Genomic DNA, 121896 nt, shown 5'->3' on the forward strand with positions numbered 1-121896 from the left:
AATGTTTTTTTTTTACCTTATCCCTTTCTTTCTTTTTCACATAATAACCAAACAAATGTGAAATACCCATGTAATTAAAAATGTGAGAGAATGGAACAATTGCAAGAGTGTTTCTCTCAATGTCTGAGTACTCACCAGTGATAATCCCATCTGGGTTTGATATGTTTGACTCGGTTTTCGCCATAAGGGTATTCAGTTTCAGCTCGTTTTGTGTTTCGGAAAGCGCAGCAGCCGATTGAATAAATCCCAATAAGGAACACAAGCATGACAATGTTTAGAACAGAGAGCTTGTGCCAATCCCTTCTCACATTCTCAAGCACCCCGGCCTTGCAAGAATCACACTCGTAGCACAACAAGTCGGGCGCATTGTTCCAATGGTAGCAATCCGGGTCTTGGGCTACCGCTGTTGCCATGTTGTAATTGCATGAAGTTGGTGGCTTACAGCAACCAGACTGCATAGAAATTTATTATGATTAATTAGCATAAACTTATTAATTTTGGCCCCACCCTAAAATTGAAATAAACATAGAAGGTTTATACTTTATACATATTTCTTTATTACTTGTACTAAGAACTAAGAAGGTTTAAATCTCTCATCAAAAAAAAAAAAAAAAAAAGGTTTAAATCTTTTCTTTTGTTGTTCTTTTAAGGGGAGGAGGGATATTCCACTTAGTTTAACTTGTAAAGTTTTTTACTATCACACAAGGATCAAGATTCAAATTTCATTTACATGAAAAGAAAATCAATTAGTATCTTAGCTAGCTTGAAGGTGTTATAAATTTAAATCTTATCATATTTATTAATTAAAAAAAAAACTATATTATCGAAAAATAAAGGACTTTTTGATTGGCTTGTATTATTAAGAGCGGCTAGTAATGCTTTATCACTCCTTTTCATTATTCCGTTTGAAAATTGATGTAAAAGTAACTATAATTTTTCTTTTTATTAGCAACCGAGTAAAAGTAGGTTAGAAAGATATTTTTACAAATTTAAGAAGCAAAAGGGAAGAAATTCATAGGTTTTTTTTAGAATACTAAATATTTTTAACACACGGAGGAAAAATGGAGGAAAGAAATTCAAGGTTGATACCACAGACTCCAGGAGCTACAAATCTCTATATATGATCGGTAAAGAAAATATCTGAATAGAGCACTCACCCAAACAGAACAAAAACAAAAACAAAAAAAAAAAACAAAAGAGATGTGCAAAATTATTGTCTTAATAATAACGATTCTTGTCAACAAAGAATTGCAGAAAAATTTAATCAACCCCAGGAAAAAAGTTGATTCTTTTTGTAGGGGAAGAAAACGAAGCAAATAGATTTACAATTTCTGAGATTGAGATAATTTCTTAATAAAGAAAATTGTTTAATTTCCCATGCAGGAATTTATAGGACAAACAATTAGTACCCTTAAACCAGCTGAGAAAGTTTGAGACCTTACTGAAATATTTGCAACCAAAATAATGATTTCCCAAAAATGATAGAATAGAACTTCAAATTAAAGATACTACCATATGTGTAAGCCATAAAAGACAAAATCTTAATTGTAAAGCTCAACAAATTCAAGCCTTAAAAGAAAAGAAAAAAAAAAGAATAAATTCACCTGTATTGGAGACATGTCCTTCTCAAGATAATCAAGAGGTGTCCAAAGAGTAATCTTGGCACAAGTCTTAGAGCCCAATATACAACTCCTAATAGTCATCCAATAATTAGGATCCTTAATCCTATTCCTCAACCAAGGTGAGTAGTCCTGTAAACGATACTCCTTATAAACCCTACCAGGTACTTCAACACCACCACCTTGGCTTGTGACCACAAAACCAAACACAGTCAAAGCCATTAGAGTTCCAATAAGGAACAACATGACCACTAAGTAAACCCAAAGTGCCCATGCTACATGAAAGCATGCCCCAATGAAACCAGCTAGGGAAATAACAAGGACAACAAAACCCACAACTAGAAGTGGGGTTTGGAGGAAACTCTCACAGGATGTGCTATTCCTTGCCATCCATAAGCCTCCACCAATGATGGGTATTGAAGCTAAGAGTGTAAAAAGGTTCAGGAAGCCGATCACCGTGTTGCTTAACCGACGCATCTCTCTCTCTCTCTCTCTCTCTCTCTCTGTGTGTGGCTAATTTCTTTTTCTGATTCTTGTGATGTCTTCTTCAGCTTTCTCTCTCTTTTTAAATGGGTGGCATTGCTTTTCTTTGTTTCAGGTCCTGACACCTCGTGAATTCAAAATGTCTATCACCTTTGCTCTATTTGCTTTTCCTGTAATAGAGTATTGAGAAACTTTATTTGAGAAGAATGTGATGAAAATGACTATACTATACTTCTTATTCATGAAGGAAGTTTGTTTAAACTTACAGAATGACTGAAATGCCATTCCTAGCACACTGTTAGAGTTTTATATAGCCCATGGTTTAGGACAATAAGGAGAAATTAGTGTCTTTGATAATCCGGTACAACCAAACGTACTATACATTAATCTTATACCATACATTCATCTTTTATATACTTTTATATATATATATATATATATATCATACGTGGTATACACGTGTAGAATCCAATTTTATGCAAAGAAGAACGTATTGTACACATTAAAAGTTATGCTAGAAATATTACAATTTTTTTTTTTATATAGGAAGACTGAAATTTCATTAAATTACTGAAAAGAAGTTATATCGTAGATAAGAACTTGTTCTAGAAATATTACAAGTTTTGACATATAAAGTTTTTAAATTAATGTATCAGTTTTTAAATAAGAAATAAAAAAATAACAATTTTTTTTATAATGTTGTTAATATGATGCCAATCTTGCTATCACATCAATTCATAAATATTTTGATTTTGTAATAAATTGATAGTAATTTTGACATTTTCCTAATATTACGGGCCCGTTTAGTATACTATTTTAAACACCTGTTTTCAGTTTTTAAACAACATTACACGTATTTTCATACAATTTTTCACTCACATGTATTTTCAAAAAAACTAAAAACTGTTGTTTAAATACACGTCAACAAATCATTTACTCTGAGAGCAAGCAACGCATTGTAGAATAGTATTGATTCAGTGATAACCTTTCTACTGTCAACAAACAAGCAGTAAGAAATTAGCTTATAAAAGATGCATCGATTCATTGTGCATTGTCCAAGGCAAGCAACGAATAATAGATATTTTGGTAATTTTAAAATGGGGTTCAATGAGTTGCGTATGGATTATGGACCCCATTTTGGACTTCTTTTTGAAGCATGATCAGATGCAGAATTAGGCTATCTTTGGGTGGGAATGGAATATATAATCGATGCCTTTTTCTTATCCACTCAAATTCTTTTTTTAATTGCCTTTGATAATCTTTACGGCTCCACTATGCCCTTGTTTTTCAATTAATAAAAAAAAAGAAATATATTCCACAATATGCTTTCAACCATTTGATTTGTCACTGACAAAAAAATAATTATCAAGTGGTTTTGATCATGTTTGTTATTGTATACTAGAATAATAGAAGTGCAAACACCTATCTTTGATTTCTTTTCTTTTCTTTACTTTTCATTTTCTTGCTTAAGAAATACTACTCCTATTCTATATAGGTCCAAAAACGAAATAGTAAAGTGTACATAATAGAGTGGTAAAGAATGTATTCCTGAATTTTTCTTTTGCAAAATTTGTCATCATTCGTTAAAGAAGACGTTTGCACCTTATCAAAAGCTAATAAATATTATCTTCTTTTTATTTTCTTTTCTTGTGTGTGAGATATTTTTTGGTAGGCTTATTATCTAATAATTAAGATTTTTGGCCCCACAAGTAAAGTATGGAAACAAACTTTACCGGTATATACCTCTCTAATAGTAGATTATATTAGTATAATTGAGATTTTTTTTGATCCCACAAACAAATGTAATAATTACAAGCATATATATATATATATATATATATAACTAACTTCTAAAGGGGGTTTCAATTAGCACTAGGGTGTCGACGAATCAAGTTCGTGTGGATTTTTGTTCCAACCGCCACCCTACTCAAAGATTTTGGGTTCAAAAAGAGATCATCAATTGTCAACCATATATCAACACTTAGGTGTTCTATTCACTAATGTTCTTTGATGGGCAGCTGATTTGTAGGTGTGGTATAGCAACAACAAGGAGGCATACCAATTACCAAAGAGGCAATTGAGGGAGAACGAAGATCTCTAGATCTCCATTCCCCCTTTGAGTTCTCTGTCGAACGAGTTGGGATTGTCGGATTAATTCCATCTGGTAAACCCAACACTCAAATGGATGAGATCATATTTCTAAGGATTTAACCCATCACCAACCGCTTCTAGAATCAAAACCAATTGAAACTTGTCTAGTTGGCTTGAGTTGCACAGGCATATCGATGGTTGATGTTCAAACAATTCTAATTAGCTCAATTAATCAAGCATCTGAAATCTTATCATTTATATCTACTAAAAAATGTCATTTAGAGATATTATATATATTTGGACTAGTAAGGGAAGAGGTCTCACGAGACTACCCTCTCACTGCATGTGGAATCCATATATATGGGATCCATACATATTGTGAGAAAAAGGTTTTAAAACTACAAACATTCCTTCAAGTCCGAAATGTTAAAACATTTAGATAGTTGATTTCTGCGATCATCTTGAGTTTAATCAATTAGTGAAACTATAACAATATATAATACTGATAGGTGGCTCTGTTTTTCATTTTCTTCTTTTTTCTGGTATGAAAAGGACTAAACAGTACTAGAATGTTTGGTGCAAGACTCATAGTCTCATACAATGTTCCTTCATAATCACATAGGTCAAACCCTTGTATACTATGGCTCTACCTACGGCCTACCAAGTACCAACCAAAATCATCCGACAGCAAGAATCCAAAAAATTAACAACCACTAGCTATATATTTTTAAATGAATTTCAATGTAGTAATCGCATAAATTATCAAGAAAATACAAAAACAAACACAAAAAAGTGTAGTCCTAAAATTTTTCAATAGTGTAATTGCATATATAACCAAGCCCAAATTGGGTCCATTCTACTTTATATACTTGCTGAGTTGTTGTACTACTTAAGTAGTCTATAGGCTTCTTTTGTACATTTTTATTATAATTAAATAATTTTTAGAAAAATAAAAATATAATATAACTCAATAATATACCCTTAGTTTTTACTTTTTACAGTCAAATTTTGAATGAATGACACCAACTTGTATATGTTTTATCCATATTAGAAACAACTCTATAGCCGACTCAGGAGTTCAAATGAACCCTCTGACCTAGCCAAAAACCAAAAATTATATATAAAAAAAAAAATTTGACCCCTAAAATTAAATTTTGAACACTCTAACCCTACATTTTGTTTAATCTAAATTGAAATAAACTTGAATATAATCATTTTAGTGCTATTTTCACAATAATTTTACAATAAAAGTTAAGTGACAAAGTTTTAATTAGTTTTTATCTAAACCCACAAATGACATCACTTTTTTATAATATCTTTAACAACTTCCCACCTAAATTTTGTTGTGAAAGTGTTATGTCAGTAGCTAACTATACTCTTAAAACTGCTGCTTTATTTTTAAAATTAAATAAATAAATAAATCTTCTTTTCGGACTCTGGCTTACTTTGCCATTGACCGCAGAATAAAATTGTTTTTCCTACACTTTTCTTCTTCATTAGCAAAAAATTACATAACTTTTAGCACACAAAAATTACAACACTAATGACCCCCTAGAAAAAAATTCTGGAACCGCCACTAATCCATATTGATATTAAGAACGTATATCATCTAATTCTCAAACATAATCTAAACATTTATTTAGTCACTAGGGCCACTGAAGTGATTTATTATACAAAATGAATTCAGAATTTTATTAAGGTAAAATAAAATAATTCTACCTTCTTCTATGTATAAAAATGTCACACCTTGTGTACAAAACTCCTACTTTTGTTAAGTTTGAGAGAAGTCATTGTAGGCAACCTTACCACTAAATTATTTTTTTTCAGAGGCTAATTCCCGAACTTAAACCAAACCTACGAGTTACCCTAGGATGTGAAACACGAGGAATTTTCCAAAACTTGCAAATTATAAACTAAATTAAGAACTAAAGTGCTAGCATTTCTCATATATATCTATTTTTTATATAAATTTTTGCTGTTACTTTTTTTTTTTTTTTTTGGGTGCCGTGTGTAAGCTATAATAATGAATTAAACTCAGAGGGGGTTTAAATAGAATGAAGAATTTTTGAAACCAATGACCAGATTATTGATTCCCTTATTTTCCTGGACCATACATCGAAAAAGCTCGAGAATGTAAAGGCCAGAACTCAGAGGCATGGTTAAAGCCATAAAATAAATCCATGTACAAAAAGCCCTAGACAATGTGTCATGGAAATATGTTTGCTAAAGAATCCTGCATGGCTTTCTCCGGCAAGATAGAGTGGCCTATGCCTTGTATTTAGCGAAACTCTCTCAAACCATTCAACGAGAAATATATAGGCTTCTTTTGCCGCAGTTCCAAATGCATTGGAAAATTAGATAAGGTAGGTTTATAATTTATGTGAATTAGAACGAGATAGTGTATGCACATGTGTGAGACAGGTGAAGTGTTTGAATAAGGTAGGCTTATAATTTATGCTCTACGATTCCTATGCCAAACTTTGTATATGTCGGGTGAAATGTTTGAATAAGGAAAAGCAAATTTACCTCTACACCTTGTACCAAATAGTAGTGACCATAAGTTTGAACTTTGAAACTTTTTAGGGTAGAGTGTAACACTTGTTCTTTTTTCTTTTTCTTTTTTACTTTTTCTTTTTGTAATTTGTGTAAGGCATGTTCGTTACTTCAATATTTTAAGGACTATTTACTTTTTATCATTTAAATAAATAAAATCATTAGTGGTTTGGGTGAGACTAATGTTAGGATATGACTCAATTCACTTGAGAAAGCGTTTGTGATCTCATTAATATCTAGCCTTTCAAATATTGGTTTTTCAATTAATAAATGAGTTATTATGGTCACGCCTATATAGCATATAGGTGATAAAGCCAAATATCCCCACTCATATTCCAATTAGCAAAAATAAACTCACCTTATAAGTTATAAGTTATAACCAAAAAACATTTAAGTAACACTTTGTTGCACTGCTATTCTTTTTTTCTTTTCTTTTCTTTTGTAAATGTTGCATTGCTATTCTTTTTTTCTTTTCTCGACCACGGAAGGGCTCCACCTCCTTAGAGGCCTCTTAAGCTATAAAGGATCACCTTGGCCCACTCATGAGCCCAAAAACTGAGTGGCCTTGATGAGGGCCCTTTATTAACCTGGGCCTCAGTCAACCACAAAACTAGAGCCTGGCCTATTTGTGGGTCCACAAGTAGCATAGTAACTAAGACTTGGGCACTGGACCCACCTCTTACCCTAACAGCAAAACCCAAACAAAAAACATAGAGAAAGAACTGCATTTGCATTGGTCTCTCATATATGGCTATTCTTTTTTTTTTTCTTTTTCTTTTTTTTGTGGGCTATTCCTGGCCCTTACCACCTACACTTCACAAGTATTTATATTTGTGGAGTGACTACCGCACCAAAAGTGTGCAGTAGTGCTTCTCTTGAATATTTTTTTTTTATGAATAAAATTATATTTAAAAAAGAATAAGAGAGGACCACAACTCATCTCCATCTTCTGTAACAAGAATCCAAGAAGAAAGAAAGGAGATAAAGATGGGTCCATCCCAATTACAAGAAGCCACTCAATGGCCAAATTGTGAGCCAAAATCATGAATTCTGTAAACTGGTTTAGCAGCCGTATTTTGTGTGCCTGCCACATTCTTAAGATACTAATAAAATGAAACAAAAATTTGATGGTCAAACCCGCACACCAAACTTGTGTGATTATGAATGCTATCTAATAGTTTTGAGATTTTTTTTCCAAAATAATCAAATCCTTCAGACCATTTTATTAGTTAGCCAAGATTTTGAAACTATTTTAGTATCTAACAAATCAAGTGTAGAGAACTCGATTTTGATCGGTAAAATTGCACTTGAAAATCAAGTGTGAGACACTCGAGTTCCAAACTCAAGTTTCTCATACTCGATTTTCAAGTACAATTTTACCGACCAAAATCGAGTTCTCTACACTCAATTCGTTAGGTACTAAAATAGTTTCAAAATCTTGCCTAACTAATAAAATAATTTGACTTTTATAATTATTTGAAAAAAAAAAAAACCCAGTTTTGAACTTCGAATTGTGAAAAGACAATGTCTGATGTGATGGGTAATACAAGCATGGCATTTGAAGTTGGGTGCATCGATTTTTGAATGAAAGTCAAGAAAGCGAAACTGTTTGACCTGCATTGGATTTGTTTTTTCGTTATTGTAAGATTGCTGTCTGTGCCAGTGAAATCAAACTGAGCTGGATCAAGATCAGCCATACCTATTTGCTGGCTTGAACACATGCTGCACATGGCTTGACCGTACACATTTCAACTTTTTTTTTCAATTGAGTTAATGGCGCAGTGCGTTCTCCTGAATTAAGTTACCGACAGCCAAAGTGGGCCATGTTATCTTAATCTACAGAGTCCAAAAAACTAGTTTGTAACCCATAACATCAACAAATCAAAGCGTTAATATAATATATAGGAATGTCAACTTAATTTAGAAAATTTAAAGGATTGTTTGATAATGTTGTTTTAGTAACGTTATTTGTATTTTTTAGAAATACGTGTGGATAAAAAAGTATGTAAAAATACGTGTAATGTTATTTAAAAACTGAAAACATGTGTTTAAACTCCTATACCAAATAGCCCCTCAGTTTATGAGTCTCTAGATGCTCTACGCTCATTTATGAAAACTGGCACGTACATTCCTTTAAACTCTAATATCATTTGTTGGGGGATAACACATTAATATAGAAAATTTAGAAAATTGTTTAATAACGTTGTTTTAGTAACGTTGTTTGTATGTTTTAGAAATACGTGTGGATGAAAAAGTATGTGAAAATATGTGTAATGTTGTTTAAAAACTGAAAACATGTGTTTAAACTCCTATACCAAATAGCCCCTCAGTTTATGAGTCTCTAGATGCTCTACGCTCATTTATGAAAACTGGCACGTACATTCCTTTAAACTCTAATATCATTTGTTGGGGGATAACACATTAATATAGAAAATTTAGAAAATTGTTTGATAACATTATTTTAGTAACGTTATTTGTATTTTTTAGAAATACGTGTGGATGAAAAAATATGTGAAAATACGTGTAATGTTGTTTAAAAACTGAAAACATGTGTTTAAACTCCTATACCAAATAGCCCCTCAATTTATGAGTCTCTAGATGCTATACGCTCATTTATGAAAACTGGCACGTACATTCCTTTAAACTCTAATATCATTTGTTAGGGGATAACACATTAATATAACCCAAAAGACTTTTAAGCCTTATAAGTTTAGACCTAGCTATGTTATAGGAAACCACTCCCTCTTGATATTTTTTTTTCAATATGTAACTTCACTCACACGTATATTCCCAACAAAATCAAATGCCATAGCAAAAAAATTGAAGATCAAATTGAGCTATAGAGGATCAATGTTTTTTTGGCACCCTATGGGACATTTGTTCTTTCCTCTTTTCTCCCTTTGTTTCTTTTAATGAACTATAAAATTCCTCCTTGGATCATAAAGAACTATAAAATTCCTACTTCCTAGTGTGCTTTGTTACACATTGCTAAGAAAATAGTTGGATGATAGCTTTATAAGTGCTTGGGTTACCTAGGGAATTAGAGCACTTCTTTTGGACTATCCCTCTCCTTCTCCTAAATTACTTCATGAATAATTTCTAATCCTAAACTTATGAGCTTGATTTATCCCCCCGCTAATTATTTAGTAATTTAGAACCTCAAGCAGCTCCTACTGGAATTGTTATAGTCGGGTCAAAATTTGCCTTCTTCCCCTCTTTGTTTTATTCTCTTGGTTGCTGGTACTGTCTGATTGTTTTACTTAGTAATGCATGCACAAGTTTCCTCCATGTACTTCAGAAATAAAATTAAATAAAATAAAAAGAGGAAAATGTCCTAATAGGCAATGGAATGTTCAGTTGCGTACACAGTCCTATGGTTCATCTTATATATATATAGAGAGAGAGAGAGAGAGAAAGGGAGAGATTGCTGGATCCCACAATTTTACCCATAGAATTACTTATAATGTGAACATTTTCAATTCAAGATTTACAAAGAAAAAATAAATAGATCATACAAATACAACATTGTTGAACAGAACAAGATCAATGATTATTAAGTAGCAATGTACGGTTGTAATTATTGAAATCCTACAAAGAATACATTTCATGTATAAATTTTGAATACTAAATTTTTCCATTTTAGTATAACAGACCCTTCCGGCAATTTTCCCTTTTCATACACAACCTTGCAAACTGAAGTTATGGAATGGAGACAATTGGGGGGCAAGAATGGAGGGGCACTCGAGAGGAATGCTTCTCTTTATTGTCTTTACCTAGCCCCTGTATAAGAATCGTAATATATATTTTTGGTGCTTACTTGTTAAGACAGAGTGATTAGGATTAACTGGCTTTAGCTTGGCAATGGCTTGTTCTCCAAAAATGATTTGAAAAGAATGAAAGCCTGGCGAGGGCGATGAAGTGGAACCTCATGTCCTGCTCCAGTTACTGTGACAAATGTCAATCCTTTGTATACTTGGCTCCAGCCACCAACCTGTGTCACAAAAGAAGAGAGCTTGTGAGGAGATGATTAATCAAATTTAGAGCAATAAAAAGTTAATTTGCAATATTGGCCCAAAATCACAGATATAGAAATGTTCGTCATAACAAACTGTTGTAAAATTGTTGTATAATTATATTGAGAAACAAAAATATAGGCAAATTATTTATAAAAAACGTTTTTACTAAGAGCAATTACCAATTCTAGTACATTTTGATGCTAATACTAAAATCAAATGTCACATAATGATCTCTCTGTAGTGTATTCCACAAAAACTGACAGTAATATGTTTGTAAACATCTTTCTGAGCACTAACCTTTCCATTGTCATACCATGGGTACCAGTTGGTAATAGTTGGTAGCTTCAGGGCATCAATGGAGTAACGAGTTGCAGTCACAGGAACCACTGCATCAGTGTCTCCACTGACAAAAGAGTTCATAAAAATCCATGTTCAGATAGGGGATGCATATAAATCTAACAAAACTTATTGATAGAAATTCCAACTCCATTCCACACCAACAATATGACAGTGCTAAAAGAAAGCATTAATAAAACAAACTGCAAGCAGTAGGGAAGTGCTCAGGTAAAAATGAGATATCGTTTCCAGTACTACAACTATATCAACATCACTTTCCCATATATATAAATAAAATTACTGACTGCATAGTAAACTCCGCGAAGAAGGGAAGACACACATATACACGCACACAAACAGAGTGAGAGAAAAAGAGAGAGAGACCTGTATACCCATATCCTAAGACCAGCAGCAATGAGTTCTTGGTAAATAGGAAGCATAGAGAGTGGAGAATCCGCCCAGGAATTACCAACGATATCACTGTGAAGGAAAGATTTGAGGCAACAATGCTATTACAACATATGCAAGGAAATTATCTCAAATATCTAAAACAGAATTCTTTACCTGCATGTTTTCCATGGATAAGAAATCCGAGTTAAATTTGCATGGAGTGCCTTCTGAACTTCTGGGTGATTGAAGTACACTTCAGAGTACCTATCGGTGCAGGGATCATATGCTCGGGACATCCATGGCTTAGGTCAAAATTGAGAGAGTCAGATCAACTAAAACAAACCTCATGAGCAGTTTGTAATAGATTAAGCAATTTTTAGACCACTAAGATGAATATATTGATACTGAACAAGTAGCGCAGATTAAAATAGCAATTCTAACTGAAATATACCAGTAGTTAGGAAATTCAGAATCAGAATTATTTTATGCAGTATTGAATCTAGAGTTGATCCAAAGGTAACAGGAGAACATGGGTCGGGGAAAAAAGAAAAACATATTTAACAGTGGGAAAAGCCATTTTCAAAGCATGTGTTGCCCTTTAGGACACATTCAGAACAAATTTATATACTTTACATATATTTAAAACTTATTTACATATAAACAAGTATGTATTTGTGCATAATAAATTAGATACAGAAAATAAGAGTTTAAGATAGTTTAATTGTGGTTGAATGTTCCAAAAATCTATGGCACAATGCCTTCAACAAAATAAAACATAAAAACTGTGACAAATGCCTAACACATACAACGGTTCAATCAGCACAAAGTTAAACAGGAGAGTTAGTGTGCATCTGTGAGGCTTCTAATCAATCAAGTGATGTCGACTGAAACTCCTACACACTTTTAGAATGACTGGGAAGATCATAGGCATGCAGAGAAAAAGTATGATACGAGCATGTGCCAAGGGCCTGAGGCCAGGAGACCCAGGACCCACTTCTCGATGTGCAACATCATGAAGAACATAAGGGCACTTGGGCATCCTCAACAGCTCAAATTCAAGATCCAAAAGCTCTCTCAAGTACTCAAATTATCCAACAGATCTAAATCTAAGTTCCTTTCTAAGCCAGTCAATGTGAGAACAATAATTGGATTTTTGAGGGGAAAAAACCTGTATATTCTTTTTCTTTTCCCTTCCCCTGAAAATTCATTAATCACATCTGTATATCATATATAATACATATTAAATCTCTACAAAGACTATTCCAAAATTACCATTGTCCAGATAAGAAAATTAAATAAAAATTGATGAGAGCTTACATAATGACCCTTTAACTTGCGCTTCAATGATTGAGTGTTATTGCAAGGCCGAGTGTAAATGCTATATGGATCAATCTTTCCCTGCTCCAGCTCAGCAACACTGAGAGCCTTCATGCATTCCAATGAGGGATGCTGAGATGACCCAAAATCACAGGCAACTCTTAATATGCGATAGGTGGAATCCGAAATCAAACCATGGGTCCACCAATACTCAAAGGTGCCAACATAATCATGGTAATCATCAGTAACAGCGTTTCCCACCTATAGAAAGAAATCAAGCAAGAAAAGAAAATCACCTGACAATGGTTGATTGCCATGAACAACCAGATCAAATTGAAAGCATAATGAAATCTAACATTCTCACCAGAAATCCCTTGAAGTTAATAATTGGGTTCTGGACTCCCTTGTTTCTTTGGTAAACAATTTGAGATAACTGGGGAACATAGTGACCTGAAACAGATAGTGTCCACAAGTTAGCTTATCCATCCATTATCATATCAAGTTTCCAAGAAACTTTGTAACATAATTGAAAACAAAAATAAAAAAGAATGACGTAAGATAACTCACGACCTGCATAACTTTCTCCAGCAATGTAGAAATCCCTGTGCTTATACTGTGGAAACCTTTCGAACCAATTGACAAGAAATGTATATGCATCTTTGGCTACAAATGTACAACACCCAGATCCCAAAAACATCCAAAGATGTCATTTAACTAATGTTGAGCTAAAATACCATAATGTGCAATGCTTATCAATCATCCACACAAGTGAAATTTAAGTAAAATTCACTTGTATAGTGAAATTTAAGTAAAATTCACTTGTGTAGTGAATTTCACTTGTGTTTACTTAATTTCACTACACAAGTGAATTTATGTAAACTTGGGCGTCAATGACAATCTATTTGACAATTAAACAATTAAATTACCTGTCTTTTGATCACCCGCTGTGTACAAATCTGATGACGTATTCGAATACGAAAAACCAACACCAGCTGGAGATTCCAGGAACAGTAAATTTGCCACTGTATGAAAAGAGTTTGAAAATTGATCAAAATTAAGTTAAATCTCATCATAAACACAGTAAATGAACATTGGCTTGTCAAATTTAATACATACAATTGCTCCAAGAATAGGGATTTAAGTAAAGGGTCTTCCCGTCAGGCCTAATGTGAAAAGGTCCTATCTCTTCAGCTGCACCATAAGCAACAGAAGAGCAACCTGGACCACCATTGAGCCAAAGCACTAGTGGCCTTGACTCAGGTTTACGACTAGCTGGTGTCTCAACCAACCAGTAAAACAATGCTCTCCCAGCTTGCTCATTCACAGTCACGTAACCTGAATACTGAGCGAACCCCACATTCTTTGGCTGCCCTGGCAACTCAGTGATCCTATCACTCACTTGAGAAGAAGCAAAACAAGTTCCCACAAGAAGGGACAAAACGCAAACAACAGAGACTACAGATTGGCCCATGAACCAATCAGACAAGTAGTAACAAAGCTAAACAAAACCCAGAAACACAAATCTCAAACTTGTTCAGGCTTTTTAAGGAGTTTAGCTATAGAACATTGAGACAGAGAGAGTGAGACCAATAAAGACCTCAATTTTGAAGTACAAAACCAATGGTCACTAATCCCAAACTAGTCTTGGACTTCAAAGAATTCTCCTACAAGCATGGAACAGCTAAAACAAAGAAAACCCAGATCCCAAAAAACACCTCTGAGTTCCCAACTAATTTATCTAAAAAGCAAAGGGAGGTTCTTATAATCTTATTATATAGATTGGGAATTTTTTTCAAAACCCCAATGATTTTGATTAGCTGTGATGGCCGATTGGGTACGAATGATCAATTATAAAAACCATGCATTTATCCGTGTTCATTATTATAATCAAAGCTTTGAATTTTCTTCTCTCTTTCTTGGGTTTACTTCTATCAGGCAATTCACCAAACAGGTTATAGGCGCACATGGGGTAGGTTCTGAATATTCAAACTTTTTTGCTGAGTTTATTAACATTTTTAGAAATTCTAAAAACCCAATAAGGAAGAGAAGGCAGTGAAATAAGTATAAACCCTTTTTTTTTAATAAGAAGTATAAACACTGTTAATCATTGACTAATCTAATCAGTGAAACCAATGAATGATAACAAAAGCTCTAGTCTCAAAAAATAAAAATAAAAACAAAATAAACAAAACAAAAGCACTAAAATATGATTATCAAAAAAAAAGCTCTAAAATATATATATAGCTTAAAAAATTAAGTTTACCAAAAAAGCTTTAAAAAAAATTTTTTAAAAAAAAGTCACACTCAGTACCGGTCCAGTTGTTATTAACCACTCTGCCTTATGGCCCATCGAATTTTGCTCTCATAAATGGAGGGAACAAATAAATGTGTAGGGTCATTGCCGTGAGCCAGTGCTCAGTGCACTGTTGTTTCTTAAAAACTTTTTTTCTTTCGTTTCAAACTTTTATTTCTTTCGTTTCTTCCGGGCCCCCTCTTTATTTCTTCTATCTTCTTGAATCTTACCTTTCTTGTAATTAACTTTTTGGAATTAGAAAATTCTTTAAGTTTTTTTTCCTTTTTTGGATTAAGACTAATCATAGGGGTTTATGCATGGATCAGTACATCATGTACATGTACTACAAACAAAAGCAAAAGATAGAATTAGAGATGAGTGTTAAATGAGAAATGTCTATAACATTTTTACAATAATTTCACAATAAATTATAGGTGATAAGTTTTGATTAGCTATAATTTAAATCTACCATTAAAATTACTTTTTTATTCACTAATAACGACTTATAACAACCTGCTATATAGTATGATTTATTATGAAAATACTGTGGACATAGTATTTTTTTAGTTTAATTTCCAAAATAAATTGGTTGATAAATCAAATTTTCTACTAGTATTTTATATTAAATCCTAACAAATTTAATCATCTGAATATGATGTAACGCAATTTCTGACTCACATTGTCAATAAACAATATTTTTGAAATGATATGATTAAGTCCGGTAGGAATTAATATAAAATACTAGTAGAAAATTTGATATGAAATTTTCTACTAGTATTTTATATTAACTCCTAACGGATTTAATCACATGAATATGATGATTGATGAAACACAGTGATCTCAGTTGTGATGGCATTTAAAAAGGTGTGTGACAAATATTGTATTAATAATAATTTTCCATAATTGACAGATTAACAAATGCTGGATGCCCAGATGCTAGATCTTGTCTGATAGCCTCGATCAACGACTTGCGAGACAGCCGACTAAACTACCAAACTAGCTGGCATGTCTTCAATCCGCAAAGGATCTCCTGAGCTAAGAATATCAGACCAAGCAAATATAACAACTTTGTTTTTGTTTCTGTGTACTCTGCTTGCTGCTGATGCTACCAAATTTATTCAAACTACCCCATCAACACTTACATTTATGCAAGCCATGTTTAGGGGAATAATGTCACACTCACATAATGAAATCTTCACACCGAGGGGGGAAATAGACTGTCCGAGTAAGATGCTCGAAATGTGTCTTGTTTTATATCTACTTTTCACGTTCCAAATGTAAACATCACAGTTTCGTTTTTAAAAATGCATGTGTCAACGCATACAATTGTGGATATTGTGTGAAATAGTATATTTATAATGTGTGTGAGGGTCCTTTTTTGGACAGTGTCCAGGCCCAAGTTGAAGCAAGGACTCTAGGCCTTTGAGTTGTTGTATAAAAGGACTGGGCTTGGTTTATTGCAGCAAAATGAGCTGTTTACAAAACCAAGTGGTGCACAGAGCAAAAATTCTACAATACGTACATACTAGCAAGAATATATATGTATTGAACAACAAAAAACAATAAAGGAACAATGTAATAAAGAGAGAAACAAATATATTGTTAAGAATCCTTAAAACACTATGAAATATTTCATTACTTTCTTTAGTTGTAAATCACAATATGTTCACTAAGACGTGTTACAAGGTTCAAATAAGTTTAAAAATTATAGACTTAGATGGCTATCTAAGACTTGCAAAATTTGAATCCCTTTTTGAATCCAAGTATATTATATAGTGGCTGTTTTGAGATACCGGGCGATATTTCTCTTTCTTTTACTACTTTCTTTGAGTTTTTGACAGAGTTTTCTTAATGATTCTATTATGATTTACTATTGCTGAATGCCCCTTCAATGTTGGATGTTTCTCCCTTTTATAGTGTCATTCTAGAGTTTTGGGGTACCACTAATTCCCCTCCTCTGCTTCCCTGGGTACTAGAGCCTACGTTGTGCCAGCCACTCTAATGATTTGTCCTTTCCTTGTTTCTCATAGTTTTCTTCTTTTGGTGCTGTTTCCCTAAAAACTTCTTGCTGACTTTCCATTATTGGGTGTCCTTAGAAGGCTGATCTCCAATCTCTCTTCCTTCAAGGCTTCTAATCCTTACTTTTTTCAAATTCAGCTTTTGGCTGTCATTCTTTTTGTCATTTTTCCCAGGTGAACCGAATCCATTCCTGCCAAGTTGAAAGTTTACCCGGCTACTTCTCTTTATAGTTCTTCTTTCTGAGTTGTCCGAGGTATCAGTCCCTTGTTCATGAATTATTATTCCCCAAGCCTTCTGTTTCCTTTCTGCATCACTGGGTGATTGAGAAGGACATATTTGTCCTTCATTCTTTGTGTTTCTTGGTGCTTTTTTTTGAACTGTCTCAATCTCATCCTAACTGTGTTGCACGTCCCAAGGATCCCGAACCCTTGGTAGCCACTGAGTATCCCGACCCAGTTCTTTCCATTGGGCTTTCTTTGATTTTTTGATCTTGACAAGCTAGGCTTTTTTTCCTTTCTTCCCTCCGTTTCATGGGCCCTAAAGGCTTGTCCTTTCATGGGTTCTGGGCTTCAAATCTTTCTTTTGATGGACTTGGCCATCCTTTACTCTTATGGTGAGCTCAACCTTTTTATATGAGGTTCACCCACTGTGCCTTTTTTTTGGGCCTTGGTGTTATAATTTTTTAGACCTCAACAATGTGTGTAAGGAAATTCTTAGTCTGTTTACAATTGACATATTGTCTGTGGTCTAACTTAACTCTTTCATGAATCACAAAATTCCCAACGAACTTGATTATATCAAAGAACTAGGGGTGTCCATGGGTCGGTCTAGGTCGGGTTTGTGCCCAACCCGGAACCAACCCGCTCACATCGAGTGGGACGTTGAACGACCCGCCGCCGACCGCCGACAACCTCGGGTCGAGTCGGATCGGGCTTCGGTGGACAACGGTCGGGTCAGTCAAAGTCAGAGTGAGTTTTAACCTCTAGATCTTCGCCGGAAATCGCCAAATCTTCGTCGGATCTCGCCGAATCTTCTCTGGATCTTCGCCGAATCTGCTGATTTTTCTTCGAATGTGTGCAACAACCACGGGATCGAAGCAAGAAATACCACCTCAAGCCCAGATTTGAACGAGAACTTCCATCTCATCGCTGGATCTTCACCGTATCTTCACTGGATCTTCGTCGGATCTGTTGATTTTTCTTCGGATCTATGTGACAACCACAGGATCGAAGCAAAAAACACCACCTCAAGCCCAGATTTGAGCGAAAACTTCCATCTCATCGCCGGATCTAGCCAAAAACTACCAAATCTTCACCGAATCTAAGTGGATCTAGGTAGATCCGGTCTTCTTTCATGGGATTCGTTGGTCGGATCGGATTCGTCAGGTTTTGGAGAAGAACATATATGAAAGCGAAAAGAATAAATTTCAGCTCCTCTTCCATATCAATTGACATAAAATCTTTGATGGGAAAATGATCGTACTAACTTATTTGGTTGATAATTGAGAAATTAAATGGCTATGGTGAAAGCAACAATGAAGCTACAAGCCTACAACAAAAGGGCAATGGAAGAGAAGGTGGACGATAGATTATTGTTGCTTATTACAAAAAGCAAAAAGGAACACAAAGGACCAATATACTAAGCCCCCACCTAATCATGCTAGTAAATAAAACTTCTCCTTCTCGGGGATATCTTGAGGGGGTCCCAATTGTAATTAATTGTATAGTGCACATCAGTCATCACATGATGGAACTAAATTCACTTATATAGGGATTAGACAGGTGCTCTAGAATTTTTGTATACCTTAGAATGTTCCAAAGTACTTTTCACAACAAAAGTTTAAACATCTCATTAAAACTTTTTTTTGGAAGTTAAGCTCGCTTCAAAGTCCAAAGAGGGGGGAAAAAAAGACAGGTGGGTAGAACCGGAATTCACCTACTTGGGGAGCTAGGCCTAGATGTGGCACTATGCTAAGGCTGTGACACTTATATGTATAACAGAAAAATATGTCAAATTTGCATAATTTTATCCAAAAATTATCCATATTAGTTAAGTTAAAACTATGTAAATATACAATGTTTTTATAGTAACCGTGTAAATATATATTATTGCTATAATAACCTTGTAATTTTATACTTGAACCATTCATTTTACATTTAGTTTTTTATTATTTCTTAACTTATCCTAAGGATAAAATATAAAAGTAAATTGTTGTTGTTGTATGTCAAAAAACTAGAGAAACAATTTAAAAAAACTTTTAAAAAAAATTGATATTTTAATAAAATGTAATATAAAATAAATAATTCAATATATAGTATTTTAAAAAGTAGGTATATAAGATAAAAATATAAGTTTTTTATATTAGAATAGATAATAAAAAATAAAAATAAATAATAAATAAAAAATGGACAAACTTATGCTGCTTTTGATGTCCTATTGCATGAAATGAGATTCTATGAGTCTCATGGTATATTTTTTTGATAATCGAGTCTCGTGGTATATGTTAAGGCACAGCGAGGAGAGAGCCTATGGACTACGGAGTCCCAGAAACATATTTTTACAGTGTTGTCATTCCATTTGGTAACTTGAAAGGTAAACGATGTTTGTTTATTTTGACCAATTAGTTCCTAAACTTGATACTAATAATTTCCACATTTCGAAAAATAAAATAAAATAAAACAATGGATAGTAGTCGATGTGGGAATGGTTGGAGATAGATTCTCTATCAGATGGGTACAAAAGAAAAATGGATGGAGCACTTAATTTGGATAGATTTCAAGGAACTAGAGCCTATTGAAATTCAAACCAAAAACCCAGGAGGGGGGTACCACATATAGAACCAAAAATTGGGGATAAGAAAAGAAGAGATTTCCAGATTCCCAATATGCTTGACAGTGTGAGTAAAAAGAAGATGGACCCACCATGTTTGAGAAGAAAGAAAGAGTCAAAGAGCAAGACAAAACAATGAACGGCTTTAAAGCATGGGCCAAAAGTTTATTCGATGTTGAAGATTCAGCCTCCATATATCGTTTCAACACATGTTTGTTCTATACGGACCTTCTCTAGGTTGTGGTGCAAAAAACAAAACTTCAAATATTATTTACAATTTGTTGCCTTCAAGTTTTATTCTATATTTATCTCTGTCGGTGCCGACTAATTTAATTGATAAAATTTGAGTGTGTTCATTTTAATCTTCTTCTATTTTTTCTTTTTAATTGATAAAATTAGATGATTCCCTTTATTATATTTGTTTATGTAGTACTACGAGTAAAAGTTTTAAAAGTTTTTACTTTAGTTTGTTTTTAAGTTTTGACAAATCAACACATTATTGGTTTGATAATCGCTATATAAGCACAAATTTTTGTGGGAGAGCAAGAATTGAGGTTCAAGTATTCTAAAAAAATATTTCATGCATATATACACTTAAATTATGTTAAAATAGAATTTGTTTAGATTATTCCTTTTATTAAATTTGTTTATAGTACTAGGAGTAAAAGTTTTAAAAGTTTTTTCTTTTGTTTGTTTTTAAGTTTTGACAAATCAGCACACTATTAATTTGTTGATCACTTTACAAGCACATATTTTAGTGGAGGAGTAATAATCGGGGTTCAGCTATTCAAGTATTTAGAAAAAAAACTTTACACATATATTCACTTAGATTATGTTAAAGTAAGATTTGTTTAGATGATTCCCTCCTCCCTTTGTGTGTTTTAGGTAATTTTAGGTTTTTTTTTATTTTATATTTATTATTTTAGGTAGTTGAAATACTTTTTAGTAGAATTTGTGGTGTTTTTTTTTGGTTAAAACCACATTCCTCCTCCCTTTGTGTGTTTTTGTTTTTTTTATTATTTATTTAATAGTTACTTTAAAAAAACTTATATATAACTGATTGTATGGCAGATATGAAGCTTGATTTGTTAGCTGGGTGGGCTTTTCACCATAATGTAAAATTGTAAATGATTGTGTTTGGTCATCCTCATTCCCTAGTAGTAGGGTAGTGGAGGCCATCCTTGAAGATTTGTATTTAAGATTGTTTACCTAATAAGCAATAGGTTGTACATATTCATGATATTACACAATACATAGAAGTATAATAAATTTTAATTGTGTTTTTTTTATATACTTTTCAAACTTAGATACTTGAATACATGTAATGATGTAAAGATTCTTGACTCAAAATTAGAGTAAAACCAGAACGATACTCAACACAAAATCACAATATAATTAAAATCTAAAGACACACCTATAATCAAATTAGAGTATAATTTTCTATAATAAATTAGAGTGCATGCTTATACATAAAATTAGAGTGTAATGAATACCTAATTTGGATTATTGTACATTTGTACTTCTCCTAATAAGTTGTGCAGAATGTGCTGCACAAACCTGAATAGCTTCTCAATTTCTATTTAAAGCCGCTTCATATAATCAAAATCAGGCCCAAAAACAAAACAAATCCAGCTTATTGCTAAATATAGATGTCAAACATTGAAGGTGGCAATACCCACATTTAAGAACAATTTATATTGCCTAACATTGCACTTCTCACTTATAACTTATAACTTATAAGATCAATATATGGCGTTCGCTCCTGATAATAATTCTTTATCATCAGACCAAAACACCAATTGGTTTTTGGTGTAAGTAAAGATTGAACCCTAAATCTCTTTCATTAGAGACTTTACCAGTAGCAGCACATTTTTGTGTGTGTGTGCACATGCACGATTTTATTTTTTTTCTTTTTTTTTTCGGGGAAGAGTGAAAGAGAGAGTATGTGAAACCTTAGTACCTCTTTTTTTATTTGGGCCTTCATTGCAAAGGGATATCCGAGATAGAGCCTCGGGATATTCAAAGGAACTGGGCCAGCATAGCATTTGTTCAGGCCTTAATGAATGGCAGCAATAGCATCATGTCCATTTCCACATAAAAATAACATACAAAAGGAATAGAGAGCATCAATGCACTTCACCATGCAGGCTTTTAAAAAATAAAAAAGAAATTGAGCATCACGCACTTCACCGGGCAGGCTTTTGGGCCTCACCTCCCTGATGGCATGTGTGTACTCATGAAACTCCCTCTTCAAAATTGTAAGAGTAGAAAAACTTTTAAGTACTCTCTTATTTTTTTATGAATAATGGATTATACTATTTAGTGAAATCATCGGTCGCACTTCTCTTCTGAGTTATGAAATTTTGCTCTCTCTCTCTCTCTCAAGGAAAATCCAAGGCCTTGAATTTTAATCACTCTTCTTCTTTTTTCTGATAATAACTTTAAAATTTTGTTTCATTATCAAATTTTAAGTTTATTCTTTTCCTAAATTTTGATGGAGGGTGAAGGAGGTCAAAAGGGTCAAAGGCAACTGCGGACTTGGAGGAGGAGGAGATGCATTAAAGAGTCATAGTTAACATTGAAGAAAATGAAATAAAATAAATAAATAGGTACTATCTTGGAAATCACAACTTCAAGTCACGATTTCAGTTATTTTTTCAATTATGTGTAAACAATGTAAAATAGTTTGTATATACTAAACATAGCCAAAAATAATAATTGAATTCTATAGTTTTGTTGTTGAAGTGGAGTTGACATGGCTAATTGACATGGTTAGTTTTTATTGGACCAACTATAAAGTTAACTTGTAGGAGTTGCATAATACACAATTGCAGATGATATGCTCCCATAATTTTCTATTCATACTTTGACATTTGTGGCAATATGAAACATATATAATGGAAAAATAAATAAATTTATCTCTTATGATCTACAATTTCTTAATCATATTTTGACAAACAATATTTCCTCCATTGAATACTTCAGTTGGTAGGCGCAGTTCCAGTATCTACTGCTTTTTTCCACCTCCCCCATTAAACTAGTTCGCTCACTCTCTACTTTATAATCCTGATTAAAATATTTCATATTATTTTAAAAAGGAAAAAAAAAATTGTACAAATAGTCAATGGCAAGTGTGCTAAATCTTTGGAGGAAAATCTGTTGAGTGATTACTAAAACAAAAAGTCAGCTGATGCATAATGCATTTCACTTCACACTCCACTGTTTCGTTCTAACTTTTCCCCATGGTCTTCTTTAAAACAAAGTAAAAAACACACACACACAGGCCAACGTGACAACTGAACTCAAATAAGAAACACATGGCAAGTAAAAGAACAAATGATTAATCTGCCATTGTTTTGGGTTCAAGTCACATTCAGAGTAAAAAAAACAAACCTTTAATCATAATGTCCTCCTCCAATTTGACTAATGGCCTTTTTTTTTTCCCATGAAAAAAACAATTACGGTTGACCACACTATATGAGTTTTTTTTTTTTTTTTTTTCCTCTCAATACAAATTAGTGAATTACACTTTACAATTTTTTTTTCTTTAATTTTTATAGTAGTTCGATAGTTACTATAACGAGCGAGGGGGGATTTGAATTATGATTAACCTAATAAAAAAAAGAGGAAATACCATTAAATTATAAGGCTTTAGGCATTAACCACAAATTACACTCTTAAGTTTGACTTTTTCATTTTCTCTGAAAGTTTTTGTTTTTTTTTTTTTTTTTAATTGATGTGTCTCCTTCAACTCTCATTATGTTTTCAATGTACTCATTCCAATCCCATCAAAGGGTTGCTATTAAGGTCACCAAAATGATGTAGTTCTATGTTTCTCTTTTAGGTTCCACGTTTTAAAAATGTTTTTAAAAAATAATGGTTAATTATTTTGGTATGTTTCATCTGAACTTCCAAATTTATAAAAACGTTTCATTTAAACATTTTATCACAAATTTTTTTTAATCTGACTAATTGATTTAAATGAAAGGTATTTCAAACTTTAAAGTTTAAATGAGACTTACCAAAAACTCTAAGGTTTAAATAAAACTATCTAAAATTATATGGTTTCAATTAATAAAATTTAAACTTTGAGATTTAAATGAAATATTTTTTGAAAATTTAAGGTGTAAATGAAATATACTTAAAACTCTCTAGTTTAAAAAGTAATTTAATTAAAAATAATTTTAATCTATGTCTTACATACCGAAAATTCAATTTTCTCGGTCAAAAAGAAGGAGAAAAAACACTACGTCATTGTCTACCACCCCCCCCCCACCCCCACCCCCTCTCTTTCCTATTCACCTTCTCATTCTCTTTTTCTTCATGGGGCCCATTTTTCTCTATCATCTTCTCCCTCATCTTTTTTTTTTTTTTGGGTAAATAAGGGGGAATAGAACCCCCGAGCTATAGGTATACGATAACACCGGGTGCCATTAGGCTACAAGGCCCAGTAGCCTCCCCCATCCTCATTTTCATTGCCCTCTCTTGATGTAGTTCATCAATACTACTATGGGTGAGTGTAATTAATGTTTTTGAGGCCTTCATGGAACAACAATGTTTTCTCTCTGTTTTTTTTTTTTTTTAAATAATAAAGAATATATAATATTTTATAAATTACTTGAAAATTTGAAATCCTTATAAATAAATATAAAAGGGAAAAAATTATCAAGGTTATGTTTTGTTATTATTAAAAGTCATAAAATTACATTGTTTGGAGACCTTAATTGTAATCCACTTGGGAGACAAAATTGAAAACAATCAAAGTTAAAAAAAAAAAAATCAAAATCAGATAATGTAATTTGTGAATGAATTTTGTTTTCAAATCACGTTTAAATACCAAAATCATGATTTGTAATTTGTAGTATCCATAGGTTAAGACATTTAATATTTTTATTATTTCTTATTTAGAAGAAAGTAGTCCATTTAAAAATAAACTTGAGTTGTCTTTTTTTAGTTTAATTCTTTTTTTTTCTTGGTTGTCTTTTTTTTTAATAAAAAGAAATATAGTCTCTAATGTGTATTCATCAACCCTCATGTTACATAACAATAATAAATAATATCATATATATATCATCGAGTCTTTAATAAAATTGTTATTACGAATACAACATATTCGTTAAAATGCCACTTGAGTTGGCTTTTTTTTCATGATTGTCACCCCCTACTTTCTTACTTACACGACATTCATCAATAAAATTTTGACTTATATGACAACCAATCACCGGCTCAAGAGGTGAAACCTGGTACATTTTCATTGGAGCCTCCCCACTCCCCACCAAAGACCGCAGACAATGAAGCCGGTCTGGAATAATATTTATATATTTTTGCTACATGTAACATCAATTTCTAGGAGTTCAAATAATTGACTAGTTTGGCAGTGGAGAAGCCCACGTTATCTTTGATTCTTTGATGGCTACTGATTCGTGGTGAAACTTGATAAATTGATATAAGCAACTTGTTCAGCCTTCCAAAGCACCAAAGTATCCATACTTTCCACAGTACTCGAATTTTAGGGCATCAAAATATTTACACTTTACAAAAGCTCTCCAAGAAGACAATTCTTCCCTCTCTAGTGTAGGTTATATTGTAAAAAATGTTATGTCTATTTCGGTTAGTTTGAAACCCACACGTTTTCTTATGTTAGGAGGCAAGGTAATATTGTTGCTCATGCCTTAACACAGAGAGTCATGCTTTCATTTTTCTTACTTGTCTGGATGGAGGATGTTCTACCAAAAAATTTTCATTTTGTAGTTTCTAATTTTCCACCTTAATTTGAATAAAAGTCCCACCTAGTATGGATTTCTTTAAAAAAAAAAGTTCTCCAAATTTTATTTTAAAAGGCATTTTAATTACTTCACTTCTTCTTCTTTATTTATTTTTTCTTTGATAATCTCATAGTTGAAAGATGGGGATTTAGTATCAAACGATTTACAATGCTCTTTGCATTAGCCCACTTCTATGCGCATGCATACATCAAACTCTTTATTCATTCTCTATTTCCTTTTAAATATTTCTTATTCTTTTTTTTTTTTAATAACAAAAATACATCTTTGACCCTTAAATTTTAGTTTATAGGTGATTTTTAGTCCATGAGGTTTAAAGTGGTTGGTTTTAGCTACTAACAAATTTAATGTGATAGTTTTTAGTCATAATAACCTGTCTACTAGGGTGATATGTGTCCATTTTTAATTTGACTATGTCATCTAAGAAATTAGAAACAATTGCTTTAAACTCTTAAGTACTAAAATTGTTTATGAATTAAAGTTAAAGAAGATGAACAATATGTTTTACCCTTTTTGTTGGCTAAAATTATTTAAAAATATTCGAAAAATTTTCAATTGAATTGAATCATTGAAGTTGGCTTTGAATTGTGAGAATAAAGTAACAAAAAAAATTTAGTAAAATATGAAAAAAGTCAAAACTAAAGTCCCTTAAGTGAAAGAAAAAAATGATTATTTTATCTATAAGGGATCAATAATCGCTTAAACTAAAAACTTTGGTAAAGAGATTTTTTTTTTTTTTTTTTTTTTTTTAAAGCAAGATTTAACGAAAATGATTTGAGATAAAAACAAAAACGGTTACCTCTAAATAGAGATAGTAGGAGAAGTTGGTCACAAGACTCACAAATTGTATTTGGGCCCAAGGAAGGCCTGTTCTTCCTTAGGGAAATTTAGGAAATTGCATTAGGACCTACATGGAAGAAATTAAGCTCCATAATCTTAATTTTATCATATAATACAAAATTTTAAAATAAAATTTATCATGCTTGTTGACTCTCTATTTTTTCTTTTTCTTTTTTGTTCCCTCCCGTAATGTGGTATATGGTTTTTGTATTGTTACTTAACTCCTCCTCAATATTTACCTATCTATTTTTTTTTTCTTTAAACCTAATCAAGTAGTTTCATAAAATATTTCAATAACCAAGATTTCCACTAAATTTTCAAATTCTTCGAAATCAATCTTTGTCAGTAAGATCAAATATGCTTGTTGTGGGGGGTATAAAATTGGGAAGCCCATGTCAATGTCTGTGTTGGGCCCAAGGCCCGATCCAAGGAAGGCCCACCCCTTGGCCATGGGAAGGATCCTCCTCAGCCATGGGAAGGACCCTCCTCGGCCATAAATGTAGCCGAGGGCAAAGGGAGCAACTCGGTCCTGGTGATGACATTCCGGGTCATTTCACCGAACAGGAAAAGTACTAAAATGACAAAGAATAAGGGAAAGGTTGTCATTACTGCAATTAAGTACTCTGCACTTGACAGCTAGGTTGCACGGACACGCCATTTTTGGCGTCGTGTCCGTGTCCGACACGTGTCGGACACCGGAACGGGGACGACGCGCCAGTTTCTGGTGTCCGGCGGTGTCCCTTTTTTTTTTTTTTTTTTTTTTTTTTTTTTTTTTTTTTTTTTTTTTTTTTTTTCGCTTCTCCGACATGGCGCAAACGCGGTTCCAACGTGTCCGACACGCCAGCAATTAAAAAAAAAAAAAAAAAAAAAAAAAAAAAAAAAAAAAAAAGCACAGATTTTGACAGGTGGACTTACCATTACCGTTGATCTGTGACAACCCTAAAACCATAAAACATTTTTAGAGTCTAAAAATTGGAAGTTCAAACCACAAAACTCAAGTTCTTCTCTGTTGCTGAAACCCACTTCGCTGCCCCTGTTGTCTGTTCCTCGCCGGAGTTAGATCGGGCTGGTCGGCCTGAAAGTCGAAACTGAAACCCACCCTCAAAACTCAAGTTCTTCTTTGTCGTTGAAACCCACCCTCCCTCTGTTGCTGCTGCTGCCGTCTGTCCCTCACCGGAGTTAGCTCATGCCGATCGGCGAGCTCTGACGTTGACGGCGTTCCATCCATCCCTTCCGATCTCCATCTCTCTCGGCGCGGACAACAGGTCCGATTCTCTTCTCTGTTCTCTCTCTGTTTTTTTTTTTTTTTTTCTTTCTTTCTTTCAGATGTTAATTTTGGTGTGGGTGGGTGTAATGTTAACTGTTAAGCACTTATATATAACGCGTTTTGTTTGATTTTTTTTTTTTTTTTAACTGCTGCTGTGGTCTCACTGGCCTGTGGGTGCGCCGTGCCCTCTGTCTTATTTTTATTTTTATTTTTTTTATATTAGTTATAACTTATAATTTATAAAATTGTTTTTGTGTCCTGCTATAGTTTTATTTATTTATTGAAGTTAAATATTGTAGGTGATTTTATTAAAATGAATCCTGAAAATGAAAGTGAGAAATCATCTGCTGAGAATGCTGCTCCTCTATGGAAATATGTTACTAGGTTAGAAAAAGCAAGTGTTGGTGGTGGGAATGTTTCTTTTAAATGTAACTATTGTGAAAAAATTTTCAAGGGGTCTTATTCAAGGGTGAAGGCACACTTGTTAAAATTGCCTAAGTTTGGAATACAAGCATGTGCCAAGGTTGGAGATGAGTATCAGAATGAAATGCAGAAATTAGAAGATGCGTTTGAGGAATCTTAGCGTAGATTGAAGAAGCCTAAGTTAGTGTCTTTACCAACTGATTCTCCTACTAGTCCTAATTTGGATAGTAGGGAGAGTAGTACAGCTACAAGTCATCCATTTTTCCCAAAAAAAAAAGGGGTTAGGATTGGGAATTCTCCTTTGGAGAGGGCTTTTAACAATCAATGTCGAGAGCAATTAGATTCTCTTATTGCTAGGACATTTTATTCTGCTGGTTTACCCTTTCACTTTGCTAAGAACCCGTATTGGATTGAGATGATCAAGTTTGCAGCTAATAATAATTTAGCGGGCTATATTCCTCCGGGTTACAATAAATTAAGAACAACTTTGTTGCAAAAAGAGAAGGCACATATTGAGAAGTTGTTGAGGGCAATTAAAGACACTTGGAAATAAAAGGGTTTAAGCATTGTAAGTGATGGGTGGACAGATGTACAAAAAAGACCACTTATCAATTTTATGGCTACATCACAGAAAGGGCCAATTTTTATCAAATCCATTGATAGTACCAAAGAGTACAAAGACAAGCACTTCATTACTGACTTGTTTTTAAAGGTCGTTGGTGAGGTTGGGCCTCAACATGTAGTCCAAATTATTACTGATAATGCGTCTGTTATGAAGGCTGCAGGATCTATTGTTGAAGCTGAATATCTTCATATATTTTGGTCACCTTGTGTTGTGCATACTCTCAATTTGGCTTTGAAGAATATATGTGCACCTAAGTACTCTTTGCAGAATGAGGATGCATATAATGAATGTAACTGGATTGCACAAGTTTCAGATGAGGCAACTTTCATTCGTATTTTCATCACAAATCATTCTATGAGATTAGCAATTTTTAATTCATATTCCCCTTTGAAGTTACTTGTTGTTGCTGAAACACAATTTGCTTCAATAATTATCATGCTTAAAAGATTGTTTCAAGTAAAACAAAATCTTCGAAATATGGTCGTTAGTGAGGAATGGATGTCATATAGAGAATATGATGTAGGAAAAGCTCAAACTCTGAGGGATTATGTTTTGAATGATTTGTGGTGGGACAAGGTTGCATACATTCTGAGATTCACAGGACCTATTTATGAGATGCTTCGAGTGGTTGACACAAATGCACCTATTCGCCATAAGGTGTATGAAATGTGGGATTCCATGATAGAAAATGTGAAGAAAGAAATATACCAACATGAAGGCAAGGAAGACTATGAGGAGTCTCCATTCTATGATGTGGTACACAATATACTCATTGAACGGTGGACTAAAAATTGCACACCACTTCATTGCCTAGCCCACTCCTTGAATCCAAAGTAATTTTTCTATCTCTTTAATCTTTTCGTTTATATTCTTTAGGCATTTCCAAATAAATAAACTAAACTCATTAGTTGTACTTGTTTATTTGCTTTTAACTAGGTATTATACTATTAAATGGATTGAGGAAGTTAGAGGCCGTGTTGCGCCACATAAGGATACTGAAATTTCGGTGGAGAGAAACAAGTGCCTCAAAAGGATCTTTCCTGATCCTGATGATAGGAAAAAAGTTAATGTGGAGTTTGGTTTGTTTAACGCATTACAGGCTTATGATGAGGATAACATGGAGGATAGGTGGAGCTACAATCCAATGCTTTGGTGGTCAACTTATGGGTCTACTTTACCACTACTTCAAACTTTAGCTCGAAAACTTCTTGAACAGCCTTGCTCATCATCATGTGCTGAGAGGAATTCGAGTACATATGGCTTCATCCATTCTATGAGGAGGAATAGAATTACTCCTAAACGTGCTGAAGATTTAGTGTTTGTTCATTATAATCTTCGACTTCTTTCAAGGAGAAGGCCCGAGTACACTATTGGAGAATCTAAGAAGTGGGACATTGGTGGAGATAATTGGGATGAACCATTTGGAGGACCTGGGTTACTTGAGATTGCTTATCTCACACTAGATGAGCCAAAGATGGAGACAAGTATTATTGAGAATAATGATTATGTTGATGATGATGATGTTGTTGTTCTTTGATAATCTTGTAGTTTAAAACTTGTTATCCTTTTATGTTTTTAGTTTGATGTTGAACTTGTTATCCTTTTATGTTTGTAGTTTGATGTTGAACTTATTATCCTTTTATGTTTTTAGTTTGATGTTGAACTTGTTATCCTTTTATGGTTTTTACTCTAAACATTTTATGTGTATTATTGTACTACTTTGGATGTTAGTTTACTTATTTGTAGTTCTACATAATTTGAATTCTAGACATAAATGTATTTTATGTCTAAAAATATTAAAAAATGTGTCTAAATATAAAATTTAATTAATTATTTAACCTCCGTGTCATGTCCTTATTTTTCAAAAATTGCCGTATCTTCGTGTCTGTGTCCGTGTCGTGTCCGTGTCCATGTCCGTGTCCGTGTAACTTAACTTGACAAAGCCATATTTTTCAGCTTTTACAACCACCCCCAACCACTTTGGGTATGGGCTGATGGGACAAGTACCAGCCCTATAAAGCTGAACATACACGTGGACGTTGGAGGGAGGGAAAAAGCTAGTATAAAAGGAGGAAGAAGCAGTCCAGAAAGGGGAGATGGACTAGGTCCAACAACTGGAGCCACCCAGGCCGTGCCGAAGAGAAAGTCTTCTTGGATAAGCTCAGTTCTCCTCCGTGCGATCATCATGAACACCATGACTAACGACTGTCCGTTCACCAAAGCCCAACCTTTTAGCCCACTCTCTACAAATTCAGTGTATTGGGCCCGCTGGTCCAAGATCCCACCCACCGTGTGGTATTGGGCTGAAAAACGAGACCCTACACTTGTCCTTCCTAGATAATACAATTTAAGATAAAAGCATATTTTAATATTTCCAAATAACACCATAAACGCATGAAATACTTTGCCAAATTATGAAATCAAAGATGCTTGTCCTTCCATGCCAATAATTTATGCATTTTTCTATATGCAATATCAAATATGATGTGCTTTCAATGCTTCATACATTTTCCATAATCTATTAATAGAATAGTGCACAAAGTACGTTTTAGGAAAATCATAAACAACGCTCTAAAATGGGTTTAACCATCAATTATATAAGTGCAATAATGATTCTTTTTTAAAAAATCTCATTAATAAGCCACTTACCTTGAAAATTCAATTAATTTTTCCTCAGCCAACACCACATAATCAACAAATCCAGTCATTAGGTCTATCACCAAGGATCTCTGAACCTACTAAATACAAACCCTAACAATCTCATTAAACTAGCCAATTAGTATGGCTCAATTTGATTATTTAAACTATTGTACACTTGTATTTTATACCATTTGAATATAAATGTTAGATAGATGTGATACGTAAGGTATGCAATATGGTTGATTTATATATTTTTTTAATAAAAAAAATTGAAGTTTTTATTTTCAAAACTAAATAGTGTCCCCCTGTGCTTACATAAGATATATAAGCTATTTATGTAAAACAAAAAACGAACACAAGAGAGAGTGGGGGAGAGAAAGAGAGAAATTTATGATTTATGTTATATGCACCCATTTTTTATTTTTCATTCTTATGATCTAATATGCATAGCAAATGCTTTAAAAAAAATTAAGAAATTAAAAAAAAAAATGTCAGCAAAAATAAAGATGAATTTAGAAGAAACACAAGTAAATATGAGAGATAGGGTTTTTTTTTTTTTTTTTTTTTAAAAAAATTCTTATAGAATATTGAAACAACCTAAACAACGTAATCAAAATCTAATTAAAATCATGACTTTTGAGTGGAGATTGTAGTGTATCCTTACATTAGAACTTCATTCCCTATATCTTACGTGTGTATATATATATTTTTTAAAGTTTGGGAGTGTTTAGATTTTATACCCTGAAGTTTCAGAAATTGAAATTTATCCCCTGAAATTTAGGGGTGTTTGAATTTTACATCCTGACGTTTTAAAATTTAGATTTTACCCTCTAAATTTTGGAAGTATTTGGATTTTATATCCCAAATTCTGAAATTTTAGAGTGTAAAATTCAAATACCCTTAAACTTCAATAAGTAAAATCTAAACACCCCTAAAAAATTTATGGGGTAAAATCCAAATTCTGAAAAGTTAAGGCTTAAAATCCAAACACCCCAGTGGAGGCTCTAGGAATTTAGGATGGTCACTAAGAAACTTAAATTATACAAAATTTAATAAAGAGACAATTTGAATACATCAACATCACCAAAAAAAAAAAAAAAAACACGCACACACACACACACACAAATACATGAAATATTACAATTTTTTGTACTAACAAAGAGAATAAGAAAAAAAATAGACTAATAAAAGATAAAGTGCAAATTGAAAATACTGATATGAGAATAATAAAGTGACCATAATAATTTCATAACAAATCTTATGCAACAAGTTGTTAGCCTGTTATTGGTGGGTAAAACATGTCAATATTGAACTTGAATTAGAATTAGTAACATACTACATAAGATTTATCATGAAATTATTTTGAAAATGTTGTGGATGTAGCATTACTCTTATATTTATTTAACTCAAATTCTTATGATTCTCAAGTAAAGGTATTCAACATTTTTATTAGGGTGGTCAAAATAAGTTAATTTAGTATATAACATATTTTTTTAAAATATATATATACATTTTTTTTTCAAGTCAAGGTAGTCACAGAACATGTTAGTTTAAAATAATTATATATATATAAATTTTCTTTTTGGCATGTATATATTTTTTTTTTTTTTTTTTTTTTTTTACAAGTGAGAGTGGTCTTAGGACCACCTTCACATACAAGTAGAGCTACCAATGAAACACTCCAAAACTTTAAGAGGTAAAATCCAAATTTTGAAACTTTAGAGTATAAAATCCAAATACCCCAAGCTTTAAGGGTATAATTTGCAATTTACAAAAAAAAACTAGGACACATGAGATATTTAGTATCCGTTTGTGAACAACTTATTTAGCTGAAACTGAAAACTTTTTTCTAAAAGTACTGTAAATAATTATATATATAAATTTTCTTTTTGGCATGTATAGATTTTTTTTTTTTTTTTACAAGTGAGAGTGGTCTTAGGACCACCTTCACATACAAGTAGAGCTACCAATGAAACACTCCAAAACTTTAGGAGGTAAAATCCAAATTTTGAAACTTTAGGGTATAAAATCCAAATACCCCAAGCTTTAAGGGTATAATTTGCAATTTACAAAAAAAAAACTAGGACACATGAGATATTTAGTATCCGTTTGTGAACAACTTATTTAGCTGAAACTGAAAACTTTTTTCTGAAAGTACTATAAATAAAAATAAAAGTTAGCTAAAATAGTACAATATAACTTATGAATAGTACTAAAAAGTACAGTGAAACTTATAAATAGTAGTAAAAATAAACTAAATAATAAAATAAGATAACTTTTTAAGCTAATATCAAACGCAACCTCAGAATTGTACATCAAATTTTACTCCTATCAAGATAATTATACTTGTCCATATAAAAGTCACATTTTAAAGATAAAAGATTGGATACAAAAGGTTTAAAAAAATCTAAAAACTGAAAAGTAAAAGTACCAAAAAGTTAGGAAACGTGTCTAATATATATATATATAAATATATATATATATATATTTAAAGTAAATAGTATTACTAGTTAGAATACACACAAAAATAATAATACTAATATTTTAAACCGAGTTCATAATACATTAGTACAACTATAAAGATTAAGCATTTTTGTAATTGTAGACTAAAGTTATAAATAGGAACATTAAACACATATAACTCATGTGAAAGACTTGTTTAATACTTAAAACTGTAACAATAAAGGTTCGTTTTGATAGAATTTATTTTGTTGTAACTGAAAATACTGTAGTAAAATTATTTTTAAATATGCAAATAGTGTCGTGGGATCCAATTATAATAAAAAGGTTGTTAAAAAGTAAAGTTTGTGAGTCCATAAACAGTACACAAAAATACTATTCATAGAAGACTTTGGTCAACAAATATGGCTGAAAAAAAAAAAAAACGCGCTCGAAAAACGCAGACCCCAATTAAGTCGGATCCAAACTGCACCTAATTCTCTAGACATACAGAGGATAAAGAGGTTATAGTATAAATAATAATATTTTATTACAAATATAAATCTAAAATCTGGAGAAGAGTGTTGTAAGAAAAAACCTAAAAGAGTCATAAATAGTTACCTTTACATTGCAAAAAAAAAAAATAATACTAATAAAAAAATAAAATAATCATTGAGCGGTGAAGAGTGAAGAGCGAAGAAACTAGAAGAAAGAGATGATGTTAATAGAAAAAAAAATAATAAAAAATGGGTTCGGCATATTGCAGGCGGCAAGAGAAGATGCCGTGTAAGATTCGCCACGTCAGCGATCGACGTAGGTACACGCGCGCTTTCCGAGTGTGACGTGGGGAAGTGGCAGTTTTGATCAAGCTTGAAAGTGGGCGCTCAGGCACGTGTTAGGTTGCGTGCCAAGGACAACGCCAAGCGCGTCGTACTCGTGTGTCCGCACGTGTCGTGGCTGACGCAAGTGGAGAGAGGAGAAAAAAATTTTCGTTTTGTGGTTTGACTACGTCGTTCTGCGAGCTTGAAGTGAGAGAAAAAATAATAATAGTCATAAATAGGCGGGAGATTGCCTGTCCTCTATGCCCCCCAAAAAAATAGAAGGGCGGGAAAGTGTAATTCCGTAAATGTCATAGATAAAGGATCTTTATTACAGATATGTCTTTGAATTTATGAAGCTGATTGTCAAGCTAGATATGTCAGTTTTTTACCATGTTAGGTGATTGATGATACCACTGACAAAATCTTAACTTGTTAATAACTAAAGAGCCTAGCTTGTTGCTGTGTTAGATTTTTTTTTTTTTTTTTTTTTGAGAAGATTGTTACTGTGTTAGATGATTGATAATTCTATCCACAAAATCTTAACGTGTTCAACTGATCTTTCTTCTATGTTTTTATTGGAGATATTTGTAATTTATTTGAGAGAAGAGAAAGAAATATAATGAAAATTATAATTTTAGAATATTCATTTCTAGTGTAGAATTTTAAGGTTCAAATCCCCTTTTTATTGTTGTAACTATTGAATTATTAAAGAAAGAAGAAATTTAATGTGTTATTAAAAAGAGGGTTTTGCTATAATTGTGGAAAAGAATTAACCCAGTTATGTTCTCACCGTTCGGATATGTTTAATGACTATCATGCATCTTTAATGTGATAGTCAATTTACAAGTATAAAGTTATTGTAAAATGGGGAGAGTGAAGACCGAAATTCAAATTTTCAAGAAGGAGTTTCACACATATATACACTTAGATTAAATTAAAGTATAATTTTTATATTGTATAAAACTAAAAATAAAAAGTTATGCTTAATGGTTCCATTTGTATAAGGGGCTCTAGGTAACTGAATTTGACTTGCCTCTAGTGGCACGTATCAGATGGGATAAGTTTGTCGTGGCTCTGTGCTGTGTAAAGCTTTGCTTTGTTGTTGGCTTTGAAGTATTATGCTGCTGAGTTTCAAAGGCTTCTTTTATAGTATTTGTTGAGTTTGTTAAATAAAATTCCTACTGATTCATTATATATATATATAAACTCTATTGGTTAAATATAATTAGAAGAAAAATATTCTTGGTTGACCTTTATTTTTCAGTGGGATTTGAATCTCAAGTTCTAATACTGAATCACTAATGGTCTCTGATAAGGGTGTTCTTGCAAATGATTTAATGCGTGACACACAAGGAAGCCGACGATTCCTATAGGCTTGTCAGCTTTATGTGCATATACGGAAGGACAAAAGCAACGACACTCTAAGTTGACGACCCCACCACGATACTCGGCGGGCGCCTCCATAAGCCGACGGGGAATTTTCAGACGAGGCAAGTGGCTGACAAGGGAGAAGAGGCCGACAGGTGTGAAGAAGCCAACGGGCTCGGCATGGCTTAGCTTGACCTCCACGAATGTCTATACATGGAAATGTCTTGCACCCTAATCAAAGGAATCTCTACAAGGAAAGAATCCCGTAAAATACAAGCATTAATGAGAATCTTCTCTACAAGGAAATATATTTTCCGCTGAGAAACGAAAGTCAACTTTACACTACTATAAAAACTCCAAAACCCACACAAATCAAGGTATGCGTAATTTTCCCAACTCTGGCACTCTAGAGTTGTAGAAATTCTCTCTAACTTAACATTCAGAGAGTATTTGATCGGTACCACACTAGTACTCTCTATAAGGTCATTGTTTCTGTTTCACAGGTTCTATCTAGAGCACGTGAGGAACGTGCGACTCACTGATGATTTTTTGCATCATCAGTTGGCGCTATCTATGGGAAAGAACGATAGCGGCCATATTACCACTTCCCAAAAAAAGAGTTGTATGGTACTCACTCGTTGGCAACCAACCATAATAAAGGAGAGGAACCACGCACTACTGCCCTTGAAAGGTAGGTACAGATCCTAGTTGCAACTGTGGAACGTCTCACTAAGCAAAACCATGACCTAGAAAAACAGCTACGCCAAAGGAACACTGAGCACAATAATCAGGGAGAAAAGCAAGAGGTAACCAGCACTCAGCACACCGCCGAAAAAAGGGACCGAGAAGGACCAGAGGGCAACAACGTTCGAAGTAGACAAGAGCGATAAGACACCAACCGTCTGTCCGTCGCATATATGGCACCATCGCACATGATTGCAGAGATGCAGATGATGAAGGAGAGGATGACCTTCATGATAAACACCCTTAAAGGACAGGTGTCAAACAACCTCAACGAGTTAGTCCATTGGACGGATTCGCCCTTTACTGCACCTGTCACTTCATTCCTTCTTCCGTTAAAGTTTCGTATGCCATAGATAGAAGCCTATGACGGATCTAAGGATCCCTTGGATCACTTGGAGTCGTTCAAAACCCTCATGCACTTACAAGATGTTCCGAATGAGATCATATGTCGAGCTTTCCCAACTATGTTGAAAGGTCCTATAAGGTTATGGTTCAGCAAATTGACACCCAACTCCATCAGTACCTTCAAAGAGCTAAGTGCGCAGTTTGCATCTCACTTTATTAGGGGGCAAAGGTATAAGAAGTCCACTGTGTGCCTGATGAGCATTAAGTAACAGGAGGACGAGACATTGAGGTCCTACATAACGCGCTTCAACAAAGAAGCCCTTTCAATAGATGAAGATGATGACAAGATACTTGTCGCTGCTTTTACCAATGGCTTGCGAAAGGGGAATTTTTTGTTCTCTTTATACAAAAATAACCCAAAAACCATGTTAGAAGTACTTTATCAAGCCACTAAGTATATGAATGCAAAAGACGCACTATTAGCCCAAGAGGAAAAACCCAAGAAAAGAGATAGGTAGGAAGATGCTCGGCAAGATAGAGAACGGAAGACGGCTAGAACCAGAGACTGATGGGAGGATAGGCGCTCCAAACCGCCCACTGGAAGGTTTACGAATTTCACCCCGTTAACCGCCCCATTTAATCAGGTCCTAAAGCATAGCAAGGATGATACTACCTTGACGTGGCTTAGCAAGTTAAAGGGAGACCTTAGCAAGAGGTCTAGAGACAAGTATTGTTGTTTTCATCACAATCACGGTCACAACACATCTGAATGCTACAACTTAAAGTAACAGATCAAGGCGCTCATCAAGCAAGAGAAGCTACAACGGTTCATTAACAAATAGAGAACATATAACAACCCACCACAGGAGCAGACTGGTAGGAGAGATGGCGAGCGTCCCAAGCCACCCTTGGAGGGACATAAGGATGATAGTATGAGGCACCAAAGCATCTGGCTCATCCAGGTTGGCATGAAAAACCGACCTTAGGATGGTACAGAGCGTCTAGCTGACGGGGTTCTTCCTAAAGATGGCTCAGGTAGACAACCCCATAGTTGGGTTTTCGAAGGAAGATGCTCGATGTCTCCATCACCCCCCACGATGACACTCTTGTTGTTAGGATACAAGTGGGAGACTATAACACCCACCGGGTCTTAGTCGGTAATGGAAGCTCTGCTAATATCCTCTATTATCCGGCGTTCCAGCAGATGAGAATCGGGAAAGAATGGCTTGTATCGACCAATGCACCACTTGTCGGTTTCGGAGGCACGAGACTATACCCCATAGAGGCACACCACCTGTGACAGTCAGAGATTACCCTCAATAGATCACTAAAGATGTGACTTTCCTTGTTGTTGATTGCTCGTTCACTAACAACGTCATACTAGGCCGACCTACCCTCAACTCATGGAAAACCGTGATTTCAATCTACCACTTGATAATCAAGTTCCTCACCAAGTACAGTGTAGGAAAGGTACATGGAGACCAAGTGGTAGCATATAAGTGCTACATAGCGATGTTGGAGATGGACGACCACTTATAGACATTGAGCTTAGAGGAGCAGAGAACGGTTGCAATGCTCGTTGAGGGGTTGTAGGAAATAATTCTCCAAACCCAAGCAGACGACCAAGATTGGCACCCTCGTCAATCCACCCGTTCGCCAAGCGCTCACGACCTTCCTAAGAGAGAACCAGGATATTTTTGCCTTGAGCCACGAAGACATGGTTGGGATCGACCCTTCAGTTATGGTTCATAGGTTGAACATATCTCCCTCTTTTCCCCCTGTTCATTAGAAAAAGAGGGTGTTTGCCCAAGAACGAGAAAAAACTATAGCAAAAGAGGTTCGTAAGTTGCAAGATGCAGAGTTCATAAAGGAAGTATACTATCCCAATTGGCTAGCCAATGTGGTAATGGTCAAGAAGGCTAGCGGAAAGTGGAGGATGTGTGTAGACTTCACGGACCTAAACAAGTCCTGCCCCAAAGACATCTACCCACTCCCACGGATTGACATCCTTATGGATTCAATGGCAAGGCACCAGTCATTGAGCTTCATGGATGCATTCTCTGGTTACAACCAAAACAGGCTGGACAAGGCCGACCAGGAGAAAACTTCACTCGTCACCAGCCAAGGCTTATTCCGTTATAAAGTGATGTTGTTCGGTCTCAAGAATGCAGGAGCAATGTATCAAAGGCTTATGAATAAGATGTTTGTACATCAGATTGGGAGCAATGTCCAAGTCTACGTGGACGACATGCTAGTGAAAAGCCAATGGGAAGATCATCATTTGGAGGACCTTAAAAAGACCTTCGACACCCTCCGTTCCTATAACATGAAGCTCAATCGAAGCAAGTGCACATTTGGGGTAACAGCTAGAAAATTCCTAGGATTCATGGTGTCTCAGAAAGGCATTGAAGTCAACCTAGACAAGATTTAGGCCATAATGGAGATGGCACCACCTAGGAACGTAAAAGAAGTGCAAAGCCTCAACGGCAAGGTAGCGGCGCTAAACAGGTTCATGTCAAAGGCAACGGACAAATGCCTGCCTTTCTTCCACATATTGAATAAGTCCTTCGAGTGGACAGAAGAATTCCAACAAGCACTCAAGGACCTAAAAGCATACCTCTCTTCCCCGTCGTTGCTAAGTCTTTCCAAACATAGGAAGGAGCTGTTTCTCTTTTTGGCCGTCTCCCCAGCTGTGATCAATGCAGCCTTAATTAGAGAAGAAGAAAAGGTGAAGAAGCCTATGTACTACGCTAGCCAAGCACTCCGAGATGCAAAAGAAAGGTACCCCCTAATGGAGAAACTAGCCTTCCCCCTAATTACCACGGCTTGCAAACTCAAACCTTACTTGCAAGCCCATATAGTGGTTGTCCTAACAGACAAGCCCTTACAAAAAGTAATGAGTAATCCTGAAGTTGCTGGACGGATGGCGCTATGGGCAATCGAGTTGAGTGAATTCGACATACAATACTGCCCGTGCATTACTGTGAAGGGACAAATGGTTGTTGACTTCATCGCGGAATTCACCAACATGGAAGGCTAGGGGGCAGAAGAGCATCCTCAATGGAGTATCCACATGGATGCATCGTCCAACAGGCATGTTGGTAGAGCAGGTATAGTAATCCACTCTCCAAAAGAGGACAAGATCGAGTGCATAGTTCGTCTCAACTTCCCTACGACCAATAACGAGGTAGAATACAAAGCTTTATTGGCAGGACTAAATCTCGCCAAAGCAGTAAAGGCCACAAGTATGGTTGTTTACTGCGATTCTCAAGTGGTCACAAGTCAGGTTGACGGTGACTACAAATGCAAAGGTGAATGGATGAAGAAATACTTGGAGCAAGAATGGAAGCGGGTAGGTGACCTTCAGGACAAGTTTCTTCAAATCCCAAGGGAAGAAAACAAGCAAGCCAACGATCTTGCCAAGGCTGCATTAGCAAAACACATGCTCATCTCCAGTAAGGAACTTTCTTTTGTTCAGCTTTTGTCTTTGATAGGCGGCATAGATGTGGAGGAAATAGGCTTGGAAGACAACTGGACCACACCAATAGTTTAGTATTTAAGAGACGACACGCTACCTAACGGTAAAGAGGCCGCAAGGAAGTTAAAGGTCCAGGCGGCATGGTTCGTCCTAATAAAAGACATCCTGTATAAAAGGGGATTTTCCTGATCATACCTAAGATGCCTAACCCCCGAGGAAGTAGATTACGCCATGAAGGAAGTTCACGAAGGAATCTACGGGAAACATTCGGGATCACGATCGTTAGTGCACAAGCTGATTCGAGTAGGATATTATTGGCCTATCATGCAGAAAGATGCCTAAGCTCATGTCAAAACCTGCGACAAGTGTCAAGGGTTCAACGATGACATTAGGCAACTAATAAAAAAGCTCACTTTAATGACGATCCTGTGGCCTTTTGCTCAATGGGGGTTGGACATCATGGGCCGATTCCCAACAGTAGTAAGATAACTAAAGTTCCTAATGGTCAATATAGATTACTTTACCAAATGGGTGGAAGCTGAAGCCCTAGCGGCCATTATGGAGAAAAACGTACAAAGCTTTATCTGGAGAAACATCATCTGCAAGTACGGGATCCTTAGAGTCTTGGTCTCGAACAACGGAAAGCAATTCGACAACGAGTCATTTGGAGATTTTTGCTCACGATTGGAGATAAAAAATTACTACTCTTCATCCACCCACCCACAGGCCAACGGACAAGTTGAGGTCACGAACCGATCCTTACTAAAAATCATAAAGACTCAGTTCGAGGAGGCAAAGGGTATATGGCCAGACGAGCAGCCAAGTGTACTGTGGGCATACAGGTTGACGGCCAGAACACCTACAAGGGAAACACCCTTTCGACTAGCATACAGGAGCGAGGCCGTTATCCTTGCTGAGGTCGGACTCATAAGCTAAAAAGTCGAGAACAATGATGAAAGTAGGAGCGACAAAGCCATGCGCCTACAGCTAGACCTAGTGGATGAGGTCAGAGTAACAGTCGAACAAAAGTTAGCACGATATTAGAACCTCATGGCCAAGCACTACAATTTCAGAGTCAGATACATGGATTTTCAAGTTGGAGATATTGTCCTAAGGAAGGTGACAAGTGCCACAAGAGATCCTTCACAAGGGAAGCTAGGACCCAATTGGGAAGGACCCGACAAAATCATTTTGTGGCAAAGGAAACGCACCTATCACCTGGACACACTCGATGGACAAAAGTTGCATCATCCATGGAACACTGAGCACCTAAAGAAATACTATCAGTAGACGATGACATACAGATAACCACTCCTTACTTCCAGTTTATTTCTTTCTAGTTATTTTTTATTATCTACAATACTTTTTAGCCCAAATGGCAGCTTTTTATTTTTTCAGAACAATTTTTGGCTTATGCATGTGTTTATCATAATAAGAGGAGTTATTCAGATATATCATGTGCATATATACATCTCTACAAAACCGCATCTATGACTAAGTCCTTAAGTGGACGGATGCATCCCAAGGGATGCCTTGAAATATATACAAGTCCTTAAGTTGATGGATACAAGAAAATCCCAAGGGATACCTGGAAATATATGTAAGTCCTTAAGTGGACGGACACATCCCAAGGAATATCTTGAAATATGCATGTCCTTAGGTGGACGGATACAAGTCCTTAAGTGAATGGATGCATCTTAAGGGATACCTTGAAACGTATACGGGTCCTTGAATGGACGAATACAGGAAAATACCAAGAGATAACTTAAAATCCATATAAATGGATTATGTAATTCCTTAGGTGGTCAGCCCATACACCAAAATATTTGAAGTCCCACCTACGGGGTAGGTCGACTGCCAAGGATACCAACAAGTATCTAAATATCCTAAGTCCTACCCACACGGTAAACTGACAGATACCTGATTCTCAAAGTCCAAAGTCTTACCGACGGATACCTCTTTCTAAAAAATATCCTAAGTCTTACCCGCGTTATAGGCAAATGACTATTGACACTAACAGGTACTTGATCCTCATAAATTGACCTAAGTCCTATGAAATACACGGACAGGTTAAAAAGGTCACACACAGCAGAGGCATATTAAAACAAGAGGTGGAACCAAATATAAGCAACAGATGTAAAAGAAAGGCAATAAATAAAAATCCATAGGAAGTAAAGCGTTTTACAAAAGCCCAAAAAACAAAAGGGCACTCACTATTGTCTAAAAGTAGGATGGAATGCATAGGTACAAAATTGAAAATTAAGAAAGACTAAGACGGAGGAGCGTCCAAAGTAGTCGGGTCCACAACGTTTTAGGTAGACAAGTCTTCGGAAGACGAGACCAAAAGGGTGATGGGGCCTACAGGAATAGGTTGGGCGATGATCACGCCATCGTCCTTCGGGTCCTGCTCCTTCGTGTGGGCGGAATCATCAGACTCTTCATTGATGGTATCACCACCCTAGGAGTTGTTGGTATTGGGTCGTCAAGAGAGATCTTGGACAGGTCAAGGTCAGGGTTAGGGCTGTCCACGGGTTGAGTCAGCCCGGGTTTGGGCCCAACCCGCACTCGACTCGATTGGGTCGGGTCACTGAAAAACGGACCCGCAATCATTTGTAATATGGGTTAAACCCGCCGGGTCGGATCATCGGTTTGAACGGGTTGGACCTCTTATTGGGCATTTTCTGTAAATTTTATTGAATTTAATTTTTTTGGGCCTTTTGGCCGAAATTATTGGACTTTTCAACGAATTAATAGTTTTTGAATCTTAACATATCAGATTGGGCCTGTTTTTTACTAAATTTCTTTTAAAATGGGCCTTCAACTCTACTATAATTTGTCCAAAACTCCAAATTCATACTTCCTAGAATGTAAAATATCAATACATTATCAATTCAAAGTATGAATTCAAAGTATGTAAAATGGGCCTTCATTGAGTATGAATTCAAAGTAAAATCTGGATACCTGTTAAATATCAATAGAATGTAAAACGTAGGCATTAATCAAATAGATAAAAACACAAATACACAATTATCATTTTGTTACCACCTGTTCATCATCCACACATTATAACAAATATTTTCCAAATTGCCTAAGCCTTGAGGCCTGGGCAATACCATTTTGTTTCCACATTCATCAATAAAACACAATTACCATTTTTGTTACCACCTTTTCATCATCCACACATTATAAATTTATAACAAATATTTTCCAAATTGCCTAAGCCTTAAGGCCTAGGCAGTACCATTTTGTTTCCACATTCATCAATCTGTCAAGGTGAAAACATACCTAGTACCTACCAACCATTCCACACATCAAACAAATTTCCAGAACCACATAGGCTACAAGCACTACTAAAAATACATCATCTTCATAATTTGATATATAAAGCCATAGAGGCAGCAGAGAAGGCAGTTACTGCACAAGGCAATAAACTACCAAAGCAGTAGGCAGTTCCCAGCAGTATATATAATAAGTTACAACTATGAAATACTATTAAGTATTTCCAAAAAATAGCTTTCCTAAGGCAGTAAAGAACTACTCTATTTTCTATAGTTAACATGTCCATAACTTATAGAGAGGAAAGCCTACACAGATGCTAAGTTTTCCTTCCTCTAAGCAAGACAAGAGTTCATGTATAATTATAATTAGAAAAGCTACACATCTGTCCAAAAAAGCTTCAAAATATATCCAAAAAAACTACCTCCTATACAAAAGGCGATCTTCCATCCTCCTACAATACAAGGGGAAAAATATTTACCAATACTATATAAAGACAGAATAACAGCTACAGAATAACCAAAAGGGACACCAATATGAACAAAAATTATAAAGGCAGAAACATACCCAATCAGTGATCATTCATCAATATTGACTGTGGTACGAGTACCACCTTTGTTTGAACAGGAACTAGAACTTGCTGCTGTTGTTGTTTGATTAAAACTAGAAAAGAAAAAATTGAGACAATAGATTAAATTTTGCTCAAGTATATGACACATTTAATAACACTTAGTAAACAAGAAGATTGGAAGTTAAACATATTACCTAATTCATGAAATTCATCCTCCAAGGCCTCCATCTCGTCCTTTGACTTGCGAAAAGAAATTGGGACATGGGCTTGCAGCCAATTTTGAGCACAAATAAGATTTTGAACCATGAGAGGGGAGAGTGAACTTCGAAATGGATCAATTATGCGCCCTCCGGTACTAAAAGCCGATTCAGAAGCAACCGTAGAAACAGGTACAGCCAGCACATCCCTAGCCATTTTGGACAGCACTGGGTACCTATCTGAATTGGCTTTCCACCACCCCAAAATCTCAAATTTCACATCCCTTCTACTCTCACAATTTTTAGCCAAATATTTTTCCATCTCATTGCTACACCCTATAGACTTCTCAACCTCTAAAAACCGCTCATATCGTGAATTAACCATTGCATACGGATCGCTACAACCAACTGTATCACCTTCCATGTGTGTCCTCTCATTCTCACTTGGTAGCACCACATTTGGTGAATCAACCCTAGAGTAATCATCATACAACCTAGCCATAAAACTCCCCACCAAGTCAACCATCTCATTAGCCACTTCATCCCCATAAATTTCAAAAAAAGAAAACTTCAAAAACCTCATTTTCTTCCTTGGATCAAGCACCACAGCCACATACAAAAGCTTATTAATTTTATCCCCTTTCCCCCAGTACTTTTCAAACTTAGCTTCCATTTTAGTTGCCATGCTTTTCAAGAGATGATTTTGAGATTTAATTAAATGAGCAATATTTTCTTGAATCACAAACATCTCATCAATGAAAGTATTTGAAGTCACATACAAAGAACCGGAGAACTTTTTAGTTGCATTGTAAAAAAGTTTCAAGAAACCCACAAATGTCCTACAATTTTGAAAATCAACCCCATAAGGAGATCCCAAACCACCACTATTTTCCTTGTTCAAAAAGTATGAAGAATAGCTATCATCCTCAAAGTCCATTCTTAGGAACACTTTCTCAAATTTTTCAGCAGTATCTAACATGAGATAGGTAGAGTTCCACCTAGTTGGTACATCAAGACTTAGTAAACATTTGGATTCAATACCTAATCTCTCCATAATACTCCTAAAAGTTTGATTTCTATTTGGTGAGGACTTCACATACCTCACTGCTTCACGCACCCTAGCAATGGACGGATCAATTTCTTTCATACCATCTCCCACAATCAGATTTAAGATATGTGCACAACACCTCATGTGCAATAACTCATGTTCTAAAATAGTCCCCTTCCAATCTTTAGTTACTGTTTGTAAAAATTTAATGGTAGCACCATTAGAGGAAGCATTATCCACTGTCAAGGTGAATATGCCATCAACACCCCACTCACGGAGACACATCTCAATCTTTCTACCTATAGTCTCCCCCCTATGGTCTTCCACTTGACAAAAATTCAAAATTCTTTTATGCAAGTTCCAATCATCATCAATAAAATGACCTGTGAGGGACATATAATTCAGATTTTGAATACTAGTCCATGTGTCCGTAGTAAGGCACACCCTACGACCTTTCAAGGCTTCCCTTAGTTTCTCTCTCTCAACACCATAAATGCTAATCACATCTCTAGCCACAGTTTGACGAGATGGGATATCCCTAATTTGCAACTTAGGTTGTAAGGTTGTTGAATATTTTTTAAACCCATACCCTTCAACAAACCTAAAAGGCAACTCGTCTATTATAATCATTTTTGCGAGTGCCTTCCTAGAAGCCTCAACAGTAAAGGTTGTTGGTACAAGCTTAAACCCTTCCTCCCCATTCATTTTGGGTTCAAATGCTAAGGTTTGTTGCCCTTTAAGTGAAGCTCTATTAGGGTTCTTAACACAGTTTGGTGTATGATTCAATAAATTAGTAGTACCATGACCCTTACTATTAGCACGGTAAGTTTTTTGGCAATAATGGCAAACAGCCTTAAATTGACCCTCACTCATTTTTATTTTTTCAAAATGATCCCAGGCACTAGACTTTTTCCTATTATTACCACAATCAGCAGCTATCTCACTCACTTTGGTTTTATCACTAGGTCTAGGTGGAAGTGCCTCAGCATTTGTTGGAGTGGGAACAGGTTCAGCTTGGACAGCAGGTCCAGCTTGGGCAGCGGGTGTTGTTTGGGAAGGGGGGGCATCAGTAGAGGGTTCCATGACCTAAAGACATCAAATTTAAGCATAAACAAACAACCATAAAAAAACTAATATTAAGAAAGATCATTGTAGTTGACCTCTTAAAGGGCAAAATCACATACATTGGAGCTTTGTAAAATAAGAAATATCATTATGCATAAGAATTTACTTCACTAGTACTGATTTCATTTAACACTCAGTGTTCTGTATCAAGGTAAATTACATGGCACTTCATGATTTCATTTAAATTGCAAGTATGCATTGTTTAAGAGTCAAGACAAAACTAAGAACTGATATAACTATAAGCATGTGAAAAAAATTGTCCTTGTTCAAAACATAGAGGCCCAATACATTTTCCCAAATCTTTTTTTTTTTTATTTATAAAACCAGATCATAGACACAACTTCAGTTGAAGTGATCTGAGACTCTCATTGTCTTTAGTTCTCTCTTTTTTTTTTCTCTCTTTTTTTTTTTTTTTACTTTGCTTAGTTACACATAGCCAATGGTTTTTGAACAAACTTCCTCAACATCACAGTGTTCTTACATGGAAAGGAGGTGCTTGAGCACTAATCACAATCCGTCACCTCAAATATTTTTTTACTTCAAAAAGTTACAAACTTTGTTTGGTGTCTGTATTATTCGTTAAATCCTCACCATTCTTTATATAATAAGGCAATCAAATAATCTTAAAAGCTTTAAAAAACAATCAGAACTAAAGAATCTAAATAACTAATAAAAAAGAGAAAGAACAGATTTGTTTGAGCGACACGAACCTGTTGACGAGGAAAGCAAAACCGCGGTCGCCGTGCTTGAAGGCTGAGAGGCGGCGGACGGTGCCTTTGGTGCGACAGACCAGCGACAACATTCCGATCCTCTGCTCAGCGAGGATACGTGTGAAGATGAACCAGCAAGGTTTGGTGTTTGGTCCGTTGGAGACTTGGAGAGTTGGATTGAAGTCAAGTGTTCCAAAATAAAAGAGGGATTTTGAATCAGCCCTTGAGACTAGAGAGCAGAGAAAAGTGGAACAGAGAGAAAAATCAGATCTATTTAAAAGAGAAAGAGATGAGGGTTGAAGGTCTCTTGAGGCTGAGGGAGGGTAACCGGCCATGGCTTGGGGAAGTGGAAATTTTTGACTATGATTTGAGGTGAGGTGAGGGTTAGCCGTTCTGCACCTCTGAGAGTCTGAAGATGAAGAGAGATTTGTGGGATTTTCTTTTGTGCGTTGGGAACTTGGAATGATTTTGTTGATCTTCAGAAGGATCAAGACCGTTGATCACTCTCAAATCGGACGGCCATGATTGCTTTGTGTGTAAAAATATTAGGAGCAAGTAGGCTGATTTGAAGTTTGAACTTAGCGTGTAAAACAAAAAAAAAACTGAGTGCTTTAATCGTTGATCACGTTCAAATCGGACGGCCATGATTGCTTGGTGTGTAAAAATCTTAGGAGCAAGTAGGCTGATTTGAACTTAGCGTGTAAAACAAAAAAAAAAAACTGAGTGCTTTAAGTCCAATCAGTCTCCTCATTTCAGTCCTGGACAGCAACTCAATCTTCACGGGTAAACTGAACTGAGTGCTGAATTACCTTTTTTTTTTTTTTTTTTTTTTTTTTTTTTTTTTAATATCGGTCGGGTCGGGTAATGCGGGTTTTTTCTTCCTTAAACCGCTACCCGACCCGATTATTCGGGTTTTGAAAGAAATACACCTGAATCCGACTCACTACAGGTATCGGGTTCACCCGTTGGGATGCGGGTCGGTCGGACCCGGTCGGTTTGGGCGGGTCAAAGAACCGCTGGACAGCCCTAGTCGGGGTAGACAGGTCCAACTTGCTTTAAGCAGTCTTCGAATCCAACACCATTGTAGACACTGCAAGCATCGATAAAGGGTTGGGAAGTCCTGAACTCCGCCACAGCGTTGACCTTGGCCTTATCCATCTATTCACGGAGGGTTGACAATTCCGTCGCCAAACCTGCCTTCACCAGAAGCCGCAAGCAGTCTTCAGAGATGGGAATCATTCAGTTTAGCATTTACATCCATTAGCTCCCCATTTAGGGTACGAAAGGCCTCTTTATACTGATCCCGTTCCTTATTCTTAATCTTCTGACACTTTCGATACTGATGGATCACCCCCTTTTGGGCAACGCACCTATCTTGAAGCGCCCTTATATGCACTAATGCCTAAATCAAGACATCCGTCAGAAAAAGAACGAACAAATAACAAACAAAAAAAAAAAACAAAAACAGTTTGAAAGGAACATACCCTAGACAAGTCGAAAATGCCTGACGCCCCCAAATATTCAATGGTATGATCAGTGCAAGGATCCAAGTCCGTCTCCTTGATGATTGAATCAACTTTCTTGACGACGTGGTCCTTGTGCGTAAGCAGCGGCAGACGGTGCCTTGAGAGACAGGACCCTTTCCCACCATCAACCCTTTGCCAACCTCATGCCTAGGTTTGGGGGGCGACGGCTGTTTTGGTTGCTTGTCACCAACTGGGGTGCCCGTCCCTTTCTTTTGAGGATGGTCATCTTTGCCGTCGTTCTTTTGTTTCAACGTCCCTTGATCGACAACCTTGGAGGTTGACATCGAAGGCCCTTCTTTTTGCTACTGCTTGCATGCTGCAACGGATTGCCTCAATAGCGCCCTCTACCTACCCAACTCCCTCTCTGAAAAAGACGAGATGAATTAAAAACGGATGGGCAAGATGTAAAAAGAGATTTAATAAAGTGACGGATTAAGAAACTTACGATGACAGGAAGCAGCGTGTAGTTATCGAGCTATAGGCGTCGGCTCCAGACCACTATAGAAGGCGTGAAGGGTGTCAAGTGTCACCAAGTCCTTCCACTTCCTTTCTTCGAAGGGAATGGCCCAGACTCTCTTAAGAAAGTTCTCTTACTTGTCAGTTATATCGGGAAGGACAAAGGTTGGAAGACAAGAAAAACGTAGTGTTAGACACAAAGCCACAACTATTAAGGGTACAAAAGCTGAAGACTCACCAGACTCCTTGACGATCCCCCACATATTGTTAAATTTGTCAAGCATACTTGCCCATTCTTCAGGTCTACACACCCACTTCGTCCCTTGGATGAAAAAGTAACTATTTTTCCAGTTTCTATTAGAATCTGGCATGTCTGACACAAGCCAGAGCGACAGCTTTCTAGCTAGGAAGTGGTAGATACCCTTTGATGAGGATATTTGTTGGGCTTAAGGCAGTAAAAGAATTCATTAAGCATAAGCCAACGGTTCCCTCCACTTAACTGACCCTATATCACTTCAGCACCAATAAAAATCCTCCATGCATTTGGTGCAATTTGGATGATGAATAGGCCAAGGTAGTTGACAAGTTGATGGTGCAGTTCCATCAATGGTAACCTTAACCCCGCAGTAAACATAGCGTCATACATCCCCACATCCACTGTTTTACCCGAATAACATCTCTCAAATTTACTTGACAGACGGATGGGGATGTTGTCGGGAATTCGCTGACAGTCACAGAGAGTATTAAAAACCCTTTGGGACATGGTTGGATAAAAATCATTCATCATCGATATTTTTGGAAGAATGAAAGGCCTACTGCCTCTTCCGTCCATCTGGTAAATCAACTCATCACTTTCTTCGTGACTCCCTTCATCACTCTCTTCCCTCTCCCCTCCTCCCTCTCCTTCCTCTACTTTCTCTCCCTCCTCTCCCCCATTTGCTTCATAATCTTCCTCCTTTTTGTCACTAGGAGAATGAGCAGATGGTTCCCTTTCTGGGGACCAGATTAAGCCCTCTTCAGGCCCACGACCTGACAGGTAGATTTCGTCGTAGCCCGCACCCTCACAAACTGACAACGATTATTCACTTGTCGCTTCTCTATCACCTAACATCTATTCACCTACAAGCGATAGAGGTATTCTAAGAACCTATTTGATAGGTTTCTATAGAGGTGACGATTAGTTAGAAAATGGGATAGAAAGAAAAAGAAAAAAGAAAAAAAAAAGGAGGAAGAAGAGTTACAGGATAAGTAGACGGCTCTGTAAAAGTAACGGGATCCATAAAACTGATGGAGGCGCAGGCAACGGGTGCTTGTGAAATACGGGTCGGCTGTGAGAGACCGCGCCCCCGGCCCGTTTTTATGATGTGTTGGGCCAAACCCACGTGAATGGGTGGAGTCGTGTTATTGCCTCTCAAAATGGAAGTTCGACTAGTTATATTTTTCCCTTTAGATTAAGGGTTTTACAATGGAGTCGCCACTTATTCAATTATTGGAAAAATAAGAAAACCATAAATGAAAAATTCCTCATTTTATTAATTTGAAATTGAATTTACATTAATTATAAGAAAATTACATGGCTTTGGTCCTAGATATAATCTAAGATAAAGTACATGGCTTTATTTCCTAGTTACAATCTAAAAATCAAAAATTACATGGATAAGCATTTAATCTACTAACCCTTGATCTAAGCTCGGAGGTTATGTTACAAGGTGGGAAGGTGTTAGGCACCCACCTTACCCGGTGAAACCGGTCTTCTAGATTATGGTGGCCAACATTCATATCACATCATCTAATATGTCAATCAATTAGTATGTTGAATTTAATGTGTGTGCATGTGATAAACCCTAATTCAATTTATCAAGCATGACATTTGGATTGAAAAATAAACTCTATTGAATGTGTGTGGATAGTGATAACAAGGATTTGAAAGAATTACTAAACAAACATGTGTTTCATATTTTTGATGTGGATTTAAGATTACATCTAGTGATATGCATGAACATGTGATGAACAACTAAGAACATGTGAAGAACACATAAGAACATTCAAACATATTTAAGGAAATTATCATGCTCTAATCTTAAATTCTCATCATGGCAATATAAACAAATAGTTAAGGAAGGGGATTATACTTTCATGCAAGATCCATATAATGGAGGAGGGGATTCTTGATGGAGGTTCTAAGGGTGGAGGAAAAGAAGAGCTTGGAGAGGAAGAGTAAGTCTCACTCAATACCTTGAGTCTTAGGAAGACCAAGATATGACAAGACTACTCAACTTCACTAGAACTCAAGAAAAGAGAAGAGAAGAGAGGGAGATTTTTTGTGTCTTGGAATGAAAGAGATAGGGGGTTTATATAGTAGTGGTAGAGGAAATATGAATGGAAGGTCATTTAATGAGGGTTGACAAAGAATCATGAACCTAGATCTCATTTTAGCCTTGGGGGAAATCTGGTACATTAAATGGAAAGATTGATGGGACTGAGGAGCAAGCCAAAATCCGGTTTTCTCGTAACTGCTGTAACAGCCTATAGAGCCAACTTTGAAAAATCATATCTACCTTAATTCTGATCGGAATTGTCTCATTCTTGTGCTCAAATTGAAGCCCTGGATGTCTAGTTTCTGAGAAAATTAACCTCATTCATAGATTCAAAATATTCTGAGAGATATCGATGAAATGGTGAGCAGAGGTCATTTGTTAAAAAATGGTTTCAGCACAATTAACACCAATAGGTCCCAAATTAGCTCCCAATTAATATTAAATGACTCCAATCACTCCCATTTCAGACTTAATTGGCTCCAAATTTACTCTAATGAAAAGATAATTGTACAAATTACTCATTGAATAGTTAATGTTTAACTATCTAGTTAATTAGGTGTGTGCAACCCTACCATAAAATGTAGTCCTAACTAATCAAATTATAACACATCATCGATCTCAAATTGATTATACTTATAACCAATTGAAATCAATTGTTCATAATCACATATAGTTGGACTCACCAACGTAGATAGTGCATCTCAGCCATTAAAACTTGATTTGATGATAACTTTCAATCTAATAGTCCGATTAGGGCTCATGACCAGTTGATTTAATCGTTACAACATCAATATCATTTTGGTGAAATGAGATTAAGGATTTAATGACCAGAATCAAGATGCATATTTTCAATGTGAAATTACCCTTTTACCCTCCATGTGAGGTTAAATACAGATTGCAAAATAGGGTGTCAACATCGGCGTGTATATTATGGTCTCAATGGATGAAGAATAAAGTAACGCAAAAGAAATGATGAAAGGGGGAAGAAGTATTTATAGAGAGAGGAGGCACAGTATACGAAGCGACGCTCATGATTGGAAACGAGGCCAACTAGCAAGCACCACGTGTCACCTCGCATATTAACCAAGAGCTACCTATGCCATTTAATGACACGGGCTCCGATAAAACCTATTAATGGTTATAAATGCTCATATACTCCACGGCTTGTCAGCCAAAGTCGACGGGACCATGGAGTAGGGGGCAGCTGATAAGGGTGTTGTTGCAAATGATTTAATGCATGACACACAAGGAAGCCGACGGTTCCTATAGGCCTGTCAGCTTCATGTGCATATATGGAAGGACAAAAGCAACGACACCATAGGCTGATGACCCCATCATGATACTCGGCGGGCACCTTCATAAGCCGACGGGGAATTTTTGGATGAAGCAAGTGGCTGACGAGGGAGAAGAGGCTGATGGGTCCAACATGGCTTAGCTTGACCTCTACAAATGTCTATACATGGAAATGTCTTATACCCTAATCAAAGGAATTTCTACAAGGAAAGAATCCCATAAAATATGAGCATTAATGAGAATATTCTCTACAAGGAAATATCTTCTCCATCAAGAAACGAAGGTCAGCTCTATATTACTATAAAAACCCCCAAAACCTACACAAGTCAAGGTACGCGTAATTTTCCCAGTTCTGGCACTTTAGAGTTGTAGAAATTCTCTCTAACTTAACATTCAGAGGATATTTGGACAGTGCCACGCCAGTACTCTATGTAAAATCTTCTTTGTTTCTGTTTCGCAAGTTCTGTCTAGAGCACGTGAGGACCGTGCGACTCACTGACGATTTTTGGCATCATCAGTCTCTATGCATTAGTGCATTACAGTTCATAGGGGCACCCATTAATTGAATTGGTGTCCGTTTGGATATCTCTTAGATGTTGGTAGTTTATTTGCAAAATAAGATACAAAAGATATATTTTTTGCAATTTTTATGCTAAATGTGTCACAACAAGCTAAAAGCTAAAATATATTTTCCAAATTGTGGGTTCCAGTTAGGTTAATTGGTAAAGTCTCTAATAATTGTATAAGAGTTTTAGGGTTCAATCCCGCCTACACCAAAAAATTGATTGGTGTCGTGATTTGATGATAATAAAGAGTTATCATCAGGAGCGGATGTCATAGATTGAAACTCTTTAAAAAAAAAAAAAAATCCAAATTGATTCTCAGTATAAAATTTTATCTTTATGATTATTCTCTTTCTTGATTGCTTATGGGTTTGGTTAAGCATTGTTTTTATTAGCCTCTTTACATGCATTTTGTGTTTATTCATGGATTTTTTAAATTAAAAAAAAAAATAATGAAAATGTATTTAAAAAATTACGTTAAAGAGTATTGAGAGAAATTAAAAATAATTATAGTAAAAAAATGTGCTAAAAATTAAGAAAATTATATATATATATATATATATGGTTGTTGTAGGGACAAAGGCCCAAAATCACACAATAGGCCTTGGGCCCCCATATGGAGAGATTAACTATGTCCGAGGAGAGGACATAGGTGCCAAAAGGGCTCCCGGCCTAGTTCTCGTGGGCCAGAAGACGTCTAAAGGGCAGTCCGAGGAGAAATGTCTCCTCGAACGTGACAAGTATGGCTTAAACATGCACTTTGCTCACCAAAAGGACCCCCTCCCCCAACGAACATTAGTAACAAGTACGAGCTCCACAAACCCGTGGCAAAGAAGGAAACGTAAGATGTCCAAAGGGAGGCAGCAGCTGCCACATTAAGTGCATTACAGCTACTTTTCTGGCCGCATTCATGTGGAGAAGACCTGTGAACAGTGCCACCTTGGCTACCACAACTCACAGAAAGATGGAAGTGGTGTCCGATGGGACAAGCACTCAAGTAAGGGTCTAGATAATCGACAAGTGTAAGGCCAAGATGGCTTCCAGGAGACTATATAAGAAAAGGGAGCCCTCATAAGAAAGAAAAGGGGAGGAACAAAAGAAGAACTGGAAAACTGAAAGCAAGAACTAGCAAATATCTACCTCATCTCCTCGGACTGTGAATATACGGACATTAATAGAATCTTCTTGTATCCAAGTGCTGTGTAGTCCAACCTTAGCCACTATCTACTTCGTTAAGGCCCGGTTCTGTAGCACACTCTCTATAAATTCATTGTTTCTGGGCCCCTTGGACCAAGACCCCATACTTGTTGGGCTTGGGCCCCAAATTGAGACCCTACAGTTGTTATGGACAAAATTTAAATGCTTAATTTGCTTATATGCCATCTTTGTTATTTTTCCTAAAAGACTTTACAATTTATTTTAAGTGGTGAGAGACTTTTTAATTTATTTAGTGTGATTTTATTTTGTTGACAAAATAAAAAATTGATACCAAAGGCCTCTTTTCTAATTATATATACAGAATATAAGAAGGTGTTTGATGAGTATGAATAGTGCACTCATCTGAATAATTTAATCAAACAAGAGACAACCAAAAAATAAGAAAAAATATGGTAGATTTAATTTACACCTACAAATTAATGAGAACGCCATGTTTTAGTCTTAAAGCATCATTAATTTGTTGGTGCGTGTTCTTCAAACACTTTTTTTTTTTTTTTGAGTGTACTCTTAATTTTGAGTGTACATACACTGATACACGTACAGACATACCATTGTGGACTTTTTATAGTACATTTAGAAATAGGGCATAGTTTGTCCATGGGTCTAATCTATCTCACACGCACGTCTCACTTTGATTTGGTTTGACCAAATAAGAATAACTATTGGGCTAAGCTTGTGGGTTTTTGTAGTCATTTGGTATTGTTGGGTATTTTGACATGGTGGTTATCTTAATTAACTTGCTCAAAATACACTTTCAAAGTGTCATTAGATATTTTATTCTCATTCTCTCTCACATAAATTGATCTCCCACAAGCAAAAAACAAAATCATTTGGTTATCTTTCAATCGAAGGAAAGGTAAGATTGTGTGTGGAAGTGTCACCAACACAAATTAAATATGCTATGTAGTTTAATCTTTGTGATTTTCAGTGAAACGCTATATTCTAATCTTGGGGTTGCCAAGAAACAATTCTCATTGAGCTGTAGTGTTGCACTCCAACTAACATGAATCAAGTAACCGTTAAAGATAATATTTATGCTGTTATGCATGATTATGTATTTTTGTGAGAATATTCCCAAACTTGATTTTTTATCTATAATTTTTCGAATTTAACCTCGTTTGTTGGGTAAAATATTTTGTACATTCTTATTGAATATTTGTAACTAACACTATTTAGTTAAATAAAAACATTTGTCCATATTACGTCCAAATTAAGGTGGATTTCTTATAATATTTGAAAGAGAACGACAAATTAGAAAGTAATTCGTAAATCCTAGTGGACTAATGTGCTTTGAATTGATCATGTCCAATATTTGTCGGAAACAATAATTGCCCACCAACGCAGGTGTGGATGATGTTCTTCAATGTCATCTCAGTAAATAACAATAAGAGAGCAAAATGTAATTATCAAAAGCAAAATGTAACTCTGAGAAAGCAATATGTAATAATCAAAAGCAAAATGTATTTGTAGTACACTCTCTTTTGTCAGTTTTATGCTATATTATATATACATACATCGGCGACTCAGTAAATGAATATGAAATTCGCAATAGAAATATAGAATAGCATAAAAGAGAGTAATATATATTGATATACATTTTGTGGGGGGAGAGATGACTCAAAGTCTCAAATCTTAAACTTGCTTGTTGAAAATACCAATATATATTTAATATTTGACTTAAAATTAAAAAAATTACATATTTAGGCCAACAAAATATGTAATTTTTTAATTTTTATATTTGGTTAAATGTTAAAAATTAAGGGTATCGAATTCAATCCTTGAACTAAATCCCACGATAAAGGTAGATGCTATTAAAATTTTCTCATGAAATTTAGAGTTTCTTTCCACGACACACTCAAGCAAATAATTTTATCAGATAGAAATTTAAATTTTGTCAAATCTCTTAATTTCACCTATATTTTCACCCAAATGCACAATTAGAAATTTAAAAGCTTATTGACTTGGATTTCAGATGATAAGATGGAAGAAAGTGAACATTTGAACATGTTAACAATAAAGTGTCAATCAATACTCAAAATTCCCGCCAAATTGACATTTTGTGACTTGAATATAGTGTCGATCAAGTATTTTGATTAAAAAGTTCATTTCTTGTGTGTATTTTTCCCCAATTTTTAAAATTTTATCCTTTATTTTTGTATTTTTAAGAGATAAGCTCAATGTTTTTATTATAATGGATTCTTCTTATGATTAGGTTAACCCTAATCTTGTTTAGCTTCTCTAAATTATCAAAATAATTATTTATTCATGAAAAATAAATTATTAATATTTATAACTTAGAAATTCCCAAATATCTTCAAGAAAAATAAATTACTAATCTTAATAATTAACCAACACTAGTCCTATTCATGCATAGCTCAAATAAAACCATTTTTCAACCAATGAATTTTTTTTTTTGTTGGGTACAATTTAGTCATAATTCTCTCTCTCTCTCTATAGGATTGAATTTATCTCATTAAACGGACATTATGCCCTTGAATTCTATGATAACTTATTATGACATGTGGTAGATTTTAACCCTATAGGTCAACTGTGAAATTTTAAATTTTAAGTAACATGACAATTTTACCCTTGGACTTAATTTTGCTCACAAATGAAATTATAATTGTTACAAAATTGGGTGTCTAATTTAAGAATTATTTTATCGCCCATAATAATTTTTAGTTTTGATAAAACTTGATCACACAATGTGCTCACATTATATAAACTAGTATGTAGCCCCGTGCTACCGCACGAGAATGGATATATTATTAATCATGAGTTTATTCATGTTTAAAAGGTTCAGTTAAGTCAAATTCATATTATTAACCAGAAAATTTCATTAACAAAACTTAGCAGTATATATATTTTACACAGAAAGATGAACCTTGGTGACAATGTTTATCCAAAAGATCCATTCACGCTTTTGAATCTTCAATCTCTATTGGTGATTGAAATTTTCGCAGCTTAAAAAATTTAAAATTAAAAAAAAAAAAAAAACCCTCAGAGTTGTACTCATTTTGTAGTTTTACGATGAGTCATTTTGTAACATGATGGGCATTTGTGTGAAGAAAAAACCTCTGAAGTTCCATGGCTGATAAAAGAAATTCTCTCCAATCTCTTTTTATAGAGAGAGGGGTTTGTGCGTGTTTTTATACATCCTTCATAGTTGTATTATCACGAAGCAGGTCCAATGGATTTAGATTGAAACTACCGATTCCCAAAGCATGAGTGTTTAATGTGTTATTAATTTCATCTTATTGGCTTCTGCACATGACAGCAAAATTAAAAATAATTAGATTGTACACGTGTATAGTAAAATTGGACTCCAATTTCAGATTCTAATTGAACAATTGGAATGATAATATATAATAGTAACAACAATAGGAAAATTCAAATAAAATTTCGAATTAAATTGTAACAATCTGAATAAAAAATTCCAGTAGAAAGACAGGGTGAAGTGATCTACTCCAAGAAAGCGACCAAACTTGCGTAACTATAGAATAATAAATCTCTCTTCGAAAATTTACATTGTTCATAGCTTTTACCTTCACTGAACATTTTAAAAATATAGTGACTCACATCTGCCATCCAGACATCTACAGCCGGGTCCTCTCCAATTCGCGTGAGATTCCATTGATCACTAAGTTCCTTTGTAGCCTGCAAAAAGTATCATCTATCGGTCCACAGCAGTGCTTTCTTCATTGTTATAGGTGCCAAACCTGAACAAAAGCCAAATATAAGGATAGTGAATTTTAGGCATAATGTGCATCTAATCACATATTAGCAATTTATAACAAATGTAAAGATGCAAACTTTGTAAGTGAATAGTAAACAAAACTCATTGTCAGAACCAAGAAGAAAGCAGTTTAATCCAAAACTCAGTGCAAATGTAAGCAATTTATAACAAAAATGCAAACTTTGGTTTTGCTATCTTTTTGGAAATTATGCAATGTACCCAAACCAAGTTCTCATCACCTATATTAATCTCTTTGGTTTTCACGTTTGACTACAAAATCAAGAAAAAACTTAATTAGCACAGTAACTCACTTGACCTGATACATAGAAGTGGTTTTAATGAGAATGAGTCCACATACATTTAGCCACATGATGCAAAATTTAACTTCAATTTCAGATTCTAGACACATGGCACAAAATTAGAGTTCTAATTTGGAATTCAATTTCACACTCTCTCTGCTTCACCTATTATTTTATATATAGATTAATGTATTTTTTTTTTATATTATTGTTCTATAATGATGACATTAGTGGAATTATTTCTTTCATTTTTTTTATATGATTTATTATTATTATTATTATTATAACAGAAAACGGTAGAATAGCTTTATTTTAAGAAATGTTTCTTTGTACAATGGGAGTAGGGTAGGTGGACAATCGTCTGATCAAATAAACTAAGCTCCCTCTCCTTTGTGAGCCCATCTAAAGCATGGACTAGCTGCTCTATTGTAATCCTTACAAACACTTACAAAAGAAACATTTTTAAAAGCTGAAGAACATGCTTTAATTTCTGCAAAAGCATATGAACTCTATGACAGACATGCCATGGAGGAATTTAAAAAAGGACACCAGCTTATCAAGCACAAGAGCTTTCTACTTCCAGTTTATCACTCCCACAATCTCTGAATTCGCATGCATTTCGCAGCCACAGCAATTCCCACAAGCTTGCCTAGCTAGCCAAAAAAATGCATGTTGCCACATAAACCAAACACATACTTCCACAGGCTTTGTCCACTTCAACTTCAAAATTTTAACATGGTTTTGATTTTGCAAGAGAGAACATGTATCCATAAATTCAAGTGTAGCTATAGTTACATGTTAGGAAGCACGGATATTTTATTTTAATTTGCTAAAGTATTCTATTCTAATTGTTTTGTTTTTTTGTTTTTTTTTTTTATTATTATTTTTTTTTTTAAGTGCCAAAACGTTTGGGATATGTCTGGGAACCTTGATATGACTTGGAAACAATTGTAACTAAACCCCGTGAGAGATAGTCCAAACTTGTAAAGATTTTTATTTGTATTTTTTATATATTGGTTTCAATGTTGAATATTTTATTTAGTTATATTTTATTTATTTTTTTTTTTTATGAATCTTAATTTGTATTCTAATAAACATTATTAAATCCTAGTTAATTCATTTATTATCTGTGGGGCCAGGGAACTTATGATCCAACCCACGCTCTACTAAGGTCCAGGGCCCGTGCCAAGGAAGGTATTTGCCTAGGACGAATAGGGAAAGGCCGAAATGCCGGGGGCACAGCCGAGGATGACCCTGTCCTCGATATTCCAAGACTTCAAAGGGAAGAGTAACATCTCGTTGAAGGCTGCCCCCAAAAAGCCCCCTGAAGAAGAGACGAGTAGAATGGGACCCACGTGGGGGTACAGTGCGGAACTGATTCAAGGTAAATACATCCCCTCCGCATTAAATGCGCCCGCAAACATCCTAACTATATTAATGAGAAAAGACGCCTGAACAGGGTGACTTCGGTCATCGCAACTAACAAAAAGTAAGGGGAGGCGGCTGATGGGACGGGTACTTAAGTAGACACCTGCCTGATCAACAAGTGGAGGGCTAGGATCAACCAAAAAGGGCTATATAATGTGAAGGTTGATGCGCAAAAAGAGAAGAGACTGGGAAAAAAGGCCAAGAACCAGAGCCTCCCAGACTGCCTCAAGGAGAAAGACTCCTCGAGCGAACACGGTTTAATTCTGTATGAACACCACGACTAACCACCGTCCGGTGACCAAGGCCTAGCCTTTCAAATCCACGCTCTACAAATGATATTGTTTGGGCCTTTTTACGTGCGAGCCCAATATCATTTTGGGTCGTTACAAATTGAGTCCTTACATTATCCATTGTTGTTCTAAAATTAATATATATTTAACAATATATGAAAAATAAATGTTTAATAATATAAAAATATATTTAATAATTAATTAACACAAATATCCTTGTAATATCGATCGTATTTTAAATTTTAAAAGTTGTCTTATCGTTGTATTGTACCTGTAGGGTCACAATTTGGGGTCCAAGCCCAAAATGTATGGAGTCTTAGTCCAATGATCCCAATACAATGAATTTGTAGAATATGGGTCAAAGAACTAGGTCCTAGTGAATTGGACAACAGCTAATATTGGACTAAATGACAGTCAAGCACAAATAAGAGATGTTGATATCAATGGACTTTTAGTCCAAGGAGGCCACAATTATCGTATATTGATCACAGTTGGATACTAAGACAGTTTAAATTGTTATAGTGTTCTCTCTTTCTCTTTTTCCATCCTCTCTCCATGAAGAGTTTTCTACCTTATATATCTTCTTTGGTGTCATCTTTACCCTCCACTTGTTGATTATCTGAACCTCCACTTGAGTACTTGTCCCATCAGCCACCTTCCCTAGCGCTCTGTGAGTTGCAGTAGCCAATGTGGCACTGTTCAGAGGTCTTCTCCACATAAATGTGCATTTAATGCGGCCAGTAAAGTAGCTATTGTGCATTTAATGAGGTGGTGTCAGCCTTCTCTTAGATATTTTTAGGTTCTCTTCCTTCTCTCATGCCCATGAAACACGTCTCTATCATTGAACCTTCTCGGCAGGCCACTTTAATTGTTGGGTTATATACTTTGAATCATATTTACTAAGTTCGAGGAGTATGTACTCCTCGGATAGCCACTCATTTGCTCTCCACTTATAGGTCTTGGTCTAAGAATGTCTCTTCATTAATAGTTTCTCTTCGGACTTGTTTATCCCCTCGGATAAAGTCCAGGGCCCAATATGCGATCTTGGGCCCTTACCCCTACAGTACCCTACTCATACCTGTCTTCTTAAGTTACACGTACATACATAATTAATGGCAATCTAGATGCAAACTTTGTTGCATTTGTAGACTTCTTATACTTAATTACATGGAGCCGTGGAGGTCAATTTTTTTTAGCTCCCTTTTGTTTTTGCTGTTTTAGGAGTTTTCTCTGTATTGTTGCCAAATAATCATACCAAGCTCTTGGCTTTAGAATTTAATACCGATCGGTATTAGTGGGTTTTGCCCCTTTTATTTTTCAACAACCTTTTTTTTGCAATGACTTTTCAACAACCTTTAAAATTTGTTTTTATGATAACTTTTGACCGGGTGGTCCAGCTGATATCTTTAACATATCTTTGTGATAGTTTTTATTTTTATTTTTTTAAAATAGAGTTTTAATTTATAGCGTCTACTTCCGATATTTGTGTTATTTATCATTAAACTAAAATACCAATCAATTTTTAGTATAGCTTTTTAATTAAGAATTTAATACTGATCGGTATTAATGGGTTTTGCCCCTTTTATTTTTCAACAAACTTTAAAATTTGGTTTTATGATAACTTTTGACCGGGAGGTCCAATTGATGCCTTTAACATATCTTTGTGACAGTTTATTTTTTATTATTATAAATAGAGCTTTAATTTATGGTATCCACTTCCAATAATTGTGTTATTTATCATTAGACTAAAACACCAATCAATTTATGGTGTAGGCAAAAATTAAATCCTAAATCTCTTATTCAACCGTCAAAGACTTAATATATCTTTGTGAAAGTTAAAATGTCAAGATTTGTTTTGTATTACAAATTTGAAAATCTAATGGTCAACATTAAAATCATGTCATTAGGTGTAAAATTGCCATTTTGCCCTTAATGTTAGTTAAATGTAAGTTTTAAAATTGAGTGCTTACATTAATATTATAGATTCACACATTAATTAGACACGGTACAATATTACACATCATCATGAGATTAATGTGCTTTATTAAAAAAAAAATATATATATATATATATATATATGTAAAGACTCAATTTGTAACGACCCAAAATGATACTGGGTTCGTACGTAAAAAAGGCCTAAACAATATCATTTGTAGAGCGTGGGTTTGAAAGGCTAGGCCTTGGTCACCGGACGATGGTTAGTCGTGGTATTCATACAGTATTAAATCGTGTTCGCTCGAGGAGTCTTTCTCCTTGAGGCGGTCTGGGAGGCTCTGGTTCTTGGCCTTTCTTCCCAGCCCCCTCTCTGAATCGCCCACCTTTCCCTTTATATCAGCATATGTTCCTTATCCTTCGTCCACGTGTAGGATCGACTTTTTCATGACTGATACTTGTCCCATCAGCCTATATCCAGAGTGGTTGGGGGTGGTTGTAAAGGCTAGAGAGTATGGTTCTGTCAGGTGCAGAGTATTAAATGGCAGTAAGGGCAGCTGTCCCTGGTCGTTTACACTTTCCAGCGTATCCTTCTCTATTGAACGAGATATTTTTAGATTTTTTTTCAAGTTGCTCCTATACCGCTTTTGCCCTTCTTTTCAGTGAGACCTCGGACATGCCGAGGACTAAATCGTCATCGGCTGTGCCCCAAGACCATTTTGTACTCGTATTACCGAGCCTGGGCTATAACCTTCCTCGGCTCGGGCCTTGGGCCCCAATGAATAAACGGGCCAGGGCCTCAAATCATTGGGCCCCACAATAGCCCCTCAAAATCCTGCTGTCCGACTTCTTGGTTGGAGATGAGGGTTTTGATAATGCTAAGCCTTTATTACGACTCGTTTAACTCTGTCCTTCATTAATGTTGGTGTCTCTTCATCTACCCAGGAAACATTTCGGGCTACGAGACATTCCTCTGAATTCATTCATGACGCGTTCTTGCCGTTTGATTATCCAAAACGCGCCTTTAATGATTTCCCTTTACGAGACCACTCAAATTCGACGGTATTTGACGGTGTGGGGAAGTGGAACGGGTATATTCTGGTTTACAGGTTTTCTTGGAAATCTGGACAGATTAATTACCTCTCGTTTTGCCCTTCATATAATAAGAAAGGCCTGAGGTTATTTCTTTCATATAGAGACCCCTTTAATCCTTCTGAAACCAGAAACCCTTAGCCACCTCCAGAGTTTACTTCATATGCTAGTTACACCTTAAATTGTGATACGTTCAAGATAGGAGTGAGTAATGAAGGAACCATACCCTTCTCAAAAATACCATGTTCTTATGAAACTAAAAATGGCTCGGTCAGGGCAGGGATGGCATAAACTCAAGATACTTCTCACCCTCCTTTCAGTCAAAATCCGAAGCAGGGGCTCGTCGCGTCAAACTTTCGGCGCGACTGAGCTGGGGTCACCCATTATCAGTACCAGCCGCTCTCTAATGAGCATATCTAACATGGCGCCAACGTGTTAGGAGTCAGGACCAACGCAGGGACAAAGTATCCCCGCTTCTTCCTCTCTTCCTTCACTGGTGCCTCATTTTGCCTCTCTTTCTTCTTCTTTCCACCACCAGATCCATCCTGGTACTTTTTCCTTCTTCCTCTTCTTCTCCTCCTTCTTTCTCTTCTTCTCCTCCTTCTTTCTCTTCTTCTAAAGAAGGTCCTCCTCTCAATATGAGCGCTATTGGGGCAAAGTTTGGAAGGATTTCGGAGATGAGTTTAAAAAGACATCTGACTATTTATTTGTCTTATTGTTGTTGTTGTTGTTGTTTTTTTTTTTTTGTTTTTGTTTTTGTTTTTGTAATCCACCTTCTGTATAGGCTTGTTTAAGCCCTTATTTGTACGTTGTAATACCTCTTTATATTAATAAAAGTCGTTATTGCTTTATTTCACATGTTCTATCTCTTTATTTATGAAACGGTTACGCCGTGAATAGACATACTATTTTGTGAATTCTTTTTATTTTTACACTTTGACTGATGTCTAAGACCGAAATCCTAGTTAATAAAAAAAATCTTACCCTGCGTTTATTGAAACTATCCGACTTAATAATACTGAATAGAACAAATGATACTTAGGGGTGAAACCCATATTAAGTAGAAAAAGACAGGATATTATGATGAGCTTATTGGGGCGGTCTGGCACAATACCGCCGACCTGAGAGCACAATACTTAGGGCCGAAATCCCTTATCAAGGAAAAAGGCACTATTATGAACTTACGAGTGCTGTTCGGCACAATAATACCGATTTAAACAAATGACACTTAGGGTTAAAACTCTTACTAAGGAAAAGATATTATCATGAATTTAATAGAGTTGTTTGGCACAATAACGCCGACCTGAGAAGACAACACTTACCCCAAAATAGCCGAGATGACAACTGAATGCTCGGTACGGTGTAGGAGGTAATCATCCGAAGACATATAACCCAAAAATGAACAGCCCCTCCGGGTTGCTGAGTAATAGGGTGTTTCACCATCTTCCTAACAACTTTCATAGCTTTAACCTTTTTCTGGTATTTGAGCCAAGGATTGAGCAACTTAGAATTTTTATTAAGTAGCCGACCATAGGTTTGAGTCCGAGGACCATGCAATACCTTGGTTCTGTCAAAAACTCAGTTTTCTCATCTAAGTAGTTGGTTTCCCCATAGGTTTGAGTCCGAGGACCATGCAATACCTTGGTTCTGTCCAAAACTCAGTTTTTGGCATGGGGCCTTGGCTTTAGGGGGATGGGCTCCTCGGCCAAGCCCCTAGAACCATCCATGCGATTGATGCTACAAAGCGTAGCCCCTAGTCAAGAATCATAGCCCCTAGTGGAACTCTACGCTAGAACACTATAACCGGCTGTTAGAAATGACAAGAGAACTGTCTCGAACTACTGTCTATGCCAACACACAAGCCTTCCCCACAGACGGCGCCAATTGTAAGGACTAAATTTGTAACGACCCAAAATGATACTGGGTTCGCACGTAAAAAAGGTCCAAACAATATCATTTGTAGAGCGTGAGTTTGAAAGGCTAGACCTTGGTCACTGGACGATGGTTAGTCGTGGTATTCATACAGTATTAAACCGTGTTCGCTCGAGGAGTCTTTCTCCTTGAGGCGGTCTGGGAGGCTCTGGTTCTTGGCCTTTCTTCCCAGCCCCCTTTCTGGATTGCCCACCTTTCCCTTTATATCAGCATATGTTCCTTATCATTCGTCCACGTGTAGGATTGACTTTTTCAGGACTGATACTTGTCCCATCAGCCCATATCTAGAGTGGTTGAGGGTGGTTGTAAAGACTAGAGAGTATGGCTCTGTCAGGTGCAAAGTATTAAATGGCAGTAAGGGCAGCTGTCCCTGGTCGTTTACACTTTCTAGCGTATCCTTCTCTATTGACCAAAATATTTTTAGATTTTTTTTCAAGTTGCTCCTATACCGCTTTTGCCATTCTTTTCAGTGAGACCTCAGACATGCCGAGAACTAAATCGTCCTCGGCTGTGCCCCAAGACCATTTTGTACTCGTATTACCGAGCCTGGGCTATAACCTTCCTCGGCTCGGGCCTTGGGCCCCAATGAATAAACGGGCCAAGGCCTCAAATCATTGGGCCCCACAATATATATATATATATATATATAATGTTTATTTTTTTGGTCACGTGACTCGTTAGTTATTAAGATAGTTATATTATTTTAAGTAAAACTTTATTAAAGGTTCAAGTGGTTCATTAATTTTTTTTGACTTTCGCTTACTTCCAATACTTTTTAAAAATGAATCTCTTTTTGTTTTAATAGGAGACTGCCATATTACCTACTAACTAAACAAAATGTGGGGATTAAAACCCATTATCACTTACTATTGTATATTTAAAAAATATATATATATATATATAGTTAAAAATGTATTGAAGGTAAGCCAATCCCAATTTTTTTAAGCTATGCTTTGCACATGCATTATTAATGGTGCAGAGATGACGTTCATTAAGGCACCACCATATACAAGGTGACACCATGCCATGCCAAACAAACGGATGAGGAAGCACAATGGCATTATTGGTTCATTAAAACCTTTTTTTCCCCCTAGTATTAACTCAGGCAAGAAAGTTTTTCATATGAATGGTGAGTAATTTTAGGAGAAATTATAAGGTCTTCATGGTGGACAAGTGACGTGGTCCACTATTCCACTAATTACTGACTCAGCAATTTTAAACAAGTGAGAGTTTTTTAGTGAAATAGTGCACAAATGACATGGTCTACCAGAAGACGGTATAATTTCTCCAATTTTGAATCTGATGACAAGGGAATCTGAGTCATTGACCTTTTGTTCTCCTTTTCCAGAGTCAAGACTACAACATGAGGGGTTCTGTTGTCACTTGGCCCAAACCCTATTGGCTGTGGAACATCTTAATAGCAATATTGATGGTCATTTAATTTGGCCCCAAAATCATTGAATAATTGGAAAGATAATCTAGTATCACTCCAAACGAGAGGTCAGTTGCTTGATAATGACAAAAAAAAAAAAAAATCAATTTGATTAACAATTTTTTTAAATATATATTTTTGGATCATATAAACGGGTGACCTTAGGGTAATTATTAATAAATTACATTAAAAATGTTTTAACATCACTTTTACGAGAAATATAAAAAGTTGTTAAAAAAGTTAATTACTTTATCAATTTTTCATAAAATGTGTTTATAAATAATTCCTAAACCAATAACTTTAGGGCATTTATTAACATTTTTCTATATTTTTTTGAGGTCCTGTTAACTAGTGTTCTTAAGAAAATTGTTAATAAATTATATTACAAAAATTCAAACACCACTTTCATGAGAAATATAACAAGTTATTAAAAAAATTAATTGGACTATCATTTTCTTATATGATATTTCTAATAATAGTTCTTAAACCATCTTATGGCATCCGTTAACATATATATATATATACACATTTTTTTTATAACTAGAACAAGTTGACCTCAAAACTATTCAATTTTTTGTTTTCAAAATCGGAGATTATTCATCTCATAAATACTCTCGAGCCAGTTGGGATTCACAGAAGTTGGGGATATCTTATTGTGATTCTTATCACGTAATTTTCTCTAAATTAAAAAAAAAACTTATTTAATTTTTGTAAGTTTGAGGAAATAAAATCAATTAAATATTCGTTCGAATTCACAAAACCGTGGACACGAAGGTATTGTCATTTAAAAAAAAATCAAAGGCTAAAACCGTCATAAAAAAAGGTGTGCAGCGCGTGAATAAGACCAGTAGGTCCCGTAAATATTCCCCAAAACCAGGGGCTTTTTCCGGAGTCCAAATGGGAACACAGGGGGCCAAAGTAAAAAGGAAAAGTTGATTGAGATAACAATAGAAAAAAGTAAAAGAGAGGGACAGAGAAAATAATTAAACATAAGTGGAGAGAAAATTAAAAAAAAATTACAACCAAATATGAAAACAAAAAGGAGAAAATTATATTAATGGCCTAATTTTAAACCATATTTTAAATTAGATCCCAGATATTTTATTTATTAATTAAAATTACAAATTATGAAACCCTTCATTTTTATCAAATTAAAGTATCCCCCGAACCAATTTGGAGAGTTTCTCTATACTAATATGTGGCAACTTGAAAGTGGCAATTTATATGTAGTTTTTGTCATTTAACCTTAATATTCATATAACTTATTTAAATAATTTGAGGACAAATTTGGCTCTATACATCTTTGAAGTTTTGGGCTTCAATCACCAATAAGAATATGATATTTGTCATTGTTATGTGCATTGCATATGACTCACGTAACTCAATCAACCAAGTGAGTTACGTGCATTATACATGACGAGACACGTAGTCTTCCTATTAATGGTTAGAGCCAAACATTTTCCATATTTTTAATGATTCATGAGATTTTAATATATGTGGATGGTTTTTTAAATTGTCATAAAATTAGGTTAGAGAATATTCCTCTAACCCGGTTTGGAACAAAACTTTGTTATTCACTATTATGGGCAATAAAGAAACAGAGAAAAGTGAAAAACTATCAACTATACTTGACGTTTCTCTTAATGATTGTTCCAAAATTAATTTGGCGGCTATTAAACAAATATCATATAGAGAGAACTCTCTCTTTAAAGATATAAAATTCGTTGGTTACCCATATAAAACACAAAACTTTATCAATATAGGTTTCCTTATTACAATTCAGCAGTTCCCATCCGAATAACATGGACTGTAAATCTCATTCTTTCCTATACTACAAATAAGCCTACCCTTGGCCAAAACCTTTATGATGCCAATTTTTAGCACTCCTAATACACACTCTATAATGTCATCTCTTTGGACTCTTAGACAGGGTCGGCTCAAGGTATTGTGGGGCCTAAGACCACAACTTTAAGCGATGTCTATTCTTATACTTTGAATATCAATAGAATATTTATTTAACTTTTGGTTTTTCTATTCATTTAAAATCTATATTTTTAGAAAAAAATTACAAATTAAAACGAACTCATCGCATTATTCAATGACTATACAACTAAAATAAACACTATTTATTAAACGAAGTAACCAAATACTAACAAATTATGATCGAAATTTTTAATAAAGTTAAATATTTGATATTTCTAAATAGAACGTGAGTATAAATTTATTTACTAGTGTAAGATTAATGAGTTTTTTTAACATTTATGTATGAGAGATTAAATGATTGACCTATCCAATGAAAATATTTTTCTTTAACTGGTTTTTTTTGATAAAAAACAACAATTTTTTATTTATTGATGAATATTTATAGCTTAATTAATATTTCTATTGGTACAGGAATATCTCTATTAGTAAAAATTTAGGAGTCTTTTTTCATTGGGGGCCTTAGGCGATTGTCTATTTGGCTCATCCATTGAACCGTCATTGCTCTTAGAACAACCATTATTGTCTTATTTTCGTCCATGTATAGCTTTTCAATAAGGAATTTTACAAAAGAAAAGTGATTTAAAAATAAATTTTCCTGATTTTTTTTTTTTTTTTGAAATTCATGCTGAGGTTGTGTTGCCTAGACCCATTGGCCATTGGAGGTTTTAAAATAAAAGTTTTCAAAATTTGGGGATGTTAAATTGAAAAAGCAAACAATTTGGGACCAAATTAAAAAAAAAAAGAAAAAAAAGAAAATTGTAGTAATTTATTGATAGCGGACGCGAAATTAGGTTGAAATGGAATTCAAAAGGGGCGTTGAGATCCGGGCAGCAATTTTCTCTCTCCTTCTTTTTCCTTTCTCTCTCTATCCCTCTGGGCTCTCTTTGTCCCTTATCGGCTCACGTTCTAAAAAACTTTCTCGCTCTAGATGCAGATTTTCGTTTTCCACCAGCCAAGAAACAGAGAGAGAAACTTCTCAAGCACTGGGAGAAGAGAACCAGAATCAGTGGCTATCACTCTCCCACTAGGTACTTCCTTCGATCTTCTTCACAAGCCCTAGAATATATAGATTTCTCTCTCTCTCTCTCTCTCTCTCTCTCTCGCCGCTTTGCTTTTTTTGCTTTGCGGCTAGGTTTTTTTTTTCTTCCTATTTATCTCTTTTATCTATTTGCGGTGGTTCAAACTTCAAAGCGCTGTAGAGTTTGGGGTTCGATTTCTGTTGTTGTTGCGGAGGATAAAAAAGCCCTAGGAATTTGAAGGTGCTCTAGCTCTGGTTTTGGCGGTGTGTACGATCTGGTTCTGTGTGAGAAACCCTAGGGGGTTGGGTTGGTGTTTTGTGGCGTGTGAAATTATCGGTTTGGTTTGAGGGTTAGTTGTGGCTGCCCATGCGATTGGGTTGGTTTTCATGCCGCCGGAGCCATTGTCTAGTGATCGGAAGGAGAGGAAGCACGATAGGTCGTCGGAGTCGCTAGGGTCCGCCGCGAGATGGAGGGGGGACTCGTCCTATCACGGATCGCGTGAGTTCTATCGTGGAGGATCCGCCGAGTTTCGCAGACCAACAGGTCGGTTTTTCCCTCTTTTCTTCTTCTTAATTTTTGGCCCTTTTTTTGGTTCTCTCTTCAATTTCCCCCATTTAGAATACCTAAATTTAGGGTTTTCTTCATCTAGAATATGTATATTTTGTAACTTTTGGGGGGTTTTTTTGGGGTCATCTTCATCACATATCTGATTTGGGAGTCTGAAACTTTATTTTTGTTAGTTTTATATATATTTTTTGGGTTTGGGTAGATCTATGATTAGCTTTTGATTATTTGGTTTATTGAAGATCCGGGCGTTATGATTCTGAAGAATTAGGATTTTTGGGGAATTTTTTTTTTCTGGGATAATTATATATATATTTTTTTGGGCTAGAATATATATACGCTTCTTTTTGGTAAGAATATATACGTTGCTTGTGTTGATATATTTGGATTTTGTCTTTTTTTGTTAAATTACTTTATGAAGGTCATGGTAAGCAGGGTGGTTGGCACATGTATACCGAAGAATCTGGACATGGGTATGTGCCTTCTCGGTCGGGTGACAAGATGCTGGAAGATGAGGGTTGCAGGCTGTTGTTTTCGCGTGGAGATGGAAAATATGGCAGGAGCAGTAGGGAAAACAGATTTAATCAGAGAGATTGGAAAGGCCATACCTGGGAAAGTGGCATTGGGTCTCCAAATACGCCCGGGAGGCTGGTTGATGCGAGTAATAATGATCTGAGGTCAGTGGATGATATGATAACATGTTCGTCTCACCCTAACTCCGACTTTGTGAATACGTGGGATCGGCTTCACTTGAAAGACCAACCTGATAAGATGACTGGTGTCAATGGGTTGGGCACAGGACAGAGATATGATAGAGAGAACTCACTGGGCTCGGATTGGAAGACACTTAAGTGGAGCCGCTCTGGAAGCTTGTCTTCACGGGGTTCAGGTTTTAGCCATTCAAGTAGCTCGAAGAGCATGGGGGGTGTGGATTCCAATGAAACGAAGGCCGATGTACAGCATAAAAATGCGACTCCTATTCAGTCCCCTTCAGGGGACGCTGCGGCTTGTGTGACATCTGCTGCACCGTTTGAAGAGGCCACCTCTAAGAAGAAGCCGCGACTTGGATGGGGTGAGGGACTGGCAAAGTATGAGAAAAAGAAAGTTGAAGGCCCTGATGTTAGTGTGAACAAAGATGGGGCTCTCATTTCTACTAGTAATACGGAACCCATCCATTCTTTTGTTTCAAACATGGCTGAAAAAAGCCCCAGAGTGACAGGTTTTTCAGATTGTGCATCACCTGCAACTCCATCGTCTGTTGCGTGCAGCTCCTCACCAGGTAGGTTCATGTTTTTTTTTAATGGCTTTGTAAGTTATTTCCGAGTGGCAACTCTATTTTTTTTCGTCTATACTACATATAAGGAGAAATCTCCCATGGAAGCCTCTTTGAATCACTAATATCTCTGTTGTTTATAAGTTGTTAATGATAATACTTTGATTTGCTCTAGAGGAGCATAGGCATAGAAGTAACTGAAATAACATGGGGCAATTCTTTGTTGTAAGGAGCACATTGTGGCCTGCACAACATGGGGAATGAAATAATAATAAGATCTGTGAAGTTAAATTGAACTGTAATATTCTGTTGGTGTTATCTATTACAATAATCAGTTGAACCTAGGTATAATTTTGTTTGTTTATTTTATGGTTTTATTTTGAGATGGAAGTTCAATAGAGTTGGGTCACATCCCATTCTTTCTGAGGGGCACTTTTACCCATTTTTTGCCAATCCTAAAGATGCTAGCAATGGTTCATTGTATGTTACCAAGGTTTTTTTCTTTTGAAAGATCAATGGTACTTTATGCATATTTTGCTATTTATCTTTTGGTTGCTAAGGCAGGCAAATTTTAGTCCTTGCATTTGTGTCAGAAGTTTGGATGTTATTTATTTGGAGAAAGAGTAACCGAAGAAATTAAAAGTTGAGAGAGATTAAATTGGAAGTGACATTGGGTGCCATAACCACAACTAAACCAGCTGTCAAGATCCTTACTTCCTCATACCAGTTCTATAACTGTCCTGAGGCTGTTTTAATCCTCTATGAGCAATACATATTTTTATTGATATGAATTGAATTTTTAATTCACATGTAGGTTTCAGTTTTTTCAACGGGTAAAGTCTCTTATTGTCTAATAAGAGATTAGAGGTTCAATCTCTGCCTATACCAAAAACTAATTGGTGTCTAATGATAAAGAGCGATCATCATGGAGTAGACGCCATAGGATTGAATTACTATCATATTCATTAAATAAAAAATAAAGAATTTTTAATTCACACTCAAAAATTGTAAGAACATTTGGGGGTAGAGATTGAGATGGAGATGGGCTTGGTAGATGGACGTTAGGCCATGGAGGTGTTGTCACCATGGAGAATGGAAGTTTTGGTCATGCCTTCAATAGTGCCTCCTCTTTTGTGATCCTTAAGATGGATTTTATTTTTTTGGGTTAAAGTTAAGCTTATTTGGACTCCATAATCTTGATTATTGGGATTTAGATCCAAAATAAATAATCAGGACCAAAGATTAATGAGACATTGTGGGGAGTGGATGATGATTGGCAGCTGTTGGTGGTACAAAGTATTTTCATGCATTTTGACATTTTTTTTGTATTGATTGTGAAAAAGTTGTGGGGCATGTGACACAAGACAAGATTGGGCTTTCCTTGAGAATCTGAATTGCATGTAATACGCACACTGCTTACATACTATATATTATCTATGAATTAAATGCTGAAGTGGCCTATTATATACTCTGAGGGCCATTTGAAGAAATTTTATTTTTACAAAGCCTTTTCTTATTACATGACAGAAAAGGAATATCGGGTTGTCAAAAATACTTGCCTATTATTGCTATTTTCCCTTGTGAATAAGCATCTCATATGCCATTTTTCCACACCTCTTCTAATCTAAGTTTTGCCAATCAATGTAACAGGTGTGGAGGATAAATCTTTTGGCAAGGCAGCAAATATTGATAATGATATTAGTAACTTATGTGTTTCACCTAGTCCTGTTTCTCAAAATCATCTTGAAGGTTTTCCTTTTAATTTAGAGAAGTTAGATACAAACTCAATATCTAATTTGGGGTCTTCACTTGTTGAATTGTTGCAACCCGACGATCAAAGTTCAGTGGATTCAAGTTATGAGAGGGGCACTGCTATCAATAAGTTACTAATATATAAAGGTGAAATTTCAAAGGCGCTGGAGTTGACTGAGTCTGAAATTGATTTACTTGAAAATGAACTTAAGTCATTGAAGTCTGAATCTGAAAGTGTTGACCCTCGTCCAGCTGCATCCAGTTCTTTGCCAGTGGAGAACAATGCAAAACCCTGCAATGAGCAGGATGCTGTCTCCTGTTTGATTCCTAGACCTGCACAATTGCATGTTGTTTCTTTTGGGGATACAGTTGCGGAGAAGATGCCTCTTTGTAATGGTGCCTCGGAAGAAGTTCATGCAGCTCTTAAGGATGATGATATGGATAGTCCAGGAACTGCAACATCCAAGTTTGTGGAACCTCTTTCTTTGGTGAAAGTAGTCTCTTCACCTGATAAGGTGGAACATGGTGATTCTTCAGGTAATTTGGATGCAATTCAATTTCAGTCTGGAGATGTGGATGTGAAATGCTCTGTGGATGTGGATGTGAAATGCTCTGTGCCTAGTTCAGGTTGGGATAACACTGGTGCTCTTGTTTCCAATGAGGTGAGCCCACATACTGATGGAGAAGAGGCCTTATGTGATTTAATATTGGCTTCCAACAGAGAATGTGCAAGTAGAGCATCTGAAGTGTTCAAAAGGCTATTGCCCAATGATCAATGTATGACCGATATTTTTCAAGCTGCCAAATTCTCTTCCTGTCAGGATTCTTCTTTAATCAAAGAAAAATTTGCAAGGAGGAAGCAGTTTTTAAGATTTAAGGAGCGGGCTATTACCCTCAAGTTTAAAGCGTTTCAGCACCTTTGGAGGGAAGATATGCGATTACTTTCTGTAAGGAAACACCGTCCAAAATCTCAGAAGAAATCTGAGTTGAGCTTGCGGACAACACACAATGGGAATCAGAAGCATCGGTCTTCCATTCGCTCTCGTTTTTCTTCTCCTGGTAAGAAAATTTTAGCATCTAATTTTTGTTTTCTGAATTTGCTTTTCTGGTCATGAAATGAAGCACACAAAATTCACTTTAGTCTGTAATGTAGTATAGCTTTTAGAGCAATCAATTCTGTTCCATCCTGGTGGGATATTGGTGTTGATAGCATTTCCGTAGAATTGGCTTCAATTTCTCTTAAATTTAATTCGTTTTGCTACATATAAAATTTCAGTAGTTATATATATATATTTTGGAATTTGAATGCTGAACTTTGATACCAGGAAACGTGGAATATTGACCTGATCCATGAATTTTTAGTTTTATAAATTACATGTTGGTAGAATGCAAATTTTTAAATATATAATAGGAATATAATTGCATGATTTATTAATATTTCAATATATTTATTATTGATTGGTGTATTTGCTATGTCATATCCTCCTGTCACTAATTGTTGTGTTGACTGACTTATTATGTGTGGTATCTCTTGTTCATATTTATGTTTTCATGTTTTGTGGTAAATGATTGTTTTTACACCTGACAAGTGGTGGATTTATCTTGTGAAATTTTTTTACATTCGACAAATAATGGTGGATTATCTGGCACTCATAATTTTGCCCCCAAGGGAGAACCTATATCCACTGATTAATGTCATGACTCTCATCCTTCTTGAAATTTCTGTAGTTTTAATGTCCTGAACTACTTCAAGGATGCATTATATGTGAAGGCAAATTATTTTTTTGTAGTATTCTTAAATTTCTTTCTATAGGAGAGAGGCTTATTATTTCAAGCACATTGACTAGTTGTATAAGTGTTTACCTGCATTCATTTTTCATTTCTTATCTCATATTACTTGCCTTTATCTATATAAATAAAATAGATAAAGGCAAGTAATATAAAATTCATTAAAAAAGTCCAAAAACAACACTATCCTTGTATACAGGATGTATACAAAAGAATAGCAAAAAAAATGATATTGTTTACTTTTTCATACTTCCAGCTCTTTCAAATTAATATTCTAGACTTAATAGTGCAAAATATTACCAGTACTTCTAGGTTATTACCCCCCTCTTTTGTTTTTACCTTATATGTACTATATAAAATATAATTTTTCCTCTAATTTATGAAGTTTGCCCTGGGTTTAAGATTGCTCTGCTCGGCTTCCTTCCCTTACAGTACACATTTTTGTCTTGGCACTACCTCATTATATTGGACTAATGAAAGATAATTGATTCTATTTAATTGTGGCCAGTAAACCATAGGAAGAAGTTACTGGCTGATCAGAGTATTGTGGTACAACTTATAAATCCATAGTCAGGTACTGCAATAAAATTGACACAGAAGGCCAAATATTGACAGCTTTAAGAATCAATCTTTGATTTTTTTCCTAGTTGGCGACTTAAAGTGCCAAGATGCAGATCCTGACTTGGCTCATGTGGTGAAGGGTTGGGCTAGGTCATGACCTTTGACATCACTTTTAGAATGAAGAGTTTAAAGGAGTGCTGAGAGACCAAGAACATTGTTTATAGTGGTAGAGAGGACCTAATCTTAGCCAATTTCCTGCAAAGCATGAGTCTTGGATAGTGGGAAGAGTTGCGAGTACTCTAGGGTCTGTTTGGTTGGGTGGAAAAGAGGGGGGGATGGAAAAGAGAGGAGGGAAAAAAGGAGTTTTCCCTTTTTTTGGTGTGGTGGAAATAAGGGAGGTTGGAAAAAGGGGTGGGTGGAAATTTTCCACCTGGGCCCACCAAAGACCATTCTCCCAAATTGGGAGGAAAATTTGGAGAGAACGTTTGTTCTGTGGAAATTACTATTTTGCCTTTTATTTTATTTTCATGTTTCTTTGACACCTATTACAAGAATTTTTTTTTAAAAAAAATAGTCAACAAAGAGTATGATTGGGAGATTTTTTTTCAGTGAGTTGTTTATTTTTATAATAAGTCATGTATTTAAGTCAGCAATTACATTCTTTTTATATAAAATGAACAGGTAAAGAAGTAATATAATATAATAAATGCTGTGTTCATCTATTCAATTTGCGTGAAATTATTTTTTATCCTCCCATTTTTCTTTTCAACCAAAAAAAAAAAAAAACAATTTCTATCCTTTTACTTCTCCATCCTCGCAACCAAATGGACCCTAGATTCAATATGCCTAGAGCCCTAGAGTGAGACATAACGACTAACTGTACAAGGATATATATTGATAGGCAGACTGGATGAGGAAAAATATCATAAGAAATTTTGGTGCATCAAGTGACAGCCTATTTATTTATTTTTCAATTCAAGGAGTATGATGATTATTATATTATGGTGGCCTATGGTTCAAATCTTGTATCACGTTGAAACCGTTCTGCCTTTGCAGTGATATTTGTCAGAAATTGCATTTAGGGTCCGTTTGGATAGAGCTGAAAACTGAAAACTGAAAAACACTGTAGCAAAATAATTTTTAAATGTGTGAATAGTACCGTGGGACCCATTTTTAATGAAAAAGTTGCTGAAAAGTGAAATTTGTAGATCTGTGAACAGTACACGATGTGCACTAATGAGCTAAAAAAAGTCAAACTTTGCGGCTACTGTTCATTGAACAGTACATGAACAGTAGCCGTAAGTCTCACAAACGCGTGAAAAAAAAAAAAAAAAGAAGGAAAAACGCAGACGCAGACGTTCTGGGTTTCAGCCCAATCCAAACGTAGCCTTAAAAGAAGTATACCTGGCTTATTTTGAGTGTGTTGTTTATAATTTGACATCTTTTAATATGGAGATCCTAATTTATATATTTCCAATTTTGATGGATCTTAATGTTTTTGGAGAATGTCCTGACCATGAGCCTATTGTGAACCTGAAGTACTCTGTATTAGTTGAACTGGCTTTTTGATGACTTACCGTCAAGACATCCCTGCCAGCATGAGCAAGTGCAGAAAATAATGAATTGCTTTATTTTTCAATGCCATGAAAGTCTTCATCTGTCTTTATGGGACATGATAGGGGTATACTGTAGAACCCTTGAAAAAAATATTCAGATTGCAATTAGTGAGGTTCCTTGTTTGATATTGCATATGCATTTTGTAGTGCATGTTTGAAACTGCACCGACATAGGCAGGCTGTATAAAGCTGATTCAAACTCCACATGGGACTTTTTCTCTGAGTGAAGTGTTTTATGGTGCAAGAGGGCTTAGCTGTGATCTCTATGGATTTTAGCAAACTGGAATCTGATCAGGCAGGTGCAGTAGGATATTAAGTATGTTAGCGGTTGCAGCATCTGATGTCACTGAGGTTTGGGAGCAATCTCCTAATTTTGAATTTGTCAAAATGCATTGATGCTATCTGGTTTTGGTCAGTCATCTCTGAAGTTGGAATGGTCTTTCATTAAAGTTGATGCCATTTGATGTGGGGTGAAAAACACAATGCCTTGATCTTCTCGCAGTTTTTATTATACCTCCGTATTTTGGGGTCAATCTAAATCGCCTCCTTTTAGACACGAAGGATGTTTGTGCTAGCTGCAATCTTTCTTGTGTGGTCATGTTATTTATATTTACAATAATGAGTTTGAATGCTAGGCTGTTTTGATCAATCTTTGAAGTCAATAAGTCCTTTGTTGAATTTCATGTTATGTTGGCCTCCACAATTTACTCCCCCCATGCCTCCCAAAACAAAATGAAAAAAAAGAGAGAATGAAAATGGTTTGAGTTTCTGTTGCTGATTTTTTATTTATTTAAATGATAAGTTTCTGATCTTTTCTTTTTATTTCCTTGCAGCAGGAAATCTGAGCCTGGTCCCGACAACAGAGATAATCAATTTTACAAGCAAGCTACTTTCAGATTCCCAAGTCAAAATTTACAGGAGCGCTTTGAAAATGCCAGCCTTAATTTTAGACAAGAAGGAAAAGATAGTCTCAAGGTTTATCTCTAGTAATGGATTAGTTGAAGATCCTTGTGCTGTTGAGAAAGAACGGGCGATGATCAATCCATGGACATCTGAAGAGAAAGCGATTTTCATGGAAAAATTAACCATTTTTGGGAAAGATTTCAGGAAGATTGCTTCTTTTCTTGACCACAAGACAACCGCAGATTGTGTGGAGTTCTACTACAAAAATCACAAATCTGATTGTTTTGAGAAAACAAAGAAGCAGGATTGTAGTAAGCAAGCGAAGTCCTCTACCAATACCTATCTGCTGACAGGGAAAAAGTGGAATCGTGAGATGAATGCTGCTTCGCTTGATATGTTGGGTGCAGCTTCAATGATGGCAGCTTGTGCTGACGATCATACGAGGAATCGACAGTCAAATGCTGGAAGAGTGTTTTTGGGTGGCTACAGTGAGTCCAAAACATTATGGGGTGATGATGGCATTTTAGAAAGGTCTGGCAGTCTTGATATTCTTGCGAATGAGAGAGAAACAGTTGCTGCTGATGTTTTAGCTGGTATATGTGGGTCCCTGTCATCGGAGGCAATGAGTTCTTGCATCACAAGTTCTGTTGACCCTGGAGAAAGCTTTCGGGAATGGAAGTGTCAAAAAGTGGACTCTTTGATAAAGCGGCCTTTGACACCTGATGTTACACAGGATGTCGATGATGAGACTTGTTCCGATGAGAGCTGTGGGGAGATGGATCCTTCTGATTGGACAGATGAGGAGAAGTCTATCTTCATACAGGCGGTGTCATCTTATGGTAAGGATTTTGTGATGATTTCACGTTGTGTGAGAACAAGATCACGGGACCAATGCAAAGTTTTCTTTAGTAAGGCCCGAAAGTGCCTTGGACTAGATTTGATGCATCCTGGGCCTAGAAATGTAGCACCTGTAAGTGATGATGCTAATGGAGGTGGAAGTGACACTGAAGATGCTTGTGTTGTAGAGACTGGCGAGATTGGCTCAGCCATCTGTTGCAATAAGTCTGGCTGTAGACTTGAAGAGGACTTGCCCTTGTCCAATGTCAACATGAACCATGATTCTGATCCTGCTAAGATTGTGAACTTGCAATCTGACTTAAACAGGTTACAGGAAAACAATGGGATGGAATATATGGGACAAGAAGTTGTTGAGGCTGTAGACACTTTGGTTCCTGGTGCAGGTCAGACAGAGGATAGGCCTGAGCTAGTTGTTCATGCTGAAAATAATATTATGGATGGTGTTAAAAACCAGTCTGACTTGGTGCATTCTGAGAAGACTGCAGTTGTCTTGGCCCATAACGAGATTGGAGGAGATCAAGTGATTGAACAGGGTATTCCGATTGTGGAACCAGTTTCTGTTGAAGAAGCAGTCGACTCTGGTCCATTTTCAGATGCTTTGGTGGAGAATAGAGCTGTTGCTTCTGAGGGATTCGAAAATGAATTAGAGAGGCAAGAATTGCCAGAAAGTAGTTTGAATGGACAAGATGAGAAATGCAATGCAGATACAAGTGGCTTGCAATGCTCAATACAAGATTCAAATACAACAGGAAATGCTTCTCTCCAGGCTGCTGATGGTTCTTGTTCTGGTTTCACTCTCAAACCTGAATACCAGCAGCAGATTTCATTGGAGTCAGAATATATGGAAAAACCTCATGTCTCTTTGCCTCAACAGAATTCTCCTACTACTGCAACTTCTGTGTCCCAAGATTCTGCTGCCATCTCATGTGATACTAGGTTGTCATCAACACTTGATTTTCATGGGAACAGGGACAAGCATTCTCTGAAACCTGTTCACCAGCATCTGCCAGGTCATGCTATATTTGATCACGTTGAATCCTCCCAGATTTTAAGGGGCTATCCATTGCAGATTTCAAAGAAGAAAGAGATGAATGGTGATGTTAGTTGTAGAAACCTTTCTGAAATTCAAAACCTTTCACAGTCAGAGAGGAGTATCTCCACTCGATGCATGACACAGGATTGCTTTCTTCAGAAATGCAGCAGTTCAAAACCTCTCAGCTCAGTGGCTGAACTTCCACTTCTGTCCCAAAAGAGAGAGCAAACTAGTGACCATTCAAGAGCTCGTTCACGAAGTTTGTCAGATGCAGATAAACCATGCAGGAATGGTGACGTAAAACTTTTTGGCCAGATACTTAGTAAAACAGCTTCCACACAGAAGTCAAATTCTAGTACCCGTGAGAACGAGGAAAAGGGGGTGAATAATCCAAAGTCAAGCAGCAGCTTGTCTAATTTAAAAATTTCTGGCATCCCCAATGTTGATGGGAGTTCAGCTCTCCTGAAGATTGATGGTAATAATTATCTGGTTGAGCCGATGAGTCGCTTTTGGGATAGGAATAAAATACAAGCTGGATTCTCATCTTTTACTGATTCTGCGTTCTTGTTGGCCAAATATCCTACTGCTTTTGCCAGTTATCCTGCGCCATCTCCCAAGATAGAGCCGCTGCCACCTTCGCAGTCAGTTGTTAAGAGTAATGAACGAAATGTGAATGGTGTGTTGCCAGTTTTTCCATCGAGGGAAATAAGTAGCAGCAATGGAATGAGGGAAATAAGTAGCAGCAATGGAGTGGCTGATTATCAGGTGTATAGGAGTCGAGAGGGTGCGAAAGTGCAGCCATTCACAGTAGATATGAAACAGAGGCAAGATATATTCTCTGAGGTGCATAGACGAACTGGGTTTGAAGCAGTGTCGAGTTTACAGCCACAGGGAAGGGGGGTGGTTGGAATGAATGTAGTGGGAAGGGGAGTTCTTGTTGGGGGACCATGCACAAGTGTTTCCGATCCCGTGAAAGCCATTAAAATGCACTTTGCTAATTCTGACCAGTATGGTGGGGGGCAGAGTGGGAGCATAATTAGGGAGGAGGAATCCTGGAGAGGTAAGGGGGACATAGGCAGGTAGTAGATGCATTCCGAGGGCCTCTTCTTGCAGGAGAAGAGGAGAGGGAGGCTCTCACTGGCAAAAATATCTTTCTTTTGCCGCACCCTGTATAATAGTTTTTGTATTGTTCAATTAAAAAATGATAGGGGCAATGGACGGTTCTCAAAAAGTCCGTCTTTTTGGTAAAGTATTTTAGGTGGTTGTAATATTCCCAGTAGCTTTATATTTGTTGTATTTGATGATGGAAATACAGAAAAATAATCCGTGCAAGTTAGGAGGGGCAGTTTCAATTTCTGATCTGATGCAATCCTATCTCGTCCCGCCACCCCTTTATTTTTGCAATTGTTTTTTTATTTTTTTTTGGTTGTTGGTTGCTTTCACTGACTACTTGCTGCTATTTGTTTTCTAAGGTTTTTTTTTTTTCTTTAATCTTTTCAAGTTAACAGTTGCAGTGAAATTGCTGGTGTTTCAAATGCTGGAAATTGTCTCCAGTGCCTTTGAACCATCTGAACCATCCGTGCTTCGGAGGGCTCCATTTCTTATCCACACTACTTATTTCCCCTGCCTTTAGATCTTGCACTGCTTGGAATGCATCCACTAGCTCTTTTTGCCCCTTGGATAATGAGAGCTATCATAATGTTTGACCATTTTAATTGTCCATGATTTTTGTTTTGGTCAGATGATGAAATATTGAACTAAGCAACATTAGCGTTTTATACCTACATCACGTGGCCTTCAAAATTGCCACCATTCCTTAAATTTCTCCATTAAAATGTGTTATCTATTGGAATTATTTTACAAAACTATGCGCTCTCATGAAAATTAATGGCCTAGCATTAATAATGCATTATGATTACACTACTACCTGAATGGTGCTAGGTGTCTACCTCAGACACGACATGAAGCACTGCTGTAAGGCAAAGCCTAATTGCTCTCAAAATCTTCTGCAGCTTTGAAATGAAGCATGGCTGTAAAGCAAGCTTCATTGCTATCAAATTTTCTGCAGCTGACAGCAGCAAGATTAAATAGTGCTGCTGTTAATTAATTCTTATTTCCTTAGCCTCATCCTGTGTTTGGAGGATGGATGGAAGAGGTGCAGTAATTTTGATTACCTGTAATAGCAGAAGATATTACTAGGCTTAAGTAAATAAAAAATCGGGAGAGGAATTTGCACTCAAACATAACATAGCATTCTTGAAGCCCAGACCTAGTGTAAATGTAGCATTCAAGACCAGACCTCATGTGGTGGCCTAAGTAATGTACCTCAAGAGAGCAAGTAAAATACATATGCCTAGCTAAAATAACAAAGTAAAGTGCATCTTCTTTTAATACATGACTATTATCAACGTTTCACACTAGATTTCAGTAACACATAAAAGCGTACCAAATGGATTGTTCTTAACATTATGGTAGGAAGACATTTAATCTGTAAAGTTTCAATGTCTTTCCAGACAGTAACAGAACAATATGCAGAAGATCACCAGCATTTATAGATGGTGATATTTGATCTAGCTATTCAATCTTTTTTGGTAAGTAATAAATCATAGATCTAGCTTTTGTGATTATCAGGATCATATACATAAATATACCTCCACAATTCTGCATTATTTATCAACCAAAAAAAAAAAGGAGACCTCCATATGAACCAGTTGATTAAGCAAGTTGCAGGCCATGGAATGATTTTTAACATGAATACATCAAGTGATTTAATGAAATGAGGTTTTTTCTTGGGCATACATTTAGCTGTTTACAGGAGCAAGGAAAACCATTTTTTTGTGCTGACATGAAGAGTACTTTGATACTTAATACCATACCTGAATGACAATTATAAGTTGCATTCTGAATTCTTAAGCACTTACTGATTTTTTTTTTTTTTTTGATACTTATTCCTATACTCACCTCATTGGTAGTTGGGTGAGAGAGAATCAGTTGATGCGCATGCAAGAAGTAACCACAGTCTCCTGGAACAGGTTTTGTAGGCCTCTGGTACCCTCTACAAATTGCAAAACAAAGAGTGAAGCGCATTAGCTACTTGTTTCAAACTTACTGATAACATCAACCTTTTTCTTTTCTTCCTCGCTCAATTTCAATGGTAGCATTTGCATCTCAAACAAAGGAAATCAACTAAAGGCATTTTATGGTGTGAATTAACAATAGGTGAAGAGATTGCTACCGAGTGAATCAACAAGACTCAATTCAAAATTTTTTATTAAGTAGCAGGCATCATAAATATTCAAGTATAAAAAAGACCACTCAATTCCAAAATGTTTATGACATAACAGGCATCACAAGAAATTCATGGATCAAAAAGGCATTTTCTCTGATCTTCACGCTTAGACATTGATTGTCTTGTTATACTACTTCCATCACATCTAAAAAGAAAAAAAAGTCAAAACCTAGTGAGGAGCATTAATTGCCCTGATTATTCAAACTATTTAAAAAACAAAGTAGAAGTATGTCTTCTTCTGGAATAGATAGAATGCCCAAGTAAGACTAATTAGATTGGGCAACCATCTTAAAAGTGATCCAGAACCAGTAGTTGTGTCTGACTTGTGTAAGATGATCTAAGACTATAAGATGCAGTTATACTTATGAGTAGAAATACATCAGTAGTAAAACAGTCGAAGGATACTTTCAAAGATTTCCTTATGAAAGGGAATCTGCCTTTATTTTACTAATAATTAGAAGAAAAATTACTCCGAAAGGGTAGAAAGAAAATGATCTTGTAAATACAGCATTTTCGTACCCATCTTGTGCAAAGCTTCCATCAACAAATTCAGGATCGAAGCACATAGGTTGTCCACCACCAACATAAAGAGGATCACCTGATAAGCGACAAAAGATAACTCTAAACTGTCCACAAACATAACTAAGCCAAAATTTTCAGTCTACTCAGGTAAAGCACTTTATGATTATAGGATACCTATTAAATTAAAGAGAGTTATATAAGACTAACTATTGGGCTTGTAGAATCAACACATTCATACAATATGCAAAGGCAAAATGAAATGCTAGAAGCTTTGACAAGAAAGAACTATTCCAGAACTGAAGATGTTTTTTCTTCTCTATTTGCTTGGCTGCCTTCATTAGGTTTTTATTCTTTTTCTTCTCTTTTTAGATTTCATTGATCATTGTCCTCTACACCGTGATTAGGATGGTCTCTAGTATACGTCCTGTATACTTTTTTTTTTTTTTTTCCCAATAAATTACGTTATTTATCAAAAAAAGAAGAAGAAGATTATGCATAGCCAAAATGAGGATGTTAAAATGAATAAGTAGGAATATTAAAGATAAGAAGCAGAATGAGGTCATCTGTGGTGGCTCCTAGTGAGGAAAATATAGGGATTAGGGGGAGTGACTTAAAATGATTTGAAGGTGCAAAAAAAGGTAGAGAGATGTCTAAAATAGCAAGAAAAGTAAAAGTGACGAAGAAGAATATGTTAATTAGGGAGGCAGTAGAGTATGCTTTTAAATAGGATAAATAGCATAAAATAATACATATGACCAAACCAGATTAGTTAATGAGGATCAATAGCAGACCCAAATTTAATTAAGATTAAGGATTGGTTGAGTTGAGTTGAGAGTTAATCAGGTGAAGTGCTTTAGAAGCTAGACAACAAACAAATTACATTAAAATTTCTTGTTTGAAAAAGCTCTATGATCTAAGTGATTCACAGTACCTAAATAGGGTAGGGAGTTGGGATTAAAGAAAAGTGTATGAATGATATGTGTTAGGCTTCAAAGAAAGGGAGTTTTTTTTTTTGTTTTTTTGTCACCATTAAAACTAGGCATCTCATTGCCTCTTAGGCATGGTTGATTTGTTAGTTGATGTTCTTACTCATACAGTCACTTCCTTTAATTATTCACCTTTTCTCAAATATAATCTTAACAGTCTTTATAAACAAATAGGGAATTTCCTCATCACTATTAATATTTTCATCTCATTGCCTATTTCCAAGTGTTGGTCAATATATAAATATATATATATATATATATTCTGGCCTCTGCAGCGCATCATAAGGTAATGTGTTTACTTATTTCCTTCAAATATTCACATAAGTTGACAGATAAGTTACCCTTACTACCACTCTACAGAACCGTACATGAGATTTTCACCTCATATGGCTCCTCGTTCGTTTTTGTACTTGTATCTAGAATCCTCTTTTATTTAATAATCCCCTTTCCTAAAAAAATAAATCCTTACCTTTCTCTTTGGATTGGATATATATCTTCGATTGTTTGTAATCTTTATTTTTCTTTCTTTACACACACACACATACACACACAGATGCATCTTTTCTCCATGAATTTACATTATTTTCTGCAGCAGGCACTTGAATAAGTATCCAATATTCATTAAGATATCAAAGATTTTAACACATCAGACTTTACCCAACAGAGGATGCCCAATAAAAGCAAGATGAATACGAATTTGGTGCGGCCGTCCTGACTGAATTTCCACCTGTGAAATGTATCAACATATTATAGAAGTTTATAAATTTATGCTATAAAAAGAAGAAAATAAATAAAATAAAATTTTCCTCCAAAGACTCCCCATGTCTAGAGTCTCCCTATAGTGAATGTTCACCATCTAATCCCAAGATATGCGGGTCAAGTGCCTATCACTGCTTGTTAACATTCGAAAGTTAGCTTGAAATTTCCAGTATCTGGCCATTACTTACATATGTGATTAAGATTTCACATATTAATGGCATATCATTTAACTATGTCCCAGTGCTTGCTGACATTTGAAACTCAGGTCCATCAATTTTACTTGAAAATTTTTTCATACTCTCTCTCTCTCTCTCTCTCTCTCTCTCTCTCTCTCGTGCATGCACACAATAGAATTGGGAATCAAGATTCCTGTTGCAAATGAATCCTATTTCGTAGTTGTAGGAGTTCTTTGATCCCCGTTTTCCAGAAAATAAACAAAGTAGAGAGATGTAGGATATGCAAGTCTTACACCAAAATGTGTTATTGCTAACAGAAGGTTGGATAAATGAAGCTAAAAATAAAATGATCATTCAGGATATAAGAAAGATGGTGGATATATGAGGCCTTATTGGGGAAATAGCTTTGGAGGTATGTCACTAAAAGAGAGAGGCTTTATGGAGAATGATGGTGGACCATGAATATGGCAGTATTGATTCTCTAACAATGTTCAAGGGACATACGGGGTGAACCTATGGAAGAACATAGGATAGGTTGGGATAGATTTGCTCGGTCCACTAGTTTTAGAGTAGGTGATGGTCTTGCATAAAGTTCTGGCACAACTATTGGTGTGGCAGGAAATTGCAGAAGGAGAGGTTCCTAGCACTATTTTGTATTGCATGCTATAAGGAGGCTTTGGTGGCAGATCATTTGAATTTTTTCTGGGGGTACTTATCACTGGGATGGTAATTTTGTTAGACCAGTCCCTGATTGGTAGCTTGAATCCATTGTATCATTTATGGACATTATATACTCCAGTCATGTAATATGGAGTGGGGTGGTTACTCTTAGTTGGACTCCAAGGAATGTTTACGAAATCAAATCCTATTAAAAAACGGTACACTCCCCAGCCCATTCATCTTTTCCTTGAAAGAGTCGTCACCTATAGTCCCATCCAAGGTGGCTTCTTTCTTTGGATATCAGCTTTAGGAAAAATCCTAACTGTCATAGATTGGTGTTGCATTTGTAACTTGGCTGGGGAAACTACAGATCACCTACTTTTTCATTGCCTTATTGCTGGAGAGCTTTGGAGTATGGTATATTCTTTTTTTTGGAGTTCACCGTATTATGTCGAAGGGGGTTGTGGAGATTTTAGCAAGTTGACAAGACAGGCTTGGTACATGTTGCAATATAGTGACTTGGGACGTGATCCTGCATTGTCTCATGTGGTGAATTTGCAGAGAGTGCAATGCCAAAAGTTCCAAAGGATGTGAAAAATTATTCTCAATCTGAAGCTTTTATTCCTCAATTCTTTATTTAAGTGGATGAATGCTTCCAGTCTATTCTCCTTTGCCAATATGCCTAAGATGCTTGATAGTTGTATGTTTAGTGCTTAACGTTGGTACCTTTTGTGTAAATGGGTTATGCACCTTTGCAATTAATCAATGAAATATTTACTTCAAAAAAAGAAAGATGGTATAATTATGCATAATCATCCAATTCTACATTATAAACTGGAAAACCTGAACCAATGTGTTGTTTCCTTGCATATTTCTCTCAAGAACATCAACCTTGCTCAGAGCTGGTTTTCCTGGTTAAAATAAAAAGTTAATAAGCAGGGTTAAACTAAACATGATAGGAAAGCCAAGCATCACTCTGATAGCAAACAGTAACAAATACTCTATCAATATGGTGGTAATAAAAGACAAAATAAATGCATACACCATATTTTTGACATAGCCACTGGATGTACATCCAAGAAAAACATTGCATAAATCATATAAACCTGAAGAAGAAGCAACATATAGCCCCTTGGCAACACCAGGATACTGCACCATTCCGATGGGCTGTTTTATCAGTACCTATAATGCAAAAATTACTTCCAATGTGTAAAACTGCTAATTCAGAATTATAACTGAAGACATATTCATTTTTTATCTGAAGTTAGACATGGAATTAGTGGGTCTTGAACCCACGAACACCTTATTTATATAAAGGGAGAAGGTGCCGTTTGAGCTACAAGCAGCTCAAGCTTGGGTATTACCTTATCTTCATCAAGTAGCCCAGTGACTAGTGCCCGGTATATCTTTGTTATTTTTCTTGTTCCACACATCTCCATGTTGGTTTTTCTGTATTTATGAAATTGAAGATTGCATCAGCAATATGTATTGTGATTAAAAATGAAAGCAATTATAAGTAATGTTTTTTTTTTTTGGAATTACACATGCACCTAATGGGTCTTGAACCCACAACCTCTTACTCCATCCCATAATTATGGGAGGAGGAAGTAGTTGAACTATAGCTTAACTGTATCAGGTGTTGAAACATCAGGGAATATTTAATATTCCACTTACATAGTGGTGGGTCCTTCATCTTGTTAAAACAATTTAAGTTAGATAATTGTTCCCCTACAGTTCTGACTCAAATGAAGAAATGACGTACATGCATGTAAGTATCATTTATTTACCTTATAACCAGATTACGAGGAGTTTTCCAAATAAGAGCTTCTTAACATGAATTTAGGTCAACTGGCCATCATTTAGCTACATCAGCTTGATTCGTGATGAGAATGGCTGTCCTTTGATGGCTTCATTAGCCCTTTATTTCAAGTTAGTTATGCCTATCTTCGGGGATTCAGCATTTTGGAAGCAGATACACTAGCCTATAACAGGATCTTCAAATTAATATTTTCAAATACTTTTGTGCCATCTAAGGACACTTTTGTTTAATATATAATGATGCATGTCGTTAAGTTGTGTTCTCTTCTTTTGAGTCCCTCCTTTAGCACATTTCGGTACTTCTCTTTTCTTTTCGTTTAACCTAAGAAAATAACACATACATGCACATGTGTGCCTGCCTGCCACACATACAAAAACACACACAGACAATTTTATTTTAATTTAGTTTTTTTTTTTGAAGTCAATTGTTTTTTTTTTTTTTTTTGGTCAATTAGATTTTATTTTGGGTCTTATTAGTTAATTAGGTTATTAAAATATAATTTTAAGTACTAGAGTCAAGGGTATTTTTGTTATTCAATAATTGAGCTTTCCTAATTCAACCAATTTTTTAGTTAAGTCATAATAGTTTATATAAGCATGCTATTTTACTCCAAGGGAGACAGCTTGTAATTTGCTTGATTAATAAAATTTCCATTGAAATTTTCCCAATGGTTTGGTGACTGGGGCTGAGTTTGGCTGACCCTAACTGTTAATTCCTAGGTTTTATGCCAATTCTAAGCCTAGGCGCTAATTCCTAAGTTATTAGTGATTTTTCTGTTCAGCAATTTTGTTGCATCCATTTTGATTTTGTCCTGCATCATGTGTGTATGCATGTAAATGGGTGGAATAATTCAACCCTATTTTTACAGCAGTCACCTTGATTCTGTTGTGAATTGCAAATCCTAAAACCTGTTTTATGATACTCAAGAACTATGAGCCATCGTAGCTTCTTTATTCTCCCACAAAAGATAATAAGAGAGACAACCTACTGAACTTATGGCCTCAGGATTGTAGAACCTAACCATAAGCACCATTGAGGAAAAAACAAATTATCAAGAGATAACAAATCATCATCTGATCCTTATCATTGGCCACTGTAATAAGCAGAGAAAGAGCAAGGTGAAAGATGTTATTCCCCAAACCTATTGCCCTCAATATAAGATGTTCCATTGGCAAAGTAGGCTGCAAGGCGAGTTTTGGCAAGCTTCGTCTTAGCACAAAGCAATATTCCTAACCAATCCAACAGTAAACAGGAGTATAATTAGATAGTATTTCTGGCAGTACAGCCATAAAGTGAGAACACTATTGAATATAAAGAAGCAAGCAATATTGATCTGTTATCAATGAAAGACGCAAAATGATTAGTATCATTACTTTAGGCTACTCATACTCTTCTTCTATTCACAACATGAACTTATCAGTAGTACCAATCTATAATGAGTTAAGTCTTGTGTTGGATCGTGAGACTGACAACAATCAACAAAAAGTATTAAGGTTACGTTATTAATTCTCAGCACTTGAAAATCCTTCTCTCAGGTTATTCTCTTTTGATCTGCATCAGTCAATATCTAAACCTAAGTTGAGTAAATTGGCCGTGATCAGCAATCAATCAGATCAGCAAGCCGTCCCTCTTATTGCCTGATTGATTCACATAATTGACAAAGTAGCTTTTTAATTATCTCATGCACACAACTCTGCTAAACAAACTGAGCCATGCAGATGGAAAATTAAATTTTGGCCATGTTATTCAGCATCAGAATTCATTGTTAACCTGAAGTACCCCTTCCTAGTCGATGAACAGGAACGGGATGTGGTTCTTGCATCTTGCTTGCCTGCCATTGGAGCTGTGTCAAAACTGTCCGTTGTTGGAAAAGGCCTCCCGGTAAAACTTGTAGGCCAGAAGGCTTGTTAAGAGCAATCTGAGAACATAATAATGAAAAAAATCTAAAATTATAACAATAGAAGGAAGAACCTCATCTAATATAGTGCAGAAATTCCATTAATTTAAAAAGTAAAAAGATCTTGAAACACATCCAAAAAAAAAAATCCATATACATGAACTACTTAAATCAAGGAATTCAAAAATATCAAACTTGAACAAAAAAAATCAATTATAGACATAGTAACCCAAAACCGAAAAAATTACCATATCACCATCCTCATATAAAACTTCAAGCAAGCATGGTGCATCGGGCTCTCTCCAAGGAAGTCTATGATAGACAAGCTCAGAACCAACTCTAGTAATTTGAATACATAAAACAGAAATTTGAAAAAAAAGACACATTAAGAATCTCTCAAGGATAAAAGTTTATAGATAATTCACAGTCAAATGGTTTCCATTAAAACAAACCTGAGGATTGTTTCGGGATCAGTAACAACTGTACCATCAACTCTTATCTGTGCAGACCAGCAAACATAGTATTCTAAGAATTACCATATTGTAATAATGTACATCCTCAAAAAAAAAAACTTTTTCCGAATTTTGATCATCGTACCTGTCCATTCTCAATTCGCTGCACCCAACTGCTCTATAATTAGTACAACATTATTAAAAAAAAAAGTCAAATATTTAACATTTCTTATTTAATGAATAAATAAAAAAGAGCTTTTTAAAGTTTAGTTTATTATAATACTTTCCTTCCCTTCAATGCTTAAGTAACCTTGAGAGCTAAGTTACTTACAACTAGTTATTTAACGGGTGCCTAAGGCATTTGTTAATGGATCATTTTAAAAAAAAAAATTTATGAGAAATAAATAAATAAATAATCATTTTTCTTTTTCTTTTATAAAAAAAAGTTTCTAAAAATATTTCATAAACCAATGAACTTCTTATTATATTACCATTAAAAAAATCTCTAACATTGGATTATACGTTCTCTTTGTTATACTAAATTTTCGTTAATCTGATCGATAAAATCATATTTTGATGAATTGTAATAGGCTTACCCTTGCAGAGGAGCTGAATTCTTGTGCTTGCTAGAGTAGAATTCGATCAGTGTCGATTCTGTAAATCAAACGCAAATTCCAGGTCAAAATTGGTAATATAAAAACGAAAAAGAGAAAAAAAGAAAAAAGAAAAAAGAAAATTCTTCTTCTTCTTCTACTTCGTTTGGTTGATCGGAAATTCGAAAACGAAAGAGAATAAAAATAGCAACGAACTGTGCTGATTTTGAATAAACAAACACAATTTCGAAATTATTTTTTTGACATAATTGAATTCTAAGCGAAATTACAGTGAGTCATTGATGATGTTAACACAGTAGTATTATATATATAGTCTATAGGAAATGAGAGAAGAGGAGGAGGAGAGACCGGAATCGGAGGAGCGAACGACGTCGTTGTAGGACAAGCCGTCGTTGAGATCCGGCCAGAGCAACCCGAATCTCTGAGTCTGAGGCTGACGTGTTTCTGAAGGGTTTGACATGGTCTCAGGCTCTCTGAGTCTGAGCTAACAACGACGACGGTTCGCGAAGGCTTTGTTTTTTCAGTCTCCAAGTCGCGTCCAAATCCAAATAACTGGAAAATTGGGCCTCATATTCATATATGTCACAACCTTTCAATCCTAGAATCAGATATTTGGTTTAGCTCAGCCCAATCTAAATCACTTTGGGCCCCCAACATGCAATATTTAGCCCAATCAACTGTTTTTTCATAACATTGTTGCAGTAGACACTATCATTTTCATAACATTTTTTTTAAGAGTTCGAATTTGGTAGGGATAAGGTGTAAAACCTATATTTTACATAATCTAATAAATGATTGTCACGTCAGCATTTTACTTAAAATTCTATACATCCTACTATACCTAATAACATCTCAATAAATTCCCAATTTGGTTGAATTTATATATCGATATTAGAATTTTTTGGATACAATATATGGGTATTAGAATTAATTGGGTGTGGTTATGCTTTTTTTTTAATATGTGATAAAATGATGTGGCATATTGGGATTGGAGGGCTAAAACATGGGTTTTACACTATGCTCTTGCATAATTTAATCTCTTTTTTTAATAATTGAGTTGGGTAGGTTTTTATTGTTCTCATATGAGCCAATTATTGAATTATTTTATCAACTACTATTTACAACTGGTCACCCGATAATTATGAATTTTTTTTTTTATGATTTTTGTGTACTTATTGTTGAAATTTTTGTCCATGAATTGTTGATATGGTCCTTTGTAATTGGAGCAAACTCATTCTTCAAATTCGATAGATTATTGGAGGTGATTTGTTTGACATCTTTGGGATATTGACGGCAAGGGATAAAGTCATGTTTTCAATTGAGAAAAACTTTCTAGTCTAGAAGTGAATTATTGAGTGATTAGACTCCTTGGTTTGAGGACTAATTTGATTTCCACGATTAATGTCTGTGACGTCATTGACATGGTAGAGGATAAAATTGTTCACAAGTCATTGTTCTCGTTATAGAAAGTCAACAGTATAGTGTAACTTTCAACATGTAACAGCTTTGAAGGCAATATATAGATTAAATATTTTAAAATACTGATTAACTACAATTTGCGGATTAAACATGTTAAATTCAGATGCCTAATCACTGTAAATATTGTGGTTTCCCGTTAACTTCAACCAGTAAAGATTTAATTTGACCTATTTTGTCAAAATGATAAAACTTATGTACAGTACCTTAAGTGCTATATCTCTTAAAATTCAATCATGTAGCTTTTTTTTCATAGATGAAAATGTATTTTTTGTTAAGTACAACCACATAGCTGAATTTTAAAAGGAAAACCTAATGAATAACACTTAAATATTATACCTAAATCCTGACCAAAATGGCCAAAATAAAAACTGTTATAACCTATCAATAAAAATGTAATCACTGTGAAGTTCTCTCCTCTTTACATCATCACCTCCTAAAGCAGCATACTTTTTAGTATTCACAAGCATATGAAACCTTCCACCCTCTCTCCTCTCTCATCTGATCTGATCTGTCACTAAGAAACTAAAATCACATGGCATCTGGACGGTTCAACATAAGACCGAGTCCAATGCATTTGGATGAAAATATATTTTAGATAAAGTATTAGTTGACCTGCTCCCAATATAGATTTCAATTAAAATGGGCTGCCCAAAAATCGTAATTGAGAATATAATCATATATGCCAGCCGGCTTTGTGGAATTTTCTACGAGAGGTAGAGGTTGTAGTTATTGCACTTGCACCCACTTCATCCCCACTTTCCCTTTTCTCCATTGACCAAAGATACCATTTGCAACAAACTTCAACAATTCTATTCATGAAAATAGTACACCAACAAGTAAATTATTGTCATTGTCATATTATATATTTATTTGATTCCCTCGATTGCCGGAAACTAGTCCTCAATAAGAAAGGAACAAAGAAGTAGGAGATTAAGAAACAAACAAACAAACATAACTCATTGAACACAAAGAATTGCACCTTGTAGAAAACAAGGACACATCATACTAATGACAACTTGAAAACCATTAACAGAAAACATCTGTTGAAGAAGACCCAGACGCCTCGAGGGAAACCGGATTCCAGTTCACAATATCCCCACAATGTCCGCCTTGTGATTTAACTGCTGGAAGCTGATTTGATCCATCAATGGTTGCAGTAAGAGCTAATTTATTTGAAGCTGTTGTCTTCATTCGATGACGCTCTGCTCTAGAGCCAATGACCTGTCCTAACACGGATGCTGCAATGGTAAAAGCCATAGCTGTCTTGGGCATCAGCACAGACTTCCTAAGCATGGCTATGAATGGAACAGCCGCATGAACTGCAGCAAACCAGGCTGGTGAGAATTTTTCAGTGTGTTCTCTCCATATCCCTAAAGGAACATTTGCTGCCATTCCCAATAGCCCTATCACAAGCACTTTTGCAGGCAAGGGTTGTGGGCGAAGGTTCTTTGCAAATGCAGTTTGTGCTAGAGCTGCTCGGGCTGCAACTATTGCAGGTGGGCACTTGTATTTCATGCCTGGAGGGAGCTGAAATGCCTTAGCAACTAGGGGAAGAACATTGCTAACTGCTTGGTATGACTTTGCAATGGGACAGTTTCCACTTTGCAGCCACTCATTGCCCATTGCCTCATGCTTTGAACTTCCTCCCTGAAAGATCAGTTATGAAAATCAAGGGACAAGTAATAGAGAAATGTATAATGCAGTTCCATCAAAATCATAATTTGAACAGTTTCAATAATTTAATGCACAACATTCAGTATACTGATGAGATTCTAAGTTCAGAGAACTGAAATTTCACTGTGCTTTGGAGTTTGCATAAAATTGCTCAAAAATAAGACTTTAGACCTTGCTTTGAATTTCTATAGCAGAATTTAATATGAAAAACATAATTTGAACAATTGAGGATAAATTACCTTTGAAGAAGGCTCTTTCTTGGATGAATTGGATTTTCTTTTCTGATTCTTCCACTTCTCAGAAAATGAATCAAAACCAAATGGCCCTCCAAGTCCAAAGGATGACAGGCTGATTGTGGCCGCCTTAGCAGCTAAAGGATTAAATTGTGATGGGGCTGACTCAGGCCCTACATTCTCAGAAGGCACAAATGATCTCCCAGAAAGGGGTACTACTCCATCATGCCCATGAAAAAGCCTAAATGCCATATCAAAATTGGGACCATCTTCAAAAATGGGACCTTTGGTTCCACGTACCTGAGAAGGAAAAGTCATGGAAACATATGAGTAGTGTTTAAGTTGAACAAGAAGCCTGAGAGACACATGGCATAGGTCTGTAATTATAAGCAGGAAGAAATCTTGCAGGTTTAGATACATGATTTTGGGACCTAAATGTTTGGCTAATAAATTTGAACACAAATAGATATGATCAAAATCAAAATTCCTTTCAATCTAATACACTTAAAGTTAGACCCATCAACAGAAAGAAACTATTACGAAACACTGGTACAAGTATTGAAAGTAGGCAACTTACGGGCATTGGGAAAGCCATGGAGGGTGAGAACGAGAAATTAGTTGGCTCATTAATGTTCCTCAAGAATGGACATCTAAGCATGTCCATCTGAGGTGGCGTAGACTCTTCGTTTAGGTCTCTGAAGAAATAGTCCATATCTGTTGAAGAGCAGGGTCACCTGCACATAGATGAAATTGCATAAACAATGTCAGAATCACAGTGCTAGACTAAGAATATTTAAACTGCAAATTATGAACCCAAATTTTTTACTAAGAAATAAAAAGTTTCATCTAGAAAGCTAGAAGAAGCATGCATTTGACAATCCTAAAGAATTGAAATTCTGACAAAGTGTGTCTGACATTAACTAGAGAAACTAAGGTTTAATGTAACTTCCCCATATAAGATGGTTATACAGACAAAACTCAGACTTTAGTGTGTGTGAAATTAACCAAAGAACTAACATTATATAAGAAGTCAAATTGAAAAACTAGGAAGCACGGACACAAACACAGACATGGGTACGAGTACAACACAGCGACATGAGCAATTTTTGAAAAATTATAACATAAAACAGCCAAAAATGACACAGATACAACATCCTACATGAAGTGTCTGTGCTTCCTAGTTGAAAGAAGGATTGATTGTAGTTTAGTCTCACAATTAATCAACCCCAACCCAATGAAATCCCAAACCATGAGCTGGGAAATGCTGAGCTTCACCAAAAATGCCCAAACCAATATACAAACCACAACTATTAGGCACATGAAAACCCACCTAGAATGTCTAATACTCCATAACCTTGAACCCAATTGAAAACCCACCTAGAATTTCTAATACTCCAAAACCTTGAACCCTTTTTTTCATCAATTGGTTAACATATGGTACCTAAATCTCCTAATTTATCAATCAATCTCTAACCCAAATCATTAACTGAGATCAGAGTCAATTTCCACATATTACTCCACCCAAAAAAAAACCCAACTTTTAAGGAACAAAGTCCCAAATCACAGGCGTGTAATAAAAAAAATCATTTCTTCACGAAAATTAAGGAAACCAAAATTTAGAATCAATATACATCAGACAGATTATGCAGATTAAATCTAGAATTCTGAGAGCTAACATTACAAATTCCATAAAAACAAAGACCAAGAAAAGCAAAAAAGATCTGACATGAAATGAATATGAAGATCGTACAGAAAATCAAACATGCATTATTACCTTGAGAGAGAGAGAGAGATTGAGAATTTGGTAGAGCAAAGGTGAAAAAACCCAGGCGAAGAGAATAGAATCGAAGAGTGTATGGTAAACACACGACCCTATATGTGAGATTTGAGAGAATGAAACGGCGTCGTGGTGACCACACGACTTGTGTTGAACTCGTTTTTTTGGAGCTCTCCAACTTTGATTGTCTTTTGGTAGTTGGGAACGGTCAGCGCTTACGTTTTCTTTTGCCTTTGTTTAGATTGCTGTGTGTGTAGCTGGTGAGCTGAAATTAAAATGCGTGTTGATTTTTTTTTTTTTCCTTGCGGACCAATGGGAGTTTGACGCGTTGGTATGTTTACACCACGCGATTCTTGCAGACAATGTTTTTGGTACTTTTCTTGTTATTGGAGTAAGTCCAAATGAAAATTGGGACCGAGTTTGGGTGCTGTATGTATATATGGACTATGGGTTGTCCTTGCCTTAAAATTTTTTAGCATATCATGTCCAAGTGGGGGTTGATATGGATCACAAATTCACATTAATGGTGTGTGTGTGATATGACCCAAATAATATCTTAATAATTCTTGTATCACGTGTTTTTAAACAATTTTTTTTTTTTAAAAAAGGAGTTTCAACTTATGGTGTTCGCTCTTAATGATTAGACCAAGACATTAATCAGTTTTTGGTGTAGACAGAGATTAAGGGCCTGTTTGGGTAAGGAATTTTCGTCACTCAATTTCCGTCACTCAATTTCCATCACTCATCACTCATCACTCATCACTCATCACTCATAACTCATCACTCATCACTCATCACTCAATTTTTCACATCCGTTTGCCTTCATCACTCAGTTTCCATCACTCACAATTTTTCACACTATTTGGAGGGCCCACGGCTGTCACAGTGCAGCTTTTTTTTTTTTTTTTTTTTTTTTTTCACTAGCAGCTTCTTCTTCTTTTTTTTTTTTTTCCTCCTGGGTTGGCTGTTCGGTCTGGTTTTTTTTTTTTTTTTTTTTTTCACTAAGTTTGGTGAGTCTAGGTACTAAAGAAAAAAAAAAAAGAATAGAACAGAATAGATGAACCAGTAAAAAAAAAAAAAACAAAAAAAAAAAAGAAGAAGAGGTACGAACAGCCAACGCCAACCCAGCAGAAGAAAAAAAAAAAAAAAAAAAAAAAAAAGAACAGCCAACGCCAACCCAGCAGAAGAAAAAAAAGAAAAGAAAAAAAAAAAGGAACGAACAGCCAACCCAGAGAAAAAAAAAAAAAAAAAATCAAAAGGTGGTCAAAAGTTGCGGCTGTGGGTCCCTCATGTGTGTTTATTTACGGAAATGCCATTGAGTTATGAGTTATGGAAACTGAAAACAGCCTTTTGTTGTTTTCAGTTTCCATAACTCATAACTCAAAAATCAAAGAATTGAGTGATGGAAACAGAGTTATGGAAACAGAGTTATCGTTTGGCCAAACAACCTTTTTGCTATGGGTCCCACCATTTTTGAGTTATGAGTTATGGAAACTGAGAATTGAGTTATGGAAATTGCTTACCCAAACAGCTCTAAATTTCCAGATTTCTTATTCAATTATCAGAGATTTTACCAATTAAATTAATTAGAACCTATTATGTGTTTCTAAACATGGATATGTATTGTTCATCTAAAAGGAAAAACATTAATAATTATTAATTTGGATAGCATAATTGGAATAAAAAGAGAAAATTTTACGTTTGTATTAGTTAAGAGTCTTTTTTATGTGATTAGCACCTACCCTTGTGACGTTGTTCCAAGGCCGGATTGATGTAGCTTGAGACTTAAGACGATAAATTTAAGTGGAACATTTTACATTTAGATTTTAATTAAATAGATTTTATTTAATATTGACCAAACCAAGGTTAATTTGAAGAATTAATACTAATCAAACTTAAGTAAATTTACACATTCAAGAAAATTTTAAGTCAATTTTATATGGAGAATCGAATATCATGGTAAAAGCATCAAATTTAACCAAAAGAAATGAAAATTTATTATTTTTTTAGAAACAATGTTTACTTCATATCGATTAAGACAATATATCGTTATAAAATTATATTTTGGTGTTAGGAAATATATAAAGATTATTTGGTGTGTAACCATGTGGAGACTAGAGAATAAAAGTCCCCTAGCCCACTTTTTGTGTCACATTTTATGCTCCAACAATCATGGTATGCCATGTGTTGGGTTTTATATATTTATTTTTCCATTTTAAACTTAGGTTATTTTATAAGGAAAGTCAAACAAATTTATGGCATGTTGTAATTGGTGTAGTATAAAATAAAACACAAAAAGTGAGATAATATATTTTTATTCAAGATAAGGTAGCTAATGTTCATGATCTACTGAACATGATATTGATTTACAAAATCAAAGTCTCAAAACATTTTAAAAAACCAATTTATGCTTTTTAGTTGGATTGATTTTCTATTGGTCCAATATTTTTTCAGATCTTTTTAGAGGCGAGAAAATTTCTACAAATTTTACTATATAAAGTATACAAATTGATGTGGTAATGAATGCGGTTGGTAAACTTAAATAACCTTATAAATAAATATTTGAATAATTTTTTTCAGGATTGGTGACATCAATTTGTAAGCTCTATATAGAAAATTTTGTAATATCCCTAACATCATTCTATAATTTTGACATTTTTATTACGGGTTGAGTGTTGAGGCATTTTCAGAAAAGGAGTAGAACTTTTTTTTTTTAGTGGGGACCCTAGGCATAGGCCTCAAGCCACCACTACCTTGTCCCTAGCCCTTGTGTTGTAGGTTGGATGAACCTCTTTCCTCTCTTTCCAAACAGACAAAAAATAAAAGATTAGAGTTTATTATACTAGGATTTTAAACGAAATATAGTAAGTAGTTATTCAAATTTGTAACTTCATAAAAATAAAATTTCAGTTAAATATTTTTTAATTATTATTTTTACTTTAAAAATTTTAAGATTGTTAATTTATGTCATCTGAAGGGGAAAAGGTGGGGTATAAGATTCTATTTTTATTATATTAAGATATGATTTTTTTTGTTAGGTAAAGATGTTGCTTCACTAAGGGTCTAGGGGGAAGTACCAATTGGTGATTATCCATATGATGTTAGAAGTCCACTAATCTAATAATAGACTGGGCTCAATAAGGGCCATGCTTTTATTACAAGAGTAACTTAAGTTTGTTGCCAACCCATGCCAATTGGGCAGGAGCACTGATCAACTAAGCCCCCCTTTCCCTAAAAAAGAGAGCATAGATCATGATGTTCATAGTAGTGATTCCTTGTGTAGTACTCAGCGTGCTTTTATTTAACAATTTTATTTAACAGTGGACTAATACTAATCCCCTTTGGAATTGAAAAATATAGATTTGAAGCTATAGTTTTTTTAAAAAAAAAACATGCCGCCCATGCCATTTTGGTTACAACCTATCTCCACATAGAAATCAACTATGCTACTATACCTATAAACTCACTTATGGGAGTGGGATTTCTAAAAGAAGTTTCTCATTTAAATTAAAAGAAATGAGGATTGAGTGAACCTAATTTTTAAAGTTACTGAAATATATAATTGACCAAAAAAAAAAAAAAAAATATACATTCTATAATAGTGAATGGAGTTAGCTGAAATTTTTGTTGTTGACAAGATATGATTTAAATTTATGGCATCCACTTTAGAATAATTTCTCTATCATCAAACTAAGATATTGAATTTTGCCAAAAACGTTAAAAAGTTATTATACTATTATTTTGCTCATGAGCTGAATAGCATAACGTTTTCCAAAGAAAAAGTAGGGATGGTATAAAGAGTATTGAAAAACGACAATGTCAATGGGGCTCGTTCTTTTAAGAGCGAGGTCTTGGCCGTTGACCAAGCCCTAAAAAAAGAGAAGAAGAAGAGGCCTCAATCCGTTGAGGCCTGACATTGAGCCCAACAAATAAAAAGAAAGAAAAATAATAAAAATCACCAAAAAAAGAAAAGTTCCTAAAGAAGATATGAATACTGCACAGATACAAGTAGCTTTGATAATATTATTTACAGATATCTGAAACTAAATGGTGCTGACGAATTCCATTACTTACATGCTGCAAAGACAGTAAAAATAAAAAAGAGAGAGAGACAAAAAAAGGGTATCAGCTGCTGCAAAAAATTAAAGAAGTTCTAATATCTACATATTAGACTTGAGAGAGTGGCGTTGCCCATCTTTCTCGCTTGCATTTTCATAGGAAAATTTAAATTCTGTACAGAAACAAGGGATCGCAATCTGAAATTTAAAAAAGAAGAAGCAGGAAGTTATGAACTAATCATCAGTACCAAAAGTCTCCATATGGATCAAATCTATTTCATGTGACCTATTGTGGGGTTGGTTCCTCATTTGTTCTCCTGTATTCCGGCTTCAGCTCATAAGATCCTTGATTAGCTCCCTTGTTATTGTAGACACACAGGTCTTTAAGTATGTCTTTCATAAATTGCTGCAGAGAGACAAAATAATTATTAAATTTAAATCCTAAGGGAAAGTCCTTACGACACAGATAATAGTACTACAATGAACAAAAATAAAAATCAGTTCTCATTGTTTAGCCTGTAAATGTTTTTGTTAGTTGAAGATTGGGATGGATTATTAAGAACGCTAATTTTTATCCTTGTTAAAGCAAGTCCATATCAGCCATCAAACATGCTTCAAATATGCAACAGTCATACAGCACAAGAGGGCATGACACAACAGAAAATTTCGTTGGTTCATATGACAAAGTAGTTTTATGGCATTTTACTTTGTAATAGAGAACTTAATAATCTCTATCTATTATCTAACAATCCCGTGTCACAACAGAGGCAGAGAAGGAATTGAAGCAGTCAGGTGCCATGTATAAAGTAAATATAATTATATAAGTGGTGAAAAGGCACTTAGAAATATCAGCCATGAGCAAACCAAATCTAATGTGAAATGCTTACTTCCCAAAGATAGCAAGCTAGAACAGAAAAAGATAGGCATATAGTAGTTTAATATTGAGTATACAGTAATTAAGTGATAATAATAAATAAAAATAATAAACTTACTTCGGGTTGGTCTGTCTCCTGGATTAGCTGTCTTAAAGTCCAGTTTGGTTGCCTTTCAAAGAGCTTAAACATAATTTCCTCCATTTCGTTACGATCCCTTCTTGTGCGTTTTGCTTCTGATCCCTTCGCCGGTATTTTCTTCTTATCCTATTCCAAACAAAGCAGCTCTCCTTATATACTACACGATGGAAAATCAATACAAGACATATATTTTGACATGCATATACAGTTGCAGAATAAAGTAAGTTTCCCCTAAAAATCAAGCAGTGAAATACACAATTTTATATAACAACGTCAAACATAAAATGAAGGTGGCAATAAGTACACTAGGTCCAGAAGACGAAAAACTCATCATCCCTGGCAAAGGCCTCATATGAGCCCCATTGTCGTTGCCGATCACCTGAAACGGGAGTTTGGAGAAAGTCAAGGAAACAAAAAATGTGATTAATAATCTTTGTAAGGGAGCGCGTGCGCACACACACACATATATAGAAGTAATAAGGAGAACCTGTATCTGTCTAGTCTTAGTCATATATTTACTTGTCCTTTCACGGCAGAGTTTCCCATAATTCTCAATATCCTGGTTATGGGGCTTCATGTCAAATTTGTTCAGTATTTTTCCCTCCACAAAAATTTTCCCTACAATATTAAGGAATTGATTAGATTACTTAAGCCTGCTAAAACGATAGTCCTAAGAGAAGAATTATATATTTTAAAAGAACAATCCAAAATACAGCTACAATCAGTCAAATTAAGGAAATAAATGGCCAACGGTTCTCTCCACATTATATTTATCAACTCATTTAATCCTAAAGACTCGCTCTCTTTAAGTATTCAATCCTCTCAGGTATACATTCAAAATATAAGCAGCACATATAAAAATAACTAAAAGAAAATTATTTGAATGAACATGTGTTGTTAAACTTTTACCTGAAGGCAGAGTAAATTCTGATCTAGATACACATCAAATCAATAAGCCTAACCCAGGTATGTACCATACCACTTCTATTAAACTACAATCTCAAATTTAAACAATCAAAGAATTACAAAAAAGAACACGACGGAATTCTGCCTAGAGTAGCTAACTAGTCATACAAACATCTCAACATGGATAATTTAAGACATGGTTTGGGTGTTCAGGAGGTTAGGCCTTAAGGTGATGTAAGTGCCTAATGCAATAGGTCACGGATTCTAGTTTGAGAATCGGCTTCTCTAAAAAAAGGAGGGGAAGACTACCTATCAATCACCTCTCCCAAACCCTGCAAAAATGGGAGCTTTGTGCACTGACCTTTTTCTTCTTTTACTTTTATTATTATTATTATTATTATTATTATTATTATTATTATTTATGGTTTGCACATTTAACACCATCAAATGTTATGCTACTCCTCTCATGCCAAATTGTCCACAAAACACACAAGGGAGCAGCATGTAGATTTTAGAACATCTATGCCAACAAAATGAATCTCACTTGCAAATACCCTAGCAACTGAATCACTGTCTTCAGCACCATAATATCTCAAATAACTTCAACATAAATGACCAATTATCTATAGCCACCGAACAATGAAGAAAGTCTAACCCATAACCTTATATAGATTTATTCACTTCCTCAAAGTATTTGACCTCATTTCCAAATTCAACTTTGCAGACCAACCCTATAATTCTTCTTACTTTTTCTGCAACTATATGTCAGTTGTAATTACCTATCAAATAAAACTGAAAACCATCTATTTTTGACAAATGCAGGCATAAATTTAATCTTGAGAGCAACCACTTATTTTGTTCAAATTTCCTTTTTTTTTTTCCACCTCAGAACAGTTGGTTAATGCATTGCTGCTTCTGATACTCATACTGTTTCTACATTAAATACCAGATGGTCCAGATCTCAGTAAAGTTATGCATGTTGTTAAAACCACCAGAAGGGCTTATAAAACATTAGCTTAGTTTGGAGTCATACCCCCCAAGCATCTAAAAGTTAGATTCATATCTTCTATTGAAAAAAAAAATACATCAAAATAATGATTCGTACAAACAGTCAAATCATTATGAGTTCTTAGGCTTTGACATTTACACGTAATAAAACCTGCTAATAGTACAAAAAGGCATTATTGTGTTAGATTGTTGTTATATGTGTAAATGGAGTGAAAAATCTGTGTATCATTTACTTCTTCATAGCCTTGTAGCTAATGAATTGTGGAACATAGTGTTTGATTTGTTTGGGGTTCAATGGGTCATGCTGCAAAAGGTTCTGGATTTGCTAGCTTCTTGGGAGGGGAGATTTGGCCGTCATTGAAATGTGGCTATTTGGAAGGTCGAGCCACAGTCTTATGTGGAGTCCTTGGCAGGAGACAAATTCCAGGAGCTTTGAGGGAAGTGAACAATCTATTCTCGAACTTATGTCGTTTTTCTTTTATTCTTTGTTTGATTGGACATTAGCTCTGCAATCATTTTCCTGTTTTTCTCTTTTATTTATGCTCATTGTAACTTGAGAGGTTAAGGGCATGTTTGCTAATGTTGTTCTAGTAACGTGTTTAAGTGTTGTGTAAATACGTGTAGGTGAAAAAGTGTTGTGGAAATACATGTTGTGTTGTTTAAACAACGAAAATTGTTGTTCAAACAACGTTACCAAACAGACCCTAATTATTGTGTACCGCTAATATACCTACCCCCTGTGCACTTGGGTTTCTTTCATAAATTCATATCAATAAAGTTAGTTACTTACCAGGAAAAAAAAAAGTATTAGCAAAGATATGACGTATTGTTGTGTAAAGCTGGTGGCTTGTGAGACAATTGCTTCAACTCATCACATAAAAATATGTTTATATAATGTACCTACATGCATTCTTTTATTAGGATTGACTAAAAAAATGGAGTTCATCGCAATTTTTGAGCACTCTGTTCACATGGAACCAGGCTTTCTCTCATTTCTTGACTGTGGTACTGATCTGCTGTCTTTTTTAGATAGCATTTTTCTTGTTTAATGTCTACCTTTTTTCTTGTTTTATTTTCCCTTTTCTCTCTAGTATACTTCCTGTATACTGTCACTTTTTTTGTTTAATGAAATTTTAGCATTTTTACTGATAAAAAAAAAAAATTAATAGCGTCATACAATTCCAGGCCTGTTTTAGAATCAAAAACTTCATACAAGTCCAGTCATAAAATTGAACTTGCACCTTGAGGGCAACGAAAGTACCAAAACAATCTCAAGTTCCACATAAAATAAGTGTTCAAAACTAGAGCAGAAATTTTGGGAATAGATCTCAAGGTGAAAATTTAACAATCATTAAGAGATCTATTAATGCCCATTAAATTTCAGGATAAAAAGGCCATCTCGAGAATATTTATACTTACCTTGTGATGACTCAGAAAAGACAGACATTGGAATGAAGTCTTGAGACATATCCATAGAGTAACACTTGGGTATATGTCCAGATTCAGTGCCAGCCAATTCCATGGTGAACTGAGCAACATTTAAGCAATGTATGTAAAGAAAAGGGAGCATTAGGATGCATATACAAAGAAAATAATCCAATGCTTCTCAAAGAAATATTATTAGACATACTCACTGAGAAACATGGATTTCTATTTTCTATGAAGTGAAAGTAAATAATTATACAAAGGCACTAGGAAAGGAAAGGATACCCATAGCACTCAAAAGGCATAATGGCAAATAGAAACTTAATTGAATACAAGAGTAAATACAATTTCCATCAAGTGCAGAAAATTCAAGAAAGATAGTCCTCTAACATCATCCCATATGGAAACCTAGAGTCACAAAGATTACAAGAATAAATCTTTCAACTAGAGGGGGACATTATCCAAATTAAGCAAATCTGCACTAAATACATAGTGCTTCCTTCAGCACTCTGACAACTCTGAAACATAGAAAACTTTCATGTTAATAGACGAAGCTTGTATGAATCTAAAAGTGTATAATTGGCCCATTTCCCAAAACTCACTTACTTCACTAACTCAGGAACTGAACTGGTTTGGGAAGAATGTTTAAACTAGTTGACCACAAAAGTACTCTAAAACTTAAGACTTAGTAATAGGGCCTAGCCTATCATTAGGACTTTGTTAGTAGCATGCACTCTAAGCTTCAATGTGCAAAGCAAATAATAGGGCCTCGCCTCCGAAGCAGATGCACTTAAACATATAGTGGTTAATACAAAATGGTCTAGAAGTGTACTTTTGTTATCGACAAGTACCCTGTTAACATACTGGTGGATGTAATATGTGCAAAGTTTTTAATAAAATGGAGAAGTCTACTTTTTTTTTGCTAGGTAAATAGTAGGGGATGGGGGGAGGAGGAATTTGAACCATAGACATCGACATTTCTCTTTTGGCAGGTAAATATTGGGGGAGGGAAGAGGTGGGGTTCGAACCACACCAGGCACTACAAAGGGTGTTAGTACCACTAGGCTATCACTTGGTGCTGGTTGAGTTACAAACTCTGGCACTTGAACCCTAAATAATTTCAAAATATCTTTCTGTTATTCTTGCAGTATCCATATTTTGGGCAAGGTTTACGCCTACACGGCCATTTTATAAGACTACCCATGTGTATTATTTAAAAAAGTCAGATGAGTCATTGAAAAAAGTCATGTAACTAAAACTAGACATGGATGGTCTCTTCAACCACCATTTAAGCTAAACTTTTGCCCCATATTTATAGAACTTAATATGCTAATATACTCTTCTTCTTCTTCTTCTTCTTCTTCTTCTTCGTACTTTGTACTTTGGTGATATTACAATTGAATATAAAATACAAGCAAAAAATAGAAAGCTGGAAAAATAGAGACCACTCATAAAATCCAAACAGTGAAGGACATATTTAGAACACATAATGTTCCTATCCACACTATCCAAACCAAACAATTAAAATGTAATAAATAAAAAACAAAATGCAAGCTCAGTCCGAGAGACAAACACAAAACCCTAAAACTCACAAAAATGGAAAAAAAAAAGAAAAAAGAAAGCACACATTTCGAATCGAAAACCTAATGCAGGCACAGAGGTAAAGCACAAAACCCTAGAAAACCAGAGAATGTAAGAGAGACACGCAGAGATATAGAAAAAAAAAAGTAAACACCTGAGTGGAAGAGTTGTCGTCGTTGGAGCGGAGAGGGTCGATGGAGAGAACGACTTTGGCGACGGGGCGAGGAGGTTCAGAGGACGAAGAATCAGGTGGTGAAGAAGACGGAGGAGACTGGAGAGCGCGAGAGACGAGTGGTGGACATTTCATCAGCCACATTGCTCTCTCAGCTTTGCTCGTTTCCAAGAACGCATTGTTGTTCGTATTCACGTTGTTGTTGTTTCCATTGCTATTGCCGCTGCTGCTGCTGCTGTTGCTTGCTAGCTCGTCCATGGCGCCACACAGAGAGAGAGAGAGAGAGAGAGAGAGAGAATTGAAAGAAACAGCAAGAGGGCTGGGTTGTGTTTGTGTGTCTGAGAGATAGAGAGAGAGTGTGTGAAGAAAGCGAAATTTGAAACGGTTTTTGCAAGATTTTATTGTTTTTGTTTCCTCTGTTTCCTTCTTTTCTTTCTATTCTAATAGCAATAACAAACTAAACTAAACTGAAAAGGCACACCCGGATTTTTATACATGAGGGGGCCACTAGATTGTTATCCTCTTTCTCTCTCTCTCTCTCTCACATTTTTTCAAATTGCTAAGTCAAAATTTATGAGATATTACGTCTATAATATTTTTACAACAAATCATAGGTGGTTAGTTGTTTTTGGTTTAAATTTGAAATTAACACTAAGATTATTTTTTTGTCTCAACAATAACAACTAGCAACAACATGCCAATTAAGATTTATTGTAAAAATATTATGGACATATCATTTTTGACCCGTTAGGTGACGATTACAACAAATATATTGACTTTTAGTCATGATTTTTGCAATGAATTATGCGAATTGCTTTGTAAATCATCACGCAATGGGCTAGGGAAGATGTCTCTAGAATAGTTTGAATGAAAATGTAAGAAGTTAGACATATTTGTTTAGATGTTGATGATGTGACAAATTCAAATGAACTCATTTCATCATTGACAAATGGGATTTTAAGAATATCTTACCAATGACTATCTTGGTCAACGTATACTTTTTAGTACTCTTACTTTTCATGCAGTGAGGATTGCTCACGTTCAACTCATATATGTAAAAGAAGTCTCATTAAAGACATGCGTTTTTTACCAAAATGACATTAATCCATTAAAAGAAAAAAGGATTTGAGACCAAACTTAGGTTATTATTTAGAGTAAGAAGAGATGTTTCAGTTCTCCTTTCCTATTCTCCCACTTTCTTTATTTCTTCCCATCCAAGCAAAAATAATAGTAGGGATGAAAGTGCCTACCAATTCGCCAATTCAGTAGTATGAGTTTGTTTATTTAATCATAACATAGCAACCCATTGTAAACTTGTTTAGCGCAGTTACTTTTTAGAGCCTAAACACTATTGATTGTGATATGTTGTTAGTTGCTACTTTATTTATTCATACCACTCATGAAAAACTTGTTTGGTGTAATTATTATAGAGACTAAATAAGTATGTATATATATTTGAAGAATATCTTGGCGGAGATTTTGAACTCAGGATTTCATGAGACTATAGGAATCACGAGAGCAATCCTTTTGGGTTCATAATATGTTGTTTGATTACAACACTTTTAACCCCAAGTAGAACATTATCTTGATTTATAATATTGCCTAATCGTTCACACAAAGCAAATATCATGCACGCTCACGCACAGCCCCATTAAGAGATAAGACTAGGGTCGGTTGGTAGTGCAATAACGTGGTTGGAAAATGATTATAAGGTCACGGTGACGCTTCACCAACCAAAGCTTTTAATTCCTATGAAAACTACTGTAGCGGTTACCTACACAGGAACTGCATGTATTTTTATTTTTTTTATTTTTTAAAAAAATTTTGAGAAACAAACACACACTACACTGGGGACAATAATTGCAATATTGACAGTCTAGATCTGTACAATCTCCACAGTAGAATACAGGTGACTTGATAATCACGGATAAAGAGTCAACTTAAGTTTAACTTTTCTATGTTGTGCCACATTGAATTATTGTAACTTGCACACCAGTCCAAACCAAACATCACAGAAAGTAAATAGGAGATAAAGTTACCATTAAATCTCTGTTTAATAGGAGGGACTTAGACATTTTTGTCCTTTTATTTATTTTATTTTTATCTCATTCTATATCTCGAAGTACGTGGACTGTGATGCATAAAGAAATTATTGATAGGAAAATTATTGGTTTGTCGTTCCAGTACAATTGACATGCATGCAAGACTATGAAGCTGATCAAGTCATCAAGACATTGAATTTCAATGGCTAAAAGCTAAAACTGGCAGGGGTAGCTAAAATACCTTAAAGTTTGGTAGCTCAAGGACTAGACTGGTTTTCAATGGTCCCTGGCAAGCCACAGGGGAGGTACTGACATCCCTAGCTAAAACTCAAGAAATTAAAGCCTCAAACATTGATTAGAGAAAGCACTGTGGAAATGGAATAACGAAAGAAAAAAAAAAAAACATAGAGTTAGTACATTCATCTACATTTTCATCATATAAATATAACCTATGGACATTACTTTCAGAAACATGACACTAAATACCCTGCCAGTGAAGAAAGTTACAATCTCAAAAGGGTGATTATGTAAGGAAAATGAGCATATTTAAAAAGCAATCATCATGCTTTTCTTTTCCCTTGCTTAAATGGAGCTCACAAAAAGGTTTACCTTTATCAAAGTGACTGTTCCACCGAACAAGAAAAGCTGACAATGAAAATGACGTTCTAACTAAACTTGAAGTTCATATATGGATAAGATTTAGATAATAAACAGAAAGCAAAATAATATCTCAATAATAAAATAATTATTATTTAAAAAAGAAATTGCATACAGTAACACTCAGAAGAGATTATGCTGTTTTATGACAAAAAAGCCGGGCCAAAAAAAAAAAAATGGTCTACAATTTGAAGTGGTCATTCCCAAAATCATTTTTGAGCTTCTTGCTTAGTTGATCCTTTCGTATTCACACTGGGACTCATTCTGAACTTTTGATATCTATGGAACTCTGTTTCCTTTCTGCCTGAAGTGATCGGCACAATGATTCCAGCTTTTCTTTCTGATTCTTTGTTTTCTCCAACTGTTTTTTTAAGCGCTCACGCTGCTCACACAAAGATAAATCTTAGTTTCACACGAAAATAAGTTAAAAAATAAATAAATAGATAGTCCTTCCCTAGGAATATCACTCAATCGCCAAGGCATTCACAAAATACAGGTGAGCTCACACTAGAAAAGAAATATTTTCAGAATTTGATTTTTTTTTTGGGGGGGTGGGGTGGGGGGGTGTGGGGAGGAATTTGAACCCTGGATGTACTATTCGTTTGTTCAAATTACTAATGCAAATTCAAGAACCTTTTAACACACAGAAGTATGAGCTATTGTAATGATTCTGTTACAACAGGGAACATTTAGTTTTCCACAACCTAAAAGCCACATAACTAATTCGAAGCTCTTTTAAAGGCTAAGGCCAATGCCAACACTGCACAATATGGCTGCAAATTGGATACCATCTTTAGGCTTTGCACAAGCATGCGACAAAGAAAGGATAGAACTAAGACAGTGCTAAATATCAACCTATGATTATTATAGCCAATTCTGAGCATTTTGTATATAAAGTGATACACGAAGCATGAAGACATTGTTATTTTAATTTAGTTTTATTTAATTTTAGTCCATTTTATTTTTACTATTGGTCCATTGGATTTTATTGAGTTTGGTTCTAGTACTCCAAATAAGTGCACTATTATACTCCAATAAGGACGGTTTATGATTGATCAATCCAATTTCTATTGGAATTTTTCTCATAAAATGATTTGGTGCTGATTTTAGGCAACCCCAAGTGTTGATTCCTAGGATTTTTTTTTTTAGATAAGTAACCTTGATTCCTAGGTTTTCTATAACAGCTTCATGCTAATTCCAAACAACCATAGGTACTGATTCATGCGTTTATTTGCTGCAAAAATCCTTTGAGAGATTAGTGCTGCATCAATAAGGCTTTCTTGAGTAGTATGTGCAACCTAAAACTGTCAATGACTATGGAAGATGTACAATGGATAGTGTACTTGAAAAGCTTACGTGGCTAAATAGATTCTTTATGGGATATAAAGTATAATAATTAAAGCCAATACCATCCTAATGTGAGCGAAGAACACATCCCCAAGGGGAAGGGTTGGGGGATGTTGACTTCTATATAGAACTAAACAGAAAAATAACACAAATATACCTCATCAACAAGTTCTATGAGAGTAACATCAGTTTTCTCGCATTTGCTCTTCAAGAAAGAATTTTCCTTCTTGAGTTCCTTGATTGATTTTGCCATCTAGTTTTTACAAGCAAAAGAAGAAGAAAGGTGGATTAATTGAACATATCATGCGAGTTGAATGTAACATAAAGCAACTAGGAATGGTGCATCTTAATTAATTGTAATATTGAAGAAAGTGTAATGTACCTTCTCAATCTCTTGTTTAAATGTTTCAAAAACCTCATTGCTCTTCAACAAAGCATCCTGCCAAATTAATTTAGCAGTTAGATATGGGAAAGTTGTTTTCGATCTGGAAAATGAAAGGGAATTTTTTAAATCTACAAGTGGATGCCTGTAACTAATTCCCATGCAATGACAGCTCAAATCTCACCAACAAAGATTTTATGTCTATAACTGAACTCTCTGTCCCATTAAAAGTGTGATTATTCCTCTCCCTCCAAAGCATCCACATTAAACATAAGGGGGCCATATTCCACACCAAGTAGCTGACATGTTTTCCCAACCGGTTTCAACATCCAAAGAACAAGTCTGCCACCAGTCTTTGGCATCACCCAATGGACCCCATACTGCCAACCCTTATAGTTCTACAAATGCACACAAAGCTCAATGCCTACTAACCAATGGGCCCCACATCCAAAATTTCAAGGCAAATAAACTTAGTAACATTTAAGCCTGCCTTGCTGAACCTCCATCTATGCAATTAATTATCAGATTGTGATGAATGAAGTTCCACAATGGTTTTGTGAGGCAATAAATAATATGGAATGAAGTAGACCTGAAATTGTTGGAATTTTTCTCCATCAGCTGTCAACTGTAAGCGCAAATTCTTTTCAGTTGCCAACAATTGTGACACCTGTTCTGCATATAATTTCATCTGGGATTGTTCATGGACCAATTTCTCCTCATGTTGCTTAATTTTCAGATCAGCAAGCTGAAGTTCCAGCGATTTCTGCTTTAACTGTGGATTTATACCCAACCAATTAAGTTCAATTTAATGCCTTTGAAAATAAAATATGTAAGTGTAGTAAACCCTGCTTTACAAGAAAATGATACACTTTACCTTCTGTGCAAATTGCTGTTCAGAAAGAGTATACTGTTCAGCTAGCTGCTTTAGCTTAGTTCTTAACCTGAGTATGGAGAATTTTGTAAATAATTTTTAATACTTCAAAAGAACCATTATACTAACCCATTATATTTTTTTTGATAAGTAAAAAAAAAAAATATATATATATATATATATAATGGGTTAGTATAATGGTTCATTATATATACCAGAAAGTGAAGAAACAGTAGTAATCTTACAGAGATGCAAAAGTATTAGGGCAGCAGATAAATTAGGCTTTTAATCTTTTCTTTTTTAAACATAGAAGATGCATAAAATATTTCTACAATGTTAACTCTTTGACACTATGCTGTCTAAAACTAGTGGGGAAATGTCACCATCAAGCCTTAATTACTCATGAGTTTTTCTTTGCTAAGTAAAAATAATTTTATTCAAAAGAGGAAATGGTTCACATACACAGGATGTGAATCAAACTACTCCATTAATACTTGTGAATTTATTTTCTTACAACCCACTACCACTACTACATTACATTTTACTCTCAGCCACAACCATTAAAACATTAACCACCTTCACAGCAATCCTCAGTCTTCATGTTTATTTATTTATTGTTATTTGTTATATTAAGCACCCACTGGTAAGTCTTCAGAATAAAAAACAGTACCAGTTCCTACAAATTAAAAGAACCAAGGTGGCAATTTATAAGATCTTTTACTTATGACATGACACGAAATAAAAATGCTATTCAACTACATTTTCAAAATTCACATCTTTGAGTACAGAACGAACATGTTATTGATGGTAAACTATCTGTGTACAGAAATGATCACTTCTATGTTTAATTGATAGATAAGTTCTAGACTAATGAATGCAAGCAAAAAGGCAACCAAGACCACATTTTGTGTCAGCCAGGCCAACTGTTTTAAGAGAATATGTGCTATATTTAGGACATATCACAAAACAAAGCTCATTTAATTAAAGGGAAATATTCACTTACAGCCCAAAGGGGTTGCCAAGGTATAAAATTCCATTATCTTCAGTTCCCACACATGTAATTTAGATATAAATCTTGGCATCACATGTTGATGGTATCGTACTTTTTTTCCTATGAAAAATATATATAATAATGACATAATTTCTCACAAATTTACTTTCATCTTACATCTCATTCTCCTTTAGCTGAGAGAGACATTCATCCTTTTGCTCTTCTAGCTTATTGCTCACATCCTATAACCGAGACAAATTAATATAAATAAACATGTAATAACAAAGCCCAAAAAATTGAAATGAACCCTGAAGAATCACAACACAAGAAAATAAATTGAAAATTTTAAGTTGAGAAAGAAAGAAACCAATGCAAGGATTCTCCTATTGAAGCATTATTATTGTGATGTCAAACACAGAGCTGGAAATTGATCAGGGGTTTCGATTCTTTCGAACCCATGTTGCAGCATATTTTGTTTACAGCACAGTATACAATGTACCTCTAGGCACTGACACTCATATCAGCATTCTTACTCAGTAGAAATTGAAGCAAGCCCAAGTCCCATGCATACAGCATACTTGTCTCAACCAGAACATTAAAGATTTGCAAAGTAATTCAATCACAATAAACATCTTTTGCATATTCCAAGTTTGAAAAAGACTGGGTTCAGCACATAAATTTTCACCTAATAGTTGCCTCAACTACATCTTATGATTTCTCCCTAAAAATTAGGAAAAAGCAAGCATATCCTACATAACCTATTGACCAAACTTTATTTCAAGATAAGTCAGAGATTCCCAATCAAATACAAAAGATAAATTGAACCTTGATTGCATCTTGGAACCTGGATGATAAATCTAATCTCAGGGATTGCCCTTCTGTGGATACCCGTTTGCATTCATCCTGTAATATAATCAGCAAGCAATCAGTCTTTCCAAGAAGATAAGTGCTATTTATAGCTTGAACTAGAGAAAGGATCAACTCTACAACTCCATAAATAAATCTGTAAGAGGATCAATGGAAGTAAACAAGTACACATCAGAATGTCTAAGCATTTTACAAATCAAAACATTTAATAGAGTTTGGTAAACATCAGAGATAATGATCTACTAAAGGACCAACCTGTAAACCCTGCATTTGGAACCATACTAAATACAATCAGTTGAAGCAGCTAAAGTGCGTGAAAGAAAGTATACCATTAGTATTTTGTTCTGACGTTGTAACTCCCTACACAGTGATTCAAGCTTGTCTCGAACAGCAATGGCTACAAAAACAAGGCAAAGTTAATGGAAGAAGGATCAGTATACATTGAACATTGTTGGAAGTCACATACAGAGATAACCAAGGATATCACAGTATCATATACCACAAGAAATGCTATATTGTCAAGGAAAAAACAAGGCAAAGTATAAATTACACCCGTTAATTTTGGTTAATTTCCATTTCCGTTCCTCAAGGCTCATTTTTTAAAAACTGAACACTTGATTCTCCAATTAAATTCAAACACATAACTGCATTAAATTTAATTGTCCTTAGTAAAGATAATACTATTTGTGTTATATTGGTCAACGCAACCATATGTTTGTAATTGATTAGGAAACCTAATGCACTACACCTAAGCTTTACCCATTTAAAAAAAATTAAAAACACCCAACAATAGAAATTATTCCAATTTCCAATCCCAATCTAAGCAACAAATACCCAACAAATTCAAACACTTGGTAGATTTACCCAACAAATTTGAAAAACTCAAAACACCCAACAATAAAATTGAACCATATAGCAGCACCATGCCAAAAACTACACATGGAAAAGAATTTCCAAATCCTTTAGTCTCATTCACTGGAGACTAAAAGAGAATTTTAAAAGCTGAAAGCAAAAATTTTAAAAGATATTATTAGAATGTTTATATTAAATCTGAAATAGATATTATTAGGATTTGAAAATGAGTTATTGGCATTCATCCAAATCCCTCACTCTCCAAAAAGCCTACCAACCTCACACAAAAAACAAAAAATCCTAACTCTTCTTTTCCTATAGAAATAAAGCTACAATAGAAAATGGTCAGAAAGATCTGATTTTGACAGCTGAATAGCTTTTTGTTATAGCAAAAGAGTGAGGAGAGAATGCTATTAGAAAGAAAGGTATCAAAATAAATGAAGAGATTCCAGCAATGGCTCAATTAAAAGGCCTTTTTCTTCATCTGGGACTTTTTGAGAGTTTTGGAGTCAATGTTGCGTTTATGAGCATTGAGCCATGTCCCGATTGGTAATGACAGATGGAGTTAAAATGAGGTTGTATGTAAGAGGTGTGAAGGGGACTGGGGCCCCTGGATCGGAGAAAAAGTAACTAGTTAGCATGTCCATACATCTTAGGCCGCACTTCAGCCTATCAGTCATTCACACTGGCCTCTGCCTTTGTATCCCTCCTCCTCACAATGAATGACAATCTGAGAGAGAGAGAGAGAGAGAGAGAGAGAGAGAGCGGGAGGAGGAGATAAGAGAGAGATGAGATGAGAGAGAAGAAGCTAGATTTTAAGAAAAATTTGTATTTTATTTTTATTTAAAAAATGTAAATAATTTTTAATATTAAAAATGAAAATAAGGCTAAAACTGTGTCATTTTTAAGGTATTTAACAGAAACTTTTTAATGGAATATGGCGGAAAGACCAACATTAACAACAAATCTGAAATTTCAAGGACTAAAATGAGAAAAATAAAACTTGAGGGATGTAAATGACAAATAACCAAACTTACAGAAAGTAATATGGATTTTTGCCAAATGAGAAATATTGCGGGTGACTACTATCATAACCTGACCAGTGTATATCATTGTCTATATGAACCACTCATAAAGTTTCAATTAATTTCACTGGTGTATATCATTGTCTATATCATTCTCTCAAAATGAAATGACTGGTGTATATCATTGTCTAACTTCCAATTAATTTCACATTCTTGCCAGAAACTTCTCTCAATTGTTGTAGGGATCACACCGCATAGGGAATGCTAGTAACCAAAAGAAGTAATTTTTAAAGAAACCAGGGTTAATTGCACAATGCCCCTCAAACTATGAGGTCAATCTCAATCCCCCTTAAACTTTAAAATTGAGCAATGTCCCCCATGATTGTATTTAAGCAAATTGCCTCCCACTGTTACTAGTTTCCATCAAATTTAAATGCTGTAACAATTAATTCTTTTTCAAACTTGGTGCCCAATCTACACAAATATGTAAAATGCCATCTATACCCTTAATTAAAAATTTCACATAAAAATAAAAGAAAACGGGAAAAAAAACCTAATCCTCCCCCCCCCCCCCCCCCCCCCCTCTCTTGTCTCCCCCCCCCCCCCCCCCCCCCTCTTCTTGTCTCACTCCCAATAATCTGTTATTGGCAATGGAAAACCCTTGCATCCCATCCTTCAACGATTCCTCACCCCAACACCATACCCAGCCCATACTTCCATCTTAAACTCCCCCCTAAAGCCAATAGAACTCATGAAAACCCATCCAACCCAACACACAATTCCCACAATTCAAAGTAGAGGAGGGAAGTAGTGTCAACAACCTTATGGACGAGACCAATCATCATTTCCTACAGTTTGTTTGCCCAATAAACCCAACCCAGCTGTTGGCAATCCTAAGGCATGAAATTGCCTGCAAAAGCGAGAAAAGTGAGAGTATTTGTGGTTTCAATGGATTTGGATTTACTTTTGTGGCAGAGTAAAGGTGAAAGGGGTTTGGAGTGGGAGTGTGTTTGTGTAGTGGTATTGGGTGGCAATTTAGACTATGTTTGTGTTATGGGGAGTGTTAGCGTTGTTTCAAGGCAACCAGTGATGCTGGCTAGTGTGGCTTATATGATAGTTGGGGCTTTGATGGTGGTTCATGGTGGAGAAGAGTAATTTCGGTCCTAGATTGAGCTCTGTGTTGTGGTAGTGTTGGGGTTTCAGATAGAGAGGATTAATTGTTTGTGTTTTCCTGAGTTTAAAGAGGTGAGAATGTGTGTTCCTTTTTGACAGTTGTGACTACCTAATTGCAAAATTGGGCTTTGTTTTTGGATGAAAATCAGGTCCATTATTGAGAATATGAGGTGTTGCCAATGCCAGAAGGGAGATTATTTTAATTATGGGTTTTCTGGTCACCTATTTGACCTAATCAGTATTTTAAGTTAATTTGTATGTAGAGAACAGTGGGCATGGGCACAAAAAGGGGAGAATTGACCTATTAACAATCAATCGGGGGGTACATTGCTTGATTTTAAAGTTCAAAGGGGAGATTGAGATTGACCCATAGTTCAGGGGGCAAACTGCAATCAATCCCAGAAACTAATTTCTATCAAAAGTTAGGATTTATAATTCATGTATCCCACCCTTAACTAGCAATCACGTGTAGCCTAACCATACAACCACATAGAACCATAGACTTTTAGAATCATTCAAATACTTCTATAAGCAGGTCTAAACATTAGTAAAATCAATTCAACTTACCAGCATCTCTTTCTGCAAGAACTTGCTGGTACTTCAAAGTGAACTCCAAAAACTCCTTTTCTGATTTGAAGGCACGCTTCACCTTACGTTTGGCTTCAGTGGTTTCCTGGAGCAAAAATAGTAAAAATTACTAACCTTGTTGAACTAACTTTCAAAATTTGCATAGAGTCCACAAACAAAGAATGTGGAAGATAAGGACCATAATTCAAAATCAGATTAATCCATTTCTTTCATTTTTATTATTATTTATAATTAAGTAAAATCAGATTTACCCCTTTCTGCCAAAAATATTTGTTTTCTCAACCCTAATCGTGATGGATCTCTGTCCGCCCATAAAAATTATAAACTTAATAAATTCAACAGCTTCTCTGGCATGTGTTGTGAATGCCAACCAGGGAAAGACAACAGAAATGAACACCACAAACAAGTTTGTCACTTGAATAAACCACCAAAGTTGAACAATAGCAACATAAATATAATCAGATTGTTAGCAGATAGAATTAATTAATCTTTTCCTTTTAACTTTTAACTATTCTAAAAGATTAATTGAACCCTACAACATGAGATAGTGTAAATAAGCAAGCTGAACCAACCTTCTCAAAGAACCTATATAATCACCCATTGAAAGTATTTGAACGTCCACAGGTATGAATACCATCCTAAACTACAATTCAATATAATCGTATCCCACTGACTTCAGGTAGATACTAAACAGTCACAACCAAAGGTCTTTTGTTTTCTGAACAGTTTCAACTATTTTTTTGTTTTATAATTTCATTGTTACAACAAGTGAGGGAGGGGGATTCAGACCTTGGTTCTCCTCTTAAAGGAGACCAAGTAATGTCATTGAGCTACAAAACTCTTGGCCAGATAGTTTAAACCAAAAATAAATAAATAAGAAATAATAATAGGGTCATGTTAACAGATGCCCTTAGGGCATTTTTTAATAGACCATTTTAAGAAAGTTTTAATACATTTTTCATGGGAAATATATAAAGTTGTCAAAAAAATCCGTTACTTTTTTTTCTTTTCCCTTAAAAGTTTCTAAAAACACTTCCTAAACCAATGCCCTTTAGAGCATCCGTTAACATTTCCCATAATAATAATAAAAATCCTTTGTCAATGCAATGCAAAATATTTGCTAATTGCATATATAATTAGCAATTATAACCAATTAAAGTAGCAACTAATTTGCAACATTGAATCTCTTAAACTGCTTATTCTATTTAACAATATAATACAAATGTTTTTTTTCCCCTAAAAAAGAAGGGGTGTGGGGGGGGGGGGGGGGGGGGGGGGGAACCAGTCCGTTTGACCCTGCTTGGACTTGACCATAGCAGCACCTTCCCATTGAGAACCAATGCCTGAGGGGCCTAGATGGGGGATGGGGATAAAGCAGATGGTTTGATTATTGTAACAAACAAATTCGGGAATGCTCAACCAAAAATCTCATTTTATCCCTCCTTAATTGATTTCAAGTCTTTAAGCAAATTCACCAAAGACATACAAAATTATACAGCATAAAATAAAATAAGCAACAGCAAAAACAACGCCATAGTCACAAAACTTTTGGGGGAAAAATTGAAAGCTCATATTATTAAACAAAACTAACTAGCAACACCTCATATAAAAAATGAAACCTCATTATTTGAAGTAAGTTTGAGAAGAAAATTGACAAGAAAAATCTTGTTTATCACTTTATCAGATGTACATATCACCTACATTACAACCAGCTTATCTCCAGTTGAGTGGAAACTAAATTTAAGTTACTTCAAACAACTATTCAGTTTATAAATAACAAGAAATTAATTATATTCATGTGCTCACAGCTTCAAATTGGAGTTGAGTATAGAGAGAGCAGAAAAGTAACAAAAGAAAACATAAAAAAATAATCCAATTCACTATCACATGTATTAAAGATACTAATCAGGTAAGATGATATTATTAACTACTTTTCTGTTCTTCGAAGTATCAAGACCATCTGATGAAGATGTATCCTTCATATTGTTTACTGATGCTTCTGAGCCTCCTTCAGTGGCTGCAACAAGGAAAGAGAGATGAGGGCAACAAAATAATAATAAAAAATATTAAACCCAAAAGAACCAGCAAATAACTCAATACACATGTAACAACATCACACACATATGCATTCAATTGACTTCTATTCTCTTGTTTTTATCAAAACAACTCACAGAAAATAACAGTTGAATTGCAACTGTATAATTCCTTGTCATATTTAATTTCAGGGAGATCATCTTTCCAAATTCTCATAGGAGTTGCGTTTTGAGCAAAAAATATGATAGTAAAATTATCACAAAAGTTTATAATTAGGGAGAGGGGGAAAAAAAGGATGCATGAAAATGCAAGTTATTACCAAGAAGAAAAAAGGGAAATGGAAAGGTACAGATAATTACGTCTCTCTGAACTTTGACAATTCGCTTGACCTTGTTCCTTTACCTCGCTGCATCCAGATACTCCTACTGAAGCCTCGGAGAGATTAGCTGAATCCGGCGAGACCAGTGTCCCTTCTGTCTGCTCCGTACAGCCCTCACTGGACACTTCCCCCAAGCCCTCCGAAGCTTCAAAAATATCTGTTTCAGATAATGGAACAGGAAAAGTCCTCAGTTTCTGGGTCTTCTCTTCCCCACCTTGGCTTGTTTGAAACTCATTTGCAGACAACTTATCAGAATGATCAAGATCCGAGAAACCATCCTCCTTGTAATCGCCAAGCGGTTTCTCTTGTTCAACTGTTGGAGTTGGAGGAGCCACTGGTTCTGTGGAGCTCTCAACAAACCCATCTGGCAGTGCATCTGCTTCAGGGAGCTGGTTTGCATCTGGGTTCTCCATATTACCTACAGTTTCAACACGGGACGCTCTGAATCATCACAATATGGTACCACTACTCTCAAATTGATCACCAAAAAAAGAAAAAAAGAAAAAAAAAACTAAAGGATGTGTCTGGTTTAGCTTAGTGTTTCAATTTGAAATGTCTTGATGATCCCAATTTTCTGGTTTTGATGATGCACTTATTCAAGTAAAGTACAGCAATGGCTTCAAATTTGTCACACCAAATTAATACTCAAAATTAAAATAAATAATTAAATAAAAAAGAATTTCCAAATGAACCCCACAACAACCTAAGAAGCCAAAGCAATCCCCATGAACCATTAACCATTTTCGCCAATATTTACATTTTGAAAATGATCACACCCAAAATTTGTAAAAGATCACAAATCAAAACCCTAGTTTACAGCTGGGTTCTTCTCCGTTTCAGCTACACTTCCAATCTAAAATTGCTATAATTACAACGAAATTTTAAATTACAAAAACCCAAAAAAAAAAATTCAATTCTATGGTTTTTTCCATGAACAAAACACCAAAGCCTAAACCAAACCAAAGCAATTACAACATTAGTTGTTGTTTCATAAGAACTACATTTGTTTCAGCAATTAATGAAACACACACAAACTCTTTGTTTTGATATCAAATACATATCGTATATAAAGAGAAGAATCGAAAGCATGAGATCTAAGTAAATAGAAATTTAATGAATAAATAACGTGAGAAGAGAAGAGAAGAGAAGAGAACATAGATACCAGGAAGATGTGATGTGACGATGAAATTGTTGGAGAGAGAGAGAGAGAGAGAGAGAGACGGAGTTGTTGATGTTTTTGTTGTTGTTGTAACACTTGGGAAGTGAAGTGGGCTAGTGATCTTTCACTGTCTGATGGGTTCCGCAAATTGATTTTCTCTGCTCTGCTACCTTCTTTTTTTTCTTTTTTCTATTTTATTTTTAGGCACGTTGGTTCCGCTAGGGCCGTGTAATGTTATTTAGAGGCCATTTGGTACATGGTGTTCAGTGTTTAAACACTGAACACTAGTGTTCAAAATTTGAAACAATCCGTTTGGTGATAGTGCTTAAAATAGGATTGTTTGAAAACTACAAACTCAAAAACCTGTGTTTGAAACATAATTTTTGAAACATGCTCCGGCCACATTTTAAACAATAAACAGCGTTTCTGATGGCATAATTGTAATAAAAATGAAATTCATTTTCCACTGTACCTGGACCCACTGACCAGCTTTTTCTAAAATTTGTCTCCTCTCCTCT

At 35.3% G+C, this 121896-nt stretch overlaps 9 protein-coding genes across 14 annotated transcripts in view; 2 read left to right on the forward strand and 7 right to left on the reverse strand.

Moving 5' to 3' along the window:
* The window catches only part of LOC126697288 (tetraspanin-6), a 121686-nt gene extending 119323 nt beyond the window's left edge, over nt 1-2363 (reverse strand). The window contains exons 1-2 of one of the 2 annotated variants that reach the window (XM_050394214.1): nt 1605-2363; nt 136-452 (exon numbers count right to left, since the gene is read on the reverse strand). In XM_050394214.1, coding sequence (XP_050250171.1) covers nt 136-452; nt 1605-2096 — 809 coding nt within the window. In that variant the 5' untranslated portion in view covers nt 2097-2363. The remainder of the gene's footprint in view (nt 1-135; nt 453-1604) is intronic. The other variant, XM_050394213.1, reaches the window with a different exon arrangement.
* Nucleotides 2364-10170: 7807 nt separating this feature from the next.
* LOC126697292 (serine carboxypeptidase-like 27) lies at nt 10171-14933 on the reverse strand. Its single transcript, XM_050394219.1, has 9 exons — nt 13922-14933; nt 13732-13827; nt 13376-13468; nt 13170-13255; nt 12806-13066; nt 11663-11790; nt 11483-11578; nt 11060-11165; nt 10171-10737 (listed from the first exon to the last, which is right to left on the reverse strand). The coding sequence occupies exons 1-9, from the start codon at nt 14274-14276 to the stop codon at nt 10597-10599; spliced, it is 1362 nt and encodes a 453-aa protein (XP_050250176.1). The 5' UTR covers nt 14277-14933; the 3' UTR covers nt 10171-10596.
* A 14428-nt stretch (nt 14934-29361) lies between these two features.
* Nucleotides 29362-30421, forward strand: LOC126696542 (uncharacterized). The gene is made up of 2 exons (XM_050393260.1): nt 29362-29717; nt 29821-30421. The coding sequence occupies exons 1-2, from the start codon at nt 29362-29364 to the stop codon at nt 30419-30421; spliced, it is 957 nt and encodes a 318-aa protein (XP_050249217.1).
* Nucleotides 30422-44682: 14261 nt separating this feature from the next.
* Nucleotides 44683-48087, reverse strand: LOC126697293 (zinc finger BED domain-containing protein RICESLEEPER 2-like). The gene is made up of 2 exons (XM_050394220.1): nt 47647-48087; nt 44683-46897 (listed from the first exon to the last, which is right to left on the reverse strand). The coding sequence occupies exon 2, from the start codon at nt 46892-46894 to the stop codon at nt 44687-44689; it is 2208 nt and encodes a 735-aa protein (XP_050250177.1). The 5' UTR covers nt 46895-46897; nt 47647-48087; the 3' UTR covers nt 44683-44686.
* A 21900-nt stretch (nt 48088-69987) lies between these two features.
* LOC126697294 (uncharacterized) lies at nt 69988-81867 on the forward strand. Of its 4 annotated transcripts, XM_050394222.1 has the most exons (5): nt 69990-70172; nt 70336-70706; nt 71149-72006; nt 73651-74811; nt 78551-81867. In XM_050394222.1, exons 2-5 carry the CDS (start codon nt 70550-70552, stop codon nt 81592-81594), a joined length of 5220 nt encoding a protein of 1739 aa, XP_050250179.1. In that variant the 5' UTR covers nt 69990-70172; nt 70336-70549; the 3' UTR covers nt 81595-81867. The 4 variants fall into 4 exon arrangements, with proteins under 4 accessions (XP_050250180.1, XP_050250179.1, XP_050250178.1 ...); XM_050394223.1 differs by having other exon boundaries at nt 69988-70706; nt 78554-81867; XM_050394221.1 differs by having other exon boundaries at nt 69990-70706.
* Nucleotides 81868-82261: 394 nt separating this feature from the next.
* Nucleotides 82262-92240, reverse strand: LOC126697295 (RNA pseudouridine synthase 5). Its single transcript, XM_050394225.1, has 14 exons — nt 92034-92240; nt 91668-91725; nt 91217-91244; nt 91072-91118; nt 90868-90958; nt 90493-90640; nt 89864-89951; nt 88268-88352; nt 88010-88085; nt 87747-87814; nt 85966-86035; nt 84320-84398; nt 83473-83566; nt 82262-82685 (listed from the first exon to the last, which is right to left on the reverse strand). The coding sequence occupies exons 1-14, from the start codon at nt 92143-92145 to the stop codon at nt 82611-82613; spliced, it is 1119 nt and encodes a 372-aa protein (XP_050250182.1). The 5' UTR covers nt 92146-92240; the 3' UTR covers nt 82262-82610.
* Nucleotides 92241-93951: 1711 nt separating this feature from the next.
* LOC126697296 (uncharacterized) lies at nt 93952-97097 on the reverse strand. Its single transcript, XM_050394226.1, has 4 exons — nt 96846-97097; nt 95649-95805; nt 95078-95371; nt 93952-94811 (listed from the first exon to the last, which is right to left on the reverse strand). Exons 2-4 carry the CDS (start codon nt 95781-95783, stop codon nt 94191-94193), a joined length of 1050 nt encoding a protein of 349 aa, XP_050250183.1. The 5' UTR covers nt 95784-95805; nt 96846-97097; the 3' UTR covers nt 93952-94190.
* A 3746-nt stretch (nt 97098-100843) lies between these two features.
* On the reverse strand, nt 100844-107454 carry LOC126697297 (uncharacterized). Its single transcript, XM_050394227.1, has 6 exons — nt 106994-107454; nt 105253-105361; nt 102407-102537; nt 102224-102298; nt 101899-102045; nt 100844-101312 (listed from the first exon to the last, which is right to left on the reverse strand). The coding sequence occupies exons 1-6, from the start codon at nt 107267-107269 to the stop codon at nt 101193-101195; spliced, it is 858 nt and encodes a 285-aa protein (XP_050250184.1). The 5' UTR covers nt 107270-107454; the 3' UTR covers nt 100844-101192.
* Nucleotides 107455-109766: 2312 nt separating this feature from the next.
* LOC126697298 (uncharacterized) lies at nt 109767-121568 on the reverse strand. 2 transcript variants are annotated; one of them, XM_050394228.1, is made up of 12 exons: nt 121382-121568; nt 120200-120637; nt 119735-119823; nt 117786-117891; nt 114498-114565; nt 114127-114204; nt 113479-113543; nt 112314-112380; nt 112029-112211; nt 111440-111496; nt 111215-111310; nt 109767-110092 (listed from the first exon to the last, which is right to left on the reverse strand). In XM_050394228.1, exons 2-12 carry the CDS (start codon nt 120630-120632, stop codon nt 109970-109972), a joined length of 1365 nt encoding a protein of 454 aa, XP_050250185.1. In that variant the 5' UTR covers nt 120633-120637; nt 121382-121568; the 3' UTR covers nt 109767-109969. The 2 variants fall into 2 exon arrangements, with proteins under 2 accessions (XP_050250185.1, XP_050250186.1); XM_050394229.1 differs by having other exon boundaries at nt 119738-119823; nt 121382-121566.
* Between the last annotated feature and the right edge of the window lie 328 nt (nt 121569-121896).

Source organism: Quercus robur, chromosome 8 (genome assembly GCF_932294415.1).
Source record: "Quercus robur chromosome 8, dhQueRobu3.1, whole genome shotgun sequence".
Classification (NCBI taxonomy): Eukaryota; Viridiplantae; Streptophyta; class Magnoliopsida; order Fagales; family Fagaceae; genus Quercus; species Quercus robur.

What these genes read in the sequence shown, in the direction of transcription:
- LOC126697292 (XM_050394219.1), bottom strand. Translation starts at nt 14,276, where the DNA reads ATGGGCCAATCTGTAGTCTCTGTTGTTTGCGTTTTGTCCCTTCTTGTG. An exon ending in TCCCTATTCTTGGAGCAATT is followed by an intron (nt 13,828 to 13,921) that starts GTATGTATTAAA and finishes CTTTTCATACAG; the next exon opens with TGGCAAATTTACTGTTCCTG. An exon ending in CATGGTATGACAATGGAAAG is followed by an intron (nt 10,738 to 11,059) that starts GTTAGTGCTCAG and finishes TTTGTGACACAG; the next exon opens with GTTGGTGGCTGGAGCCAAGT.
- LOC126696542 (XM_050393260.1), top strand. Translation starts at nt 29,362, where the DNA reads ATGGTCGTTAGTGAGGAATGGATGTCATATAGAGAATATGATGTAGGA. An exon ending in GCCCACTCCTTGAATCCAAA is followed by an intron (nt 29,718 to 29,820) that starts GTAATTTTTCTA and finishes GCTTTTAACTAG; the next exon opens with GTATTATACTATTAAATGGA.
- LOC126697293 (XM_050394220.1), bottom strand. Translation starts at nt 46,894, where the DNA reads ATGGAACCCTCTACTGATGCCCCCCCTTCCCAAACAACACCCGCTGCC.
- LOC126697294 (XM_050394221.1), top strand. Translation starts at nt 70,550, where the DNA reads ATGCCGCCGGAGCCATTGTCTAGTGATCGGAAGGAGAGGAAGCACGAT. An exon ending in TGCGTGCAGCTCCTCACCAG is followed by an intron (nt 72,007 to 73,650) that starts GTAGGTTCATGT and finishes TCAATGTAACAG; the next exon opens with GTGTGGAGGATAAATCTTTT. An exon ending in CTCTCGTTTTTCTTCTCCTG is followed by an intron (nt 74,812 to 78,550) that starts GTAAGAAAATTT and finishes ATTTCCTTGCAG; the next exon opens with CAGGAAATCTGAGCCTGGTC.
- LOC126697295 (XM_050394225.1), bottom strand. Translation starts at nt 92,145, where the DNA reads ATGTCAAACCCTTCAGAAACACGTCAGCCTCAGACTCAGAGATTCGGG. An exon ending in AGCGAATTGAGAATGGACAG is followed by an intron (nt 91,119 to 91,216) that starts GTACGATGATCA and finishes TGGTCTGCACAG; the next exon opens with ATAAGAGTTGATGGTACAGT. An exon ending in TCTTATATTGAGGGCAATAG is followed by an intron (nt 88,353 to 89,863) that starts GTTTGGGGAATA and finishes TCATAAATACAG; the next exon opens with AAAAACCAACATGGAGATGT.
- LOC126697296 (XM_050394226.1), bottom strand. Translation starts at nt 95,783, where the DNA reads ATGGACTATTTCTTCAGAGACCTAAACGAAGAGTCTACGCCACCTCAG. An exon ending in CCATGGCTTTCCCAATGCCC is followed by an intron (nt 95,372 to 95,648) that starts GTAAGTTGCCTA and finishes TTTCCTTCTCAG; the next exon opens with GTACGTGGAACCAAAGGTCC. An exon ending in AGAAAGAGCCTTCTTCAAAG is followed by an intron (nt 94,812 to 95,077) that starts GTAATTTATCCT and finishes CTGATCTTTCAG; the next exon opens with GGAGGAAGTTCAAAGCATGA.
- LOC126697297 (XM_050394227.1), bottom strand. Translation starts at nt 107,269, where the DNA reads ATGGACGAGCTAGCAAGCAACAGCAGCAGCAGCAGCGGCAATAGCAAT. An exon ending in CTTTTCTGAGTCATCACAAG is followed by an intron (nt 102,538 to 105,252) that starts GTAAGTATAAAT and finishes TTAATATTGTAG; the next exon opens with GGAAAATTTTTGTGGAGGGA. An exon ending in AGGAGACAGACCAACCCGAA is followed by an intron (nt 101,313 to 101,898) that starts GTAAGTTTATTA and finishes GTCTCTCTGCAG; the next exon opens with CAATTTATGAAAGACATACT.
- LOC126697298 (XM_050394228.1), bottom strand. Translation starts at nt 120,632, where the DNA reads ATGGAGAACCCAGATGCAAACCAGCTCCCTGAAGCAGATGCACTGCCA. An exon ending in CAGCTAAAGGAGAATGAGAT is followed by an intron (nt 112,381 to 113,478) that starts GTAAGATGAAAG and finishes CTCCATACTCAG; the next exon opens with GTTAAGAACTAAGCTAAAGC. An exon ending in TTAAACAAGAGATTGAGAAG is followed by an intron (nt 111,311 to 111,439) that starts GTACATTACACT and finishes TGTAAAAACTAG; the next exon opens with ATGGCAAAATCAATCAAGGA.